At 37.9% G+C, this 144,179-nt stretch overlaps 1 protein-coding gene across 1 annotated transcript; it reads right to left on the bottom strand.

The window, feature by feature from the left end:
• Nucleotides 1-74,525: 74,525 nt before the first annotated feature.
• On the bottom strand, nt 74,526-143,699 carry CHSY3 (chondroitin sulfate synthase 3). The gene is made up of 3 exons (XM_087715882.1): nt 142,910-143,699; nt 139,573-139,856; nt 74,526-79,565 (listed from the first exon to the last, which is right to left on the bottom strand). The coding sequence occupies exons 1-3, from the start codon at nt 143,697-143,699 to the stop codon at nt 78,003-78,005; spliced, it is 2,637 nt and encodes an 878-aa protein (XP_087572008.1). The 3' UTR covers nt 74,526-78,002.
• Between the last annotated feature and the right edge of the window lie 480 nt (nt 143,700-144,179).

Below are 144,179 nucleotides of genomic sequence, written 5' to 3'. Positions count from 1 at the left end.
TGAGATTTAGAACTGGTACTGGTACTAGATATTGCTTTGGTTGCCTTGTTGGAATATCATTGCCATGAGAGGAAGTGGAAACTATGACTCTCTCTTGCAGTGTTTAGCAATATAGCTCGGTGTCCTTCCAGAAAGACTGCCAGAGTTAGGTGTGTGCAGTGGTGGGTTTCAAAAATTGTTCGAACCTACTCTGTGGGTGTGACCTCCTTTGTGGGAGTGGCTTGCCATCCATGTGACCAGATGGAAGTAGCTTGCTGCCCATGTGACCGGATATGAAGATGCCGACGACACTTGTCAGAACCACCCTAAATTACCTCACACATAGCGCTGGCATGCATAAGAATATGATGTAAACTTGTTTTTTAAAAGGCATCTTTGGTTTGCATTAAAACAACTTCAACACACGCAATGTTCTGATTGCACCACAAACGCAGTAGTCATCCTTACCTTTCACAGAAGCACTGAGTTTTATAAATATGAGCATGATAGTGTAGAATAATCATATCCAAGGACCAGTGGTGGGTTTCAAAAAACTTTGGAACCTCTTCTGTAGGTGCGGCCTGCTTTCCGGGTCCACTGGTGGAACCTCTTCTAACCGGTTCGGTAGATTTGACAAACTGGTTCTACCGAATAGGTGCGAACTGGTAGGAACCCACCTCTGGGTGTGTGAGAGATAATATTGAAGAGCCATCCCTAGAAAATGATCTGTGGGGATTTCTGATTCACCCATGGGATTTATAGTAGCAATAGCAATAGCAGTAGACTTATATACCGCTTCATAGGCCTTTCAGGCCTCTCTAAGCGGTTTACAGAGAGTCAGCATATTGCCCCCAACAATCTGGGTCCTCATTTTACCCACCTTGGAAGGATGGAAGGCTGAGTCAACCCTGAGCTGGTGAGATTTGAACCGCTGACCTGCTGATCTAGCAGTAGCCTGCAGTGCTGCATTTAACCACTGCGCCACCTTGGCTCTAGGTGAAGTTATAGTGAAGTATTGTTGTTAATTTCAATTCTATCATCATGTTCAAAATGTGCATAGAAGAAAGAGATCATTAAATGACTGTACAATACCATCAATATGCTAATGACACACAGCTTTGTTTCTTCTATTCATCAGATCCAGGACAGGCAGTGGACATGCTTAATTTGTATCTGGCTGTTGTAATAGAGTGGATGATGGTCAATAGGTTCATTCAGGTACAACAGAAGTTCTCTTAATGGCTAATTTATCTCAAAAAGTGGCATTCAACCTTTTCTGAAAGGAATAGTTTCCCTCTAAAACAAACAAGCTGTAGGTATTTCTAGATCCACATCTGGCATCAAAGGTCCAGTAAGAGGTAAAGTTTCCCTTCGCACATATGTGCTAGTCATTTCCGACTCTAGGGGGCGGTGCTCATCTCCGTTTCAAAGCCAAAGAGCCAGCGCTCTTAAGCGAAGATGTCTCCATGGTCATGTGGCCAGTATGACTAAATGCCAAAGGTGCACAAAATGCTGTTATGTTCCTACCAAGGTGGTTCTTATTTTTTCTACTTGCATTTTTACATGCTTTCGAACTGCTAGGTTGGCAGAAGCTGGAACAAGTAACAGGAGCTCTCTCCGTTACATGGTGCTGGGGATTCGAACCGCCAAACTTCCAACCTTTCTGATCAACAAGCTCAGTGTCTTAGCCACTGAGCCATGGCATCCAACTATAGTGTCATTTATCAGTTTAACAATCTATTTACTTGGATAAATATTGTCAACCCTAGACTAAAAAATCAATATCATTTTTTCTGTAACTGCTGAAGCAACAGAATGTGCTTCCTCCCACTTCCTTTCATCTTAGTGTGAATTACTTCTCTGAGACTTTTTGTCAAACTCATTTCTTGGAGCAGATTCTAGTCATGCTTAGCTGATTGTTGCCTTGTTACCAACTCTTTCTCTTGTCCATCAAGGCTATTCCTTGTACCCTCTGCAAATGTAGTCTGGCTTCAGCAGTCAATACTTGATCACTTCCCATGAACACTGTATCAATGTGTTGTTGTTATTATTTGTTGTTTATTAGTTTTGTATGCTGCCCACTACCGAAGGACTCCGGGCGGCTCACAATAAACAGGGAAAGGGAAATAAATAAGACAATACAAAGAATTTAAAAATGCACAACATTCACAATTGAGGCGGGGCTGGATATTTCAACAGCCCCCAGCCTGTCGGAACAGCCAGGACTTGGTAGCTTTATGGAAGGCCGGGAGGGTAGTAAGGGTCCGGATCTCCACGGGGAGCTCATTCCAGAGTGCAGCAACAGAGAAGGCTCTCCCCCGGGGGGTTTGCCAGCCGACATTGGCTGGCCGATGGAACCCGGAGAAGGCCAAGCCTGTGAGATCGAATCGGTCTTTGGGAGGTAATTGGCAGGAGGCGGTCTCTCAGGTACCCAGGTCCGATGCCATGCAGGGCTTTATAAGTAATGACTAGCACCTTGAAGCGTGTCCAGAGACCAATGGGTAGCCAGTGCAGCTCGCGGAGGATAGGTGTAATGTGGGTGTACCTGGGTGCACCCACAATCGCTCGCGCGGCTGCATTCTGAACTAGCTGAAGTCTTCGCACACTTTTCAAGGGCAGCCCCATGTAGAGCGTGTTACAGTAATCCAGTCTTGAGGTGACGAGGGCGTGAGTGACTATCTGAAGTGCCTCCCGGTCCAGGTAGGGTCGCAATTGGTGCACCAGGCGAACCTGGGCAAAGACCTCCCTGGTCACAGCCAACAAATGGTGATCTAAAGTCAGCTGTGGGTCCAGGAGGACTACCAAATTTGGACTTGTTTAACATTTCTTATGTAGGAATAGGAAATGGTATTGTGTCCATGTTATGCTAGCTTTTTTCCAGTTCCAGTTGAAGGTCCTCATGTTAATCTATAAAGATCTGCAAAGCTTGGCAACAGAATATCTGAAGCAATACGTCTTCCCATATATTCCTATAAATATCCTAATATTCTTTTCAGAACTTCTACCTGAGTGCTACTCTGTATAATGGAAATGAACTGTTCTTTTCACTTGTTCCCATGCCTTCAATTCTAGAAAACTACATGCCTGGCAGCTACTATATGATTCTTTTAATACTAAATATAGTAACTATATTCATATGCGAGCATTTTAATTTTTTATGTTGCTTAAATAATTCATCTCTTATCTCTTACCTGTGTTGTTAATTTACTTTGCATTTTCATTCAGCCACTAAGTAGTTCTAGCCATTTTAGAAAGTTTTTCCCGGGAAAATGTACTTCAGAGAACAGAAAATATATTTTTTTAGTTAAGCAAATACATTTTATTGAAATTTATCTCCCAGAAGGGTTGCATACTAAATAATATGTTCTTATACAGCAAATTTACAATATTTATTATAATATATAGTACATTTCGTGGTCCTTGAGTCCAATGGGATATATTTGTGTGTGTGTAAGTGAGTGTATAAAGCAGGGATGGGATTCTATCAGTTCAGATCGGTTCAGGTGATAGATCCAACGATCAGCTGGGAGCGAACTGGTTCACCCAATGATTAGATAGGCCCACTTGCCAGCCCATGTTATTTGACTATCTTTATCTTCTCAGCTGATTTGCGCAACAGAGCAGATTGCCATGCGAATCAGCTGTGTTACTCATCTGAAGAAACCTGGAAGTGAAGATTTTTTCAAATTGCGCATGCAAATCGCTCGATCACCAAACTGGTTGTTAAACTGAGAGGATCCCACAATTGGTATAAAGCACGGATGAAATGCTCCCAGTTCAGCCCAAACTGATAGTAAAGATGCCAGCTGTTCGCATGAACCAGTAGTAAAAAAATGCTACCAGTTCAGGTGAACCGGTTGTTCCGATGATTAGCTGTACCGTGTGATTTATATTAGATAGAAAGCAGAATTTCCTGTTATCTAGCTAATCTAAATCATGTTGCACAGCAGATTTCCCCCCCACCCCATTGCTGTTCGCTTTACTTTCTGCACTCGGTAGCAGGCTCTGCCCACCTGCCTGGACATTATTTTGATGCTCTGCACATGCGCAGAAGGTTCTGCTCATCCTGCGCACTCTCACATTGCTACCGAACCAGTAGCAAAAGTAAGTGGTATAAAGGTATCAAATTCCTTTTACTAATCTGATTTTCAATTTATTTTGATAGTCTGGTTTGTATGCAAACTGATGTATGTACCATGTTCCCCTGAAAATAAGACAGGGTCTTATTTTCTTTTGACCACCAAAATAAGCACTTGGCCTTATTTTTGGGGAGGTTTTATTATTTTTGAGGTGCAGGAGGCAATGACCATAGTCATCTCTTGGCTGCTGCTGTGTTGCAATATTTTTTGGGGGGAGGGCTTATTTTTGGGGGAGGGCTTATTTTAGCACATGCACTCAAAGGCCCAATTGGGCTTATTATCCGGGGAGGTCTTATTTTGGGGGAAAGTGTGTGTGTTTGTGTGTGTGTGTGTGTCTGTGTGTGTGTGTACATGCATGTGCACAAAACAATTTATATTGAAAAGTGCACACTCGTGCAGGGCATCTGGCACACACGGGTTGCAAACTGGTAGTAAACTAGCAGCAACCAACCCTGTATGTATGTATGTATATATGTATGTATGTATATATGTATGTGTGTGTGTGTGTGTGTATATATATATATATATATATATATATATATATATATATATATATATATATATATATATATATATATATATATATATATATATATATATACACACACACACACACACACACACACACACATATATATATATATATATTTAAAGTCACAACCCCTGGTATGCCCCAATTATGGGAAGAAGCTAACTGCTTCCATTCTCTGTCCATCGGCTCATCACAAGAGCTTGAAATAGATCTATACTAGTCTCCCTTTATTTATTTATCAGCACAAATACTACACAAATGTAACAAAAGGCAACAGTAAAATATTGGGCTTTCTGTCTGGATGGTCTCTTGTGACGAGCCGATGGACAGAGAATGGAAGCAGTTAGCTTCCTCCCATAATTGGAGCATACCAGGGGTTGTGACTTTAATTATATACCTTTCTCCCTGGCTCAGCTGATAACGGAGGACAGCCTGTGGCTTGGTGGTTAATGCATCTGCCTAATATGCAACACAGCCCAGGTTCGAATCCCAATAAGGGTATGGCTAGCTGATGAGAGCTAAATAGCTTGAAATAGATCTATACTAGTCTCCCTTTATTTATTTATCAGCACAAATACTACACACACACACATACACACATATATACACACATACATACATATACACATACACACACAAACACACACACATATATATAATTATATACACATTATATGTGTATATGTATATATGTATGTATATATATGTGTGTGTATATGTGTGTGTGTGTATCAGATATATGTATATGTATATATCAGAATTATACCTTTTCTTTTTTTTACTGCAAGCATTTTGAATTTCATAGAATTAAAATGGGAACGAATTATCAAAATGGTCTGGCTAATTATAGATGCAAGCCATGGAAGGGAACATGCTTTTAAAGGGTCTAGAAAAACTAGCTGCCCTGCTCTCACCGCTTAAGTACTTTCATTTCATTGCTGTCATGCTACACTCTAGATCTCAAACACATTAAACATCCATTAAACCCTCGTTACTTCTCACCCCAAGCTGAACTGTCGAGCAAGGGCTGAGAAATAATTTTATCTTGCAAGGGCCGCTGATTGTGGAAGCAACCATTTAGTTCTTGTAGTCTATTAGTACATACTGATCCCCACACTAGCCACATGTTTCGGATCAGCAAGCTAGAAAATTAGCTGCTTTAATTACCATTTTGCAAACTGTTGAAGCAGAGATGTTCTTAGTTGGGGCCTCTTAGACGGCAATGCATGCCAGCCATGTGTTCACGTTCCAAAGCTTGAGCTGGGGGACATGGGACTTGGTGGGTAAATGAAAGTTGACCTGATGATGTATCAAGAATGTCACTTCAAAGAGACAAATGCCTACTTGCACTAATGGCATGGAAGCAGAGGTAGAAGAATATAGCTAATAAAGTGAATATTAGGATAAATGCAAATAACGATAATGTTTTTAAACAACTGAGATTTCCTTTTATTTTTGTAGCTGTGGAAAAAAAATAATGAAGAGGTTTGGGGAAAATGGAAAATACTGCAGTTTTTTTTCTTCTTCTTAAAAAATGCATATCACAAGCAATACTGACACTAAACACTTTAGGTTGGAAAGGTAAAATTATTAATTATTCTTGCTATTATGTTTGACTGCAATAGAACTTACTGATATACTAGGTCCCACAGCTCTATCTTGGATGTTAGGGTTATAATTTTTATTAAAGACTTTAAAAAAAAGATCAGATACTAATGCAAACTAATATAAAGTGAGAAAAAGAAAAGGAAATCTAAGAGAAACTGAAAAAGGAGAAAAAAAGAAAAAGAAAAAAGATACAAAATGATCTGTCAAAAACAGATCATGCCAGACTAATCTTATTGCCTTCTTTGACAAAGTGACAAAATTAGTGGACCAGAGGAATGCTGTTGATATAGTTTATTTGGACCTCCGTAAGGCATTTGATAAGCTAGACCATAACCTACTACTAGATAAAGTAGAAGAATGTGGGCTAGACAGCATCACCAACAGATGGATTTGTAACTAGCTGACCAACTGCACTCAATGTGTAGTCCTCAATGGAACAGCATCTTCATGGAGGAAAGTATACAGTGGAGTATCCCAAAGCTCTGTTTTGGGGCCAGTACTCTTCAACATCTTCATCAATGATTTAGATGAGGGTGTTAGGTATGTAAGCTAACAGTTGGGTTAGCAATATATAAGCCACGATGGTAGTACTGTTTCTTTAAGTACTGCTGTAAATATGATTGGATGCTGTTACCTCAAGCGGCCATAAGATGGAGCCAGAATGACTGTTAGTTCTCTGTTTGTTAAATGCTGATCTGGTGGGGGAACTCATCAAATTTGCAGATGACATCAAGCTGGCAGGAATAGCCAACACTCTAGAAGACAGGCTTAAGATACAGAAGGATCTTGACAAACTTGAACATTGGGCACTATCTAATAAAATGAAATTCAATAGTGAAAAGAGTAAGGTTCTACATTTAGGCAAGAAAAATGAAATGCATAAGTACAGTATAGATGGTACCTTGCTCAATAGTAGTAACTGTGAGAGGGATCTTGGAGTCCTAGTGGACAACCATTTAAATATAAGCCAGCAGTGTGCAGCAGCTGCCAAAAAACCCAACACAGTTCTAGGCTACATAAACAGAGGGATAGAATCAAGATCACGTGAAGTAGTAATACTACTTTATGATGCCTTGGTAAGGCCACACTTGGAATACTGCATTCAGTTTTGGTTGCCACGATGTAGAAAAGATGTGGAGACTCTAGAAAGAGTGCAGAGAAGAGCAACAAAGATGATTAGGGGACTGGAGACTAAAACACATGAATAACGGTTGCAGGAACTGGGTATGTCTAGTTTAATGAAAAGAAGGACTAGGGGAGACATGATAGCGGTGTTCCAATATCTCAGGGGTTGCCACAAAGAAGAGGGAGTCAAACTATTCTCCAAGGCACCTGAGGTTAGAACAAGAAGCAATGGGTGGAGACTAATCAAGGAGAGAAGCAACTTAGAACCGAGGAGAAATTTCCTGACAGTTAGAACAATTAATCAGTGGAACAGCTTGCCTCCAGAAGTTGTGAATGCCCCAACACTAGAAGTCTTTAAGAAGATGTTGGATAGCCATTTGTCTGAAACGGTATAGGGTTTCCTGCCTAGGCAGCAGGTTGGATTAGAAGACCTCCAAGGTCCCTTCCAATTCTGCTATTGTATTGTATTGTTTGTATTGTATTGTATTGTATTGTATTGTATTGTATTGAAAGAAACCGTCCTTGGATCCAGCTGTTCTTAATAACTATCGTCCAGTCTCCAACCTCCCCTTTGTAGGGAAGGTTGTTGAGAAGGTGGTGGCTCTCCAGCTTCAGCGTACCTTGGAGGAAGCTAACTATCTTGACCCCTTCCAGTCTGGCTTCAGACCCGGTTACAGCACAGAAACCGCTTTGGTCGCATTGACCGATGATCTCTGGAGAGCTAGGGATGGAGGCCATGCTTCCATCCTAGTTCTCCTGGACCTCTCAGCGGCTTTCGATACCATCGACCATGGTATCCTTCTGCGACGACTGCGGGGGATAGGGGTGGGCGGCACTGTTTTGCAGTGGTTCTCCTCCTATCTCTCGGACAGGTCGCAGTCGGTGTTGGTGGGGGGGCAGAGATCGTCCCTGAGGCCCCTAACTTATGGGGTGCCGCAGGGATCGGTCCTATCCCCCCTACTATTTAACATTTACATGAAACCGCTGGGCGAGATCATCCAAAGGCACGGGATAAAATACCACCAATATGCGGACGATACACAGTTGTATCTGTCCGCCCCGTGCCAACTCAATGAAGCGGTGGACGTGATGAACCGGGGTCTAGAAGCCGTTAAAGACTGGATGAGAGCAAACAAGCTGATACTCAACCCAGACAAGACCGAGTGGCTGTTGTGTTTTCCTCCCAAAAATTTGACCAACATACCATCACTCAGGCTGGGGGGACAAAACTTACACCCCTCAGAAAGGGCCCGCAACTTGGGAGTCCTCCTGGACCCACAGCTGACTTTTGACCACCATCTCTCAGCTGTGACCAGGGGGGCATTTGCCCAGGTTCGCCTGGTGCGCCAGTTGCGGCCCTACCTGAATCGGGAGGCCCTCACAACAGTCACTCGAGCCCTTGTGATCTCCAGGCTGGAATACTGTAATGTGCTCTACATGGGGCTGCCCTTGAAGAGCATCCGGAGACTTCAGCTAGTCCAGAATGCGGCCGCGCGAGTGATTGTGGGCGCACCACGGTTCGCCCACATAACACCGATCCTCCGTGAGCTGCACTGGCTACCTGTCGATCTCCGGGTGCACTTCAAGGTTCTACTCACCACCTATAAAGCGCTCCATGGTAGTGGATCTGGCTATTTGAGAGACCGCCTTCTGCCAATTACCTCCCTGCGTCCCATCAGATCGCATAGAGTTGGCCTCCTCCGTATTCCATCCGCCAGTCAGTGCCGACTGGCGACTACTCGGAGGAGAGCCTTCTCTGTTGCGGCTACGACACTATGGAACAATCTCCCCGTGGAGATTCGTACCCTCACCACCGTCCAGGCCTTCCGCACAGCCCTCAAGAACTGGCTAGCCCATCAGGCCTGGGGATAAGTTTACTTTTGCCCCTCCCGAATGTTGAGTGAATGTTGAGTTTTACTATTGAATTTACCTTTGTGCACATTTCTTTTTGTATTGTCTGACACTCCCTTCCCTTTTGACTGTAAGCCGCCCTGAGTCCCCTCAGGGAAAAGGGCGGCCTATAAATGTCTAAAATAAATAAAAATAAATAAAAATAAATAATAAAAATAAATAAAAATAAATAAAAATAAATAAAAATAAATAAAAATAAATAAATAAATTGTATTGTATTGTATTGTACTACAAGCTTTCAATCTGCTTTAGAACAATTATAAATTTACCTCTTCTATGGTTAAAACGTAATTTATTTTTTCTATAATCCTTCATGCCTAATCATCATAACCATAAATCATATGCTCATTTTTTTCTTTCATACAAAAAGTTTATAGATATTTCTAGTCAGCAATAAATCTAGATATTATCTTTTTTTCAAATGAAGACATCAATTTAGTTATCTCAGCAACTTCTATCATTTTCACCAACCATTTCTATCTTTGTGCCGAATCTTGCTGAAGTTAGCATGTATAAAAATAAAGTTTCATTATTTTTTCCCAACTGTCTGTCCACACACCCCTCCCCAAAGAGTCTGGTTTCAATTTTATATTCATCTTTAAAATTCTTTGAATCAATGTATTTATTTGAATACAGAATTTTCTAGCTTTTTTATACATCCAACAAACATGATAAAATGTCCCTTCTTGTTCTTCACATTCCCACCATACATTTGAACTGTCTTTAGAAATTGTAGAAAATTTCTCTGGTGATCCCATTGCTTTATCATTTTGGAAACTGTTTTTTTTAATATGAAAATAAATCTACTTTTATCTACATTAAACTCTTAGTTCAGCAGACCTGAGCTACAAGAAGCAAAATTTACATCCTGACAGCATCCTAAAATAACAGATTTGTCTGCTGCATAAGGAAGCAGCCAGACAATGCTTGCTACTTCTGCTATAAAATTGATATATTTGCATGCATACTTTGAGTTCTGAGTGACTAAAGGCAAATACTTGGGAGATGGTTGACTTCCTGTGGAGGATGAGGGCAAGAGGGCAGAGTGTTGAGCAATGATGGCTGCTGAAGCAAGGAAGAGAGGTCTGAAAGCACTGGAAAGAATGGGCAAGAGATAGGACACACCTCCAGGAAACTGGAATGGTGACTTGGAGGGAAGGGTTGGGAAGGCTGATCAAGAGAATGGGGGATAGGCAGACAGTAAAAACAACTCCATTCTGCATTCTGTTTTTTGAAAAGTTTTTTTATTGTTTTAATTGAACAACAACACAAAGAAAGAATCATCCTTCATTACATCTTGTAGAAAGCGTGTCGATTGGTTACAAATACATTTCGTGTGTTTCTTCCACAATCATTACTTATACTTTATTCATATTGAATTATACATTTTAAATCAAAAATCTTTATGTATTTTGCTATCAATGTACCACACTTCTCATTTAACTATAATTATTTAAACATGCTTTTATCTGAATTCATTTGTATTTAAATGAACCACCTACTGGCGTTTATTCGCAATTTCAATAAACCTCCAATAACATTACACCTTTATAACATATTCTGAAAAAAAATCAATTAATAAGATATCTAAGCATTTCCCCCCCTTTCCCCCAACTCACTATTTAAAGCTTGTATCCAATTTGCTTTTATCAATACAACACATGTATATATCATTAAACATTATCCATTAACATTTCCTTGTTATTGTTGTAGTTAACTAAAAATTATGTACTATTTATATCACATCTCCTCTCATCAGACCCAAAAGAAATTACACCTTTATAACAAGATCAAAACAAAAATTTATTAATAAAATTTATAGGCCTTTTCCCCAAGTCCCAATTTACAATTTATATCCAAGTTACTTTTACTAGTTAAGGTTATTATTTCATTATTGTTATCATAGTTAATTATATATTAATGAATAAATATTTAATAACAATCTAATACAATCTACAAGATACTAAAATTCCTACTTATTAATCACCAAAAATTAACTATTTATCATCAACTTTCATTATCAACCTGTATCTTTCCAGTGGCAAAACAGTCTTATCTCTCTTGCCAGTTGTTGTGTCAATTCTCTTTTTAACTCCTGTATAAAGTTTTTATAAACTTCTCTCCGCACTTTATTGCTTGAAAGATCTCTCAGATAATTTTGTTGCCCTTGAATTGTTATTGAAATTAGCTTGTCTTTGGTTGTCAGACTTATTTCTGAAAAGGTTTCTCTTCTTAACTCCATCATTATCACCCTTTTTTTTCTCCTGTATCTTGAAATCTGGGATAAAGCTCCAAATTGTCAAATTCACTTTTCCATCTTCCCTTCTTTCCACTTTCACCCATATTTGCTCCATTTATAAGTTCATTTATTATCTTGTCTTTATCTTCTATATTTTCATTCTCTTCTTTAATTTTTGGGGTTCCAACCCCATCATCTTTTGCTGTAAGAAACAATAGTCTATCTCAAATCTCCCAAATCCTTCCAATATATTTTGAATTCGAGCCAGGATTTTTCAAAATTTTAAGGTTTCCTCATCTGAATATTGATTTATTTTTCCAAAAAAAGGAGAGAAAAAGAAAAAAGGAATCTGATAGCCACTGCCACTCTAGCCTTCCAAGCCTCTTTTCTCTCTCTCTGTGTGTGTGTGTGTGTGTGTGTGTATTTAAGTTAACTTAAGCACAAGTTCTTTTGTACTCTTCAAAGAAGAAGGGTTCTATCATTTTCTTTCCTTTTCCTTCGCTTGCCAAAATATTTTACAAAAGCACCTGCGAAAACAATTCATGGCTCTTTATCAGATTTTGTAAGCAAGTTGCAAACCCTTCAGTTACAAAGTCAGTGAGATCAAAGAAAAAAGAACAAAAGATACATTGTTTCAAAAAAACCTCCAGACTCTGACTTCTGAGTGGCAGATTTCACTTTTTCATACTTGTCCCAATCTTATGGAAAACAAAGGTCTTTAATTGTCTTTAATAGAATTTAATAACAAATGGTAGGAAGAATTGTTAAAATAAAAAAGAAGGTTTTAGTTCAAGCCAAAAAATATAGTGACAAAGAATAGAGGAAAAAATATCAATCTGTTCACTTTAAGAGGAGAAACAGGAAACATTACGGTCACTTCAATCCACAAAATATTGTTACAAAGAAAAAAACAAAAGTTTCCAAGGCAGTCCAAATTAAATTCACGGCTTTATTCTTTTACTTAAAGGACTAATTTATCTTTTAAAAAGTTTCTTTGAGCAATCTTTCTCAGAATAGAAAAAAATCTCACCAGAGAGACTCACTTTCACTTCCTTTCTTCTGGAACCATCTCCAACTTCGTCAGCCTAGGGCTGCCTGTTTGCCGCCGGCTTGAAGCGCTTCCCTTGGATCAATCAGGGACTTTGCGATGTCCCTGAGACCAGCAAGGCTTTGTCTTCCTGTTCACTGTCTCTACGGGACAGTTTAGGTCCAACTGGACCGTCCAGTGGCAAAAGTGTCAACGGTGATCTCGGACTGTCGAGACCGCACATTGTATTGTCGTGATGTTGGCTCTTCCCCTCTTCCCCTCATCCATTCTGTATTCTTGTTACTGCCTTAACCCATGCTTCCTTGCTGACAGAGCATCTAGAGAGAAAAGGGTCCTTCAACAGAAAGTTAATGTTCATCAGGAGGCTATTCTCTTAAATGCCCAAAGAAGAACTCTGGAAGGGAAAGAAAAATGTGAAGGAATACATTTGGATTCCGTGTTAACTGGTATTGTTTCTGCTCAAATGGTGCATTAAATTAAGATTTTACCGTATTGTAACAGAAACATTTGAGGGCATTTTTTAAAACAGAAAGATGTGTGTGTGTGTGTGTGTGTGTGTGTGTGTGTGTGTGTGAGAGAGAGAGAGAGAGAGAGAGAGAGAGAGAGAGAGAGAGAGAGAGAGAGAGAGAGAGAGAGAGAGACTTTCATCTTTAAATAAGAAGCACATTTATCTCCTAATTCTGGCAACAGCACTATTTTCTTAGCACTATAACTGATACTTTGGGGGAGGGGTCATGTCTTGGCAAAAAAAGAAGCTCTGGAATTAATATTCACGCAGGAAAGAGAAGGCACTTTATCTCTGCCATGTGCAGATGGAAAAACAAATGCACAAACAAATCAGAATAGAAGGAATCCCAATAAGCTAAAGAAGAAGTGAGCACCTCCTCTAGACTAAAGCTTTCTATAGCTAGAAATTCTATTGCTTGAAGTGGAGAGAGAATTCACTGTAACTCCTGGATACCACTTTCCCTAGCTAACAAAACAGTCACTCACCAGACAGACAGACAGACACCGCCCTGCTCCTCTGAGTAATACACTATGAATCATTTCCAGGCAGAGTCTATGGATCTCACAGTAATTCATTGTGACACCTGCAAAGCAACATTTAAAAGGGAGCTCCTAGCTTCTGTCCTAGTAATTGTGCTGTACTGGTGGGGTTTGACAAGTCAGAAAGGTTGGAGTCTTGGCCCCTGTCTTACAATTAATCCAGACAAACAGCCTTCAGCAAATATTTACTCCTTTGAGTGTTATAAGAAGTTTGATTCCTTGTTATATCTTGTATTCCAAATATATTCTCTCTTAATTATATCACTTCCAATACAACTGACAAAGAGGAATTGTGGTACTGCACTGTTATAATATACAACTAAATCTTCTTAAACAATATCTTTAGCCTTAAAAAATAAAACTAGACCAAGTACATTTTTATATAGGAATGCTGCAATTGTAACCTGAAAAAGTACCTCCCAAAATAATAATTCCATTCTGAGTTCTTATTCATACTGCTTGGATTTTTTTTAAAGAAACCATTACATGATTTCCACCCCCTGGAACATGATTTAAGGCCCGCAGTTAAATAAAAATAACCCCAAACAATAGTTTCTTCCACTTAGCCAAGAGATATCTTGGGGGAGGGGGGGTTAATTTGAAAAAGGCATTTTGGTCTTCCATTTCTCTCAGGACTATTGATATCCCAGTAATCTGTTATTCTGTAAAAGGATTCCATACCACCTAGAATTTGTTTGAATTCCTGTACATTACAAAACTGATTCTAAATCTAGTTCTAATCTACAGTAATCCAAATAACTCTAGATTGCAGCATTTATGAGAAATCCTTCCTACCACTTTATGGTCAATCTAGTCTTAAAAACATGAATGAAAACATTCACAATTTGGTGGGCTGCATTTCCTGAAAATGCCCACTCTTTGCTTGACCTCACACTAGCCTACATAACAGTGGGAATGTTGCTTCTCTGTGGTTAGCTTTTTTCTTCCTGAGCTCCATTCTGATCTTTTCAGAAAAGTTGTCAAGCATGGCATCTGGCAATTTCTTTATGTAAAACAACATGCCATGTTCCTTTCCAATAGGTCCTATAATTTAGCATTCTATGCCTACTATTCAGATGGAACACATCTTCCATATTCAAATTTATTGAGTAAGTTCTGTCAAAATCCAAGCCAAATGAAATCCCCAGCATTGCTTAAAATTCATTGCATTACATTTGGGGGACTGAGATAAAGCATCACAAGAATCAAATGCCAGCGTGGGACACTGTTTGCTTAAAAATTACATATAACATATAGCTTTCATTGAAGTTGTAAGTCTCTGGATTTAAGAAGCAAAGTACTATTCTTTTTAAACCAGTTAAGAAAACTGTGGCTGTTCTTTGAATAAGAATAATCATAAACCATATCATAAACATTCAAACTTCTTTAAAGACAGACAAAATATCTCAGTTCTCTTTCAATAAGGAACAAATCACATAATATCTATGTTAGAGACTTTTCTTGTAGGTCAAATTATACCATACAAATAGGGAATTACATTGTTAATCAATTGTCATTTGCATATTATCCATGCTATCAATCAATCTGTATAAAAATGATTAAAGGGGGTCACAATAAAGCAATATAGTCTTCTATCAAATCATTCTAATGAATATTCTGTATTAAGATAATATAATTTGCATTTGAAGTATGAAAAATCACCAGTCACATGGAATATGATCATGGTCTCTACTCATCTATTTCATATATGTTAAATGATCTCTGACGGTGGAAACCAGAGGAATAAAAGACTTTTCTTCATAGCTGAGTTAGGAAAAGCCACCAGTTCTGGAACCAAGGGAAAACAATCACTCAATCAATCAATAATTATTTGGGCAATGATCAGCAAAAACAAAGTTAAGCAAATCAATACATAATACTAACTAGCGAAATAAATCACAGAATATAACATTCACTCCTCTATTACTATGTTAATCCCATATCCCCCTGGGGGATACATCTGAAACATTAACCTTTTATAAAATAAATATTATATATCTTGTACAGTTAATAGTCAGGATGTTTCAAACCAAGTAGAATTTTAAAAGAAAGGTAAAAATGAGCCATTGTATCTTGATTTCATTGTGGCAGCCCAAAACACAATGGAAAACTAAACCCAATGCTGATGCTGCTTCTGCCAACGAAACATGTTATGTTCTTACTCACACTGTGCAGGACATGCTAAGGATAGGGTTTTTTGGATTGTCCAGCTTTGTTTATCTCTTTTTCCATCAACTGTCAACCGCTAACATTTTTAAAAAATCATCAATGATCCTCATTAATGTAGGATGCAGAGGAGCTGAGTTTTAGCAAACAGGTAAATTTAGCCTTTGTTAAAATTTGCTCTGGATTTGTGTTTTTGTTCCAGAATAGTGTTAAACCTGTTAAACCTGTTTTCCAAAGGTGAGTCAACAACATCTGACAGATACAGTAAGGCTTAGACCAAGAAATAGCAGAGAAATGGCTGGTTTATCATTATTTGGCCCATCAGCAGCACCTTCTGCTTGTGCTGATACAAATCTCCTAGCCAGGGATTGACTTGATAACTTGGGAAGAGTCCAGTTTGAAAGAACCAGATTTTCCTGCTATCTGGACCAGAATAGTCCTGGAGGATAATGCCTAACAAGGAAAGTTAGATGATGCTTTCCGAAAATAGATTAGAGGTGTTACAGAACACTGTGTATTGATTACTACTTGGCATTGCTTCACAATGAACCATTTGGAATAAAATGAAGCATATTGGTTCAAACTTCAAAAGATACACAAAAGCTTCTAGGCTTTACTCATATGATTTTTTTAAACTCAAAAAATAATAGGTGAAAAGGGCAAAAATGATGTAAAAGGGTTTATCAAAGGGCTCAGCAAGGGAATTAAAAGAGATTAAAACCTGATAGAGGTAGGGCAATGAAGGATGTTTGCTTAGTTTTTCTTATTTGCTTATGCTTATTCACTAACTTGATTTATTGAATAAATTGCTCTGTATTTTTTTTTAGAAATTAGCTGTTTCTTTCTTCTCTACAGTTCACCAAAGCCAGAGAAAGACTTGTGTGTTGAATCTATGACTGCATCTAAAACCTTAAACCAATTACTAAAATAAATGATTTATTAATGTGAGCGGTTTCTAAAAGATAACTGTCATTAGAAAACATTCTGTAATCTTGAAAGGAGTTGTCAGTCACAACTCCACAGATGGAGAAAGGAGTTCCTGATCTTCTGGGGAAACATGTCATTTTTAGAAATGGAATAACTCAACGGGTAGCAGATCCTACCCACTGTGGTGCTTATCCTTTTGAAGAGCATCTCCCCAAAGATCTGTATGGTTCTCCCCTTGCAAGTTGTAGAAAATCTGTCTTTAATCCCCAGTCTGAGTTCATGATGGCTATCATGCCTCTGTTAGTTTTCTTTTGATGTATTGGATTATTTGTTTCGGATATGCATGTGGTTTTCTTTTCTTTCACTTAATTGTTCCTTACAGGTAAGCCTCCTAGAGTTTTGGGAGTCGGTCTATATAAGAGAAACCTAAACCTTTTGCCATTATACCTCCCTTTAGTGTAATCTGGAAGTACTCCCTATAAGAATAAAACAAAGAATATAAATGAACAATGAAAACAGTACAGGTAGTCCTCGACTTACAATAGTTCATTTAATGAGAGATCAAAATTATAACGGCCCTGAAAAAAAATGACATGACTATTTTTCACACTTGTGATCATTGCAGTATCCCCATGGTCACATGATCAAAATTCAGATTTTTGGCAACTGGTTCATATTTATGCCAGTTGCAGTGTCCCAGGTATGTGATCCGCCTTTTGCAACCTTCTGACAAGCAAAGTCAATAGGAAAGCCAGATTCACTTAACCATAGGGTTACTAACTTAAGAGCTGCAGTGATTCACTTAACAACTGTGGTAAGAAGGGGCATAAAATGTGTCAAAACTCACTTTGACACAAATTTCTCACTTAGCAACATAAATTTTGGGCTCAATTGTGGTTGTATGTCAAGGACTATCTGTACAATGAAACTTGGGGAAAGGTAGATTTATTAAATGTTCTTCATGCTTTCTCTGGACTCTACCTGCACCTACTCAAAGAAGGTACAACTCACAGTTTGGGAAACCCTGCTCTAAATCCAAGCAAGTAAGGAAATACAATCCCAGACTGAGATTTCTCACAGGTCTCCCACTCCTTGAATCGAGATTTCTGGCTTTTAGTTGTCTGTATGGGCATGACCATCCTAGCTAGCATGATGAAAGGCTAGCTATTGAGGTCTACTAAGATGTCTTCATCAATTGATTGATCTCAGAAATGGTGATGTCAAAGCAATACACTGAAGTGGATTTATCCCAGCATATTAGGGTTCCATAAAGGGAGATTAGCCCTTTAAAGAGAACTTCTGTTCAGTGCATAGCAGTGGAAGAAACTAATGTAGAGAACTGGTAAAATGCCAGGTGATTTAAGGAAAGTACATTTAAGAAGGAATAACCAGCAAATTGTAGACTAGTCCTCTGGCATCCATCTGGGAAGAATTTAGAGCAGGTAATAAAGAGATCCATCTGTAAGCATTTAGAAATAATGTGGTCATTGCCAGATGCCAGCATGGACTTAACATTTTTTCCAGACTAACATTTTTGATTAAGGAACTTAGAGGATGCTAAAGATAGAGTTTGACTTCAACAAAGAATTGGACAAAGTATGCCCTTACTTTCTGATTGATAAGCTAGTTAAGTGTGGTATAGGTAATATGACAATTAGGTAGTTACATAGTGGTCTCAGAAATCACACTCAAAAGGTGCTCATAAAGTGTTTCTCACCATTTTGGAGACAACTATTAAAGATTAGTCCTAGGTTCTCTACTTTGCATTAAACACTCTGTTTTAATGGCATTCCTGTCCATTTTTTTTAACAGAGGGGAAATAACAAGGAATGATGTTGACTCTAGAGAAACCATGTTAAGGCATTTTAGGCTGGCTTGAAATGTAGAATTGGATGGTGTCAGCTCATAGTGACTTAAATATTTCCAAAAGGGGAGAGATAGCAACTTCGTTTTCCCCCTTTTCGTTTCTACAATGGAAAAAACCAAACTAAGAACACAATTACAATAGGACTACAAAGTGGAAAGCAGAATAAGCCAACCAAAACCAATTTTTAAAAAGGAATATTAATGGTGTATATGCATACAGACACATTTGAATATTTATGTAATTTTGTCAAAGTAACCATTTTAAATATCCATATTCAGTGTCCTTGTCCAAAACATTTGTATAGTCAATGAAAATCCATTAATAAGATTAGCCAATTTTGAGAGCATATTTAGTGTGGTATTAATTATGAGTACATTTTCCCTTTAGAGTTCTCTGGATCTCTTCGTTTGCAGCATTACTTTTAACACTCATCCAACAAGAAAAGTCTTTGGTAATCCAGAGTGTTGTAGCAACAAACTAAATGATGAACAATAAGAACAATAGGAACCATTTCTTTAGGTAGGTTGATTTTATGTATTAGAAAATACAGTGCAATAACCACTTGTGAATGTTGTGAAACTCTTCCAAATTCCTGCAAACATATTCAGTCAATAGCATTGAGTGACTAGGCATATCCATTAAAAATATTGAAATCTTAATGGGGCATAATATTGCTTATGGATTTTTTATGGTTTTTAATTATTTTACTGTGTGGTTCAAATTCAATGCCCAAGTCCATGTGCTGTGGGAAACTACAGCACTCCCACACACACAACCAAAAATATGGATTTGGTATGCAGACAACACTTTTGTTGTAATAAAAAAGAAACAACATGTAAGAAGAAGACACATGAAACAAGTAACAAAATCTTCAAATGAATAAAATTCAGAAAGAAAGAAGAAACAACAACACACTACCTTTCTTGGATATCCTCATTAGCAGAGAAAACAGCAGCAAATTAGAAACACGTCTATTGAAAAACAACCCATACTAATCAAGTGTTTCATTATCAAAGTAGCAACCCAACTTCCTACAAAGGCAGAATTGTAAGAACATTATTTGGGCAAGTATAAATCTGCTGCAGTAACCTAGAATGATGCAAAAAAGAAACAGATTGCCTATACAAAATCTTCCAATAAAATGGTTACCCAAACAATGTTATCAAAATATGCCTGACCACTCAACCCACCACAACCAACAGAAGCAATGGAATTATAATACTATCATACTTCACAAATGTATCAACAGACTGTCACAGTCATATGACTTCACTGTACCACACAAGCCAACTAAAGCTCTCCAAAATCTTTAAGTAAATCAAAAGAGCCAATAGCTCAAGAAGAAAAACAGGAGGAGAAGGAGACATTTACAACATAAAGTGTAAGAACTCCAATGGTCATTTTGCAGGACAGACAAGGAGAAGTCTAGCAGAGTACATCCATTAATACCCACTAGCAGCCAGAAGACACAATGAAAACTCTTTAATCTTACAACACATGCACAATCTCAACCAAGTTTTCAACTGAGAAACTGTGATCATTCTAAACCAAGCTAGTTTAAAAATTCTTAGGGAATACTTGGAAGCTTGGTTCTCAGACATATCAGACATCAATAGACACATAGAAATAAACCACATTTACACACCATTCAGAAGAGACAATTTAAAAAGCTAAGAAAAAAACAAAAGAACAGAACACATATTCTCCAGCTACCAACACAGTGGTAATCAGAAATTAACACCAGACAAACTATTAAGAAGAAAACAGTACGCTAGTCAAGGTACTACCAAGGAGAAAACCACACCTCCACCAACACTGGCAAGGCAGGCTGCTGTATATAAACAAGGAGCAAACCTCACACTCACTGATGATGTTACCTACTTGGTTAATGAAATGTCCGCAAGCAAACAACAAAACTCAGAGATCACTGAGGACACTACAGTTCAACCCTGAGCTACTTACAGTATATCCTCTTCTATTGGATATACATAGTCTTTCCAATTCTTTCTCATGATTACTCTTCATCACCATTTATTCATAGGCAATGTATCATTCTGCCATAATTTTACACATCTAACAGTTTAAAAGTGATTGCACAAAATATTCATTAAAAATTCCCATCTTATTAAAATGGCTTAGGGATGAGGTAAGTAATTCCTGCCAGGTTTCAGGATGATCAAATATATGGCATATTTTTTTTACTGGGGTGGGTGTCTCAGTGTGATATATGGGAACAGTGAGGTGGAGCTCTGAGGAGAGTATACAGAATCAGTGAAGACAAAACAACCCAGGCCTTGGAAAGGGATAGTATAAAAAATTAAGACTGCCTTGCCTTGGTTCTTTTTGCATAAAAGGGGCAAAAGAAAACTGGTAGGTTTTCAAGATTCTGCTATTATATGATACAACCACAAAAAATGGCATTCTTGAAAGCCTTTGCTGTGTCTATTTTTATGACCTCGAAGAACTATTTGTTGAGGGAAAAGCCTTTCTCTGAGCTCTGAAAACTCTTTCTGTATGCATACCAGCCACCGAAGACTTTCATAGCCATTTGCTTTTTTTAAAAGCCCAAATTTCTGAATAAAAAGTAAGACACAGTTTCCTCAACTGAGTGCTCTAGAATCATCTTTACTGCATTAACTTTTGCAATCCTTCATATATTAGCGATTAGAAAAACATCAATGCACAGAACATTTAAAAAAAAAAAAAGATGCAGAGCTCACATACAAAAAAAACCCCTTAGCTGCACTTCTATATTAGTATTTGTCCCGACTTGAGAAAGCAAATTTTGCATCTGATTAAATTAGGGAAACACAGAAAAGTAATTTCTTGCTTTTAGCTTTTTATTGTTAATGAAAGATGGAATTAGTTTGGTAGCTGCCTAATTAAACTACAGCAGCAGCTCACATTCCCATTATTATTCTGGCATGGCTCCTGCTTTAATGGGGATTTGCTTTAAGCAACTAACTAACCAACTAATCAAGGATTCTAGTGAGTGGAAACAAGAATAAATTTAAACAAAAAATGGTTTTGCTTTTCTGGATTAAATATTCAATTTCCTGTGCAAACTAATACCGAGAATCCAAGATAACTGATTTTATAAACCGTGTTTTTTCATTTTGCAACAAACCTTGTTTCTTCATGGATGCCAGATATTTCTGCCTCTCAATATGTCTCAAATAAGTCTCGGCCAACTCAAATAAATTCCATGTAAGTAATGTTCTACTCTCTTCAGTAGCAGATTAAATTTCCTTCTAAGATACGGCACATATAGTTCCTCATATAAACCAGAAGTTGTAACCTTTCATAAATGAATGTTTTAACAGTGTGTTATCTGCATAGAATAGAATTAGAGTAGAGTAGAATAGAATAGAGTAGAGTAAAGTAGAGTGGAGTGGAGTGGAGTGGAGTGGAGTGGAGTGGAGTGGAATGGAATGGAATGGAATGGAATGGAATGGAATAGAATAGAATAGAATAGAATAGAATAGAATAGAATAGAATAGAATAGAATAGAATAGAATAGAATAGAATAGAATAGAATAGAATAGAATTATTTATTGGCCAAGAGAACAGCAGGGTTTTATCTCTCCTATAGGCTAATAACATGTCCCAGAAATTCTTATTTCCAAAAGACAAATAACCCAATGGAACAATAGCAAAGATTTTGCTCCACTAAACTTGTTTAACAATTGAATTTCACTTGTTTGCACTGATTTGAAGGATCAGAACTAAAAACATACTTTCCCATTTCCCTTGATGCAGATGTGCAAATGGATCTATACTCCACAGAGTGTATGTGCACTTTGCTTAGACGTTGCACTAACTTCACAGGATATCTCAGGTGTCCATAACATGCCAGTCTGGCATCTGCCAGACCTCTTGCCCTTCTTTTTCATTTCTATGGCTTGCCAGGGGAAGGAGACAAGAAGGTGCATTTGTAAGTCAGTAACCACCTCTGGCTTTGGCTGAGTTCCTCAACCAAATGCTTTTCTCTGCTGACAGAAAAATGAGCATTCAAAATAGAGGTGTTGTGTTTGGAAGCTCAGACTAGTCTTGAATTTATGTCTTTAAACAGCTTCTTCTTCCTTTTAGTCTTAACACTTTGTCTTTGGGGAAATGAGTGCTTTCTGACTGGCCATTTTCATGGTGGTAGTCATCTTGTGAGAGCTGCCACAACACTTTCTAAAATTCCAAATGTGACCACTAACCTGGAAGGGCTGGAAATGCTTGCAGTTCCCTGTTGAACACAAGCCTCTCTAGTCTACAGTTTAGTACACAGGGCAATGGCCTGATTTAGATCATGTTTGCTCAAACATAAGTGCATCTGAGTCCATGCCTCAACACACATATTTTTACTGGCATAGTTGCCTTTGTAGTACAACTGTTTTCACACTGTTTTGGGAACATAAAAGGGCTTCTCACTACATTATTTGGCTTCCTTCAGTCCCACTAGGTAGACCAGAACAGGAAATCAACTCCACAGAACAGCTACAACTACTTTTATTGAGATTTGCTATACTAATAGAATCTTGTAAATCTGATAGTGCTATGTCTCATCCTCGTTCTTTTATTCCAGTGAATTAAGTAGCATCTATCAGAGCTGCTTCCAAATCTTGTTGTTCTGGACTTTAAAAAATATTTCAGCCTTTTTTTCTGCCTAAGAAACAGTTTCTGCATATTTCTGTCAAAGCCATATTCTTTACTGTCTATACTTCTTGATGTGCTTTCGTACTATGAGTGACCATATCTAGATTACTCTGGAAGGAAGATAATTTGTACAACATGAACGTACACCTGAAAGCTGAAGATGACAGACTGATTAACACTGAGCCAAGGGTAGGCCTACCATTAAGCAAAGCATAGCAGTGAGACACAGAGTACAGAGTAACAGAGTTGGAAGGGATGTTGGAGGGTCTAGTTCAACCCCCACTCACGCAGGAAATCCCATACCATTTCAGACTAATAGTTTTCCAATCATCATCATCTCCTCCTCCTCCTCCTCCTCCTCCTCCTCCTCCTCCTCCTCCTCCTCCTCCTCCTCCTCCTCCTCCTCCTCCTCCTCCTCCTCCTCCTCCTCTTCTTCTTCTTCTTCTTCTTCTTCTTCTTCTTCTTCTTCTTCTTCTTCTTCTTCTTCTTCTTCTTCTTCTTCTTCAAAACTTCCAGTGTTGGAAAATTCACAACTTCTGGAGGCAAGTTGTTCCACTGACTAATCATTCTGTCAAGAAAGTTCTCCTTAGTTCTAGGTTGCTTCTCTTCTTGACTAGTGTTCATCCATTGCTTCTTGTCCTGCCTTTGAGAATAGCTTGACTCCCTCTTCTTTGTGGCAACCCCTGAGATATTGGAACACTGCCTGCTATTATGTCACCCCTAGTCAATGGTGGGTTTCAAATTTTTTTAGAACCTCTTCTGTAGTTGTGGCCTCCTTTGTGGGAGTGGCTTGCCAGCCATGTGACTGAGTGGGAATGGCTTGGCAGTCATGTGACTGGGTGGGGTGGCCAACTTGTAAAATGTGGTGAAACTCACTTGCATAGCAACCAAAATGTTGGCTCAGAAACTCTGGCATTTGAAGCATGCAAGTCTTAAAGCTGTCAAGTTACAAGACCCTTGCGCCCCTAACCCTTTAGAAAAAAACCCCCAGGGGTGTTCAAATGTGACAGCTTTAAGACTTGTGGACTTCAACTCCCAGAATTCCTCCTCCAGTCATGTTGGCTCAGGAACTCTGGCATTGAAGCACACAAGTCTTAAAGCTGTCAAGTTATAAGACCCTTGCACCCCTAACCCTTTAGAAAAAAAACCAAGGGGTGTTCAAACGTGACAGCTTTAAGACTTGTGGACTTCAACTCCCAGAATTCCTCCTCTCGCTCTTCATCTTGATGATGTTCGGACAGGTGGGGGGAGGGAGCTGGAACCGATTCTAAATGGAACTGTAGATTTGTGGAACCTCTTCTATAGAATAGGTTAGAACTTGCAGGAACCCACCCCTGCCCCTAGTCCTGCTATTCATTAAACTAGACATACCAAATTCCAACAACCGTTCTTTATATGTTTTAGCCTCCAGTCCCCTAATCATCTTTGTTGCTCTTTGCACTTTTTCTAGAGTCTCAACATCTTTTTTATATCGTGGCGATCAAAACTGGATGTAGTATTCCAAGTGTGGTCTTACCAAGGCATTATAAAGTATTATTATGTAGACTATTGTATGCAATCTGATCTACCTTTAATATATCATGCTGCCTTCAGATGTAGATGGATAATGTCTTGCCTCTGATTTCATGCCATTCATGCTGAAATCCAGTTTCAATTGCTAGTCCATCTGGTTTAGCTGCACAACGCTGGCAATGGAGAGGTATTGTGGCTTTTACACTTCATTTCAAACAGCAAAGTGCCTCTGAATTTCCCAGAATGAAACTGATGCTCAAAAGGAATTTTAATTTAAAATTGAGTAATTGCATTGACAATGACTGGCACTACTAACTCTCTCGGTTTCAAGCAAAACTCTTTCCCTGCTCAATCTGGAGATCTGGATATTAACATTTTTTAAAAAACACCTGGTGGGCAGAAATTGATCTGTATACTCAGCAGCCTCCAGTCAATTGCTGAAGTAGAAACAATCACACCAGTTAAATATATATGAAGAGAGAATTTTGTAATTAAGTCTTTCTGTATAGGATTGCAACAGTAATGGTTCTATCTAAAATACAGGTAGTCGTAGATTTACAACCCTCTTCATGGATTACTGCCTTGTCATGGAGAAAGGGCTTGCATAGCTCAATGAAGCTATGAACTATGCCGTGAAGGGCCACCCATGATGGACAGGTCATAGCAGAGAGCTCTGAAAAAACATGATCCACTGGAGAAGGAAATGGCAACCTACCCCATTAACTTTGCCGCGAAAACCCCATGGACAGCGTTGTCCATGGGGTTGCGATGGATTGTACACGACTTTGCAACTAACAACACAATATTTACAACAGTTCATTTAGTGGCCGTTCAAAGTTACAATGGCACTGAAAAAAGTAACATGACTGTTTTTCACACTTATGATCTTTGTAGCAGCCCCATGATCATGTGATCGAAATTCAGATGCTTGGTAACTGGTCCATACGTATGACTGTTCCTGTGTCCCAAGGTCATGGGATCAATTTGTGCAACCTTTTGACAAGCAAAATCAATGGGGAAGCCAGATTCACTTAACAGCTGTGTTACTAACTTATCCATTCCAGTGATTCACTTAACAACTGTGGCAAGAAAGGGTGCATAATGGGGCAAAATTCACTTAGCAAATGTTTCACTCAACAACAGAAAATTTATGGCTGAATTGTGGACGTAAGTCGAGGACTACCTATAATACCAGTTGTTTGCAGGTGTGGCCTTAACACCTGAGAGTTATGGAATGGACATCAAGAACCATTTCCAATGAGAACACATTCCACCTCTTTTGTCTTTCGACTTTTCAAAGGTATCTAAATCCATTGTAAGGATGGAGCCGAGGTGGCGCAGTGGTTAAATTCAGCACTGCAGGCTACTTCAGCTGACTGCAGTTCTGCAGTTCGGCTGTTCAAATCTCACCGGCTCAGGGTTTACTCAGCCTTCCATCCTTCTGAGGTGGGTAAAATGAGGACCCGGATTGTTGTTGGGGGCAATATGCTGACTCTGTAAACCGCTTAGAGAGGGCTGAAAGCCCTATGAAGCGGTATATAAGTCTAACTGCTATTGCTATTGTAAGGGACTAAGTTGAAGCCAGAGAAGCAAAGGGAACTAAATGGAAGTAAACATAAACTCTTTATATTGGATAAAGAGACTGCATGAAGAAAATAATTGATGTAGAGCTGGGAGGGATGAGAAAATAGCTTAGAGAAGCAAAATGCCAGATAACAATAACTAGTGACTTACACTAGTAGACACAGCAGAAAACCAGATTGAGACAAGGTAGCAAAACTATATTGCTATTGTGAAATGCTCTGAGGTGCCAAAATTGTTCCATATATGTTCCATGATATGTTTACAGTGATCGTAAGTTCAAAATGTCACCACAGCATGTTTTATTTAGGAGAAGGCACTGAATCGTTATATTGAAATAGGCAAAAGCCATGAAAATTAATGAAGATATAGAACAGCAGGTCATATTTTGTGCCAAAAATAACATTATTTTCTGCCCTCATTTTCACTCTGAAACACGTGTGGCTTCTAACTGGGTAATAAATTTAAATGTGGCTTTCATAACATTCAGTTGTTCTATCAGATTCTAATGCTTTTGACTAGGGGCACACCATATACAACTGGGGAACCAAAGAACTGGAAGGATGCCACCAAATTATGTAAACCAAACTGGTATTAGTTGTCCCAACCACCAAATCTCCATCAGCTGTTTAGTTTTGGTAGAAACCAGACCATGTCAGTCAAATATTTCCAAATATGGAATGTGGAACACTACAATGTGAAATGTTATTTCTGGCAAATAAAAATAGTTTCTGGGTGATGTAAAAAAAAAAGAGAATTCTTGAGTTGAATGAATTGCTTTTGTGCAATATTGGCACCTTTTTTAGGACAATATTTACATAGATTTATGGGGAAATGTCATAATGTTAAAATAAATTAATGTTATATTGGATTATATTTTTCTCTCCCCTGCCATATGTGGGATTTTGATATTTGGCTATAGGGAGGGTGAGTAATTGTTGAGATAATTAGTTTGAAAAGTTGGAAAAAAGAATTACTATTCAACATATTAAAGACTGGTTTAAGTAGATGTGTAATTTATCTAGCTTATAAAGGCAATGCTCTCTACCAATCAAAAAATAATACAGTATTTTTCTCTTGATTTAAATTTCCTTATATGCTAGGACAATACAATCTCATCCTTTTTTAAATTAGATGTTTTAAATATAATGTTTAACATTTGTCTTAAAGAAATTTCCACGTAGTGAGTGTGATTTTTAGTTAATGCTGCTTTTCTCATACAAAGATTTGAAAATAACTTCTCAAGTCACGAAGTCATGTGCTAGCATTTGTATAATATGCTGCTTCATTATTTAGGATTGGAACATTGTTTAGGATTGGAATATTTTAATTATTTCTTTATTTATTATTAAACCTCTATGCCAGGGGTCAGCAACCCACTGCTCTGGAGCCACATGTGCCTCTTTCATCCTTCTATTGCAGCTCCCTGTCATCGATTGGGCGAGGATTTTGAGAGGATCTTCCTATTAGGGGGAAGGAGCAGATTTTCCAGTTGGCTCCACAATTGATAGGGCTTTCCGTTAAGACAGGTAGAAGGAAAAGGATGCCACGCTAGGAGGAGACTCTATGGTGGAGGAACTGGACTTCCAGTCAGCTCCAGAATTGAATTGGGGCTTCCAGTTAGGACCTTTGTGGCTCCCAGTGTTTTCTTTTCTGTGGGAAATGGGTCCAGATGGCTCTTTGAGTGATTAAAGTTGCTGACCCCTGCTCTATGCCATCCATCTCACCGAGGTGACTCTAAGTGACTTATGGTGATTTTATAATATTGAATTTCTTATAACAGTATTTTATTCTCTCCATTATTTTTAGGCACTATTATGCTTATTGTTTTTCTGTAATAGATGTATGTATGTATGTATGTATGTATGTATGTATGTATGTATGTATGTATGTATCATCGAGCTAAATAGCTTGAAATAGATCTATACTAGTCTCCCTTTATTTATTTATCAGCACAAATGTAACAAAGGGAACAGTAAAAATAATGGCTTTCTGTCGTGATGGTCTCTTCTGATGAGCCAATAGACAGAGAGAGGAAGCAGTATGCTTCCTCCCATATTTGGGCATACCAGGGGTTGTGACACAATACTTACATACATATACATATACATATACATATTGTATTGTATTGTATTGTATACTTTATTTGTATGCCGCCCTTTTCCCTGAGGGGACTCAGGGCGGCTCACAATTCGGGGGGAGGGAAGGACAAAACACATTACATACATGAAAACAATACATTGTTAAAAAATGCAACAGTCATACTATTCGGGTGGGGTTGAAGTCTTCAGCCCCAGGCCTGTCGGGACAGCCAGGTTTTAAGGGCTACGCGGAAGGTCTGGACGGTGGTGAGGGTACGAATCTCCACGGGGAGATCGTTCCAGAGAAGGCTCTCCTCCGGGTAGTTGCCAGTCGACATTGACCGGCTGATGGAATTCGGAGGAGGCCTAATCTATGGGATCTTATTGGCCTAGTGGAGGTAATTGGCAGTAGGCGGTCTCTCAAGTACCCAGATCCAATACCATGAAGGGCTTTGTAGGTGACAACTAGCACCTTGAAGCGCACCCGGAGATCAACAGGCAGCCAATGCAGTTCGCGGAGGATAGGTGTTACGTGGGTGAAACGAGGTGCACCCACGATCGCTCGCGCGGCTGCATTCTGGACCAGCTGAAGTCGCCGAATACTCTTCAAGTATACATATACATATACATATACATATACATATACATATACATATACATATACATATACATATACATATACATATACATATACATATACATATACATATACATATACATATACATATACATATACATATACATATACATATACATATACATATACATATACATATACATATACATATACATATACATATACATATACATATACATATATACACACACACACATGGAAGTTTGTGTGTGTGTGTGTATGTGTGTGTGTGTGTGTTTGTGTGTGTAAAACACATCTTTTAGCCAATATCTTTTTTGTATCTGGCCTCAGGGTTGTATTTGAATTTTATATGCTTTTATTGTTTATAACTTTTGTTTCTTTTTTATTGTTTGGTTTGTTATTTTTAGTTGCAGGTATATTTGGGATATTTTTATTACAATTTATTACTATTTTTATTACGATTATTATTTATAAGGTAGCAGTTTAGAGGAGACTGGCTTAGCATGAAAAGCAGTTGAGCTTCTTGAAGGAAGAGCTCAAAGTAGCTATAACGAAAGCTGGAATTCTTAGATATCTCAATGCTATGCTCCATCATTAATAGGAAGAAGAAGGATTTGTTTCTTATCCCATGAGACAAACAGGATAGTAGCTCCTAAACCCTTGTAAGAATTCAGTCTTTGATCCTTTCAATATTATACTGTTCTAAAAGAATTGCTTAATTCAACGTACAGTGGATGACCTAGTACTAAGAACAAGTTACTTATATTATTTCTCCCCTTCCAAGCTATATTAATTCATTTTGATGAAAGTGAAGAGGGACAAAAAATTTTTAGTAATTCTTTCAAAGGAGAAGATGATTTTCAGAACATCTCATAGATTATGACTTTTTGCAATGATTTCATTAAGAAATGGCTAGGAGTTTGTGTTAAAGTTCTGTGTTTTATCACATGCACTTCTTTTCTGCAGTGCTGCTCCTTTGGTCTTCTTTTCCTCTCTCTGTCTCTGTCTCTGTCTCTCTGTCTCTGTCTCTGTCTCTGTCTCTCTCAGATTTCTTGATTGAAACTGAGATATGATAGGAGCATTTCTTATTCCGTTGTAAAAAAAAGAACAGAAAAACCATCCAGTCACTTTTGTGTCTGCAATTTAGTTCAGGTAGTCCTCGCTTACTGACTGCCTCATTAAGTGGCCATTCAAAGTTATAATGATGTAAAAAAAACCTTTGCAACCAATGGTTGCATTTTCAATCATCACTACACACTACACTAGTTAGACTTATATACTGCTTCATAGGGCAACAGTAAGCATAGTCAGCCCTCTCTAAGCGGTTTACAGAGTCAGCATATCGCCCCCACAGTCTGGGTCCTCATTTCACCCACCTCGGAAGGATGGAAGGCTGAGTCAACCTTGAGCCGGTGAGATTAGAACCGCTGAACTGCAGATAACATTCAGCTGAAGTGGCCTGCAGTACTGCAGCATCCCACAGATGTGAACACCAATCGCATGCTTCTCAACTGGCTTGCAACAAGCAGAGTTAATAGAAAAGCAGAAGTAAAATCATGTCACTCTCACATGATGTTTTGCTTAACAACTGAAGAGGAAGTGAGGTCGTAAGCCCACTGCAGCCATGTGATTTTTCCACTTAACAACCAACAGAATTGGACGTCAATTGTGGCTGATTACAGGGGTGGGCACACAGAGCCATTTGTCAGGGCATGCAAGATGCTGACTTGTCATCTGGCCAGCATGCATGCGCGCACTTGCCAGCTGAGTTTACCCTTTTTTAAAGCCATTTTAGAGGCTGTATAGGAGCCTGGGGAGGGTGAAAAGAGCCTCCCCCACCCCCACCCCCGAGGCCCTCCGGAGGCTTCATGAGCTTTCCTGAAGCCTCTGGAGCGCAAAAAAACGGCCCTTCGGGCAAACCGGAAGTTTAGGAACAGACTTCCGGTTTGCTTCGAGGGTCGTTTTGGCTACTTTGGAGGCTTCCGGTTTGCTCAGAGGGTCATTTTGACTGCTCCAGAGGCTTCAGCGAAGCCTCCTGAAGGTCCCTGAAGCCTCCGGAGGGCTTTTGGGGGGTGGGGGATGCTCTTTTCACTCTCCCCAGGCTCCTATAAAGCCTCTGGAGCCTGGGGAAGGTGAAAAAAGTATGCAAAAAATGGGGGAGCACCTGTAGTGCGCACATGCGCACTAGGGAGTCGCACATTGCGTTATGGGTGCGGCATGCCCACACACAATCCCCCCTGCATTCCCCCCACTTATGGCACGCGAGCCAAAAAAGATTCACCATCACTGCTATAGAGCAATAAGAAGCATTTCTCCTGCTATACAAGCTGTTCCAGGGGCTACATTTTGAGAAAGCAGTCTTTTTGTATTGAGAAAAGCAGGTTTTTTTCTTTTGAGAAAGTAGTCTTCTCTGCTTATGTAAACAGATCTACTACTATACAGTACTTTGTAATATGTTTGCTAGTGAATTTTTTTCCCTCCATTAACCTGATGATAATAATGTTTTTGTTTTTGACATGTGTAATCATGATTGCTTTTTAACAGCAGTAGCTCTAATTGAACTAATTAGTAGTGCCAGATTCCCCGCCTTTTTTAAATGCATCAAGCTGGGACGCTGGATGGATATTAGAAGCAAAAGAAGATGAAAAGATGGAGGGCTTCCAATGAATGGTAAGCAGTAGGAGGTGACCCATATGTCACACATTAGAAGGTTCTAAACAAAGCCAAAGGAAAGGAGGAGGACTTCAGACATTAGGATCAGTAGTAAGTTCCTCTAAGTGGTGGACCACAGATCCAGACCTTGGAAATAAATCTGAGTCATGTGAACTAGGTTTCCCTGCTTTCTAGTGATGACATTCTCTTCATCTACAATGCCTAGACCAGGGGTGCCCAACCTTGGCAATTTTATGACGTGTGGACTTCAATTCCTAGAATTTGCCAGCCAGCCATGCTGGCTGGGGAATTCTAAGAATTGAAGTCCACAAGTTTTAAAAGTTGCCAAGGTTGGACACCCCTGGTCTGGATATTTTTTGTTTGTGGCTTTTGCATATGTGGACAAGAAGCCTAAGCATGAAAGAGAGTTTACACAAAAGCAACCCAGCCTGAAGATGCAATCAAATTTAATTCAACATCATGCAAATGAATTTGTTTCCAAGAAAAATTCTATATGAAGCATCCTTTTGTCATTATTGTTCTTTGGTTTTTCTCAAATACATTGATATTTTAAGAAAGCATATCTCATCTGCAAATTTTAGAGCAACACCAGCCTCAGATCAAAAATTCTACGAGCATAATTGTGATAATTTAGGCCAAAAAATATATGCTCAGCTAAGATAAATATTTGCAAGACAGGTTTGCTTAAGCTCTTTCTGTTGTGAAATAAGACTAACTGCTATCTACCAGCTCCCCATTTATCTCAAAGTGGTCATGTTTACTTTTCTCTATTATCTTTGATACATCACATGAGATGCTGCAGGGTGGACTGCTGGGGGTTCGCAGGGATTCGGGAGAATCTCTAGCTAAGATTCTGTGCAGTTCAGAGATCCCTAAAATCCCACTTCTGGCCCACACCTCCCCATCCCTCCCAGGAGTCCCCATGCAGCCCGTTTTGGATGCAAGTAAGTGAAGGGCATGTGTAGAGGCTTGGGAAGGGTGAGAAACAAGCCTACCAGAAGTTTGGGAAGGCTGGAAACAGGCCCATTTCCAGAGAGCCTCCAAATCCTGGGGAGATTTTTTTTTCCCTCCTGGAGGCTCAATGAAACCCTCTGGAGCCTGGGGAAGGCAAAAACATACCCCTTGCCATGGTGCAGGAGGGCAATTAGGCCACGGCCACCATGGCCACACCCAGCCAGCAACCAGGCAGATAACCGCTTGCTAAAATTTTTGAAGCCCACCCCTGTTCCAGGTGATTCAGAAGTGAGTCAGGCCAAACACTGATAGAAATTTAGATTCACTTCTAAAACTGTTCCTCCCATAAGCAATAACGCAATCAAAACCCGAGCATGAGGGACAAACTAGCACATTTTTCCAATGAAGGTCCTCTTGGAGAACAGCTGCCTGATTTTAATCATGAAAAATCCCAGTCCTTCCTCCTGCCCAAAGATTTGTTTTCCCCCCACAGAAGTTGTACTTTTGCGATTGAAAGGTCAGACAACATCTTGCTTAACTACAGTTGTTCTTTGGGCATCTGCTTCCATTTTTAATTCCCTGTGATTTCCAGATGGCACTTTGAGGTCGAGCTTTACCTCAAACAATACATGCAGACTCATTACCATCATCAGAAGGAGAAAGATAATTAAGTCAATGTATGTCAGAATTATGTCTCAAATGCTACTGTTCCAGAAATGAAACAGGCTGTTATCATCTTCCTGACTGCCTCATCAACAATTGGCAAAAACAAAATGTAGAATGCATTTTCACTAGATTCTTATATAAGTGAAACTTTCTTCTTCTTGCTGTTGTTATTGTGAATGTGAAACTAATTTTATAGAATCTCAGTTTTTGTACCTCAGATCTGTATTTATTCTCTTCTAAAATACGTAAAGAATGTCCTAAAATAACATAATGTTCAAAGTCTGACAATCAGAAAGTCCCAATGGAATAGAGATTATAGTATTAATTTTTTACCCCATTACCTTTCGTATATTTGGGTTGTTTTGGTTCTATTTTTATGAACTTGTGTAACAATTAGTGCTGCATAATAAACAAATTTAAAGAAAGTAGTTTGATGCAATCAAACTGGAGCAAAGAGAATGATTTTGCATTTCTTCAGGCCAAGTATTTTAAAGAATATTATAGCATGTCTCTAGGTCTATCATGCTGATCTTTGTACAACTCTAAAAACTATAGATGGAACACCTCACCAGTGTAATCCATATAATGGACTAATAAATGATGATTTGATTGACTTCATCTTTAGATCATCCAACAACTTCATTTTTGAGATAGCTTATCATCAATAACAAATATTTTATTAATAAAATATTAAAACTCAACTGAGAATTATAAAAATAGGTTTTGGGGGGGAGAGTGGAAGGAGCAGGAAAAGAAATGAGTTCTTGAATAAGAGTTGTCGAAACAAAAGAGTTGTCTGAACAAAAACCGCAAGATTTGTGGAAAAGCGAACAGAACCAAAAAAATAAAAGTTTGTATTTGATCCACAGTATATCTGAATATGTTTCACTTTTCCCTTCTTCTACATATTTATATACTTTTCTTATTTCCATAATACACTTCTGTTCAGCTGCTTTGCTGGGTCATTTGTTAAGTTGGGAGGAGGGAGGAGGGAAGGAAAGAGGAGATAGGAGGAGAGGAGAGGAGGGAAGAGAAGAGAAGGAGTGGTGCTTCTAATGAGACCAGGTCATGGACACAGGAAAGCAAATGTTCTGGAATCTTCCTATTATTTCTCCATTCATTCTGATACAAACATGGAATCTGCAGAGAAAATTAGTGCCTAGGCAATATATGTTCTTGGTTCATATGCTAACTTCTTCTCACAGAATTAATTATGTACAATCAGATACATTTCTGTAGCTCTATAGGAATTTACAGCTATTGTCACTTTAAAGTAGGACATAAAGTGAGATTTGGACATTAAGAGTGAACTTACTGGGTCAGGCTGGACAGCCTCTCAGGACCCCTTTACTTCTATATTAAAAGGCCACATAGGCAGAGTTGCAACTTGCAAAAGAACAGGAAGTGAGTGCCTAACCGCAGAGTTCAATAGTTCTCAAAACCACAAGGTTCAGCTAAAGGTTGCTTAGAGACACATAGTCAGTACCTATGACCCAAGACAAAAGAAGAAGTAAGACCCTATCTACTTATAAGGCTTTTTCCTCAAGGTAACCAATAAGAAGTGAAGTTAAGCATTTCCGTGTACGTTGCTCTTTGAAAAATATATAAGAAACTGTCTTTTCTATAGGTTTTTGTCCAGATGTTAGAAATTGTTATCTTTGTCTGGATCTTTTGGCCAAAATAAAGCTTATCTTGATCTCGCAATCCTATCTCTTGATTTTCTGCAACAACTTGATATTCCAGACCCTAAAAGCTAACATTTGTAATAATTTAAACTTGGATATGCAAATAAAATTCTAGTTCACATATTACATGTGGTTATATCAAACTAGTCTAGAGTGGGTAACTTTGGAGCCATCTCCATATTTGGAATTTTGAGAAATGGGTGTTTTTCCAACATGACTACCGAAACAGACTTACTTATTCAAAAAATGTCTGCCATGGTGAGGCACGGCCAGCCACAAATTGTTGAGCAAAAACATACCTTCTAGTATGTTTTGTACCATCCCAGTTGATTTTGAGAGAACCAAAATTATTCCTGTTAAATAAAGAGATTTAAAAAGGGAGGTTAAACATTAGTTTTCACTTTGCAATAGGCTAGCTTCCTCTGTATTCGTTTAAGTTAAACATTTATGTTGGATAGGGAGGTCGGGAGGCATCAAGGCAGTTTCACATTCCCTAGAGCAGTATTTCTCAACCTTGGTGACTAAGCCTGGGGAAATCTGGGAGTTGAAGTTGCCAAAGTTAAACACTGCCCTAGACTAATACTAATCAAATGTATAAAGTTATTTTGGGGCCTATAATACTTGCATTTTGGATGCAAACTAATCTAGCTTTTCTATAAACTTAATTACAACTTTCCCAAAGGTGCATTTCTCAGTTAATTTAAGTATAATCCAAGGTCCTGTTCAACTTAAGTAAGAAATAAATGTTCTGGAACCCCTGCATAGTCCTTTCACACTGGGGAATGCTTTATTTCCAGGGCTGCTGTAACTCCAGGTTCTTGGAACTTTCTGGAAATGTTAGACAGGTGTCAGATGTTCATCTGCAACAGTGAAGGCTGCATTCTTTCTTTGCACAACATGAGCTGCAAAGGCAGACCATGTAATATGACTTCTTACAAACCCCTTATATCATAAGACAATATAATAAGGGAAGTAAATGACATCTGGAATGATCAAGAGTTAGGTGGGTCACTATCTCAAAACACCCTATAAGCTGCCTTGAATTCTGTAAAAACAAAGCAAATCTATAAAAATATAATAAAAATATCAGAACTGAGATTTAAAAAAAAAATATTGTGGAATAAGAAATAAGAAAAAAGTTTTGGACTTCAATTACTTTTAGGCTACAAATTACCATGCACATACTTTTTGCTTAAGGAATAAAAGATCCTTGATGCATTTAAATCTTACCCTGTACTTGAGTATAAGCAATAGCAATAGCCGTTCAGATTTGGAATAATGAACAAAACAAGTTATGGAAAATTCATTCAGAATTTTTTTATGAAAAAGTATAAAATTAGTTTTGATATGATTCAAAATATCAAATAGTTTCCCTAAAAATGTTTGCTTATTATGAGAATAGAATAGAATAGAAATGGGTGATAGGAACAATGAGCAGACTAATAGTACTAGTAACGCCACCTTAGTGAATGGTTTGACAGTGGTGAGGGAATTATTTATTTAGCAGAGTGATAGCGTTCGGGTAAAAACTATTTTTATGTCTAGTTGTCTTGGTGTGCAATGCTCTATAGCGTCATTTTGAGGGTAGGAGTTGAAATAATTTATGCCCAGGATGTGAAGGTAGTAACCTTTACTTATTTCAATTTCCATTTATGTAATAATAGCAGCATTTTTAAATTTTTTATATAAAGCACTATGTACTCAGCTTAATTCCAGGCTCAGAATTAATTCCTGGCCTTAAGTCTTCTATAATTATGTGTTCTATTTTGGTTCCTGGACTTCAGGTGGTGAATCTCAGCATTTGGTTAAAATTTGGTCTCAGTGGAAATAGAGAAATGTTTTTTTTTATCTTGTCCTGTAGCATTTCTAAAGATGTCAGTTCAGGTTTAATCCTCTGTGAGACAAATCATCCAAAATTATGTGGCAGAGAAAAGAAGAGGCCCTTCACCTTTGTCAAAAACAAAATATTTTTGTTGCTCTGAAAAATGCCACAGTACAATAACCTGAACAAAATTGTATGTTGACCCATAAGTCTTTAAAAAAAGAATAATAACCTATTTTGATAATATCTATGGTCAAGATGTGGCTTCATTCAAAAAAACTAAAACTATTTTCTACATTCATCTTCAATTAACCAATGGAAAATATTTTGCAATCCAATTTTCCAAGCAGATTAATACAAATTTAATTGTGCTAAACTTAGAATGAGAAATGCTATGGGAAACAGAGAAATCTACCAAATTTCCCAGCTGTTTTTTATTTAAACAGCAAAACAAAAAAAATCCCATACCCAAAAACAAAACAAAAAAGGAATTTGCATTCAAACAACAGCAAAAAGAGAAGACAATTTCAGAGAATAATCTCTAAAAATGGTGTAGAGTTTCCTGCTTGAGCAGGTGGTTGGACTAGAAGGCCTCCAGGTTCCTTCCATTTCTGTTATTTGGTTTTTTGGTTATTATCATTGTCATCTTGTGTGAGTTAAGACCCACTCATGTCTATTATCAACTTGTCTCTTCCAAGTCTTATAGATTTTGAAGACTAAGATGACAGGATGGTGTGATGTTTGCTTGCTCTATTCTTTTGTCCATTGGGAGCATAGGAAAATTTTATATAACTCATGTTTTAAAATCAGAACTTAGAAGAGAAAGCCACACACCATGCACAAGATAAATAATACAGACTGCAATGGTAATTATGTGACTGGGGGATGCTATGAAGGTCATAAATGAAATTAATTTTTATAACCTGACATAACTTTAAACAGTCGCTGAATGAGACATGAGGTAAGGAAGGACTACCTGTACATATTTTACTATTTAAGAGTCCTGCTAATTTATCAAACAATATTGTTTTGTGTTTATAAGACTCCTCTAAGTGGCGCAATACTGGAAGAAGGAAGACTTGCCTGCAATTCAAGAATGGACATTGAAAGTTACAAACTTAGCCGAGATGGCTAAAATATCAGCATATCTTAAAGATCACTCAAATGAGAGATATAAACGAGACTGGAAAAATCTATACCGTGTACGGGTTCTGGGAAGTCGGGGGGGGAAGGAGGAGGGGGGTTGGGTGGAGGGTGGAGGGAGTGAGGGGTATGCATTAGGCTACACACGATGTGTTAGTTCTCAATGCAATGTGACTTCACATGTATACTGTTTTTCTCTAATTTCTCTGTAAAAATAGGATAAGTTAAGTACATTGACATATAGTGGAAATACACCAAGGGGAGGAGGAGTGGGATAGAAGAAAGATGGGCAGAGAGGGATGGGAGAGAGGGTGGGAGGGAAGGTGAGAAGGAAGGAAGGGAGTGGATTGGGAGAGAGGAGTGGCAGAGGGGAGGGGAAGTAGGCTAGAGGGGGATGATGGAGGGTAGATAGAAAGTTGGAGGGGTGGAAGAAAGAGGTGTATGGAGAGTGGAAGAGGTATATTGGGTTTCTATTTTGTTGGGTATTGTTGACAAGAGGAATTGCTGTGATTATTGTTTAATGTTGTATGGTGTTGGCTATGCAGAGTATATATGTGAGTGTATGAAAATGAAAAAATGGAAAATAAAAACATTATCCACAATAAGACTCCTCTAAGAATGTTTAAATGAGATTGGGTATCTTTTTGCTACTATTATTGTAAGAAATTTGAGGTTCATTAATTCACATGATTTTGTCTTGTTTCTTTTTGTTTAAATTACACAGTTCTGTGGAAAAATAAAGTTAGTAAAGATAAAAATGTGGCTGAATTACTCTCCTAAAATATGGAATTTGGTATTTTATTAAGAGATTTGGCTTTATTGATATCATAACTCAGCAGAAAGAGTACTTTTATATAAATGTTAAAAAGTTGTTTTCTAATGTTAAAATATAGTTGTGTGTACAGTCAATTTTTGAAATGGTTTTATGTTCTAGAAGTGAGAAGATGGAACAACATTTCTATACTATCTAGTTTTAATGATGATTAAGCACTGAATAAATCTCATGTTGAATGCTATGTGGTTCTTATTTTTAAATTTATTTTAATCACGGTAATTATATAGGTTTTTTTAAAAAATTACAATGGTTGCTGTATCTTTGCTGTTGTTTCTTATATTTTGCCAATATTTTGTGTTTTTAAAAAACCTTTAGCGCTACATTGCAAGCAGGTACAGTATGTTTCTCGCCATCTTAGGAACCATACCAATGGTGGGTTCTGGATTCTGTACCAACCGGTATGTTTGGAATGGCCTCGGAGTTACCCACATGCACGTGCGCAGCGCGCTGCATGCGTTCTAGCATCAAATGATGCTTCCGCAGGCCTCCATGATACTCCAGCTGCCATATGCGGCATGCGTATGTGCGGAAGTGCCAACAGCATAATGCATCAGTAAAGAGCACAGGCGGGCGGGTGGGCCCTACGGAGCACCAGAACGGAATTGTATCCGGTGCTCCAGCCAGGATCCGATACACCTGCACCGGGGCATATCGCCTGCACCCCACCACTGAACCATACCTACTGTTACTGAACTTCACTTTGAACATGGTTTCATAAATGGTGCGGGTGTGTGTGTGAGGTGATGGATGGATGGACCTAAACCTATGGCAAAGCAATGCCAACTTTCCACCAAAGGGTTAGTTATTGTGTAGTTTTTAAAAGTTCCATATTCTTTATTCTTTATATGCCATCTGTAATTGTAACATATTTGCAAAACGGCACCTTGACAAGCAAACGGCAAACAATGTACATTGCTGTATGATTGGAAATATACCTGATTCGACAATGTGAGCAGTCACAATTGCCCATTGCTCTTGAAAGCATTTTTAGATCTCAGCCCCCTCAGGGAGCCTATTATTATTATGCCCTGCTGCTTTTACTTCAAGCATTGCACTCAGCATTCAATTCTGAAAGGCAAGCCATTGACAGCTTGCATTCAACAAGGCCAAGCTCTGGCAAATATGCTTGCGGATGATTATGCATCTGCAAAATCTATTTTTCCCTACCCTCTGACGTTCAAATTATTCAGAAGACATGTTTCCGTACAGCACAAAAGTATATGATGAATGGATGGCATCTCTGCCATTCGAACCCAAATGAATGGGCTAGATTAGAGTGTGCTGAGCAAATTATGTCATTTAATCTTGTCTGTAGTTAAAATGGATTTTTCTCTCTCTTTTTTGTGAGGCCTTTCTAGAGCAGAATTCGAGAGTGCTACCTAGCCTTTTGGGTACAAAAAGCCTTCTGTGCAATGTTTGTGCTTCTTAACCAATGCTATTTATATCGCTCCAGTTTTAAGCAAAGAAGGCACTGGTATAGGACTCAAGATTAGCTTGGAGTGAATAAGGATAACATGTCATTCATTTTAGAGACTCTGTAGTTAATTCTTCTGAGTCCTTCTTGCCATCAAGTAGTTAATGGCTGCTTGGCTGTTTAGCAGCAAGCTTTAAAATTACTGCACAAAATGCCTACATAATACCTGACTTGTTTAATGTTGTTCTTATAATTTTAAAATATGTTTACATATAAAAGTTGGCTCAGGGTTATTTTAGGAGACGGTTGTGTGACGTTACAGTGCAAAACATATGCCTTAAGTGTGAAAAGAGGCTTAAGATGACATTTGACCTAGTAACAAGCCTGACCCCTCACAGATCAGACAGGTAAAGGTGTTTGTATAAAGGTGCTGGATTTGTAATTAAAAGTTAATGCTGCATTTCAGATGGTCTCTTTTTAAAGCTCAATGTGCTTTACGGTGTGAATATGCAGTCAGAAGTAAGCAGCAGGGAATTCAATGAAGCTTAGGGCCAGACAAATAAATATGCATAGTGATTGTAGACATATAACTAGAGAGATTTTATTAGTCTGTGCTTGTGCTTTGTTTATGGAAGTTTCTTTGAGTATAAAATAGAGAAAGCAGTACTGAAATTTTGATGTTGATAATATGATAGAAAAACAGGATATAAATCGGGGTGAAATGCTATCGGTTCGGACTGGTTCGCCAGAAAAAATGCCACTTGACAACAATATGATAATGTGAATTTGACACCACTGGATTAGACTATATTTTAGTAGATAATACTGCCTCTAAACGCCTTCTTCCTGTTAAATTCATATTCTTTCCCAAAGAATATATTTATATCAGTGGTGAAATGCTCTGAAGTCTGCTACCAGTTTGCTTCATGCGCGCATGTGTGCAGTTCACCTGAACCGGTAGTAAAAAAAATGCTACCAGTTTGGGCAAACCGGTAGTTCCAATGATCAGCTGTGTAACAATCAACAGCTCATTGTCACACAGCTGATCGTCAGAACTACCGGTTTGCCCGAACTGGTAGCATTGATTTACTACCAGTTCGGGCGAACAGCGCACGAAGCAACCTGGTAGCAGACTTCAGAGCATTTCACCCATGATATAAATAAATTTTTGGGGCAGGATTATGAATCTAACAGGAAACAAGGATATAAAGGAATAATATCTACTAAACTATAGTCTAATCCAGTGGTGTTAAATTCAAATCATCACACAACTTTCCCCCCCTTCACTAAAATGGGGATGGGGGTGGTCAGGAAGTGACACATCCAGCCCATGGGCCACAAGTTTGACACCCCGGTCTAATCAGAAGGCATCTGGGCAAACAAACTTAGTTACTGGGGCTGCACTTCCTCAGTCTTCTACTCTCTAGAAGTATTAATTACAACTTGCAGAATTTCTACTTGTAGTCTCATCCCATATGGATTTGCTGGTAGGAAAATCCTGGTCTAAATGATATGAAAAGTAATTAAAAGTGCCATCGGGCTGAGTAGTAAAATAAATTCATTTTAAAATAGCAATGCAATTTTTTTTGTCTTCTACTTAATAGATATATCATCTCAAGAAGAAGAAAAAGATGATTTTGTAACACGTGCAGCAGATAGCCCTTTATCATATGATTCCATATCCCACAAGGGCCTGAAAGAGTTAGAATTGATGATGCTGAGAAAGGAACAATATCCAAAGGATGAACAAGAAAATTGAACAAGCCATTGAAGATGGTTTAATGTGGAAAGTTATTCAATTTATCCAAAATGAATAGCTTTCCTTTTTTTTTTACCAAAATAACTAAACTTTATATTAGTTCAAAAATCCAAAAGAAATTCAATCAGCTAATGCATTCTTAGAAGCATAAAAATCAGGGGTGGGCTGCTGGGGATTAGCAGGGGTTCGGGACAACCTCTAGCTAAGATTCTGTGCAGTTCAGAGAAGCCCCAAATTCTACTCCTGGCTGGCCCTGCCCACCCTACCTTCCTCTCCCAGGAGTCCACATGTGGCCTGTTTTGGATGCAGATAAGTGCAGGGTGTGCACGGAGGCTTGGGGGGGGGGGGTGTGAAAAACAGGCCTACCAGAAGTAAAGGGGTCAGAGGGTATGAGGCTCTAGAGGGTCTCAGGAGCCTGGGGAGGCCATTTTCGCCCTCCCAAAGGCTTAAGGAAAGCCTCCGGAGCCAGGGTAGGGCAAAAACTTACCCCCAACATGGTGCAGGAGGCTGACTAGACATGCCTACCATGACCACACCCACCCAGCAACTGGGCAGAGAACCCCTTGCTAAAAATTTTGAAGCAAAAATTAACAAAAGCCTTTATTCCTAACACACACACAACAAAAACAGACACACAAATTCCTCCATCATCATGTATTGACTGGCTGCCAGATTCTAATCCATGTTTTAAGCTAAGAATTGCAAAATCTTTAGCTATCCTCTTACCAAAAGGGGAGAGTCTGTGAAAGTATTAATACTAAGAGACCTTTCATCTCACCACAAGAGTCCTTTTACATTTTCCTGTCCTGTGTGATACAGTAAAGATCAATGACATAAGAAAAAAAATGGCTCAGATCTATATCAAGCGTATTCAAAAAGCAGCAACGTGAAACAGTTAATGGTAATGAGCCTAAGAAATCCATTCTGAAAGTAGTTTTTTAAAATGTAAAACCGGAGTCATAAAGGATCTTAACAAACCATGAAGGAAAATAGGTAGGAGTATTATGTATGTTCACCACCTTGAGTTACTTACAAAGTAATTAAGGAGGGAATTTTTAAAAATCTAAAAATAAGTGAATGATAATAGAAAAAATTGACCCATTTGATTTTAATAATGAAACTGTCATTTGCACATTTCAAAGCCCTAATAAAAGAGACATGGAAGCTTTGGAAAAGAAATGCAAGTTCTATGTGTGAATGCGAGCTTCAGTCCCTACCCCCATGTTTACTATTGATCAAAAGAGAAGATTGTGTTCAACAACACAAGAAAAAAAACATGTTGGCATCTAAATGTATTGGATACGTATCCCATACCCAACTGTAATTAATAAAATTTGTTTTTTTTTTAAACTCACATTATCCAGATGCTTAGAGTGGCAGACGTGGGAGACAAATGTATTTCACAATTGTAAGAAATGATTTGGTTGCTTTTGGGAGAGAAACTGGGTAATTATTTTTATTACACATTGTTTAGCCCATTTATTTCACTATACATTATTCACAGAGGAGACAAAAAGGAAGATATATCAATACTGATATCACCAAAAATAATGAGAATAGGTGATTTTTGTAGTGACAGTTAGCTGTCTAAAATGCTCCCTCTCTCTCTCTTTCTTTCTCTCTCTCTCTGCATGTTTACATAATTAAAAACATCTTTCTTTATCTAGAAAGAAATCTTCCCTCTATGAATACTGTGAACAGTAACATTAATTTACAGACTTCTAGATTAACATTTTAATTTTGCTTTGTAATTTAAAATGTAACAATTTAATATCTTTTCCTATGTTTACGTATGAAAAATATAAAAATATATTACATGACTAAATAAATTAATAATATATTTCTCTAAGAAAATTATATTAGAAGGCTAGAGACAATTATGTGCCAAAGGAAAATGTGCATCTTAAAGTAGTTTCAGGTTGTGTGGAAGTAAGAGAAAAGAAATGATGGCACTTTATTTTAAAGACTACATTTATATTTGGAAATTGATATGAATGCCACCATTACAGCATGCGCATTCAATTTTAATTCCTCAGGAATGAACACCAATTATATAAGAGTAGCATAGTGGCCTAGAAGGGATGCTTGCCTCCTACTCAGAAGGTTGAGAGTTCAATCCCAGGCAGGAGCAGATGTTTCTCTATCAGAGCGCAAAGAGAAAATTACTCTGAACACCACGTAGGTGTCAGGAAGGGCATATGGACAGTAAACGCTCAGCTCCATTCAGTCACCCTGAGGAAAAAGCCATAAAAACAAAACAAAACACTAATGTTACAAAATAATGTAATATTTATTATTATATATCATAAAGTTGGTGTCAACACTTAGCAAGCAAAAGATATATTTTCTCCATGATAATCTGTCCCCAATCTGGTTTTCTAGGTTTTCCAGCAATCACCCTATCACCACTGTAACTCAGTCCATCCACTGTTTTGCTAGTTGTCCTCCTCTTCTTCTTCTCTTTCCTTCTATCCTTCCTAGCATTCGACACCTCTCTAGAGAGCTCAAACAAAATGTATGTGAAGTAGGATAATAATTTGAGCCTGATCATATATGTCTTGAGTGAAAACTCAGGGTTTATTTGTTCAGTAATCTATTTGTATTATTTCTTGGCTATCCATACTATTTTCAGGAACCTTCCCCAGCAATAACATTCAAAAGCATTCATACTGTTCTTATCTTGTTCCTTCAAAGTTTAACTTTTGCTTCTATAGAATATCATAGGGAATAGCATTGCTTGCACTATTTCAGCCTTTGTAGGTTTAGACAAATCATAGCATCAGAATATATTTGCCAAAGACTTCATGGCTGCTTTATGAAATTCTGCAACTTATTTCTTGTACTTGAGAGACCGCCTGCTGCCAATTACCTCCACTAGACCGATTAGATCCCACAGATTAGGCCTCCTCTGAATTCCATCCGCCGGCCAGTGTCAACTGGCAACTACCCAGAGGAGAGCCTTCTCTGTGGCTGCTCCGACCCTCTGGAATGAACTCCCCATGGAGATTCGAACCCTCACCACCCTCCAGGCCTTCCGCAAAGCCCTCAAAACCTGGCTGTTCCGACAGGCCTGGGGCTAAAGAGCTGTTGCCCCTGTCTCGAATGGTATGACTGTTGTGAGTTTTTAAATTATATATTGTTATGTTTGTTTTTAAATTTTGTCTGTATCCCCCTTCCCTGGTTCGAGTTGTGAGCCACCCTGACTCCCCCTTCGGGGGAAAAGGGCGGCATACAAATACAATAAACTGAACTGAACTGAACTGACTGCTTATTCCTTTAGTATTGATGGTACAAGGCATAAACTACTTTGATACCTTTATTATCCAGTGCAAGAACAGTTGTTGTATCTGCTGCCATTAGCTTGACTTCAAGATATTAACAGATTCTACTTTGTACTAGACCCATGGTGGCGAACCTATCGCATATGTGGCAGAGGTGGCACGCAGAGCCTTCTCTGTGGGCACGCAAGCCATTGCCCCAGCTCAGCTTTGCTGCACTTGTGCGCGCCTCCCACCAATCAGCTGGTTTTCCAGTTTCTGCCATGGATGCATGGGGGTGGGGTGCATGGGGATGGGGGTGGAGCGCATGCACAGGGGCTGCATGCACATTGCATTTTGGGGCTGCATGCCCAAAAGTGCATGTATACTGGAAAAGGTTAGGCAGCACTGTGCCAAATTGTTTCCTTCTATGCTCACACATCTCAATTAGACAAGCAAGAAAAATAAATAAATAAATATTTGAGTTATAGCTACCTGTTACTATTGCTTTCTTGGCTGTTAGCACTTTTGCTTACCACCAAAATCTATAAAATGTGAAACATAAATGTGCATCAATTTTTACTTACTTATGTCCCTTGCCTTTCCTAGACATGGAACTGTCAAGATACTGCTTCCTCCATTGTGTTCATCTTTGGTTTGAAAGACAAGGAACAACTGCTTGGTAGTAAGACCTGTGTTTTGTCCACAGGATTTCTGGAGTTCAGTTCTTATCTCCAATGAACAGGGTCATATCAAATTATCAGAGGCAGTACATTCTCAATTCTAGTTGTTGGGGAATTAAATGTGAGATACTACTCACTAATGAGTAGTATCATTTTCAAAAGCCTGTAGTTCAGAGTCTCAAACCCGCGGTGTCACATTGCCATCACATGACATATCGTGACGTTTTCCTCTTCATGGAGCTGTGGTGAGTATGGCGGTTTGGGGTAGGCAGAATAACCCCTGTAAAGTCATTTTGAGAAGAAAATAGTATATCTTCTGGGGGACTTTCAAATGCAAAGAAGAGAAGATATGGTGTCTTTTAAGAGATGGAAAAGATGACCATGTTCTTCCATCACATGAAATATATCCTACTGTACAATAACAACATGTCTGAGGATGGGCAAACTTTGGTGGCTTCATGCTATATTCAGCATCTGTGAAGGAGTGAAAAACACCATGGATGAGAAAATAGTAAAGTGCCTTTGCTAGGATTCATGGATTTGTTTTATGTTTGTCCTAAAGAGATCACAGACAAATAGGATATGAAGAAGCAAATATACACTGGCTATCTCATCAACATTTTACACTAACATTGGGTGTTAATTTGTAAAATGTTGTTTCCTAAAGCCAGATTGTTTCCCTGATTATACTACTAACATACACCAATCTATTTTGAGTTGCTGACTTGTGATTATTACTGTGATTACCAAATTATGCAGTTCCATATAGATGTTTTCCTCAGTAATTTTCTAACTCAACTCATCTGCTTTAAGTTAGCGACAGCTCTGGTAATATTAGGGCATATAATATGCATGCCTAATCGCTTTGTTTTATTTTTTTCATTCTGATTCCAGTTGTTCCTGCTAACATCAATTTTCTTATTATTTACACTATCTGCTATTATTTACGCTACTCTAGTTTCTGGCTTGAAAGGCAAAATGTTTCCAAAAATTGTCCTGACACATGTGCTGCTGATAAAAAGGACATGCACACCATTTCAGCAGAGTTGTCAAAACCAAAGCAAAACTAAATGTGACTTCACAATATTACAACATGGCATTTGAAGAAGTGAAGTCACCTTGTTAAGATATCTGTAGGTTAAGAAACATAATTGTCATTGTCAACATTATCTGCTCCGATTTATGGTTAATTAATAGAAACAATTGTGAAATATGACAGGTGTTTTATTAAGCTGTTGAAGGTTATCAAGGCTAAACAAGTAGACTGGGAACAAGTTAGTGTTATTAAGTGAAATTGATGATGACAAAAGTTAAGAGAGCTTCTTCAAGGACAAAGAGTTTATGTTAATGGTTTAAAAAGAATTGCATTGCTATGAAAATAAATTATGTCGAGGAATACTTGCTTCAATTAAAGCAATCACTACAACATAATAGTTCCTTTTGCCAGTTTGTGTTCATTCATGCAAAGAAACTAATTTGGCCTTTATTCAAGTACAGTTCCTGTCAAATAAAGGCTTTTGTAAAATGCTGGTGCCTTCTAACTTTCTAGCTGGACTTTTGTGGAAAATCCACCTTTAAGAAAATGTCAGAAGTGATTCTGTATGAGCTCTTGAGTCACCTACTTGCAATAACTCCTTCATTTGCTAATTTTGTTTCTCATTCAGTGGTCCATCCATTTAAATGAAAATGAGTCATTTCTGTAATTGATTATTATGTTCATCATATTGTACATAATTTAGATGTCATGTTCTCTTTTTTTAAATAAAAAGATTCCCAGGTACCAGTTAGAACAAAATAAGAAACTAGTACCACATTAGACATTCTGTTGAAGGGAAACTTCCAAACCTCCTCCTAGAAGAATTTGTAGAAAACTTATTTTGCCTTCCTACAGCAAAACAGGTATCTCATTAAGCAGGATATTTCAGAAGCAAGATTCTGTATGCTTTCTTTAACTAGAAACCATCCGAATGAAACAAGGGGAATGCCAAGAAAGTAACCTCTGAGTGTATAGACAGTTCTGTTTGGGACATGAATATCATTAAAAGACTCCTTCAACACATGAGGCCCCCTGAAGGAAGGCAAAATTCTGTGGAAAACTCTGAAAATAGAACCTTCCTCCCTAAAGATTAACAAGCCTCATTTAGCTCTGCAAAACAATCATCATTCAGGAAAATAAGTTTTTAATGAAGCTGAAATGTAGATGTCTACTTACCTTTAAGATTTTCATCCAATGCACAGCTGGCAAATTGAGAAGACTCATTTGAGTGCTTGGGAAAAGGGAATTTTGCTTTCAGTGTTCAACTTAATCTGGGTTCCTGGATCATTTGAACAAAATAATACTTTTGTATTTCACCAGGATTGACCATCACTACTGTTATCTCAATGGATTAGCAACCTTAATATTATAATCATCTACTATTTAAATGTTTTTTCATACTTTGATCATAAGTTATCTAAACCTGGAAGTTCTCAGGTTATGTCTTTGGGGTCAATATTACCTTTTGGGCAACAACCCAAAAGACCTAGTTACTGGGTCATTCAAGATGAAATTAATTCACAAATATCTTTTCTATGAGATGAAATGGGATAGTAAAACAATTGCTTAGCTGTGGCACTATCTTGATTTTTTTCTCTATCTTTTCCTCCCACCTGCAGTTCCATGTAAATCAAGGGTATGGAGGTATCCAAGCCATTTTTCCCCCCTGACATGGTGTCAATTTGGTGGCTAGATGGGTAGCAAACAAATTAAATAAATAAATAAACAAACAAAGTTCAATATTCTTCCCTTGCATCAGTAGAGTCACATTTTTGGACTCAGCCAAAACATATACAATCCCATTCTAGAAAAAAAAAGACAAAATTGAGTACACCAATATACCTTTGTTAATATACTCCTGGATATTTGCTTCCAATACCCTAATACACAATGTTAACAATGTTCAGTGCATTATACAGTAACATACAATTTATAGCTTTCATTAGTTTCTTGGCTCATCTTGTTTTAATAATAGGAACTTTCATTAAATTCCAACAGATGCTACATTATTAGTGGCAATCTCAGCAGCTTCTCAAAACTACCATTCTTTCCTTTTTATTTTCTGAAAATGTCATCAGTGATAATGTCCTCATTAGGGGGGGGAAGCTTCACATTTTTTCATATTATGTCAGTTTGTTTCCAGAAATAAAATATATTTTAACTACTCAGTTAATGAACAGATTTTACAATAGACTTTTACAGATACAGAATGAAATATCTACATTATAGAAGAAACATAGGTATGTTCCAAAAAGTAGTAAGACATGAAAATAACATTACAAAAATATAGAAACTGCTTCTATATTAAATTAGAAAGTCAGTACAGTTCTCATGTTTTTTTAAAAAAACACAGTAATGGCTATGCTATTTTCCTGTCATTTTGATTTTTATCATAGAACTGATACAGGAGAGGAGGCATGATGGCTCAGTGCTTAAAGACACTGAGCTTGTAAGCTGGATATCTGACAGTTTGAGCCCGAGCTCCACACAATGGCATTCCTACCCACTGAGCAGTTTGAAAGCATGCAAGTGCGAGTAGATTAATAGGTACCACTTTGGTGGAAAAATAACCTTATTCTATGCGTATTCTTTGGCATAAAGCCATACTGGTTACATGATCACAGAAAATGTCTTTCGACAATGCTGGCTCCTTTGGCCAAGAAATAGAGATGTGCACCATGCCTTAGAGTCAGACATAACTGAACAGGAAAACCTTTACCTTTACCAATACATGACAAATAGCAATCAGCTGATTTTCCAAACTAATAATAAATACTCCAAGATGTACAATAGAATCCTTACCCAAAATAAAACAGCAATAGTAGAATAATTATAAACTCAGCCATTACAGGTTTGAGGAAAGAAATGAGATTTCATTGGTACAAAGCAAGAGTCCCTTTAAAAAAGTTTTGGTCAAAGATCCAAAATTTGATTTTCCCTTTGATACAAAAATCTTTTAAAACTGGTGAAATCTGAGCAGATTAGCAAAGTCCAATTAAAATTCTAGGACTGCATCCAACATTGGTGTAATGGAACTTTTGCTCAGTTTAATCCCCCTGAATATCTTCCATGTGCACTTCAAAAATGGCATGGAAGGTTCTTCTAATACACTTTTGAGATGCATACAATATGGATTGGGAAGGATAAGAACTTTGTCACCTGCAGATTCCATCTGTCAGAAACTAGATTCCCTCTAGCCATTATTTTATATGATCTATTAACATTAAATTATATAAAAGGAAAAATACAGTTGAGCATTACAGTATAAATTTCTAGTGGTTTCACACAGATGTTAAATAGGAGGAACTTGCTATATTGCAAATGCATTTTCAGAATGCAGTACTTTCACCCAGACAGAAAGCTTAGAAGAATACCACCATTAAACATACTGAAATGTAATGAGATTTCAAATAAAATGAAAATAATTACACTATCTTATTCCTAACCCAGATGGAAAGCTTAGAAGAATACTGGGGTTGAGCATACTGAAATGAAATGAGATTTCAACTAAAATGAAAATAGCCACACTACCCCAAAATTTATCTTGGTGTAAATCATCTTTCAGGATAATTAAGACAATTTCAATATGAGACCAGAAGCAGATGCCAGAAGGCAGATAATGTATTATTAAAGGTAGTCTGGAGTATCTCCTTAATGTCACTGAAAAAGGCAATATTTGGTCACTGCTTGAGTCCTGGGAAGCTGTATTTCATTTCATTTTATTTGTTGTCCAGCTATCTCCAAACCACCTAGGAGCATTACGTCCTTTGGTGAATCATATATCACTTCCAGGATCTAACTTTTCATCCTGCCAGGAAATGTGAGGCGTTGAGCAAATAGATGTTAGTATATAACTCTCCAAACATTTATAATAGCTTCATGCTGAAGCTCTGAAAATCTTCCATGCAATAACACAAATATTTACTTTTTGATGAAGCAGAAAAGATTCAGGGGTTACAAAGCACATTGTAACTGCCCTGTGTATTAAGTAGTATTAAGGCTGCAACTGATACATGTAATCTTATCCACGCCCCAAGAGTTTAACAGATCCAGTAGAATAGAAAGTGCATACAATAGGAAGTGCTTATTAGGGTTATCCTTGTAACCAGCAAAAACTTCATCTTATAACACTTTAAAAAAAATATTAAAGATTATATTATACAAGTAAAATTTATACAACTACAAAAATGGAAAAATATATTTTAAAAATAGTTTTTAAAAAATGCAGGAAAAAGAAGGAAAAAAAGAAAAATATAAAAAGAAACCAGCTTGTTTATTCCCAACAAGTATAAACGATGTTAACAATTTGTCATTTTCTCTTAAAATACAGCCAAACATTTCTTTATTCCATACTTCAATTCATTTTCTAATTCATCTCTAGAACTTTATCCCACCCTTTTAAACAGAAAAAAATCAGTAAGGGTTATTAGAAATATAAATATTGCAAAATATATCTATTACACCCAATCTAAATCCTTCCTTTCCATTTAAACATTCCCAAAATTACCATCATTATCCAATTCTAATCAGAGAAGCCACTAAATGTCTTAAAACAGCAACCCATTACTTTAACCCTGATCAAATAAATCAATACTGAATTCTTTCTTCTTTCTGCAAAAAATCTTAATTCATTATGAAAAAGTCTAGCATCTTCCTTCTCCATTTCTTTGTCTCTTCTCTTAAAATTCTTACCACCATCTTTGTCAGGCTTCCTGTGAACTGCAAGCATGGCAACTCTAACAAATCCCTCTTGTAATTCAATATAAAGAAATAATCTAGATCATTCACCTGCCCTGTTATTTGTGTATATTTTTCCATTTTGAAGTCATCATTTTTCATTTGTAAAACCATTTCTATCTGTTCTTTGTAAACCACTATTTTTCATTCAACATGTAAGTCATTTTTATTTGGTGGGATGTGTTCCTCTTCAATAACACCTTGTGATTCTGATATATAGAGTTAAAAGTTCAAAAACGTCCTGCACCCACAGATCAAATATTTCCCTAAGGAAGAGCTTAGGAAAGTGTTTCAGAATGGACCTTCCCTAGTCTTTTGCTGAGTAAAAGCAAATGAAGGTAGACTTGTTAGATTGTGTTCTTGTGTGATTACAATAAAGATAGAATCAGTATTCCTAGTTGTTCTTCTGGTCTGAATTACCTGAATTAGGGCTAACAGGAACAAGCAAGCCAAGTTGCATAGCTACTCTTTAAACAAATAATGACCCTAGTTTAACATTTTCCAGTTTTTCCATCTACATCTGCAGCTTTATCTTTTTCAATTTTCTCAGCTGCATTTATGAATTGCTTTTCTCCCCCCCCCCCTCCTCAGTCCTGAACATTTATAGCATTTGCTTCAGTTCCAGTCTTCAGATATCAGTATCATTCTTATACAGATCACATACCAGCATCTACTCATTTGCTTTGTCCCAAGTAATTTCATCGCTTTATTTTTAATACCATTCAATCTGCTAGAGGCGCTTTACTTACTGCTCATCATTACTTCCAAAATAATCATTTTTAATTCCCTCAAAATCGCTTTGCATTTTCTCTGCCTTTTTTTATCTTAACCACTTCTTTTTAACTAAATTCTCTGCAGCTATATTTCTGTATAAAAATTGTACAGGATGTTTCTCTTTCTTTTATTTTTCACAGGGATCATTCTCCTACATGCATTTTTTCACATTCACAGCCTCTTTCATTTCATTGCACCAAACATTTTTTCATACATTCATATGCTTTGTACTTCCGTACCACTCTGTAATTGTTAATTTTTTTCTAATCATTCTAGTAGAATCTTTTTCCCCCTCCTAGATCACATTGATTGAGAATATTGCACATTTGCCCCTAAACTTATCACTAGTTCTCATGTTGCACTCATTATCGTTTTCCGCAATAAAATAGAGAACATATATGTTAAGAGCCTTTGTCATATCCATTCACATATAATGTTAACACCTATCAGTAAGGAGAATATCAGTTACGTCTGACATATATTCATCACTATGCTGCAAGCACAACTAAAGTTCAGTTATATCTCAAGTATGCTCACACTATTCTGTGTAACCTAGGATGTCTAATCTCTGTAAGCTAACATACTGTTCTTCATATTCCATGAAACAGGAGGTCAAGGGCCTGTTTTCAATGATTATTTAGAAACTACAGTAGATGAGAATATGAGAATGTAGGAAGCTGCCTTTCTACATTTTCATATTAGATATTCTGTTCTTGATCCAGAATAGATGGATCAAGTCATTTGATCCATCTATTCTGGTACTGCCTCTGTTGTCTAGCATTGGTAATAGTTCTTCAGCTACAGTATATCTGGAAATTCTGGAATGAAATCTAGCATCTCAGCATACTGTAGAAAGCATGAAGACAGCCTTGAGTGTGGGAATATGCAGCAAGTGTCACTTCTCCTTCAGCAATCAAAGGAACTTGAAGGCTTCATGAGAGCATAATACCAAATGTTCCATTATAGGTTTCCATTGAGTGTCTCATTAGTTGTTTCCATTGCTCTCTTCAATCATTTTTGTAACCACCTTTTCATTGAAAGATTGCTTTATTGTTTGGCCTGTTTAAAGGATTGTTAAACATTTATTAATGTTCTTCAGTCCTTTATTGATTTTACTGAGCTAGGGCAGAAAAGGAGAGTATTAGACCAAGTTATTGGGACATAAATTTGTTCCAAACTGAGCATTCCTCATCATTCATACATTTTACACAACAGTTGATTGTTGGGGGGGGGGAGGTTCTAAATTATGCACATCCTAAAATAAGCAGGAACTGCAAAAGAAGATAAAAATGTATGAAGGAATTTGAGCACCTTACAAAAGAGCTGCCTTTCTCTCAATACAATTTGCTGAGCTAAACACTAATGGACTATCACCATTCAGTGGGATTATGCTTTGGAGGAATATGACATGCTTACATTTTATGGTCTCTGGAATTACCGATGCATGTAACTCCATTAGTATTAATGGGAACTGCATATAATCCTCTCCACAAAGGAACAGTCGTAGCCCTCAAGGTAAGATTATGCTACAAAATACTTGCAGCCAGATATGAAGGCCAGCAAAGAACAGATGATAAAGACCATGGTATAGTGTGAAAGCAGAACAGTGCTGAATTATAAGTAGCTCATCAAGAAAGTGACTGTAGTTTTCACAGTTGTGTTTATCAAGCAATCAAAGCCCATGCCAGCATCGTATGAAGCAGGCAGAGGTAGCTATTTGACAACTCAGAGTCTCTTGTCTTCTAATATTTGATTTAGGCAACAGCACTGTGAGGCAGTGTGAGTGGGATACATACATATCGTAAGCAGTGGTGGGATTCAATTTTTTTTACTACCAGTTCTGTGGACAAGGCTTGGTGGGCGTGGCTTGGTGTCAGGCCTGCAGCCATCTTTTTGGGGGATCTTTGGCCTGCCATACTTTCTATTATTCTGTTATGCGGAATGGGTGGGGGGATTCAGTGACGAGCGGTGAAGACGAGGAGGAGTGAGGCAGCAATGGTGGCTCCTCAAAGACGGTGACAGAAGGGGCTCCGGACACCTGCGCCATCTCCCGCCTGTCTTCTGGGACTCGCCCAGCCCAGCGCGCGGCACTTTAAAGTGCATGCTGCCGCCCCGGCCATACAGCAGGACCTGCTTTTCGCTCTATGGCAGGGTGCGGTGGCATGCACTTTAAAGTGCCGGCGTGCCTTCCGGCCATTCAGCACACCGGCACTTTAAAGAGCATGCCGCCTTGCCCTGCCATAGTGTGAAACAAGTCCTGTTTTATGGCCAGGAGGCATGCTAGCACTTTAAAGTGCATGCCACCACCCCGGGCCTGGCAATACAGCCCACTGGCACTTTAAATTGCATGCCACCGCCCTGGCCATGCAACGCGACCCGCTGTATGGCCAGAAGGCAGTGTGTCCCGCTCTATGGTGAGGTGCGGCAGCATGGCTTTAAAAAAATAAAAAATAAAAAAGTGCCAGCCCGTGTTCCAGCAGAGGCAAGTAAAACACACACACACACACACACACACACACACACACACACACACACACACACACAAATTACTTATAATAAAACAAATTACAATTACTTACAAATAATTTTGAAATCCTCCCCCCTGCCCCCTCCCTTGGACCCACATACCTTTTCCAGCTGTGTCAGAGGATTTCAACTGTCCTCTTGTCTGCCATGATGAAAATGTAAAAAGAAAAAGGCAACTTAGGTAAGAATTGCTGCTACCAGAGCAGGAGGCGAGAGAACCACGTGCCTCCTTTGCATAAGGAATTTTTCGCCTTTTAACCCTTGCTTAACTCTCGCCTCCCCCTGCAGTTAGCACTAAGCAGAGTCATCCACTGTGACTCTGGCAGCAACTACCTTAGCCTTTTTCCTTTTATTTTTTCTTTTCTTTTCATCATGACACTGGTGAGGCCCTGCCTCCCCTGCCTCCCCTGACTGCATGTTCCTGGGGGATTGTAAGGAGTCACATACTATATAGTCACAACAAAATTCTTTCTAAAAAGGCAAGGTCATCCTTTGTTTCTGCACCTCTGCACCTGACCGGAATTGGATGGGTGGAACTGGCAGCATGGCAGTGGGAGATTGGACCATGTGATGGACTTGTGGGTGTGGGGGCAAGATCTTGAACTTTCAACTGAGTGGGGAAAACCAGGAAGCTTTCAGATTCAGGTTTTCCCAGATGTGCCAACATGGCTCTCTTAATAAATTGGAACTTTGAGCAATACTTTTCTTTGGATTCTGATTTACTTTTGGATGCTATTTGGAACCCTGACACTTGGTGGGCATTGCAGGGGAAGGATTCTGTAAGATCTCCAATCCCATCCCTCTCCAGGTGAAGGATACTACAAAATCCCCATTTCCTCCTGATCAGCTGGGACTCTGGAGGCAGAGAATAGATGGGGGTGGAGCCAGTCAGAGGTGGTACTTGCCAGTTCTCCAAACTATTCAAAATTTCTGCCCCAACTGATCAGAACCTGCTGAATACCACCTTTGATCGTAAGACAGAGTACATGTAGATAAGTATTTAGAGAAGTCTTAGCTCTCCATTCTTCTTCTATGCACATTTGAAGGTTATTAAAAATATAGAAGAGTGAAAACAAACCCCACTCTTTTTATTTTTATGCTTATTATCAATTTCTGACCTATCTAAGATAGATAGGAACACATCAGTCTGAATAAAGCTGAATGAGATGGGTGATTTTTCTGTTTTGTTTCTTTTTTATTTTTCTTCATAAGTTTCTTCAACAACCAGAAGTGATTGAAGTTGGAAGTGTGTACACTTAAAACATGCATACATAAAACTATGATCTTCAAAGCAACAACTTAAACATGACTTTTCCATCAAGTATAATAAGTATAGTCACAGGTACAAATAAAGTAATAATGACTAAAAGAAATAATAAAAAGGAAGATTTTATGCAAGATCTTCTAGAATCTATACTTGTGGTTAAACTCCTAATGATAGGCTTAGTTCTAGAAAGCATCTCAGACCTTCTCTGGTGTTCTGGGATGTAAAGGTAGGAAAAGGGGAAAGTGCTTTCAGACTTGCAAGATTCTGCTACTGTAAGATTGCAATAATAATTGTAATAATCACAATAATATTAGTATGGTTGGTTCTAGTTTGGTACTTCATACTTCTCTGAACTATCTGGAAGGGTTGGCAAGATCAAAATAAGGTGGGAAATGAGTGAAAATCAATAGACACTGCAAGATCATTCTGACCTTTCAGTTTAATTTATGGGAAGATGTAGACATTTGTCTTAGATTCAAGGTTTATTTTATTCTATCTTTGTAGTATGCAAATATAAAAGGAACACTATTCAGTCTGAAAATAAATGTCAGAAATGTGCAGTCTGATGTGTCCATGTATTAATAAATAGCCACATTTTGAGTCAGTTGTTATATATAGTTGTTATGAAAACTGCTATATTTCCCTGGTCCTGATGAATGATGAAATTCTACATAAGATAAATAAATAACAGAAACATCAGATGTAAAATGTATTCAAGTTTCACTATATCAAACACATATTTGAAAATAAAATATATTCATTTTAGAATCTCTTTTATGAGTTTAAGTAGTAAGGCTGAACTGACATTATGCTTTATCATGTATCTGTGCTCACCTCACTATTTTTCTGAATTCCTGGATGTTTTCCCCATTGGCTAGAATGAGAAGATCAAGATATATCTGTAAGACTATTTTATTTTATTTTATTTAGAGAAAAAATATGAAGTAATTTATCATGTCTATGTCCTATCTTTCTTTGGCCATTCCAATTATTTTGTCTTAAACCCAGTGGGATACATCTGACTGATTGATCCTAATTCAGCCAGTTTTTGCTCTTAATACCATTATTATTTTTTAGATGACAATTAAATTATCTGAAGTTTTCCAATGCATGCTTCCTCCAAATAAAGCTTCCCTATGTCCACTTTGGCTAAGGCTTCTTCCAAAGTGTAGATTTCAGTCGCTTAATTCCTACATGCAGATTGGTTGGAAATGAAATTGGCTTAAGAAATCTCTTTCTAGATTTCAGCCTTCCTCGATGTCAGTCATAGTGATGGCTTGTTCTTCTACCTAGACCACATGTACTAGGCCCCTGCTTCTTTATCTTCTCAAATTTCCTGGGAAGGTAAGAACCAGTTTCCTTCTTTTCCATACATAGCCTTTGAAGACTTTTATTTTTTATTCTTATTTTATAAGAGCTTCTTTATTGACTCTGTTTCATATTTGACACTTTCCCACCTGATACGTTCATGATGTTCACTGTGGACCAGCAAAAACACAATGTTACATTTTTTTTCTGTCACTTGAGTTAGAATGGGAAATGATCAAGAAGAGGAGAGGAAGTAATTGTTTTATGTTTCTGTCATGGACCCTAAGGAGTAATGGTAGAACTCTTGTTAACTTAATAGAGGGAGGGAGGGAAGGAGGGAGGGAGGGAGGGAAGGAGGGAGGGAGGGAGGGAAGGAGGGAGGGAGGGAGGGAAGGAAGATGCCTTGCTTGTCCACAGATACGGCAGCACAGGCAAAATGTCCAATAGCCAGGTGTACTGGAGGTGTTTACCTACAATGAAATGAAGCATTGCAGATTAATCAGAAAATACAGCGTGAGTGGATATAAATGGGAAAATACTGATATTGACATGCACATAGCAGAAAAGAACAGATAAAAATTACTTCTCAATGGATTGGGGACTAACAATGTACATTTTTATCTTTAAAAAAAAGGTTACTTGCTTTGCTCATGCGGAGGGAACCTAGTCATGCAGATCAAACCTTGCACACAATGCTTCCTTTCTTATATCACCACTTATCTCTTTTGTGCTTAGAATTCAGACTACTTGCATATCTGCCCGCTGTGACAGACAATGCTAGTCAAAAAATATGGACTTTCAGTGGCTCCCTGAGTTTTCTTCTCATCAGGAAGCAGTTCTCTTCTTGAATGTATTTTGGAGGAGAGAGGCAGAGCCAGTGTCATGATGGTCTCTCTGTGCTTTTTGCTGCCAATTCAGACTGAACAGAAGCGAAGAAAACTAGTTGGTGAGCAGATAAAATTACTAAGACATCTCAGTTAACCTACTCACCTGATGATGCTATTGTTCTAAATGCTTTATCAGGACAGAATTACTCTTTAGCATATCCCACAGTAAAAATAAAACCTAAGGGAGTGGCAGAAAGTAGGACAACAGACATCTGGAGCAGCCAAGAAGCAGTGTGTGCCTACAAAGCACACATGGAACATCAGTGGGAGGCTGTTAGCACAAAAAGAGCCAGCAAAAATGAGACACAGAGAGTAGGTGGGTCTACTACAGCTGCCACTGTTGTCTGTCCAGCTCAATTCTGGGCAGAAATCGAAAAACTTACATAAAAAACTCACATTCTTTTGTTCTGTGTCCCTCCCAGACATATTCCAATTGGAAATAAAAGAAGACCACTGATGTAAAGTAATTCCCTTTTGAAGTCAATTGTAAAAACCTGAAAAGAAATTTTCCCTTTCTCCTTTAATGCCTGGTGCTTACCATTTGTGGTACACTTTCAGAAATGTATATAAAATATTTAAATTTATACAAAAAAAATGTCAAACACCTTGCCAAAGAGCCAAGATTGAGCTAATCTCTTACAAGTAATTTATTTCAGACCAGAAGTTATCTTACATTCTATGAAGCATCTTAGGCTTGTATCTTATCTGGGGTAACCACACAACTTTGGGAAACATGATCCACCTTTCAGAGAATCGTTGAAGTATATGCCTGCCACAGACTTTAGGCACAACTGAAGGCCGGCCACATGACCAGGGAGATGTCTTTGGACCTGACAATGCTAGCTCTTCGGCTTTGAAATGGAGATGAGCGCTGCCCCCTAGAGTTGGGAATGACTAGCAAGGGGAACCTTTATCTTTACTTTACCTAGCCCCTATATTGTGCTGAAGAAGTCAAGGGAAAAAAACTTGGCTATATAAATTGTTTGCAAGTATAAGGAATATATAAAGATTCTTCAAAAATAGTTTTTAACCATGCAGCCGCCATTCTTTTCACATATTCTCCCCAAAGAATTTTCTTCTCATTTACAAAGGCTCAATAAGATCTGAAGGCTTTCATATACGATAGTTTCTTTTGTGTTATGTATATGTTTGTGTTCAATGTATAATGGATTACCTGATCCCTTGAATGAGGTTCCTATAAGAATGGGTTCACAATTAATGTGGTAGTTGAGAATACACGCAGAATTCAGTTAGAGACACACTCTAGATTGTAATTTCTGGAGGTAGGTGTTTTTTTTTCTAGTTCTGTTGGTTTAGTCAGGTAACCCTAGTGGTGGGTTTCAAAAATTGTTCAAACCTACTCTGTGGGTGTGGCTTCCTTTGTGGGAGTGGCTTGCCGCCCATGTGACCGGATATGAAGATGCCGACGATACTTGTCAGAACTACCTTAAATTACCTCACACACAGCACTGGCATGCATAAGAATATGACGTAAATTTGTTTTTTAAAAGGCATCTTTGGTTTGCGTTAAAACAACTTCAACACATGCAATGTTCTGATTGCACCACAAATGCAGTAGTCATCCTTACCTTTCACAGAGGCACTGAGTTTTATAAATATGAGCATGATAGTGTAGAATAATCATATTCAAGGACCAGTGGTGGGTTTCAAAAAAATTTGGAACCTCTTCTGTAGGTGTGGCCTGCTTTCCGGGTCCACTGGTGGAACCTCTTCTAACCGGTTTGGTAGATTTGATGAACCGGTTCTACCAAATAGGTGCGAACTGGTAGGAACCCACCTCTGGGTAACCTCATATTCAATTTTCCACAGTAGTCAACCAGATGCCTGGTACGACTTATTTATTTAATAAAATCATAAATATTTTTAACTTATTTGACCCCGACTCTCCCACAAACTCAAGAAAAATGGTGAACAGCCTATTCTTCTGAGAAATAGTGGCCCTTAGATCTTTATTCCCTACCTCTTAGTTCTAGAATTAGCATAAACACCTAATCCTTCCAGACTAAGTTAGAGGGAGGGAAGCGGAAGCAGTTGTTGCATCCTTCAGCATTTTGTTTTTCATTTTTAATGAAAAGCTAAACTTTGCCTCTTAGGATATTGTGCTCTGTAAGTAAAACATATCTCATAAACTGAAACTATGCAACCAGAAGGAAACATAATGGAAAGGAAATTAATTTTCTGGTGGCTAGAGAGAGGATTCCAGACATATTGATCCTATTATCATGTACATCACTTCCTTATGAGTGTGCATGCTTGGGAGAGAGAAAGCACTGTTATGATCTGATATTGCACTAAATCCTCAAAACACTGTGTCTGCTTTCTGTATTCTACTTGGCATAAAAAGCTCAGTCGTAAAAGAGAGATGAGGTAATGATGCCTCAAGTTGATCAATCCCCACCCTCTTCAGCTTTTCCTGAGATTCTTGCCTCTTAAAATTTGAACATTGCACCGTTGTAGCCTTTATTCAGGAAGAAAAGTTGTCATAATGTGACAGATATTAGAGGAACCAAAGCTTTGTAAATAGGCAATGATTATGAAGAATCCTGAATCCTAATTCCGCATCTTCCACACTTAACCTCTTGCTTGATTATTTCCCCTAATTATAGGGATAAAACTTCCATTGTGGTGAGACTGAACAAGCATGTAGAAACTCTTTCTGAAAGTTTTGGGTTACAAAAATCTTACAAATGCTGTTTAATTTCAATGCAAGAGGAAAAGGGATATTTTCAAAGCAAATATATTTAAGACAAGGAGAACTGAGGAGTCTTTTGTGAATTTGCCCTGGATGACTCAATAGCCTTTTGTAAAGACTTTGGGAGCCCAATCTTTTGACCCACCAGAATGAAGAAATGAAATTTATTTTGTCTGCTTTTCTTTCCCACTGAAGTCAACTTCCTCTGATCTATCCTCCTCTTTGTAAAAATTCTGCTTATCCTAGGGAATCTCTAGAATCATCTAGGACCTGGTTTTCTTAGCAAACTAGACTTGAGTCCAACCAATAGAACCACGGAGTGAGCAGAAACTTGTTGGAGTCATCTATTTAATTGGACCCCTTTCATAAATTTTCTAAGCTTTTGCCTACTTAGACTTCTGAAGGAGACTTCTCCTTCAGATCTCCTATAGAGCACTGCACACCAAGACAACTAGACACGAGAACAGTTTTGCCCCAAAGGCCATCACTCTGCTAAACAAATAATTCCTTCGAAAGGGTGGGCATACAGAGCTTTAGGAGGTTTATAGAGTAGTCCTGGGGGCTGGCCCATTTTTGTTCATTTTTGCCCTCCCCAGCCCCCAGGAGCACTTTGCAAGCCTCCCAAACCCTCTGCTTGTCCATTCATTTTTGCAAAGGGGACAGGGTTTCAGTAGGCCAAAATGCTGTATTCATTGTATAAGACACACCCAGATTTTCACCCTCCTTTGGAGGGGGGAAGGTGCATCTTATACTCTGAAAAATACAGTATATTGGATTTCTCTCTTTTTAAAAAACTGCAATACCCCAGCATTAGCCCAGGGGGAATTCTTCCCTGTTATTCTCTCAATAGTTGTTTAAATGCTATTTCCCCACTAATTACTATTTTCCTGTATGACTGTTCATTTTCCCACTGAATAGTTTTTGAATGCTTCTACTGCTATTCCTTCAAAAAAGCATATTTTTATTTACCCATTGAATACTACTATATTTCTCCTATTTTATTATTCATTGCCATTTACCACCACCATAATTTCATTTTGTTGTATCTCAGTCAAATCCAAGCCCATGTTTTCTCTCTGCATGGGAACCTTTTTGGGGATCCACGTGCATTCTGGGATATTGGATAGATAATTTTATTTTGGCAAGGGACTAGCTAAATCAAAATATAACAAAACCCAACCACAGTGGTATAATATACTTAAGTATAAATTAACTAACACAGCACTGTACTCCTTTATTAACTCCAAGAGTTAAAATCAGTTAAGACAAGGGGAAAAAATCTCATACAATTAATTATAAATAAAGTCTAAAACCAGATACTGAATCTGTAGTGAAATAGATTAACAATATATTGTACAGTAGATATAAATTGGACTGTAATGTTTAAAAATCTAAAATGTTAAGTTACAATTAGTAACTAATTAATACTTGACCAAAGATTGATGGAATAAATATACACATGTAGACCAGAAATCACACATTGCCTTTGCTACATTATGCATAATAAGGCTTTTTTTAATCTGATAGGAGGAAATCCACATAGGATTCCTCAGACCTGCCTGTAGCATATAACAGCAATAGTAAAATTAGTCTTTTTGGATATAATTATGGAAAGACCAGTGTATGCATGATGGATTCAATTGCACCCTTAGTTATGCAAAATAAGCAATGCTTAGGGCATCAAGGGAAGGGTTGCACCAGAGACTTTTCCCCACTAACAGTCATGCTCTTAACTCTTTCACTGCCACATTTGATTTTAGTCATTTCTTTTTTGAATTGTCATTAACTGCTATGTTCAACTTTAATCTGCATTTTTTTTAAATTGCGAGATCCTTGGTGCTATCTGAGCTTGGTTGCCTTCATGCAGACATTTCATTATCCAAACTGGGTGATCTCAATAGTGCTCATTTCAACCCAGAAATATGTTTGTCAAGGGAATGATTATAGTTGAATAATTTGATTTGAAGATGTCAGCTATCACACTGTTTCTGTCTCATGGTGTGAGAACTTTGCTTCCATTGAGGAGCACCATGATCAGGTGGTGCATAGAGTATTAGTTGGCCTTAATCCAACTGTGATTCAATTGAACCATCACTACAAGGAGAGGCTTGATAAGCTGTGGAAACTTTATTAAAACTACATATAAAAGTGCTGAAGGCAAGTTGTATCTGGCTCAGAAAAAAAACATTTGTTGTAATGGGAAGATCAGTGAATTAATGTAATTAGTTTGTTTCCACCTAGGGTGATTAAACTCTCTTTGGATAGATTCTGGAATAAGGCCTCTCTCATTACTTCATGCAATATCTAAAAGCCATTCTCTGATACGTCTGTTAACTTGAGTAAATTCGATGAGATGTAGGAAATCAAGGGAGAAAGCCATATTGTGAAAGTTTTCTAAAAAAATGGAACCAGAAGGATTAGAAGTTGTCAGATAGAAGAAATGGGATCAGATTGACTGAGAAACAATGGTGTCTAAACCAATAATTGAACATGAATAAGCAGCTCTTACATCAATCCTCAACTGGCCAGTCTCTAGCCTCGGAATTATATTGAATACACATTTGAGGCTTGAGGCGCTGCCGTTATGAACTCAGTTTGTATTATTTCCATCAGCTAAAATGTGGGTAAAGGCCTAACTGGGATCCATCAAGCAATCAAGCCCAGAATTTTACCGTAAGCAGTTTTAGATCTATAGAGATACATTCCCTATCTTTTGCATGGAAATAAACCTGATTAGAATAGTCAGAGTACTTACTTGGGCCTATGAGACTACATCATCATTGTATGCATTCCATGAACCTTAATCTTGAAGGACCAGAGACAGATATTTAAAAGTCCCCACTTACTCATTCTCCTGGCCTTTTATCCCTAATTGAAGCTTCCTGAATGTTTTAATGAAGATCATTACTTTAGTCTTCTGGAAGTTTATTATAGGGGAATTTTCTCTACAATAAGAGAATAGCTTCACTAAGCTATTCAGTGCATGTCTGAGGCCAGTTGGGAGTCCTTGAAATGCGGACTGCCTAAAGCAAGAGTGGGCATTCATGTTTGCTATTCTGGTGTGTGTGCATTTGTATTCTTAGGTTTGGATTCCAGTGTTTCTTTGCCGGTGAAATTATATGTCAAAAGAAGAGTAGGATGTCCTACTCCATTATGAACAGAAATGGGGATTGATGATAGGCTTTGTGACTCACATTTTATCTAGATATTGTGGTATTTAGCAGGTTCTGACCAGTTCAAGCAGGAGACCTCATACCATTTCAGAAAAGTGACTGTCTAGTTTCTTCTTTAAAACCTCCAGTGATGAAGCACCTACAACTTCTGACATCATAATTAGCAATAGCAATAGCAGTTAGACTTATATACCACTTCATAGGGCTTTCAGCCCTCTCTAAGCGGTTTACAGAGTCAGCATTATTGCCCCCAACAATCCGGATCCTCATTTTACCCACCTCGGAAGGATGGAAGGCTGAGTCAACCCTGAGCCGGTGAGATTTGAACAGCCGAACTGCAGAACTGCAGTCAGCTGAAGTAGCCTACAGTGCTGCATTTAACCACTGCACCACCTCAGCTCTAATAATTGTCAGGCAATTGTCTTCACTAATTAGGAAGTTAATTGTCCTCACTGTTAGGAAGTTTCTCCTTAGTTCATTGTTTCTCTCCTTCATTATTTTGACCTCCTCTTTGTGGCAACCTCTCAAGTACTAGAATAGTGCCATCATAGTACCCCTGTCCTTCTTTTCTCTAGATTAGCCAACCCAAATCCCAAATGTTCTTCACATTTTTTTAGTTTCCAGGCTTTTAATCTTCTTAGTTGCTCTTCTTTGCACTTTTTCCAAAGTCTTAACATCTTTTTTGTAATGTGGTGAGCAAAACTGGATGCAGTAGTCCAGATTAGCCTTACTAAGGTTTTATAAAGTATTAATACTACATGTAATTTTGATTCTATGCCTCTGTTTATACAACCAAGGACAGTTCTAGCTTTTGTTGGCTGCTACTGCACATTGCTGTCTCATTTTTAAGTGATCGTCCACTAGGACCCCAAGGTCCGTCTCACAGTTATTGTTTTTGAGCCAGGTTTCATGTTGCTATACTTACTTACTATACTGGAAAATTAGAGGCCCATTTGGACCAATATTATTTATCCTCATTACACAAAGTAGCTGGAAGATCAGACTCTTGTAATATTCCTTTTAGATTTGAAACCTTCTGTCTGATGTGAATAATCCACACATGAAGAATTAATTAGTTACCTTATTGCCCATGCCTATTTATTTCACAGGAATCTTCCAGACTAACAATTCTCAGATGAGCCAGACTATATAAGGTTCAATAGCATTGGGAGGGAGGAGTGGACCTTTCCCTCTTATACTACATAGGGATTCCTGACTAAATCCCCACTTGACACCTTCCTCTAGCTCATCCAGTCTCTCCCCAACACCTTCCATCACTCATTCAGTAACTAAATTTTATATTGTTGCAAGGGAAATAAGGCAAAAGCTGATATATGTATAATTTTTATTGAATTTTTCCCAGTTTCATATTTCATAGTTATACTTTTACAATCCTACACTTTTTGTTTTAAAAATTATCTTGTAATGGTTTTAATTTCATTCTGTTTTATCCTTATAGATTATAATCTGGTTTAGAGATAGACTGTAATCTCGTAATATGATTTTATGCTACTTGAGATGTCTTTGGGCTGGGATTCTTGCTTTGTATTTTACATTTGACTATTTCTCTGTTTCTTTTATTCTGGTTTTTGTCTGCCTTCTCAAGAAAAGGATGAGATTTCAGCATTTAAAGGGAGATACAATCATTGCCAGGTCTGGTTTAAGGCCACTGATAAGCTTTTTCATTTCAGACATCAATTTAGTGGCCAGTCTGACAAAGTTTCATTATTATGGTCTGATACCACAAATTCCTAAAATTTATATACAATTTTAAAATGAGCTTCCCAACCCTGCATGGGAATATGATTAAATTCAGTATATGAAAATATTATCATTAACCCATTCTGCTATCATATACCAAAATAGATTTTTATCTTGAATTGCAATAAACACCTGCCATTGTTTCTCTTTTCTTAATGTTCTAAATGTGATTTATATGGGGTTTTTAAAATTTAGATGTTGGTGTTTGTGCAGGTTTATGGGCATATTTTGAAGATATTTTGGTAGCCTCAGATTCCTGATCAAACTGTACTTTCATCTATACTTATAACTCAACTTTTGCTTTGCCATCTCTTTGATAACATATTTATGTAAATTCTGCTTAAAATGCAATTTCAGCTGCAGGGACTTGTCCAAGTACTCACCAGGAGACAATACTGACTTGAAGGCACCAACATAAATAAAATTCAAGTAAATGGGAATTGTTTCTTATATTTGCCATCTTTGCATGATTCTTCCTCATCTAAAAAGATAAACATTTTGGAAAAGAAAATATGCCATTTTTCATACTACTTAACACATGAGTTTGTGTTTCTATAGATGGAATATACTTCTCTATAAATTGTTCTAGATTACAAGGCATGTCAACCCTTACAAGCAGGGGGAAAAGATTGCTGTCTCTGCATAGTTCAACCTGCATAGAATTTACATCGATAATTAAAAGAGATCAGACAATTATATGCTGTTGCCATACAAAATCTTATCCATTATGTGAATTCAATGGGGAAATGTCCACCTACAGCCTCATTTAACTCCAAGTACTGAAACAATTGGTGAACCCTGCAAGAGGAAATCATGAAAAGTTGCAATCCCATCCTTAGCTACATAAAAAAGGGAGGAGAAAATGTCCCTCTTCTTCTTAAGAAAGAAGCTATGATAACAAGAAAAGGAGATTACTGCATCTGCTCCCATTCTGGATTTACATCACCTCCAAGTATGATGGAAATATAGATTTAGACATTATACAATTTTCAAATAATTGTTGAGTTCTTTCCACATTTGTTTGCTCTGTGTTTATGAAGACATAGGAAATATTATATTGAACAAAAATATCAAAATGTTAAATATGCAACCACAAGGCTGTTACCAAATGTGCACATTTACTTTACAGTAAAGGGCCACTTCCTAGGTCCCATCAGCCAAAACTCTTTAACTGGTGGCTCCCAGAGCATGTTCCTTCCGCTGGATCTTGAGGTTACAGTTAGGAAGAACTGGGGAGATATACTGGTTATATTGCTGGGTCTCCTTTCGACCCTAACACCCTGTACTGTTCTTATAAAGTGCAAGTCTGTTTTAAAACAAAATATGTCACCCAGAGATATAAATGGATAAAAGAAGCCTCTCTTACCTTCAAATAACACCCCACCATATTTATTTATTTTATTTATTTATTTTATTTTGTTTGTCACTCATGTATAAGATAACAGAAATAGAAATAAATAAGAACATAGGAAATGGGGACAGATAAATGGGGACAGTAAGACAGGGACATTTGGCATGCTGGTGTGCTTATGCACACCCCTACAATTCCATGATAATAGTGAGAACAGACTTGAATCTGTTATTGCCAATTAGTTTGATTAGGGCACATTATTACATAGCAAAAACACCCAGAATTGAATAAGAGTTGATGGCAGTTTTAACACATAGTGTCCTCATCCTTTTGCCCATCCTTCTGTCATAAGGGTGCCATTGCAAATATTACTGGGGAAAGTCTGAATAGTATTGCCCTGTACCTCCTCTGCTTTATTATATTTTTTGTTTTGCTTTACTGAGTACATTCTGTGTCAACTGATATCAATAAGGATTGTACGGGAGTCTGCCGGGCTAGACTTCTATCTCTGGGTGACGTGTTTAAATCAACAAGAACAGATTTGGTGACAGATTCAGGTCTTCTAACCTGGGGTGGGGTGGGGGTGGGGGGTTGTAGAAGGGCTAAAGCATTTCCATTTTTGCAGCTATCTATGGGGGTTAGGGAAATCAAATTGATTAGTAGGACAGCTGTTTCATGCCTTGCAGATAAAGTTTGCTTGAGATGGTTCAGTCTCTTCAATAAATCCTCCTGCTTGCAACTTGGCAGGGTTTCAAAGAGATGAATTACTTCTCCCACCAGAGGCTCAGCAGCGCTCTTTTTCCTCCTATCCTTACCATCAGCTGTTTATCGGAGGAGGAGGCTCTCAAGAGTGCTGCTGGTTGATGCCATTGTGCTATCTGCAGCTGCCACTTTTAGTTTCACAGCTAAAGCGCTGATGGCATCTTGGTGACATAATTCAAAAAGTGAAGGAATCTGTGCCTCAGGAAATATCCAGTTTGGAAGTATGGAGAGTGATCAGGAAGCGTACTTTCTTTCAAATAACATTGTTTATTTACATTGTGGGGTGCTTAAATGTCAGTAAAATGCACTTGCTGCTCTTTTTGCTAGGACATCACTTTACCCCCAAAGAAATCAATTGTATATTATTGCAGCAATACAGCATAGACACTGGCTTATAGAAAGAGCACTGGCTTTTTTTGAATCCCACCAATCGCTATTGAGTTAAGAGTGATGTAAGGAAATTCAGTTAATTTGCAAGGTTTGGTTGTTTTTTTACTTACATTATCATTCCTCTTATTTAATCTTGTAAGAACTGGGAGAAGGATTGTCACTTAGATGGTTTAAGCAATGTCAGTGCATCAAAATTCCCACTGTTATTTCTTAGTTTCATTAGACTTGCAGAAAGCTCTAGTAGGATGTACTTGGACTGAAAAGATCCAGGTTGCAGAACATTTATCAAGATGATCCGGTCTCTCTCTCTCCCCCCTCCCATGCTCTCTCCCTCCCTCTCTCTCTCTGTCTCTCATCTATCTAATCTATCTAATCTCTCTCTCTCTCTCTCTCTCTCTCCTGTGTGTGTGTGTGTGTGTGTGTGTGTGTGTGTGTGTATGTGAGTGTTTTATTTGTACTGATAAATAAATAAAGGGAGACTAGTATAGATCTATTTCAAGCTATTTAGCTCTCATCAGCTAGCCATACCCTTACTGGGATTCAAACCTGTGCTGTATTGCCTCTTATGTATACATATGTATGTATACACATACATATACACACATATATATTCATTCATTCCACTGTAGCAATTTTGAGAGTACCCAAACCTTGATTAACCCTCCAACATTTTAAATTATTGGTCTTTTTCATGTGTTCTAAAAGATAGTACATAAAAAACTACATACCATGTCAGTAAGAATGTGCAAACTTCTAAAGCATAAAATGTTAATTTAGGAGATCATTACTCTCCTAGATTGTGACGTTTTAGATGTCTCTTCAAAACTGTGGCACAAAACAAATCCAATCTACGCACAGAATTGAGTAACACTCTTCTCAATTCATCTTTATTTGTAGTTTATATTACTTATATCCATTTCTTTCCTCAATGTATATGCTTTATTTTTTCTTCTAAGGAGTTTTATGCTCAAGGGGAAAAAAACAGAATTTACATCTGCTAGTTTAATGACATCGGTTAGTGGCTGATACAGTAAAATCATGTTACCATGAGAATAGAATAAAGCCCAGACTTTTCTTTAATCTAAAGTCTTATCTAATAAATGCCCAGTTCTATGAATTCCACATTAAATCTCAGACATTAAGAAATCATTATGGTTTAGAAGCTAATAATATTACTGCAATAATCAAGCTATTCATTAGAATGACCGACCATTTTTTCCCCTCTCCAGTTAAATTCAGCCTTTCAGAAGAAATGAACACACTGTTCAAATTATTTATTGACTTCTTGGACTTTCTCTGAAATAAGTGGAAATATCTTGAAACGTGAGGATTTTCCCTCTCATGTATCCTACCTTTCACTTGACAAATTAAATTTTTAATAAGTTCCGATAATTGGGCAAAAAATCCTTTCACATTATAATCACTAAGTTTCATTATCAATGTCTATATTCTGTATCTATTTATATACTAATAAAATTTACATTTCTATTTATAACCTTCAGTTGTGTGAAATTGGGAGGTATACGGCAACTATTATTGAACCAAAGAAAAAAAATTGAGCTAACTTACAGAGTACAGGAACTCATGGTTCCTGGGGAAATGAAATTTGCAGATGTTGTTGCCATTCAAGGCCCCTGAGTCTTTCAAGTGTACTTTCCAGGAACCTGTAGGTTGAGTTGCAAAAGGGAAGGCAGTATTCCTGCACTATTTCCCACCTCCATGGGTGAATTCAGCATGTTCTGACAGGTACTGGAGTAGCGGAAATTTTGAGTAGTTCGGAGAACAAGCCAAATACCACCTCTGCCTGGCCCCAGGAGTGGGGTGGGAATGGAGATTTTACAGTATCCTTCCCCTGCCACGCCCACCAAGCCATGCCCATAGAACTGGTAGTAAAAAAAATGAATTTCACCACTACCCACCTCCCTCTGTTCTTGCACCTAATCGGATGGTGGGAAGGCTTGATAGGTGAATGAAGATTGCCTATTTTGGAACCAAGGCTAAAATATGAAAATTCTTTAATAGTGGTAGGTAAATGCAGATTAACAGAGTTGGAAGTGATGAGGCGAGGATGAGAGATTGATACATATGCCTGTTAGGTAAGGCTTCTTTCATCTCTGGAGCAGGTCCTCAGGGACGTGCCAGAATGGGAGCAAGCATGGAGTTTTCCTTGCAGTTCTCAGTTCTATTTGTTCCCAAGGGTGGGATTCTACCGGTTTGGACCGGTTCGGGCAAACCGGTAGCTCCGACTATCAGCTGGGAGCGAACTGGTTCACTCTGACTTTCAGCTGGGCCCACCCGCTCGCCCCTGCACTATACTCATCTATATTCCCTTTTTTTAAACCCAGCTGATAGGCGTGGCAGAATGGATTGCCACACCTCAGCTGTTTTCCTCCCCAACAGTAATTCTACAGCCGTAACAGTCTATTCGTAGCTATTCCATTTCCCTGCTTAGATAAAGAAATATCTCTGAAAGGATGATCCCATGGATTATCGGTTGTCTAGTATTTATATAAAATCAGATACATCCTTGATCCAAATACCTTGATAAGGATTCCACTCTAAACATCAGCAAAGCATCCCATCATCTTTAAATATCATGTTTATAGTTTTGTCAATTAATCACATTTTTCTATCATTATTAGCCTTTCACATTATAGCTCTGATCTTCAGGGTAGGAAAACATGAGCATTATTGAACATTCTGATGTGTGTAGTAATGATTTTGTTGTGCATGTCAATTTGGACTGTAGATACTCTTTGGATGGCAGCTCTTCCAACTGTGATTTGAGTGGGGTGAATGTAAGTCAGTGTGGACTCAGTGACTGTTTGGACACTGCAGTTTTCTTGACAAGGTGTTTGGAGGAAGGTTTACCATTGCAAGCATTTCTTGGGAAGGTATGCAAAATTGAAGAGGGCATTATAAAAGCAAAGCCATTGACTAGGGGAAATACCAAGTAACTGGTGATCTTAAGAGTCCTTCAAAATGACAAAATTGAAATGTTGGGTAGAGTTTGCCTTCAGTCGTGAATGAAAGAAAATTTTAATCATAAACTTAAGAATGTAAAGAATCTTGACTAAACAGCAAGGGGCTTTTTCATCTTAGAAAATCATAAATGAAGTAAGGGTCCAGATAAAACTGAAGTATTGAAATATTTACATTTAAGATTTTTGAATTAATTATAAAGAACAAACAGCTTTTTGTGGGAAATAGTTCTTGCTTTGATTTTTGCAAGGCAAGATAAAGATGAGCAATTTCAAAAGCCGGACACAAAAGATAACTAAAGCTTTTAGAAAAGTTTTACAAGTCTATAAAATGTTGTTAAAGTTTATAGAATAAAAATACCGAAGGAGACTTTTGAAGAATAATACCCACAATATCAATAATAATGTTAGTAATGATTACTCCTATGGATAAACTATCCAAAAGATGTTATTGAAGAAATAGCAGTTGTAGAACAAATTTAGACCAAGATAATAGCTTAGAAAGGGATGGTTCACTGGATCTAAAAAAGAAACGGGCTAAAATTTTAAAATGTAAAAGGGAAATGCAAACTAAATGAAAGTAAATGAAATATTGCAACATCTGAATGAACTAAAGAGTAAGACTGTTTGAAACAAAAGGAAGTAATATAAAGTTGATTATTTCTGGCTATCCTTTATGGACTTTCTGTTGACTGAAACTGAAAAGATTGTGTTTTATGGATTTGTTTATGGATAAGATATGAAATGAAGACATGTTTATAAGATTAAAGGAGTTAAAGAGTCTCTTAAATTTATTTAAACTTGTGTGATAGATTGGAATTCACTTTATTTATTTTTCCCTTTATTTTATTATTTTATTTTTTTATTTTTTCTTGCACATTCTACTTCTTTCTATTCTTTTTAAATATATATTAGATTTTACTATTATAATCAAAATTCTTAATAAAATTGTGTGTGTGTACATATAAATTTGTAGTGGTCTTATTCCTAAGGGTGACAGACATTACTGATCCAAGGATCATCCAGCTGGCTTGGGGCCTAAATCAGGACTAGAATGCATGGTTCTAGCCGAATGCTTTAACTACTACACTGGACCTTTTAAAATTCATTTTTAAAATAGTTTATTGGAAAATAAATTCATAATTTGGCAATTTTGATTAAATTGATTAAAATATTAATATTTATATTAGAGATGAACATTAGAATACATTGAAAAAAAACCTACAGATTTTAATATAGAAATGGTGCGGTCTTTAAAATAACACAGAACTAATGCATTCCAACCCAGCAAAGTTGAATTTACAATTATTAAACCAGTAGTCATGTTATTAAAAATTCCACCCTACTGAAAATAACCTAATCGTGATGATGTTTTTCTGTGCTGGAACTAAGCCTTATCTGACAACATTTATTTCTGAAACCGAGAAAGGGTTGGTTTTGGAATTCCCTGATTTAAAGGGATTGCTGACTGAGCCAGGGAAGGAAGCAAATAAAGTAATAACCTTCATGAGACTGCTCAACTATTGTGGTAGGCAACTGGAAACTATCAGCAACAAAACAAGAAACTGTTCAGCAAAGCAGATACCTTTAAGCCAAGACCAGAAATATATGTTTTTTTTTAAAAAAAATGTGGTAAAGAGGAAGGGATATAAGCCACAAAGTAAGAAAAAACCTGGAATGCCATAGTGGAAGAATGAATCATGGAATTTTGTTAACGAGAGGATTATGGAAAAGGAAGTCTTAGCAAAAGGGGGTAGGGGAAATCTCCTTATTTAATTTGGGCGTTTGCTTTTATGTAAAATGAGAAGTGCTGTCCTGATTAAAAGTAGGTTATGTTATTTTATGTTACCCTGAGGGATCATGATGGCTCAGCAGTTAAGATGCTCAGCTTCTGAGCTGGAAAGCTGGTAGCCTGGTCCTGAGACTTGAGTATTGCATAATGAGATGAGCTCCAGATGAGCTATGGGTTCACCCGGGTTTGGGAGAACCCGTAGCTAACGTTATGATCGGTTTGGAGAACCTCCAAATCCCTGGCTGGCCCCACCCACCAACCCCTCCCAGGAGTCTCCACGTGACCCATATTGGATGCGAGGTAAGTGCAGGACCCATGCGAAGGCTCAGGGAGGGGGAAAATGCATCTCCTGGAAGTTCCGGAAGGCTGCAAATGGACCTGTTTGCAGCCTCTGAAGGGCGCCAGAGGAGGCAGTTTTTCCCCTCCCAGAGGCTCGAGGAAAGCCTCTGCAGCCTGGGGAAGGCAAAAATTAACCCCCCCCCACCGTGGTGCAGGCCGACTAGGCCACACCCACCATGGCCATGCCCACCCAACAACTGGCAGAGAACCTGTTGCTGAAATTTATGAAGCCCACCCCTGGTGAGCTCCCATTACTTGGCCCAGCTGTTGCAAACACAGCATTTGAAAACATGCAAACACAACTAGATAAATAGGTACCGCTTTGGTGGGAAGATGATTGCATTCTATATTTTCATGCTGGCCATATGATGAACATACATACATACATACATACATACGTATGTATGTATGTATGTATGTATATGTATGTATGTAAAACTTACCATCTGAACTATTTCAGCAACATTTGGGCAGTAATGGGGTTAGTTTGATAGGATTCCTTGGCCAAATGGTCTGGAGTGTGACTAAGTGTGACTAAGCCGTGAGTGTGTATGGCTTTTTGATTGGTTTGATGGCACAGTCATGTTTGAAGAAGAAAAAGGAACAAATCTCATTTCTTCCTATCTGTTTGAAAAGGGAGAGGGAGAAAGATACATTATTTGATCTGTTTTGTAAAATGTTTTAACAGTGAGTATAATTCATTGGGAGTGTACTTGTAAGGCACTTTGATAATCCAGAATAAACACCAGTGAGTTCCTTTGCACTGTTCCTGCTCACTCGAACACAGCAAAATTGCATTCATTATGATTATGTCATCATTAAAATGGTACTCCTGCCACAAATCAACTAACACAATTTATATGAGAACAGTTATTCCAAAGACAACACAATATTTTATAACAAACATTTATAATCCAGTTTACAACAAAGTAATCCATCATGTAAACAAATGAATTGGTCATACACTAAATAAATATCTCTAAAGAATAAGAATTGACATTTCATATTTTTTTTCAGTTCAGGACCCGATCCGGCAAGTCCTTTTTTACACAGAATTCCCTGTACAGTCATCAAGTTCAGTTCATGCTTTATGTTGAAATTTTGTCTGAGCAAACCATGTTACTTTAAGGCTATGGACAAATATTCAACATTTTTATCAAGGAGTTAAGGTAAACTCTCATGATTTTTTGCATTTGAAATTACCAGGGAGAGCTTAACTTCTTCAAATACAGTTAATTGACATTTTAATAACTTCAAGTTAACAAGAAATATCTGTGTTCCAAACAACAGATAAAGGAAAAAAATTATATAGAAAAGGAAATTACAATATGACAATGTAGTAAGAATACACATTTTGGGGAACAAGGTTTTGGTTTTCACAAGTAGTTGTGCATGTCACTCTATAACTACAAAACAAATTCAGACAGAATTTTTTAAATTTTCATTAGTCTTTCTAAGTCCCAAAGTAATAAGTATTCTTTAACCTGATAGGTCTAGGCAGTATTCTGGATTTGATGGGAAAAAGATGTTTTGGAGTATGCTAAGGTACAAGCATAGCAACTACTTGCAACTTTTTAAAGCAGCCATTTTTGTTGGGAATATGGTTGTAGAAGATGATCAGGCTGAGCCTGACGTAGGGGGTCAAAGGCATTATCAGTTATGAGTTTCTTCGTGCCCACAAGAGAACTAATTCCAGCCTACCTTGAATTCCACTGAATTCCTTGACAGCTTGGCTGTTTTGTAGACAGCATAAACTTGAAATAAATCTTTAAACTCATTTGAATTGCTTGGATATTCTGATTTCCACAGTGCTTGACAGAGAAGTTCTGGAGGTACATTTTAAGGAGTTGCCATAGGTAATATCAACACTCCAAATTATTTGTTTACCTTAAAATCTGCTTGCCTGTACTCTATCTTATAAGATAACCTAGTACCTCATTTGTGAAGATAAAATAGGTTGTTGGTTATTTTGCACACCTCATGTATACTTAATTATTTGACTTATGAGTCAGGTTTGACTCATGGCAACCACATTATTTTCTTGGCAATATTTTTGGAAATAGTTTGCCACTGCCTTATTTCTAAGGTTGAGAGAGAAAACTGACCCAAAGTCACCCAGCTGACTTTGTACCTATGGCAAGACGAAAACTCACAGTTTCCTAGCTTCTAATCTTGCACCTTTAACCATTACACCAAATTGACTCTCTAAATTCCTATTATAGTTTTGATATTCCATATGCTAATTATGAATATGAGAATATATGCAAACTTCATCTTACATATACATTAAATATTAGGTAATGGGCCAACTAAAAATAGTAGCTAACTTGCTACAGCAGATATGCAATGAAGCTAGAAAGAGAACAACTAAGGTTGGTACCGTAGAATACCCAATCATAAAAATAAAATATGCTAATTGCAATTGATCTGGGAAAAATTTGCGGTATATAATTTTGAATCAGGACTAATTATACAGCAGTAGGATTTTTACATGCATACATAGGTGTGACATGAAATTATACCTGTGTATAAATGTGGCATACAGAATTGGAACACTGCTGGGAGTCATATCTAAATGAGAGAAATTACCACTGTCACAAGAAAATACTAGCGTAACATGCTGTGAAAAAAAGGAATATACAAAAGAAAAATAACATCTAGGAAGAATCTTTGGTGTAATGGTCAAAAGACTGTTGCTTTGTGCTGAATTTCTAAACCTATTGAGTTCATCACTAAATATGTATTTCTTACTGTACTTAATCTAGGTTAATAAAATCTTAATTCTGAAACAGGGTTACCATGGTTGCCATGGTTATTCTTGTTATTTGTAAAAGAAAATTGAATAAGATACAAGTATTTCTTATTCAGAATACCTATCTCTTGTTCTTTCCCAATTTAGTTTAGTATATATACTGCCAAAGTGAGCATGCTGCCAATTAAACTGTGAGAATTGCGGATTCCATTAGATGTTTCAGGCAATATGTTCAGATTCTATCGTGGCCATTATAACATATACATTTTAGCACCTTTTCTTAAAAATACCAGATATTATTTATTTAGAGATGCTTGCTTTGTTCTTTAAAGTTGATCACATTATATTGGTCATCAGGATTAACATATATTTCTTGGGAATGTTTCAGGTTTTCAAAAAAAAATGTTACAGTTACATGTCATAAATTTGATCAAATCACTATATGAATGATGATATGGTTATGGTTTGTGTTCATTTTAACAGAACATAACCATCCAATTTTTTTTACTATCCATAATATATTTTCTGGAATTTTTGGATTTTACAGAGAAGGAAACCCTAACACATTCCACTTTCTATATATCTTCACTATTATAAATATATTTGCAAGAACTTTGACCAGCAATAGTACTTTCATAGTTAAATAATTACATTTTCTTTAAAGTTTAACAACAATAGATTCATAATATGAATATTAACACAGAATTATAAAAAGACAATATTAAGTACCCTTTGATTTCCCTTTGTAACAAGTGCAGTCTTATGAAAGGAATTAGAAAACTATGTATATATTAGACGTTCAATCTAAACAGAAACAAAGCAAAATATTCTTGTCTTAGAAAACACAAGATCACATGCCTATTCTTTATTATAAATAATCATATTGTGTCATGATTTCTTCTTACCAGCAAATGAAAGTGATTGATTTGTAACCTTTTCAACATATGCAAATATCTGATTAAGCTATGTTTTTTCGGGAAAAAAAATACAGTCCATTTGCAGAGTACCGAAGAGGTCAATTTGATATGCTGTTTAAGGGTCTTGGTAGCCAGTACCATTGCACCTGGAAAATGTATTTTTCCTTTATTTTAAAAAATAGATGAGTCCATTATTTATTACTTAAAAATTATAAAGAATAGTTTTTATTTCAGTCCTCATATAAATTATAAAACTCAAGTTTGCCAGAGTCTCTTTCCCAGAGGAAGCATAAAGCACTTTTGTGATACTTTCACTGAAAAATATTTGTATCACATTAAGTTTGACAGACACAATCAAGATTAATATTGCATCCTGAAGTCCAAAGAGACTATTCTTCTGATGTGATCCTAGTGATGGATGTTATCTGTGCAACTGTCCTGTTGCAATGATTTCACTCAGTTTATGGATCACGAACAGAAAGACACATCAGTTCAGCAGGAGTCTCCAATATTCCTAATAGAAGTTTGTTAAAGGTCAGAGACAAATCCTTTGGAAGACAGAGAGAAGTTTAAGAATGCAATGATGAAATGGAAAAGCAATGAGGTAAACTTCTCCTAGGAAGCCAGTCCCAGTTAAAATATCAGGAGAAAGTATGATTATACCTAAGACCTAAATGCTTTTCTAGCCATATTTCAGCTAGCTGCGTTGCAGAGCCAAATGTACTTGCTTTAGACCCCAAGCACATCTTGTATTGTTTAGACTCTAGACTGGGATCACAATGAACTGGATGGAACACATGCACAACTCCCACTTCTTGGCTTCTAAATGCCTTCAAGCCAGAAGTTACCACTTTAGAAAAAAGGTCTACATCCTCGAGTCCCCAACCTTGAATTGAAGTATCAAATCCGCCTACATTTATAAGATCACTTTTATAAATGCAAGTGATACCAAACCCATAATCTCTCCAAAACCCTGTTTTCTTAGTGAAAACAAAATAACTGTCCACAGGAGGGCGGCCTCCATAGGTTACTTTGGGGTCATACTGGCTGAAAATAATAGGGTAGTAAACTTGTTCTCCTTGGATGGTGTTAGCTCGACACCGCTGAAGAAAGTCAGGAGTAAATATTAGGTCAACATCACAGAATAGTAGCAACGTATCATTATCAAACTGAGAGGAAGCCGTTTCAAGACCCAAACCTCTTGAAAAAGCTCCTGACATAGGAATAACAGTGATGTCTGCCATTGGATACTTATTGCGATATGCATTGATCAATTCTATATGTTTACTGGACTCCTGACTAGAATCTGGGCTAAAGAGAATAACCGCCAGCCGCACGTTCTGCTTTGTAACAAGGCAAGTCTTTTCAAAATTCTCCATAAATCTCAAGAAAATATTGTATCTTCCTGTGAGAGGGACAAGAATGTGTATCTTCTTGGTATTGCTTTCCCTTAATTCTTTGGTGTCTTTAAATGGCGAGAACATCTTCAGAGAATTAGAAAGGAGAGAGAGGGATTGTGTGTCACTCGGCTCATTTTCCATCACGCTTCTCACATCCAGTTCTTCTTCCTCTCTGAAAAAAGGCTTACTAAATAATTGTTGAAGGTAAGCATGTCTCCGAACTGGAACAGTCACCTTTCTTCCTTTGTGCCTTTTATATAAAAGCAGCAAATCCAGAATATACTCTACACCGTGCAGAGGGTCAACCCTGCGGTATCCATACTGAATTTCATTGAAGTCAATAAGCCTTCCTCTAGATTTAGAGTTCTCATTGATTATTTCCATTACCTGCATTACAGTGTCATCTAATGCTGCTCGCTGGATGTTATTAATGTTTTGTCTAGGTGGCTGATTCTCAGCTATTGAATAAAGGAGCTTTCCAGTCAGAAAATCCCATTCAATGACTTCATTCCTGTCACGGGGCTGGAAACGACTGAACGACGGCGTCATTCCCAGAAGCTGATCTTCTTTGCTTATTTCATCATTACCGAGCTTACTCATGAGAGCACTTTCTCTATGGAGCTGGATGGTGCGGTAACGCAATTCTGAAATTTTACGGGTCAATATGTAGTTATGAAGCCTATACTGATAGGCTGGCCTTTTATTTGGATGAAGCGTAATTGCAGTGTGAATTTTGCTGTTGTGAAGATCCTGTATGTAACCTTTCCGGTTGCGTTCATAGTTTTCATGGAACAATTGCTGCATCTAGGAAAAAAATAGAATAGCATTAGGTATCAGGGAGTTATTAACTAAACCATGTCAATTTAACTTTCAAGCATAAATATATTCATTATGGAGTTTATAGCATAGGAGATGAGATGAATATACAACATAATTAATCTAAACACATTCCTACATTTTTTTAATGAAATCACATGCTTCATGGGGACAGAAGAAACAGACGTCACCTGGTGATATAGCGGACTTGATTCATTAAGTTCTAGATCAGAACTGTCAAACTCCTGGCCCATGGACCGGATATATCACACACTGGCCATGCTCATGCCTGGTTTAGTGAAGGGGGGAAAATCCCAATACATCATGTGACACCGCCATGACAACGTGGGTTTAACACCCCTGTTCTAGATCCTATGTAACTCTTGATAAAAATGCTTGAATTTCAGAGAGTAGACAACCAAAATAATATTACATTTGTAGATGGATTGGTTCAAAAACCTCAGAAGTGTAGGAACATATTTTGAACATTCCTATGAGGAATGTGAGTATATGTTAGCACTATAAATTTAGTTACAAAGAAATTAAAGATATATCAGAAGTTTAAAAAGAGTATAAACTTTTAAATATGGTCAATGGTAGAAATTGTCCATCTGCTCTAAGGCGAATATTCAATCAAGTGAATACTTTGAAAACAAAATAATTTGTAACTTCAATCTGTTTTAAAAAATTGTGTTTATAGTCAAGATATTCAGAAGAATGCCTCATATTTTGTTTCTGATAATAAGATATTTTCCTAAAATTACATGGGGAACTAAAATTAAAACAAACCAGAAAAAAATTCTGACAGGAAATTGTTTATAATAGTTCATAATAGTAGTAATATAAATAACATAGGCAGTGAACAGAAAAGTAAAACTATACAGCTCACTGAAAAGCTTCCTACATTTTTAATCAATATTAAAGTAAAAGTCATAAATAAGAATATTTAACCTAGAAACCTTTTTAATTATTTTTCATATTTATCAACTGAGATGCCATTTTATTCCAATGTGCAGAGTAAAATCCAACCATAAAGTTGCCCAGAATACCCCATAAAAAAGCCATCACCACCCTTCATATTTTTTTTTTCCCTTGTGTATCTTAGAGACAGCATATTTAGGACTAGTGAAATATTTGTATTACAGAAAATACATATAACATTGTTGATGAAAGCAGTAAATTGAATCTGCCTAAATGTATCATTATTACATTTCATTGGTTCGAGGAGAGGCAACTTACAGGTTGATAACTGTGGCGGAAATATCTGCTGTACTATACTGGATTAATTCAGAGCTAATTCAGACAAACTAGTGTCATGCTAATTAGCGCACTATTTCGAAGAACAAGTACCTACTTTAAATAATATCTGTAGTAGAAGGAATAGCAGAACCTGGAGATGGGAGTGAAAAGGGGATCAGCGTAGAATTCCTACATAGCTGCAAGCAAACTAAACCAACTTCCCCTTGTGTGCCGTTGACCCTTATCTAACACTAATCAAATGCTGACTATTAGTTAAGAATATTCCTGTGCATAGGCTTTTAGCAATGAATTAGCTTAATTGAATCTTTGGGTGTGGACCTATTTTTTCGCCCCTGATAATATCTCAGACAGTGTTCCTTGCTATTTTACTAAACTATTTTTATTGTTAGATACAATAAAATAAGGCCTTAGTCTTTAATGCATAATCAATAAAATTAAGAGCAATTTCCTCTTAGCTAATTTTATTAACATTAAAATTTTATAATAACTTATAAACTTCCCTAGAGCTAAACATCCAATTAAAATAACATAAGCATGGCAAGATGTCTATTACAGTGTTCCTGTTAAAAGAATTTTAATTATATTGCCATAATACTTTTCTACAGCCATAGCTTTTTGTTAGGAGATGAGATGAAAATACTCCATAATTAACATAAATGCATTACTAAAAACTTTTAAAACTGAAATCAGACAGGGAATTGCATGCTTCATAGAGGCTGAAAAAAACCCCATTTATTTGATACTGATAACTAGTGGGAAAAGAGGGAGGGGAGCTGCACAATAGACAGAATGCACTAGCTTAAAAACAGCTTCTATATGCCTGAGGCACTTTTTAATATCTTAGTAATATAATGAAACATAACAAATAGTAATATTTTCTCCTCTCATTAGCTTCCCTCATTGTATCCTCTCCTACTTTCTCACAAGTCCATTTATAAAACTGTACCTTGAGGTCCTGTTAATCCATCCTCTAAATATTTTTTTATTATTGACTGTAGGTCCTCATCTTTTTGTTTATGTACACACTCTAAGAAGCCTAGAACAATTTTTAAAAACACCCATTATAATTAACACATTAAAATCATGGACAAACAAGCAAATCTTCTGTTCCAAACACAATCCCATGCCCTATGCCACTAATCCAAGACTTTCTCTCTTCCCCAGTCTGGAACCACAACAAGAATCAGAAGTACATGTCACCGTTGATGGAGAAGGGGAAAAGTAAGGTGAGGGGAAAGCTTCATAGTCCTGGGGGTTGCACAGGAATGGATTTGGGCTGTTACTGTGAGCACAAAGGCAATGGCTTGACAAAAAGATAACATATCCATGTTTAGCCAGTTTTATCTCCTCAAAATTGTTTGTGTTCCTTGTGATTGCCACCCAGTGTTTGAAAATTCTTGCTATATGAAGTGAAACACATTGTAACCAGGGTGAATAAAAATCAATGATTTTTAAAAAAATATATCAAAAAAATCAGATTTAAAAAAATATTAAATCAGATTTTTTAAAAATTAAATCAGATTTTTTAAAAATTAAATCAGATTTTTTAAAAATTAAATCAGATTTTTTAAAAATTAAATCAGATTTTTTAAAATGTTAAATCAGATTTTTTAATTTGTATAACATTTATTTTAATAAAATGCTTTTGGAGTAAAAATCTATCTAAAGATAGTTTTTATTTAAGATACATTAATAATTTAGTTTATTCAGCATGAAATGGAGCTTAGTTCTATAGCATGAGGTTGTATATTCTGAAATATTTACAGTTTTGGTAAACTCATTCAAGGAATCCAAGCTCTGCAAGCTAAATAGGAAACATGCATCTTGTTTGCAAATAATAATATTAAAGATTCTAATTACCAGCAAGAATGAGTCCTTATATTTAAAGAGCAGCTGTCATTTCAGTTCCATCATAGCAGTGCCTGTTAGCAGGCACCTATTCACTTGCTGCCCGCCATGTCTCTCACATTGTTGGCTCACTGCAGCATCACCAGCCGTCCCATTAAAGTGAATGGGACTCTCGGTGAGTCAACAGTGGATCAGAGGCAGAGCCGCTATAGGAGAGAGATGACAGTTGCTCTTTAAAAATTATGATATAAATTGAGTTGATTTATATCAAGCCTTTTTACTAGTGATTTAAATCATGATTTAAATGATATCCACCCTAATTGCAACAGTAAGCTACACTGTATCTTTTGCATTTAAAAAAACCCCTACACTGTCATGGACCATGGTATGTGGGAAAGACCTTGGGAGACTGGATGAAGTACTGCTAACTAGGGAATAGTCAGATAAGAGAGGGCATACCCTGCAGCTGGATAATAGACAGAGGAAGAGATTCAGAAAGGATCCTCCCTTTTTTCTTGGAGTATAAAGAAAATAGCAGGAGTTTTGTGCTTTCAGGCATAAGATTCTTTCAATATAAGCTTAAAATGATGTAAAATTAACTCATCTGGTTGTGTTTCGTGTCTGATTTACCTGGAAAGGCTGAAAAAAACTGGATGCAGGATAACTCATTAAGCTGCACATTAGAAGTTTATAGTAAGTTTTTATAAACATATATTTTATTTTTTAACTGTAATACATTTTATATTCTACTATTCATGATAATTGGTTTCCACTTTCATTAATTTTAGTGTGCTATTACCACTTTTCTTCATGGCTAAATGCAAATATTCTATTACTTACAATATTCAGAAACAGCAATAGCAATACTAATTGGAATAATCAATTTGATAAAGTAAAAGGTGATCCAGAATTAATATTGGGAATGTTATGTATAAAAACCCTGACTGCTACAAACATAATTATCTGTTTAAGCACACATACAGAATCATTTGCAGTTGCAACTATTTTCAAATTAATATGTGACAAATTAATATACATAAAAATATATTAAAACCAAAGAAAAATTATAGAAAGAAATGACTTCCATCTTCATCAAGACAAGTACAAACACTTTCTCTAGTATTTCAACTTCATCTCATCTCTTCATCCCATCTTTTATCTATTAGCAAATAATAAAGCCTAATCATTCAATCTTATTCAGCAAAACTCCATTAAGAACACTAGAAATAACAGTGTTTATTTATCCAATTTAAAAACTGCCTATCTTCCTCATATACACACACACTCACACACACACACACTTTAAACAAGTAAAATAATTTCTTGTTACCAGAAACCAGCTACCAGAAACAACATATTAAAATTATGATCTTTTAATCCCTTCAAATGATGTCCCACAAATTAATTTCTTATCATCTCTTTATCTTCTCTCAATTTTAATACCACAGCTTCTCACTTTCTCTACAAATGCAACAGAAACACTCTTCTTCTCACATGCTGTACATAAACAAATACTAAAAGCCTCGTTATTCAGTCCTAGTCAAGAAAAACCCATTAAAAGCTACTTTAAAAAAAATTCCACACACATTTTAGCGTTGGTTGAATAAGTCAATTTTGTAAACCTTTGTTTTACTTTAAAGGTCTTGATATTTATGTTAATTATCATAATCACTGTCCATATTGAAAGGATAATTTATACCAAATTTGCTAATGTAATATTTTTATGAAAATTGAACCATTAAAAATTAGGAGTGGCAAATGGGAAGGAAGATTTATGACCTCTCTCGTTATGGGAAGGATCACTCAAGGGTGGGATTAAATTAGGCTTAATCTTCTATGCCAAAATTATCTCTGACTCTACTAGTGCTAATGCATGTTTTTGGAACTTTTCAGAGATGGCAGAATTGAAGAAAAAGAACTAGAAAAAAACACAAAATACAAAGACTTGCAAATTGAAGTAGGATGACTGTGACAAAAGAAAGTAGTGTCAATAGATGCCTGGGGTCCAATCGAAAAGCATCTGGCACACCAATTGAACACTCTTGACAAAATCACTACAAGTCAACTACAAATGGAAGCTTTACTTGGAAAAGCTTACATCCTGCGGCAATATCTTTAAACATTATCAAACAACATCTCCCTCTGCCCAGTCCTTGGGAAGGACTCAGTAAGCGGATAAAAATGCCAAATCCAATGAAAACATCTGGCTGACTGTGCAATTATCTGTAACAGTAATATGATAGGAATAGTTGGCAGACCCAAATGAAACTTTATAACTTAGTTTGGTAAACAAACTAGTGACAATATACAATTCTGTACATCCAGAAACCAATATTAATCAGACATATTTACCAAGAGCCAAAGGAGGCAGATGATTCCTGCAGGTGAAACAAACTGTGAAAAAAGCAAACTAAGGAGCCTTATTGAAAGAAGTCAATCAAAGAAAGCCCTAGAAAACAACAAAGAAGGCTGAGTATAGAAAAGAAACAATAAAAAGTATTGATCGGATAATCCCTGCTCATCTTGACTCTACAGTAGACTGATGGAGATGATGTATCCTGGTCTTTGGTTTCCTTCTTAGCTTTTTTACTTTCTCTCTTGAATTATGTGTAAATGGGATTTATCTCTATGTGTCTATTGATGGGGTTTTGTTTTTTTTACCATACACGCTTTTCCTCAAACCACTCTCATAGCATTCCAGTTACTTCTATGTTTAGCCTGATATACCCAGCTCTAAATTCCATATAATAAAGTGGGTAGAAACACATTCATTCGCAGCCATTTCCATTTATTTTTCACAACAAAGTATATACTTACTGTTATTAGATTAGTGTCTTAATATTTATCCATCCATTTCCTTAGTTAATAAATGTTTTGTTTATTTTTATCTTTTCAACCAAAATTCCGCTAAACGTGTACACAGGCAAGCTTAGAGAACTAAACCTCTTGCATTCACTCTTTCCTTTGTGTAAGGGATTGATAATATTCTTCAATTGTCGAACATAAATGTAGCCTTCACAATATATTAAACAACATGTACATCACTCCATAACCAGGCTTTATGTTTTACAATAACTGAATTTGTATGGTGTACACATGTTAACTTTTTTCAACATTCTCACAGTATTTATTACTTTCTTTCATTATTCCACCCCCATCCTATGGACGCTAAGATATATAATCTTCATTTTCAACTGCCTTCTTTGCCTTCACATTTTGAGACTTTGATCTGAACCTGTTTAAAAAAAATAAGTTGCATGATTCCTCATGCATAACTGCTGTTGTGTGTTTTTTCAGTTCAATTTGAAATATTTAAAAACCAAATTTCTGATACATTAAACTGAAGAATTGTATCATGGGTTTCACCCCACATTATTAGATGAGTTTTTTTTCTTTTAAGTGCATTCACAGTGTTAGAGGCTTGTTTATCCCTTTTTACTCTCTTCCACTTGGAGTTTTTATTTGTTTCCATAAAAATATATATTGCAATTTCTTGTCCTCCTTTATTCTGCAACATTTTTTGCTCTCATTTGATACATTGTATGTAACTAACTTTTTCCTCCCTGTATGCACTACAAATCTTCCCATTGTCTTCATTTTTTTTTGCATCTAGTTAATTTCTTTTTCTTACGTCAATGCCAGAAAGGAACTGTTCCATGAAAAGTTAGAAAAAAATGGAAAATGCTTTATTAACACTTATGGTAAGAAAACAAAACAATAAACACACTTTCTAGATTTCATTCATATGGTGCATGAAGAAAGTAGAAAACAATGAATTGGTTAATATGTCTTTCATTTGCATTCATTAAAAATGATTAAATGTGCAATATTTTATCATAGAAATGGTTTGATTTACAATCATTTTAATTAAGGTTGGTTTAAGAAAAGAATCCATTGCGGAAAGAAGAACAACTCCTGAGTTAAGTCACTAATGAACAACTCAAAATTTAATGAAAGCCATCATTATTTGAACAAAAATCCATTGAGACAAATAATCTAGTTCTTCACACATCTAAGACAGAGTTAACATTGCCAGTCTATGAAGGTATTTTAGTAACTGATAGATACCTGTTTTTTTCTAAGTCTTTTCCATATAATTAAAAAATAACGTTCACATATATAGTATACACTGTGTTTATTGTCTGAACTTTGAGTGTATAAATGGAAAACATTTGGGGACATTTTTTTAAAGTACTCAATGCAGTTATTTACTAACATAGCAGCTATGTTTTGTGATATAATACCATGCTTCTAGAAATATATAGGGATATCACAATTTCCTGCTGATTGTACACATCGGTTCCACTTAATAAACATGAAAGATGTAACAAAATTAAGTTGAGATAACCCTTGTTGGACTCTTCCAGTATAGTAACTGTGGTTCACATTTAGCAATGTGTATAGATTCAGAGCTTGAGGTTAACAAACTAAGATTTAAGGTCCAAAAGGATAAGCAAAAGTTTATTAGAAAGCTTGAATAGCTTCATTTTCTAGTCTCATCGTGGGAAAATAAAGGCATAAGAGAAAGCCTAAGAGACTTTCAATCAGAAAATACATAAAAGTGACAAAGAGGGAATTCTTTGCTTGCATCTCTACTCTCAAAACTTCAAATGGTCCTCAAAGTACAAAGAATGGATATTTTCACAGCCGCATCTCCAACATAGAATTGTGTTTTTCTTAATAAATCAAGAGATGTGAATAATTTGAGACGTCCTAAGTGAACCTTGCTGAATATTGGGCCTCTATTGGGTCATTTTGAATGGATATTTCTCACACTGGATAGTATCATTCCCTTATTTTGTTATTTTGAGTTACTTTAATTAGCAGTTTTTATATATTTTTTGTGATAAAGACTACTTAAAAAGTGAAAAATAATTGTATTACCAGTCCATTTACTACAGACAACACAAATGCTTTCCATATTATTAGAAAGAAAAATAACTGGGTACATCTATGAAGTCACTAGGACCCAATCTCATGTTTGTTTTTTATATACAAATAACTGAACTCAGAAAGCCACATTAATGAAAAATGTAGAGAGTAGATACAGTACATTGTTGTTTCATAAATTCAACGTAATTGCTTATTTAGAGTATGTCTTTCAGAGTACAATCTTTGAAATTTTTAGGGCTGAAATAGTGATAATTTTAGAACATCTCTTCTTTGCCAGAATTCTATAGAACTAATCTAATCCAAATGTATTGTATGTAATGTTTGATTTTATACACAAAATGTATTTATCAATCAACCATACATTTTGGGACACATCATCTGCTGTAGAAAACTGGCAAAGCACTCTAACACAAAATGAAACACTGCAAATAGTTTTTGACATTTTCAGGAAGTCTAGCAACTCTAAACCACAAAATATATTTCATGAGCACAACTGCCAAAGCTGCAGCTTGTAAAAATAAATAAAATATTTGACATCAGCCTCTAAAGTCAAAATTATCCAGTTTTATACAATTATGCATCTTTTATTTAGGATGCTTTTTATAGCTGATTAATATTTATTTATCTCACTGTAAATATGGAGCACCGAATATGGAGCAGTAGTGCAGTGAGGATAGGAGGCGGAGCCTGAGAGGACCACAGATAGGTGTCCTCTCATGTGCCAGCTCTGCCTATTGACTCCTGCACTGCGGAAAAGAGACAGAAGAGGCGGGCAAAAACAAATACAAGTCTGTGATGCAGTATTTACTCCATAAGATGCACAGACATTTCCACCCATTTTGGGGGAGGGGTCTGCACCCTTATGGAGCAACATATATGGTAATTTATTAAATTTTTATGCCACCCATCTCACTGATTCTATTCCACTATTTTAAGTGCAGAATATTATTTCATTCTAAACAAAATAAATAATACCAATGCTACATAAACATGTTTAATAATTGTGAAGTTTGAAGAAAACCCTATAACCTTATGAGTGTTAGAGTGATTTCATGTGGTAAACAACATTGTTCATTTATCACTATTGTATTACCATTCTATACTTCAGATAATATTTTTTGTATTGTCCATAAATACAACGGATATTTGACATGGGCATTTTTTTATTTCTAACATTGCTGATTCCTCAGTGTTACTTTTACTTGCTTGCTTACTTACTTACTTACTTACTTACTTACCTACCTACCTACCTACCTACCTACCCACCCACTCACTCACTCACTCACTCTATCTATCCGTCCATCCATCCGTCCATCCATCTATCCACCCACCCACCAACTCATCCCTGTCTAGCAAATCTCCCTCTCCCTCTCATTTATGTAGCCACCACAAACAAGTGATTATTGGCAGCATACAACTTTAATATCTAAAATCATTAAATATTAAAACATTAACAATTATAAAAAGAGATTAAAAAACAATAATAAATGAAGGAGTGTTAATAGTAATGGAGCTCCCTTACTAGTACACCAGTCTCCTGAGGTACCTAGTTTTGTTGGCATAACCACATCTTGAGGGAGAGGGGGGTGGGAGATTGCACAGTTACAGAAGAAAGAGCCCATTGCCTACGGCCTGCCAGATGTAGCCTTTTAGATGATGGAACCCAAAATTAACTTATTTATGAAGCTGTCTATTAATTCATAATTAATAATTTATTGAGGTTATTTTTTCAAAGGAGTATTAGAATAGGTGATATAGTAACAGAAGTTGACAAGAACCAATTAAATGTAACAGTGATGCTTTAATTCTTTCTCCAAATGCAATAACTGACCTGTCCACATGGACATATGTGTACTGTTTTTGAGTATTACCAGTTGAGCAAGAAAGATCATAGATCTGATTATGTCATATAATAGAGGATGAAAAGACAAAATTAGACAAATACAGTAAGGTCAATGACAACTTTGAGTTCATTCTCGAATATTTTCCACCATACAAATGTAAGAGCAATTTTCTTTTTCAGGCCATATGTTGAAATGAAATATACATTCGTGCATATAATATGATTCATAACTGTAGAGAAAATGAAAATAGCAGACTGTAAGCGTGCCTAAGAGAGCAATAATACTGCTTAATTAATACAGACTAGTACTGAACTCAGCATAATACTGAATGATGAAGTACTTACATATAGAAAACAAAACAAAATCTTTATAAAATAACAAAAGCCATTTTTTCATAGCCATTCATTGGGCAAATACAGGAAGAATGGTCTAGAATGATGTGATTACCTAGATTACCTTATTATAGCAATAGCAATAGCAATAGCAGTTAGACTTATATACTGCTTCATAGGGCTTTCAGCCCTCTCTAAGCAGTTTACAGACTCAGCATATCGCCCCCACAGTCTGGGTCCTCATTTCACCCACCTTGGAAGGATGGAAGGCTGAGTCAACCTTGAGCCGGTGAGATTTGAACCGCTGAACTGCAGATAACAGTCAGCTGAAGTGGCTGCAGTACAGCACTCTAACCACTGCGCCACCTTGGCTCTTATCCCAGGAAAGAGATGAAGTTTCTGATATTTTCTCCAGAGCTGCTGGGTGTGCAGATAATAGAGTCCCATGAAATTATTGCATCATTCAAAGTACTACTAGACTGTTACAGACTACTTACTCTTAAAGGGTATTCACAGGTATCATGAACAAGGTAAGATTCAATGTAGGGTGAGACTGTAACCTACATATGTTAAGACATGTTATAAGCATCTATCCATTGTTGTTTTTTTAAATGGATTTTTTGGGGCAGCATATTAAAAATCCATTCAGCTTCACATAATTGGTCAATGGAGCCATGGTGACAATGAAAGAGGGAAATTCAAAATTAATTTTAAGGCAGTACTTTCACAAGGTTAATAATATAGCATATAATCTTTTGAATTATAAGAACAAAGTGATTGTCAGGCAGAGAAAAAGTAGGGGAAGACAAATAGCTATGTTGATGCAGCTGCTTTCATGTTTCATGGTTGCTTTGTTTATATTGTGCTTTGAAACGTATGCATGGATGTTCTTGTGCTGCCCCACAGCCAGATTATATCTAAGAAAACTATTAGGGATTCATACCATCTAGAATTGACATTCATTTGTATCAATATTTATCCATAGTGGTGCTATGGTTAGAATGCAGTACTGCAGGCTAATTCTGTTAACTGCTAGCAGTTCAATTCTCACTGGCTCAAGGTTGACTCAGTCTAAATCTGGGAAACATGTTCCAAAAGATCTATAGATTAACAGATTTAAAGTATTTCTGGACACAAAAACATCTATTCAGGGCCTACATATGACCAGTATTTTCATCAATACACTGGACTTCACACCGAGAAGCAACTCTGTGGGGGAAAAAATCTAGATATACCAAAGAAAAGAACTGAACAAAATTCATTTTTGCTGTCTTCACTTATGTAAAGTACTGCAGGTAGTCCTTGATTTACAACCACAATTGAGCCCAAAATTTCCATTGTTAAGTGAGACAGTGATCTTTCTTGTCATAGTTGTTAAGTGAATCTGGATTTTCCATTAGTTTTCCTTATCAAAAGATTACAAAAGCTGGTCACATGACCACAGGACACAGCAACTGTCCTAAATATAAGTTAGTTGCCAAATGTTCAAATTCTGATCACATGGCCATGGGGAATGCTGCAATGGTCGTAAGTGTGAAAATGTTCATAAGTCACTTTCTTTCAGTGCCATTGTAACTTTGAAGGTTACTGGTTGTGGGTTGAGGACTACCAGTATTCAAACTATTTAAATGACAAGCAATATAAATAAACCTTAAGAGATAAAGAATAATGTAATCTTTACAAACCTAAACTTTTTAATTGTCTAGGAAAATAAATAATGTAAAAAAGTTATGTGCTGAACAAATTGATTTCAAATGATTTGTGCTAACATCTATATCTAAGAATCATGAATGGCATATCAAATCTGATTATTAACTACACAGTTGAAATTCTTCCCCAGCTCTGCCTATTTAAACACATCAGGTAACCTACTCTATAAAGGGGTCTCATAAAATCTGTTTACATCAATCAATCAGAATAGAGCTGGAAGGGACCTTGGAGGTCTCCTAGTCTACCCCCCTGCTCAAGCAAGAGACCCTATACCATTTCAGACACATAAGTCAGTCTTTTCTTAAAAACCTCCAATGATGAAGCACCTACAACTTCAGAAGTCAAGCTGTTCCACTGGTTAATTGTCCCCACTGTTAGGAAGTTTAATTCCAGGTTGCTTCTCTCCTTGAATAATTTCCATCTACTGCTTCTTGTCTTGTCTTCTGATGCTTTGGAAAATAAATTGGCTCCATTCTTTGTGGAAGCCCCTCAAATACTGGAATACTGCTATCAAGTCATCCTTAATCCTTCTTTTCTCTAGACTGGTATACCCAATTCCTACAACCATTCCTCACGTGTTTTTGCCGTGATGGCGAACCTGTGGCACTCCGAGCCATTTCTTATGGCATGTGAGGCGTTTCCCTGTCAGCTTCAGCGCACCTGATTTTGGCCTTCATTTACTCTCATTTTTCACCCTCTGGAGGCTTACCTGAAGCCTCCGGAGGAAGAAAAACAATCCAATGCACAAACGAAGTTTGGGAACTGACTTCCAGTTTGTGTGTTGGGCTGTTTTTCTCTCTCTAGAGGCTTCAGGAGGCTTCTCTGAAGCTTCCGGAGGTCGAAAAACAGCCCCATGGACAACCCGGAAGTCCATTTCCGGTCTCCAAAGGGCCTGCAGAGGGGCAGGAAGGCCATTTTCACCCTCCCCAGGCTCCTAGAAAGCTTCTGGAGCCTGGGGAGGGCAAAAATGGGTAAAGGGGGGGGGTTGTGTGTGCATTAGCGGGGTTGTCACACTTCCATATAAACCTCCCCCTGCTTTTGGCACCTGATGGCAAAAAGGTTAGCCATCACTGGTCTATAGGCTCTTAATTATCTTAGTTGCTCTTTGCATTTTTATCCAAAGTCTCACCAACTTTTTTTGTAATGTGACGATTAAAACTAAATGCAGTATTCCAGAGTCTTAACTAAGGATTTTTAAAGTGGTAATAAATACTTCATGTGATTCTGATTTTATCCATCAATTAATGACCTAAATAATTAACAATACTGTTATAAGAACTATACTTGTTATAAGGATGCTGATGAAAATAGCATTTCCATGGTATAGTATTTCCATCTTCAAATATCTTAGATCCTAAAATGACTGTACAGTAGATTCCAAAATATCTCACCTTAAGCCATAAATATTAGTATCCTAAGTTTATATAAAATAATGAATCCACTGAATTAGCTAAAATTTACCAGCTGTCATTCTATACTTAGTCATGAGCACCTAGCTATTTCTGATTTATTATCTCATCAATTTTGGCATCTTGTCTATATGTTTATGCAACAATTGTTTCATGGCCTTAGTCTTTTCAATGCTATTCTTATGAAGATCAACACTAATGCTGTTACATTATTAAGTTAAAAATTATTCAAGTTGCCATTTTTAAAATATAGGATATTCATATGTTTGTGCGTGTATGAGTGCATACACAAGAGATACTTTAACCCTTAACTAAGGGTTAAAGACTGTAGCATAATTTGCTGAAAGGTTTTTCAATGAAGTAAGAAAACATATTAAGGCAAACATTTGTTCTGAGCTACTTACATATGTTGTTTCAGCAGTAGCAAAAAAATTGCAAAAATTGGACATTTGCCAAATTAATGAGTTACAGAACAAATAATGTTCCCACCATCTGTAACAAATAAGTAAGAACTTTAAAAATGAACAGGGAAAACTAGTTCTTGATTTCTACCATGTGAAAGAGAAAAAAATGTTCTACATTGTTAAAATGGAAAACAGTCATGGGAATTTCTGCTTAAATACAGTTCAAGATAATTTCTCTTTGATGCATAGTTGATAAATTGTGCCCCTTGCCCACTGAAGAAGAAAAAGAAATGAATTCAGATAAGCAAATTAATAGACAGATCTATATAACAATATTCAGTTTCTAAACCTCTGCTTTTTTGTCTTCTACGTGTATCATTTCCTGTCTGGTCTAAATCTTCTAAAATCTAAAGAGTTCTTAGACAAGGTTAAAACGCATTCACAATCTAAATGTATGCTTATATTTTTTGAATTTTTGTTTTAAAAAAATCTTGTTCTAGGAATTTGTTTCTAACTTTAATTCTGTATACAGATTCACAGAAGTAAGCTTTACTAAACTCTATTTCGGATCAAACATATTCAAAAATAAGCTAGGTAAAGCAGAGCCAAAAAGTCTAAGACAATTAAGTTTTTACATAAGATATTACCATATGCAAAATTGAATTATAAAGCAAGTTTTATTGTGCTGTCTTAATTATATTAACTGATCAGTTCCTTTCTCTCTTCGAATGTTAGATGAGATATTTATGTAACCAACCAAAGTAAAATAATTGACAATATTTCATTGTCTCAGTATCTAATGTTTGGACACTGAAATATTCACTATCTGAATTCACTAGAATTGTCTTTATTTAACTATAAATTAAAGTATGAACTTTATCTCATTTCTAGTGATGTCTATCTCCAGGATTACTTGTACCAATTAACATAATTCTTAAACTATATTTCTGCATCTTAAGCTACTAAAGTGAATAGAGAAAGTACAGCTAAATGACACATGCTGTCATCATCTCATATTCTCTGGCATGAAAAGTATTTCTTCAAATGATTGATTGGCAATCTGCCATTTGAGCTGTTCACATAACAGTCATCACATCAAGAAACTAAAGGCGTGAAACTCAGGAAGAGAGAGAAAACATATTCAAAGGAAGGATGGCAATTGATCAAAAGTAGACAAGAAATATAGAATGCATCATGGAAAGTGGTCACAACTCTAATATCTGCATTCTGCAAGATATGATATTCTTTTCATTATCATATCTTCATGGATCCAATGAATTCATCCCTACTTTGAATTTTATATCTCCTCATGCAATTTATTTTTCCTTCCAAATAACTGACTTTGGAAATATCTGGTGCAGATAAAGAACCAAGAGCTGTGCATTTCCTTAGATATAAAAAAAATATTTTTTTCACAGACACTTTAGCTGCATTTATAACTAGTATAAGTTTGATCCTAAATATTTATAGGAGCCAGTATTCTCTAAAAACAATTACAAGCAGCCAGAGAGCAAACTTGTAAAGAAATAGCTATAAATAGGACATAAGCTTACCATCTTCCTTTAAATTGACAAATGCAACAAGGGCTAAAATGGCAGTGCCACTGCCATAGTTCTTCCTTGCTATGTCAGAGATTTAGCTCTAGATTAGGGGTCTTAAGCCCCCAGTCTGTGAACCAGCACTGGTCCGCAGCATGCCAGCAACTGGGCCTTGCAAACAAGGGAAGGCCCCATTCGTGGGATACAGGCAGCATACAAAACCATGCACCCTCCAGTCCACAGAACCAGCCCTTGGTACCCAAAAGGTTGGGGCCACTACTCTAGACCTGGGTGTGGTAGATGGAGAAGTAATATCAGTATCACGCCCATCTCTGTATTCAGCTCCTGAGACCTATCGGTTTTCTGCCAAATGTGGGCACATTGCTTCATTTCTTTAAACACTTTTTGATATGAGAGTTAACAAACTCCATAGTGAGCAGCAATTCCAACCAACCCCCTGCCTCTAAGACCTAAAGGTGACCTAAAAATCAAAGAAATAATAAAAAAGCAAGTCTGTTTCACTGTAAAAGGATTTCTGTTTAATTAAATTGTTTTTAGTGGCTTACCATCATGCTCTCCTTTTTTTTCTGTGCACACCAGACTAGTATGCACAGCATGTGGCTCCCAAGCAACCTTGTATGGCCTCCCTGTATTTTTTGAAAAATGACCAATCTACTGCCGGCAAATGTCACTGCCACCATGAAGGAGTTGCAAGCAGCCTCATCTGTTGTAAAAAATGCACTCCTTGGCACCTCCAAAGCCCCAGGCCTCATCAACATTGCTGGCTTCATCTCTGCTCCATGACATTAGCCACACCAGCTATTCCTTCCAATATTCCTGGCAATTATTACGAATATCAGTGTGGTGCTTTGCCCTCTTTGAGTTGTGCCAGTGTGCGCTAAGCTTTCATATCAATGAATTAAAAGGGAACTATTACTTCCCTTCAGGCTCATGAACTAGTTCTCACACAGCCCTTGTGATTACTGAAGCTTAAGATACCTGCTCTATATCGTAAAGCCTCTTGGGATGAAAACTATAACCTAAGCTGTATGCATTTCTTCCTAAATTACACACAGTTCTTATGAGCACAGCTGTAACAGTCAACTGCCCTGAGCCACAGTTGTCCTTTGTATTAGATTTGTAGTGCAACAGAAGGCACATCAATACAAGAAATCTTTAATCCAGCCAGCCATGGCATTTTGTAAAAAAAACACATGAAGAAACAAGCAATGGAGTCTGCCATCAGCGATAATAAATATAACCACACACATAATCATATCAAGACTAGAGGTTGCATAAATTCAAGAGGATTCATATGGGTTGCCAGACTGTTCCATGAAACTGCCCAATTCTTCCCAAAGAACTGTATCCTTATGAGGTTCAAGGAACAGGGAAAAAACAGAAGTAAATTACACGCTTAGATCTATGTCAGATTCTACCGAACAGCTGCAAATTTTCAGGAAAAATAAAACATGATTCTCCCCTCCCCTTCAAAAAAGCCACACTGCAAAAAAAGTGTTAGGCACACTTTATTGAACTAGGTTCACTTTTACTCTTTTTGAAATTTGAAGAACATTCTATCCAGACTCAGTAGCGTTTAAAATAGGCTCATGGAAGTGAACCAGATATAATTAACTTTAATAGTACTATCTTAAACTATAAAACTATTGGTATGTCTGATAAGAGTATTTACTCTGAATTTGATTGCTAATATGTAGCATGAATTAAGATATGCATAATTTATAGAAATATTTATTAAAATTAAGAACAATGAATTAACAGAATGTTTCTGTCACTTGAGATAGGCGTGGATTTTTCATATTAAGTTAAAGATAATGAGTACACATGTCAAAGCATATGTACAAGGTATACCTTTCAAAATTTATTTTAAAAATGATTGTGCTTATTAAGTAGAATATCTTATAAGTGCTATCCTATATTTCATTCATAAACATTTACCTATTGGGAAAAATAATTCTAGCTTAGGTAGAAAAATATAATGAAACGATTCTGATATAGTTGTATCCTAGTTTAATGTTGTTTCTTTAAAATCGGGAAATTGTGAGTATTACTGGAAGAGATACGTAAAAGATATTATGAGTGTATGCCAAGAGTATATACATCCAGCAAGGTTACCCAAAAGTGTGAACATCACCCCAGCTGTCAGGCTAAAGCTAGAAGCAGCAACAGTATAGAAAGATACTGTTGGAGGTAAATCACAGGTAAGTCACAGGACAAAGGCAGCATATCATACTGTGGGAAAGAAGGCAGTGGTAATAGTTCACTGTTCCTGCAATTTACTAAGAAAACCACATGGACAGATAATACAAAGGGAACGAAAAATGCTGGAGGATGGACATTCAGGTCAGGAGGTACTCAGCATCCTACTGAGGAAGAGCCGAAGACTAAAGAAGACTAAACCAGAATACTAATAGTGTTTATGATGAAACAGGATTAAAGCCTTTGGGATAATTGCTGATGTTGCCATAGAGAAAAAGAAAATGCAAATACTAATGCAATCTATGTAGTGGAAACATAGAATATAAGAAGTATAAATAAGGGAAAGTACGACATGAAATGAACTGAGTCTTAGGCATCCGCAAATTGGATTGGAATTAGACACATTCAGTTATAGGTTCACACAATTTACTAGTAGAAAATGAAAAACAAGAAAGAAAAGCCATTGTTTTCGTAGTGATAAACACGTAACCAACATCCAAATAATATCAATTAGACTTCACAGGAAATCCTTTAATATGACAATTATCCAAGTTTAAGTTCCAACTACTGATGAGCTTTATTATCAAGTTTATTTTGAAATCAAGTTTACTTTGAAATCAACACAAGATGTAAACAAGATGTGTTGCTTGCAGTTGAAGACTAAAATAACAAACTTGGAAATATTAGACAGGAAAACATAACTGGACCATGTGGCCTAGGAACTGAAATGAGTAGCACTAAAGAGGAAAATATCTTCAAAATTTCAGATATTCACCTTGCTGATCAAGCAAAAAATAATAATCTGAAAGATATCGATGCCAGTTAATCCAAAAGTACTGCTGCTGGATATTTCTAGATAAATATATGACATAATTGGTATTCAATAGAATAACAAAATATGAGATGGGAATTACACTAAAATGTCACTTTAAAGATTGCATGAAAAGAACAGAATGACTTGAATGACATGCTTAAAGCATATCCTAAGTGTGGTGACTCAGAAAAACTGCCCATATCGTATTCTGAAAACAAAATGACTTAAATCTTGGAATTAAGCACATACATAAATTTGCAATGAAATAAACAGCCTGTAATTTATTTTTACAGCTTACCAGGACAAGCTTCAGTTATGGTATCTATATAGTTGATTAAAATGACTTATTCCAATATATAATCAGCAGCTTCTGACCAGTTCTGGAGAACCAGTAGTGGAAATTTTGAGTAGTTCAGAGAACTGGTAAATACCACCTCTGACTGGCCCCACCCCCATTTATTCTCTGCCTCCCGAGTCCCATCTGATCAGGAGGGAATGGGGATTTTGCAATAATCTTTCCCTGGAGTGGGGAGAGAATGGAGATTTTATAGAACCCTTCCCCTGGAGTGGGGTGGGAAAGGAGATTTTACAGTATCCTTCCCCTGCCATGCCCACCAAGCGGTAGTAAAAAAAATGAATCCCACCACTGCACTATACCATAGTAACAAACTGTTGTTAGGCTAGTAAGTAAGCCTCATAATTTCCTATCTGGTATGCACCACTATGTCAAGGCAAAGGAGGAAGTGACATGCTCAAATTTGATACTAAACTGACTCATTCTCATAATGAATACATAAATTGTGATTTAATATTAGCATTTTTATGTTAAGGAGAAAGAAGGTGCAGAAAATGATTCATGAAAATGTTTAAAACATGAATTTATGATGTTCTGCGCTTAGAAATATAAAATACAGCAAACTTAAATAAAACTATACTATTAAAAATAAATCAGCTCTAATCAGCTTGAAACATATTGTAATCCTAAAGGAGGAGGTAAAATGAATTAACATTTTAAGAGCTTTCTTGTAATGAACGTACCATTATTCTAAGAGCTGTGAGTCTATTGTTTATAAATTGTTGTGAAATCTTAAAGTAATGTGCACATACACTTTATTAATTTAGAGACTAATGTAATTTTAAACTCATTACAAATTGTATGTGAAAGGTAGAAGAATTATAAACATCCTAAGCATATTCTTTAAAAGATCAGAGTATTTAGATCTCTAAGGAAATCATGCTGTCCTTCCATTTTAATTCTTGATGAGACAAACATTAATCCAGGAAAACCTGCTTACTTTAAATACACAGTTGATGGGATGTGATTACTTTCTTGTCAGTAGACTGCATGCACAGTGGATATATGTATAGAATATGTGCAGAAAAGAATTCACAATGGCAGGTTTAAAAGGCCAGGAACACTACCCCAAATCTAAAAAGACAAGAACTTGTTAAGTAAAATAAAGTTAAGATGTTTAAACACAACAAGAAACATTATGCACAGTAGATTTACCATTTGACCTACTAGATACCTCTAACATTTTATGTCAGAAGACAAATAAAATCAATAAATTTGCTTTTAAATTATGCAGGTGAAATCTAATCAAACTGTTTCCACTGATTACAAAGTATTACAGGTACTCCTCAACTTACAACATTCAAAGTTACAACGGCAGTAAAAAAGGGACATGATTGTTTTTCACACTCATGTCTGTGGAAGCATCCTCATGGTCACATGATCAAAATTCAGATGCTTGACATATTGATTCATATTATGCTGGTTGCAGTATCCTTGGGTCACGTGATCTCCTTTTGCGAACTTCTGACAAGCAAAGTCAATGGGGAAGCCAGATTTATTTAACAACCTTGTTACTAACTTAACTGCAGTGATTCACTTAACAACTGTGGCAAGAAAGGTTGTAAAATGGGGCCAAACTCACTCAACAACTGTCTCACTTAGCAACAAAAATGTTGGGCTCAATTGTGGTCATAAATCAAGGACTGCCTCTATTTACAAGTCTGATATTCTCCTACTTACTGGGTTCTCGTTGGATTATTAACAGCCAATGCAAGAAATTAATATTAGTGATGTGTTGTGACCCAGCAGGAGCTATTGGAGCTGCCACCAGACTCCGACAGTGATGGGCCCTATGAATCGGCTCTGGAGGATGTGGAGGACCCTGGACAGCAGGGCGCAAAGAGGCCACCAGGAGGTGCCTGAGCCGTGGACCAGTGGGGAGGAGACAAGGGAGAGTGATCCGGACTCCAGCAGTGAGTTGTTCCTGGATGCCCGGCACCGAAGAACTAATAGGCATCAGGAACAGTTGTACAAGTACAGGAGGTAATTGCACTCAGCTGGTGGTCATTAGGCTCCTCTCCAGACTATAATAAGGACTGCTTTGCACACGCCCCTCTTGCAGAAGTCAACGCAGTAACTAATGTTTGATGAACATTATTGTGAGCTTGGCAGGCTGGATTGCTGCCAAGCCTTATCTGTGCTGGATTGCTATCCAAGCTTGTCTGTGCCGGTTTGCTGCCAAGGACCTGTCTGTCTGTTAATTAAATGCCGTAACCTTTCTTTGGCTCAGAGTGTGTGTTGTGGGATGAGGGGGGGGGCGGTCATAACAGTGATGTAATAGTAATAATGGAAGGTACAGAAGAATAAAGAGCCGAGGTAGTGCAGTGGTTAGGGTGCAGTACTGCAGGCCACTTCAGCTGACTGTGATCTGCAGTTCAGCGGTTCAAATCTCACCGGCTCAAGGTCGACTCAGCCTTCCATCCTTCCGAGGTGGGTGAAATGAGGACCCAGACTGTGGGGGCAAGTTGCTGACTCAATTTGCTAAAAAAATCTGTAAACCGCTTAGAGAGGGCTGAAAGCCCTATGAAGCGGTATATAAGTCTAATAAATAAATAAATAAACTGCAGAGGTATGGTTTGTGCAAGAATGAGGTGATGATAAAGTGCTTATGCTTCACCATAGTTTGACAGATTAGAAAATAAAAATTTATAGTACAAGAAACGTGAGTAGAAACTTTTTTACTTTTTATGATGAAGTTGGCTGAGATCCCAGAACTGAAAGTTAAAATATTTACTTGGTTTATGGCAGGGAATCTTAGGTTTAAATTGGCAGAACTATGCCTTTTAGTCCAAGAGTGCATATTGGAATGGTCAGCATTTTCAAGAGCTCAGAGAACTGAAGTTAACTTTCAGGTACTGTGATAAGACCAGTTTAGATTTGACAAGAGGAAGTTAAGACTTCTTGTTGCCCATATTAAGAGCTGAGAAAGTGAATTAAACACTAAATAATCTTAACCTTACTCTCACAGAAGACTTCTGAGAGGCAACTTTTTAATGAGCTAGTAAAATTAGGTAGTATATACAATAGAAATGGACTCCAAAGCTAAACTCTCTGCTGAACTATTTGTCAAGGTTTTTCCAGACCAGAACTAGTGATCCTTCCTCTCCAGCCTTAAAAAGGCTGTGTTTCCCCTTCCTCAAGAGGCTATCTTTGAAAACTGCTCTGTAAGCTTCCACTGCTTATCAGTTTGCTTCCAGGTGAGATTCGGGTGCTGGTTGCAGACTTTGAAGCACCATACAACATATAGCTCAGTTATTTGAAGGACTGCCTATGGCATGCTTCAATTAAATACTATCTATCAAGGCCCAAGAAATATGCAGGGGTGGGATTCAGCCAGTTCGGGCGAAGCAGATGTTAATTTTGTATCCGGTTCACTGAACTGGTTGTTGCAAGGACCGGCTGGCCCGACCCATCCCTTAGGAAAAGCCTCTGGAGCCTGGGGAGGGGCAAAAAACACCCTACCGGAAATTCCGAAAGTTCAAAAATGGGCCCATTACCAGCTTCCGGAGGGCCTCTGGAGCCAGGGGAAGGCCGCTTTCGCCCTCCTGGAGGCTCAGGGAAAGCCTCCAGAGCCTGGGAAGCATGAAAACACCCCCTCCCACTGTGAGGAGGCCAAGGAGGCCATGCCCCCCCCCATGCCCCTGCCCACCAGGCAGAGAACCGGTTGCTAAAAATTTTCAATCCCACCTCTGGAAGAATGCCTTCTTTCTTCCATCTGTCCTATGGAACAAAATCCTATAAGAGATTTCAACTCTGGCTCTCCAGAGTAAGGTGGAATTGAAATTGTTTAATTTGAATAAGTCAAACTGCCCCTATCCTTGCCACTTTAAACAAGCCTTGAAAATCTGGCTAATTTCCCAAACCTTGAGCTAGAGGGGTTATTGTGCCCTTTGGGGCTGGGTGTGTATGAGGAAGAAGTTGCTTTTACACTGTTTTTACATTATGTGGTGTATTATAAAAGCTGCCCAGAGACATTTGGAGCTGGGCAAACTGAATAAATAAATAAACTTTTCGCAATTAGGAGTCTTGTGTTACAAATCATTTACACAATGAAGTTATTGATGTGCAACTGAGATAACAGTCCTTTTGATTAAATAAACATATTCTCCCCCCATACTCTTGGACAAATTACTATGGTTAATATAATTCGTGTCTTATTTGATCAATTTTATGGTCAAATAAATCTTATTTAATGTTATGTTTATACTGCTACAATTCATATTTTCAATCTTTGGGGGGTTATTTTTCATTTATCCATCTGATACTTCTGATACTTATTCTAGCTTCTCTTAGCATATCTTATCTCTATTCTTTATGTTTATGTACAGTATATTTATTCTTCCTTACAATACTTCTATCTTTGCAACATCAATCTGCAGCTAGTCTTTCTCCATAGTCTTCTCTGGGTCCAACTTGAGAAGTGTTGTAGCATTAAAATTTTTGAATGCTGTTGTGTAGGAGCTTCAAGATTCTGGCAATTCCCTTTCTTGGAATTCTACTTGGCACCTAGGTTCCTCTGTGGTTTCTGCTTGTACCCCAGGACTTCAACCACCCTTGCCAATGTCTTAAGCCCAGTGTGGACCCCACTCAAACATACTGCCATTCAATTCTCTAGTACTGCTGCCATTGCAGCTCTACTACTTTCACTCTGTTCTCCACTTTTTTATCTACTCCCGCCATCACCAAGTTATTCTCACCCTAGAAAAAGTCCTTCCTTCCTTCCTTTCTTCTTTCCACCCATGCATTCATCCTCCTGACTGTGTTTATTTTTTGGAACATTCAAAACAGCTACCTTGGAAGATATGCTGTTGATTTTCACATCCTATAATTTCTATACCTTTTCCATGTAAATCATGATTTGTGCAATCTGTAGTTTACCAAGTTCAGATAGTAAAACAAAATATGTTGTGCTAAAAAAAGCAACAAAAAAGACGGGGAAATCACACCACACACAAAAAAAGGAAAATGAAAGCAAGATTGAGATTCTGTTTTTATAATCAGATAATAAACACTTTTGGATTGCACAACAAATGATAAGCATCTGTTACCTCCTACAAGTGAAGTAACTAGGCATGAAAATCTTCAGCCAAGGGAGCTTTAGCTCTCTGGATTAGCTATAATTCCCAGATTCCCTACTTTCATTAAAAACACCTTTCTTTTTAAGGTAAGGTAAAAATGAGGTAAAAAGAAAAATCAGTCATCTTTACTTGCCCATTTTATTAGAATGTGTGGTCCTGTTTTTTGATGTTTTTAGCTTGGAAAATTCTTGTTCAGCCCTAGTAATAATTTATATGGATTCTAGCTAGAAAATAAAGACATGATTGATCAACAGAGGATATATTCAAAAACAAAAGGTAGGAAGAAAGACCATAATCTGTAATACATTGAATCAGAATTTTAAAACAGTAATTTTCTAAACAAAATTCTAAAAATTGGTTTATCAAGACAGGTAGATGAAAAGGAAGACAGCTGTGAGATATACCAATGCTACAAGGTATTCCAGTATTGCTGTACTCATTCCTGGGACTGGGAGCAGAGTAGTAAGGGAATACTTTAAGACAAGTTTACAAATTCATGCTGTTGTTATTTTCTAAGTAGTCTAGCCTTTGATGGATCAGGAACATCTGTCTTAACCCTAATGAGTGCCAATTTATTTTTTTCATAAACAAGACAATGATTGCTATTAAACAATGAACATTTTTCCTGGATTTCAATTCTTCTGTTTTTAAACCTAGGAAGAAATTGTTATGAAAGGATATCATATCTATTTAGATATACCATACCATACCTATTTTTCAAAGTCAATCTAAATACTGGTCAGGCTGCTCACTCATTGAAACTTTCAGAAATTGTAGACTTATTCTCTCAAACAGTCAGGTATTTTCTAATTAACTGAACAATTAAATATAGAATCGGCAGTTCTAGGACAAAATTACAATTTCAAGAGCATGGCCACCATATGATAATCAAGAAGCATAAAAGCCAAATGTTAACTGATTAAAATAGAGGCTGATCGACAATGTGAAAGTTAACATGAACTCAAAATCCTAGTAATTTCTCTCTAATTTATATTGCCATTGCTCCTCCACAAAATGCTTACCAGTATTTCCAAGATAAAGAGAACAACAGACTGTAGCTCAGAGGTACAGGCTCTATTTTACATATAGAATAATCTAGTTTTAATCCCTAACTTTACCTCACAGGGCTATGGAAAGCTGCAGCCTTGAATTCTGGAGACATAAAACCAGCCTGCATGAACACTGAACTAGATGGATAGTATAATAATTTCATTTTTCTGTTCTACATGAGGTCTATCTCCTGGCAAATTATGTGAAAATGCCTAATGAGAAGGACTGGCTGCAAAATATATAAATTAATACACATCTGAGAAAATGGATAGCGTGGAGTGGAGTGGAGTGGAGTGGAATGGAGTAGACTAGAACTAGACTAGAATAACAGATGTGGGGGAGGGGGACCTTGGAAGTTTCAAATCTAACCCTCTACTTAGGCATGAAACTCTATACCATTTCAGACAAATGATTGTCCAATCTCTTTTTAAAACTTCCAGTGTTAGAACATTCACAAAGTCTGGGGGCAAGTTGTCCCACTGATTAATTGTTCTAACTGGAAATTTCTTCTTAGTTCTACAGTAGGTTGCTTCTATCCCTGATTAGTTTCCACCCATTGCTTCTTTTCCTGTCCTCAGATGCTTTGGAGTATAGCTTGACTTCTCCTTCTTTGTGGCAATATGTAGTAATGTGTTTTACGCTTATAAATTACAATGCATACTACTTGCAGTTTTGTTCCTCTTAAATTCTTGTAGATGACCATGCAGCTAAAAAACTGCTATTCATTTTTTAAATATAATCCATTCTGTCAAATGCAGGATACTTCCAGCTACAGCTAATCAAAGTAAAATCTTGTGTTCATTTATAAGGATACTGCATGGTTAGTTGTATCTGGAAGTATTCTGCCGGCAATACTGCAACTTTCCGACAAACCATAGATGGTGGTGAAAAAAAAGAAGGAAGAAAGGAATGGGCAGGTACAAACATGTATATCTGCATATATGCCATTTTTACAGTTTATCTGAATAGAGATATAAAGTTCCTATTGGTTGCTCAGATGCTCTCTGATTAACTCTCCATATTCACACTATCAAAAACATTATTTGTACATCTGTCATAGTCACTACAGTGAGATGATGGCTCCAGAAACTATTTAAACTGTAATGACTGCCATGGTAAGGGTGGTCAAATTAAGTCTGGATTCAGGCCTGGCTACAGCATGGAAACCGCTTTGGTTGCACTGACCGGTGATCTCTGGAGAGCCAGGGATGGAGGTCATTCCTCCATCCTAATGCTCCTTGACCTCTCAGCGGCCTTCGATACCATCGACCATGGTATCCTTCTGCGACGGTTACGAGAGGTGGGAGTGGGCGGCACCGTGTTTCGGTGGTTCTCCTCCTACCTCTCGGACAGGTCGCAGTCGGTGTTAGATGGGGGAGAGAGGTCGACCCCTAGGCCCCTGAAATACGGGGTCCCTCAGGGCTCGGTCCTATTCCCCTTCTGTTCAATATCTACATGAAGCCACTGGGTGAGATCATTCGACGGCACGGGATAAAATACCATCAATACGCGGACGATACTCAGCCATATCTGTCCTCCCCGTGCCAACTCAGTGAAGCGGTTGACATGATGTGCCAGTGCCTGGAGGCTGTCAGGGTCTGGATGGGGGTTAACAAGCTTGTACTCAATCCAGACAAGACCGAGTGGCTGTTGTGTTTTCCTCCCAAGAATTTGGCCAGTATTCCATCACTCAGGCTGGGGAGTGAAAATTTACGCCCCTCAGACAGGGCGCGCAACTTGGGAGTCCTCCTGGACCCACAGCTGACTTTAGAACATCACCTGTCGGCTGTGACCAGGGGGGCATTTGCCCAGGTTCGCCTGGTGCACCAGTTGCGTCCCTACCTGAACCGGGAGGCACTCGCAACAGTCACTCATGCCCTCGTGACCTCAAGACTGGACTACTGCAATGCGCTCTACATGGGGCAGCCTTTGAAGAGTATTCGGAGACTTCAACTCATCCAGAATGCAGCCGTGCAAGCAATTGTGGGTGCACCTCGGTATACCCACGTTACACCTATCCTCCGTGAGCTGCACTGGCTACTGATCGGTCTCTGGATACGGTTCAAAGTGCTAGTCGTAACTTATAAAGCCCTTCATGGTATTGGACCTGGGTACTTGAGAGACCGCCTGCTGCCAATTACCTCCCAAAGACCCGTTAGATCACACAGGGTCAGCCTCCTCCGGGTTCCGTCCACCAGCCAATGCCACCTGGCTACCACCTGGGAGAGGGCCTTCTCTGTAGCAGCTCCGGCCCTTTGGAATGAACTCCCCATGGAGATTCGGATCCTCCCCTCTCTCCAGGCCTTCCGGAAAGCCGTCAAAACCTGGCTGTGCTGGCAGGCCTGGGGTTGATGAGTTCTCCTCCCCTCTCGACTTGTATGACTGTATGATTCTTGTGTATTTTAATTACGTGTATTGTGTTTTTATGTCCCCTTTCCCCCTTTGAGTTGTTCGCCGCCCTGAGTCCCTCCTGGAGAAGGGCGGCATACAAATAAACTAAATCTAATCTAATCTAATCTAATCTAAATTAAGCACTTACAGGAAATGAACTTCTTTCTTCCATCTAGTCGAGCGTTCCACAGTATTCCATAGCACTTTGGTGAGTGGGGGTGAGTGTATGTAAACTTTGAATTTGAATTGGACAGTGGATTCGCTTAAAGACTGCAGTGATTCACATAACAACTGATACAAAAATGGCCGTGAAGGCAGATGGCTGTCAGACCTGCAGCGGTTCCTTTAAGAATTTTTGGCCTGCCACGCTCTCTCTTCTAGTTTCATCTTTAGTATGCTTTTTCATTAAGGGGGGGGGATAGCAAGCGGTAGAATATGTTATTTTCAAAACAAAACATTCCTTTCTAGAAGCTCAAGGTTATTCTTTGTCTCCGCACCTCGACACCTGACCGGAACCAGTGGGGTGGAGATGCCAGCGTGGAAGAAGAAGATTGGACCATGTGATGGATTTGTGGGTGTGGGGACAAGATCATGAACTTTCAACTGGGTGGGAATCCTAGGTAAATTCCAGAATTGGGATTCCACAGATGTACCAAGATGTCTGACATTAAATTGGAACTTTAAGGATAGTTTTGCCTTGGACTCTGATTTAATTCTGCATGATACTTGGAACGCTAACAATGGCACATGATGATCTCCTTAATGAGTGGGCTCAATTACCGTCAAGGAGTATCTGCATTAAAATCAAACTTGTGGCTTCTATCTAATCCACCTCCACTCCATCCTCATAAGAAAACTATATACTGTAATGTATAAAGCTCCACAAAGTTTATTTCCAGGCACATGTGTGATCTATAGTACATCAATGCACACCTGACATAAAACATGAAATTATGGCATATAAAATTTAAGAATGGCAGCAGGTATCTAAGTCACTTTGAGATTATGTATTTATTTCATTTAAGCAGCACGTGTTCTTTCTAAAAAGAAAAAAAATACAGAATGACATAAAGCCTTTGTTAAATGACATTTTAACTATTTTCTTAGTTCTTTAACAGTCTCAGGAACTCAAAATGTTTTAAAAGCCTTTGTTTTATAAGAAGTTTGTTTGCATTTATCCTCAAAACATTTTGCAGTTAAACGTATTTCTGAATTGTTTATGTTTACAGAAAAAATGAATATTAATAATTGGATATTAAAATGACACTGTATAAAAATAAAGATTCTCTAAGTATATAAAATTTGTTTAGCCAAAGAAGAAACTAAATCTAGCTTAGAGCATTTATTCTTACTGAAATTAAATTATAACACAGATTCTGATTTCACACAGCTCTGAGCTAAGTATATGTCTTCTTAACCGAGACTTATCATAGTAAGGATTACTCTGAAGAACGCATGAACTGTAAGCTTTAAAATTTGAGAAAAAACAGGTTTAGATGTATAAAAATAATAGTGGCATAAATTAAATTATGTCAAATCAACTAAGGTTTTGAAAACTATATTCCAAGGAACCCTAGGGGTCCATGAGTCCTTGATGGAGCTACATGAAAAACAGAGGACAATAAGTAATAAATACTCATTCAAATACAGCCAGGGGTGCCTATGGTAGATTAAGCAACACTTGGTTATCTGTGGAAAAATGCTACAGCCCCAATATTGTAAAACAGAGATTCTAGGGAATTATTATTATTTTTATATCATGTTTTTTATTTGATATTGTTTATAAGTATCAATGCATGAATGGTGTGATACTGGAGTATCATTCATTTCAATGCAAATAGACATAATATTATTACTCATAATTATGTTCCATTTTCATTGTTTCATATTTATCCATATCTTTTACTACCATTCTTCCATTCTAAACTAAGGTGACCAGATTTTCAGATTGGAAAAGAGGGACGCCTTTGACCGGGGGGGGGGGGGGGGGGGTGTTTGATTTAAAAAAAAATTTTTTTTGTCAAAAGGTCACCCCAGGACACTGAAACCAGCATAAATACGAATCTGTTGCCAAACAAAATTTTGATCACGTGACCATGAGGATGCTGCAACGGTCGCTAAGTGTGAAAAATGGTCATCAGTCACTTTTTTCAATGCCATTGTAACTTTGGTCACTAAATGTTTTCCCCCTCCTCGAGACTCCTCACTTCTTCCTTCATTCCTCTTGCTTATCTACCGTCACCTTATCTGTCTTCTGCTCTTTCCCTCTCTTCCTTCCTTTCTCCTTCCATCCTCTCTTCTTTCCTCACTCACTCCCTTCCTCCTTTTTTCTCTTCCTTCCTCCTTCCATTCTTTCAGCTTCATTTCTTTTGCCTATCTACCTTCTCTGTCTTTCTGCTCTTTCCATTTCTCTCTTCCTCTTCGCTTCTGTTCCTTCCTCCTTCCCTCCTTTCCTATTTCTTCCTTCTTCCTTCCTTCTGCCTATCTACCTTCACCTTCTCTGTTTTTCTGCTCTCTCCCTGTCTTCCCCTTTCCTCCCTCCCTCCCTTCTTTCCTTTCTAGTTCCATCTTTTCTTCTTTCCTCTCCCCCTCCCTTTTTCTTTTTTCCTTCCTTCCTCTTTCCTCTTGCCTATCAACTTCATCCTCTTTGTCTTTCTGCTCTTTCCCTCTCTTCCCCTTTTCTTCCTACCTCCTTCCCTCTTTTCTCCCGCCCTTCTTCTTTTTCTTCTTTTTTTCTTCCATCTTCCTCCTTCTCCTTCCATTCTTTCTCCTTCCATCCATCTTTTCTCCTTCCATCTTCTCCCCCCTCCCTTCTTCTTTTCCTTCCCCCCTCCCTCCTTCCTTCCTCTCCTTCCCTTTCTCGCACACAGGAAGGGGAGGGGAGGCTTTCTAGTCGCTTTCACAGCATAATTTCTTTATCTAACTTTTAAAAAACAGTGTGCAAATCAAACTTGAGATTTTCGTAACCTGCGAAGCACCAAGTTATTATCTTCTGTTGTTGTTACAAATTCGCAGCTACTCCATTCTTTCCGATAGGGAACTGCATTTCCCAAGATGCCTCAGGTCCTCAAAGTGCTGAACGCGGTTTTGCAATTGACTCCAGCGAGGCCCGGTAGCCGCCGGCTGGGGTGGCTGTCAAGGCGCTGACAGCGGAGCAGACGCGCCGTTTGTTACTGCTTCCAGCAATCGAGACAGACGAGGGAAGCGGCGGTGGCGGACATCAGCAGCGACTGTAATGACCGTGCAGGCGAGGTGCGGAGGAAGAATGGAAAGTCCCTCCCGCCCGCGACGACGGCTCCAGCCATGGACGAGCAGGCTGGCTCCGGCGTCTTCTTCAACAACAACAACAACGCGCTGCTCTTGCCGCCACCTCCGGGTGGGAAGCAACCATGCCTTGCAGACTCGCTTCCCACCGCAGCACAGGGGCCGCACAGGCATGGTTGCTTCCCATCCGGAGGTGGCGGCAAGAGCAGTGCGTTGTTGTTGTTGGGGCCAGCCTGCTCATCCATGGCTGGAGCCGTCGTCACGGGCGGGAGGGACCTTCCGTTCTTCCTCCGCACCTCGCCCGAGCAGTCGTTACAGTCGCTGCCGACGTCCGCCACCGCTGCTTCTAATTAATATAATTCTCCCTCTCTTTTTCACTTTCTCTCCAGCACACAAACACAAATGCATAGGGCAGCCCACCTCACACACAGGTAACTCCGGGCAGCTTACAACATTATGATGCACGTCTCCCCATAGGAGAGGAGATGGGGAAGCCGGGGGCCCAGAGATCACCTGGGGGATGCCGAGGATGCCTTAACCAATCGAAAGCCGGCGTACCTCGTCATAATGGGGGATGGATTTCTTGCCAGGAAACGCGAGGGTTGGACAACGGCGGAGGCTCAGGTTTGTTTTTTTTCCCCAGGAATAAAAGTGAACATAAGACTTCTAAATCCCCAGCAAGAAAAGAAATGCAACTGTAGTGGTCTCTCCCCCCCTTCCTCTAAAGAACAAACGTTATCCTGCCGCAGAAGCGAAGAAATCTCAGATTTCGCCCTTCTGCAACAGCCTCCCTCAGGATCCCGCTCCTCCGCTACAGATGCATCGCGTCCCAACAGCGGAACTTCACAGCCCCAAACCCAGTTTCTGGGTGACCCGTCGAGAGACTAACTGCTTCTTCTCCCCACCCCGAAGACTGTATTTCCCCGCCGCTCCCTCCCCCCGCCCCGCAAAGGTCTCTACAGCCCTTCCAAGCCTACCCAGCACCACGTCCTCCTCTCCAGCAAATCCTACACACACCCGATGCTCCTCAGTGCACACATCCCTTGCCGGCTCCGGGAGAGCTTTTTGGAAACGCGCAGCTGCTGCTTCTCTTTCAAACTACACAGCTCCCAAGTCAGGGCATCTCTCCCTCCCCTCGCAGCTCAGGGGCTCCCTTGAAGGGCTCCTGCTGCTGCGGCGGCTCCCCCAGCTAGCGCTCTGTTTTCAGAGATTTTCCAAAGCGCTCACCCTCTTCCCACCCGGCCGTCTCCTTTTAAGCCCCCCCCCAAGTAACCCCTTCCTCAGGCTCTCCGTGAGCACTCTTCAACTTCATCCCCATCACTGCCCGCTCCTCCAGCCCCTAAAAGCGGTGGGGCTGGGGACCGATCCTGAGCTAACCTACGCCACGAAGGCTGCCCCTCCCCGGTACCTTTGGTGCATCCTCCCGTCGCTCCCTCCCCCTGCCCCGCAAAGCTCTCTACAGCCCTTCCGAGCCTACCCAGCACCAAGTCCTCCTCTCCAGCAAATCCTACACGCGCCCGACGCTCTTCAGTCCACACGCTGGCTCCGGGAGAGCTTTTTGGAAACGCGCAGCTGCTGCTTCTCTTTCAAACTACACGGCTCCCAAGTCGGGGCATCTTTCCCTCCCCTCGCAGCTCAGGGGCTCCCTTGAAGGGCTCCTGCTGCTGCGGCGGCTCCCCCAGCTAGCACTCTGTTTTCAGAGATTTTCCAAAGAAGGAAACTCACGACTCGCTCGGAGCTCTGCCTTATCCATCTCCCCACCTCAGCGTGGCCCGTCTCGGTCCAGACCCTCCGCGGCTCCGCCCCCCACTCATCCTTTTCGCAGCCGAGGGAAGGAAAGGGGGGGAAGGCTTCTGGCGGCTCCCGTGCGGCGACCCCACTGCCATCCGCTCGCGCCTCTTCTTTGGATGCCCAAAGCCTTCCAGCCCACTCAGGGCGAGTCAGCTGCGGTGCAGCCGGTGGTGGGCAGGAAGGTTTTCGGGCAGCTCCTGGGCGGCAGGTGTCTGGGTGGGAAGAGCCGGAGGGGGTGGCGGTGGCATTTTCGCTGCAGAGCAGAGGCGCACAATCACGAACGGACTCCGCAGCAGGAGAGGGTGGGGGGGCAGCGGCAGCCGCCCGCAGAGAAACTCCACGCGGTTCAGGGGCTTCTGCCGGGCGGCGGGAGCCCCGGAAGCGAGAGGAACTTCTCTGCGGGTGGCTGCCCCCTCCCTCTCCTGCCGCGGCGATCCCAAATTTAATTCATTCACTCAGCTGGGGCAGGCGGAAAATTCTCTGCACGAACGGACTCCACGGCAGGAGGAGAGGGAGGGGGCAGCCGCCCGCGCTTCAGGGGCTTCTGCCGGGCAGCGGGAGCCCCGGAAGCGAGAGGAACTTCTCTGCGGGCGGCTGCAGCTGCCCCTACCCTCTTCTCCTGCCGCGGCGAGCGGAAAATTCTCTGATTATTAGATAGAATAGATTAGATTACTCACCAGTGAGTAAGCGCAGCTGCAACCCCAAAAGAGGAAAGGAAATGGAGACTTGCGCAGGCGTGCTCAGCTAAGCGGAGTCCAGCCAATCAGTGAGCTGGTTGGGATGGAAAATTTTCAGCACGTGGCGTGCTGAAAATTTCCCATCCCAGCCAGCTCACTGATTGGCTGGAGTCCAGGCCAATCCAATCAGTGAGCGGCAGGCTGGGCTGGCTTAAATTTGTAGGTAGGTAGGATAGAGAACAGAACGATGAGCCAGCCCAGCAAGCTAGCAGCTGATGGGCGGGAGCTGCGAGCGCCAAAAAAAGCGTGCTTTTTTAAAAAGCGGGCGGGACGCGGGAAAATGCATTAAAAAGCGGGGGTGTCCCGCCAAAAGCGGGACGTCTGGTCACCTTATTCTAAACCTTCTTCTTACTCTTTCATATATACTAATATATATTAGTATGTGTATGTGGTTAATCTTTGGTGAGATTCACAGCCTTTGGGGCTGGTTGGTAGCTCAACAGCTCGAGTCCTAACCAAGGACCTAGGAACTGTTAAGGTAATGTCAGAGGATATAAGCTGTTCCAAGTAGGGTGATTTTTTTGTAGAATCAGAGTTTAAGTCTGATAAATTTAAAATTTCCAAATAGCCAGGTAGCTCTTTAGGTATTGCTCCAAGGGCTCCAATTACAATCGTAACAACACATGATTTCTTTTTCTACACTCGCTCAACTTCAATTTGCAGGTCCTGGTACTTTGTGATTTTTTCTTGCTGTTTATCTTCAATTCATGCATCTCCAGGTAATGCAATGTCAATGAACCATACTTTTTTCTTTTCAACTATTGTTATGTCAGGTGTGTTGCGGGCCAAGTGCCTGTCAGTCTGAATTCTGAAGTCCCACAAGATCTTGACTTTCTCATTCTCTAAAACCTTCTGAACCTGATGTTTCCAGTGGGTTTTGCTGTACTCAAATCCAAAACTTTTGGCACAATTTCCAGTGAATGACCTTAGCAACACGGTCATGGCGTTGTAGGCAGTCAGTTTGTGAAATTTTGCTGCACTCACTGATCAAGTGGTCGACTGTCTCATCTTTTCATTACAAAGGAGACATTTGCTGTTGGTGGTAGCATGTTGAATTTTTGCCTTCATGCAGTTTGTGGCCAAGGCTTGTTCTTGAGCTGCCAAAATAAAGCCTTCTGTTTCTTTTTTCAGTGCTCCTGATCTTAACCAGTTCCAAGTTAGCTTTTGGTCAGCTTTGCCTTCAATACTTTTCAAATATTGGCTACGCATAGCTTTGTTTTTCCAATTTTCAGCTCGCTTCTCAATTACTTCTTTCTCATATTCAGCTTTTGACTTAGTTGTCTTTAAAAGGCCTCATGTCATGGGTTATCTAGTGCAGAATGATAAGGCATGGGATTTGAGATTCTTTTCATCTACATATTGAACATATATCATCAAATCTCTTGGTGGCAGAGAAAGGGAGGAATTATTATTGTGGTAGATTGAGACCCAGTGAAGTTTATCTAGTTTATTGCATGTTAGACTTTTTTAATGCTCTGGGAGTTGCCAGTTGCCACTTGTGATGGACCATGTCAACCACTAACCCATCCACTAGCCTGTTTGTGTACTGCCTGGAACTTGAAATTTCCTGCCAATTTCCCAAGTAACTTTGGTTGTTGGAAATCAGGAGGAAATCTTTGCTTAATGACTCACAATCCCCACTTAACAACAGCAACAGGGACTGCCAGAATCACTGTTACACTTTGCAACTTCATCACTTAGCAATGGACATTCCCATTCCAATTACTATTATTAACTATCTGGTAGCCCCTTTAAAGCATGAATACTTTGCTGTTTACATCGGGTTACAGTTCCTGTAATTCTTTACTAACTATAATGGATGGAGGTCCAGCAAAAAATGGTTGGTTCTGGTCTGCTAATCATTTTTTTCCAAAATGAAATGTTCCATAACAATTAGACAAAAAGTCTATTTCTCTACCAGCCCAGAACTTGCCTTCAGAGTAGACTCTAAATTGTAACAGATCAAAGTTGCAGATTTGTTACCAGCAAAATGTTTTACAACTTCATCACAACACTTTGTTCCTCCTAATTCTTAACTCCTTCATGCATGGATTCAAAGCTCTTGTGCTCCACGCAGGGGTGGCAGAAGTAACATTATCTCCATCACCATGAGATTTTTGTTTCTTTTCAGTCATATTTGTTTCAAATATTCCTCCACTGACATTCAAATGAAAGTACAACTTTGGTGTAAGTTTTTTCTTAAAAGCCCAAAAACTTAGTTCTATATCAGTGATATTTTCTGCATTGAATGCCCAAACTGGAACACGTGCGTGTGCCAAAGTGCCTGAAACCCGAAGACCAGCTGGCTGGTGCGCACATGCTTGTTTTTTTGGCCATTTTAAAGCCGTTTTGGGGCTGTTTTCAGACTGTTTTTCAGGCAGTTTTTCGGCCATTTTGGGGCAGCTTTCCTGGCCGTTCTCTTAGAGGAACCATCTATCTTTTAAGGTAGGACATTTCTTAAAGAAACTTAATATAATCAAATTCATAATTAAAACTGAGCAATCCTAAATTAACAGTTTATATAGTACACCATTCTGTTCTGACAATGTTCAGCCATAGGTTTATAGAAAATCTGCAAACTAAACCTGAATACAGGCTGTATTCCCCTTACTCGCGTGTGCCACCAGTGTTTTAGTCTGCCTCTGGAATTGGAGTTACTATTTAGCTATTATGACTAGTTACTACTGACAGGCTTATCATGGGAGACATTTATAATCAACATATTTTTGTCTTAAACTGCAGTATCACAGTGGAATATTTCTGACAAGAAAACAAATTAGAACATCTCATTCATGGTACTTAACAGCTGATCAGCAATATATTTGGCACTCCATTCTTGCACTCCTTCCTTCTAGTCTACACACACAAACATACACATGCACACACACCACCACCAAATCCATGATACCTAGTGTGGTAACAAGCAAACAACCAGGCTAAGAGAGCACCAAGGATTCCACATATACATTTTTACATTTTTAGAGAAGCGCATCTGACTTTTCCTCAGGAACCTGTATCTATACTCAGTTCATTCTGTAGTAATCGCTGGTCTTTGAAAATGATTTTAGGCAAGCCTAAAGGCTGATGTGATTGCAGGATTTTAAAGCATTTTTATTTAAACATACGCACATAGAAACACACACGGAGTGAACTACATGTGGTCAAAATTCTCCTCTGTTTCAAAAGTGGTTTGCAACATAAGGAACTGCTCTTCCAGGAATTGTTAATCTAAAACACAGAACCAGCTGCGAAGTTATTTAAATCAGCAAAGCACAACTGAAGGCCCAGAATTGCATTCTGCTTCTCAAAGCCCTTGGAGAAATTCTGAAGAAAGGAATTTCAGAAATATTTACAAAACTTCATTTTAAGTAGGAAGAGGAGGATAAAGTTAAATATATAATTGTAGTTGAGATAAAATGGAATTTAGTTTTTTGTTTTACCCCATCTCAAAAATTTCTTTAATGTGACCATTTAAAAGACAAATATACTATAAGGACTGACCAATCAATTTTGGCCTCAGTGATACTTAAATCCATATTCATGAGTTAGTTAAGCTAGCATACTCACCATATGATTGCTTCAATTAAGCCTTGAGTGACACTTAAATTATCTTTCCTGAAGCATATGTGCATTGAGCATGAATACTTCCAGGAGCAAAGATTTAGCTCATATGCAGGTCAATACAGTTTTTCTCCTACAGACATTTGTGTTTATTATATGTCTGCAGGAAAACTGATGTCATCAGAGTGACAGATTCATAACGCCTGGATGAATTTAAGATATGCTTTTTAGATGAATGTATTGATTCCAAAGAGCTTGTTATTTCCATTTTAACCAGTTGATTCCAGGCAAAAATTACACAAGCTTTTGATTGTTTAAATAAAAGGGAGTCAAATTAGTTTTGACTAAAGCTGAATGAAACTATAAACCAAGGAGACTTTCCTGGCATTTAAGTATTACTGTGTATTAGTCGATTGACTGATTGATCTGTTGGTTGATTGGTTGTTGTCTTAACTCTATGCCTCTGAGAGACTTAGATGATTCATGGTTCAAAAAAAGCAATCAAACATAGAATATATAATCCAAAAGGAGATCTGGAGAAAAATTACAATTAAACAACCAAAATATTCCATCCATTTTGGCGCATAGATTTTTCATTGAATCCTAAAAATACTGAAATGGTGCCACTATACAAATGTCAAAAGCTGTTGTTACATACTTTATATTTAGAATTCTTTATACCCAAAAAAATTCCCCCAACTGAAAATTACAAAACAAAAATGGTAGATAAATGATGTATACAGGCAGAAAATAAGTAATGACCTAACTAGTGATTTGAGGGTACAACAAGCTGAGTTTTATACTGGCTGTATTTTCATTAAGGTATGAATTAATAAAACATACTGGTAGTTATCCCGGCTATTTCAGCCACCATCCCATTGTTTTCACTGGAAAACAATTCCTTAAAGCTAAAGATTAGACATCTCCTTTCTCCCACACCTTTGCACAGCAATTTAAGAATAGGAAGAAAAATGTTTCTTTTATTTAACTTTTCCAGTTGATATAAATTAAGATAAACCAGTTTTTCATTTCTGCACATATCGGCCAGGTTGAATTAAGAATAATGAAAACTGTACCAAAAAATGCATCAAAGCTTTCGTTATAAGCCAAGGTGAAAATGTTTGCTCAGACTATATATTTCAGAATCAGGCGATATTAAAAATTGTTTCCAGTCTTTTATGATCTCATATGTACTATGCTATGCCAAAACCAACTTCTTACCAAAGATAAATCACTTTCTAGCCCAAGTGGGCAATTCAAACTCTAAAGTGAATGCAGTCTGCAAATAATTTTCTTTTTCCTTTTCCCCTTTTTCTTTTTGTAGTCCTTAAGAGCCCCTACCTCCATGCTTCCTCTGAAAACTGCTAAAAATTACAGAAACTATTGTGTATTTAGGCAGGAATATTTGTTTATTTACATACATATTATACTCAAGGCAGTTTACAGTAACATTAAGCAAAACCATAGAAGTATCCCATGGACACTGCAAATACCCTCCAGGGATCTTGGAACCTGATCTGAGAGATCAGGTAAAACAGTCAAAAGAATGTTTCTCTGAAAAAGTTTTTCTAACACTCAATTCCTAAAAGAGTCTTAACTTTTTTATAGTTAAGGAAAAAAACTAATTACCCCCAATATCTGAGCAAAAGAAATAGAAAAACCTGCCTCCATCTATGTATGTCACAAGGTTCTGCTTACTTAATACCATCACTTTAGCCATTCTGCCTGTTAAGCTTACATTAAGTGCAATTTGCAACACTCAAACTGTTGCAATGCTGGCTTTATCTATATCTACTCAGGCTAAACGTTGGAATCCATATCTAAAAGTTGTATCTGTACAAATAAATATTTCCAAGTAGCAAATTAAATCTTGGGGGGAGGGGAGATTCTAATCTAGTTTTTCCTCTATTTTTTTGCAGAAAGAATATTTAACTATATGAGCAACATAATATAGCTTAGAAACAGGGTTTGCATTTTACCAAGATTTTATAAGATTAATTTATTAATACAGATCTATCAATGATCAAATCAATTTTGCTTACCATACAGATTTGAGTACCAAATTAACAAATCTATTAATTTATGAGACAGCTGCTTATTACACAAGACACCCAGATTGGAAGTTTTATATAAAGAAGTCAGTCATCAAACTAATTACGAAATCCATTTATACTGCTCTGAAAATCTCCTTGTAAGGCTAAGTAAAAACAGCTTAGTACTGTCAAATACTGAATGTGATTTTTTTAAAAATGCAACCAGCTTTTTGGAAAAGGAAAAGCTTACTTATCCTATTTTTCTTCCTTTTACCTAACCTTGAATTTGCCTGATTTCTCATTGCTACTGTCTCCAGGAAGAGCTCATTTACATTTCAGCCAGCAGTGGTGTAGTCCTTCAACTATGAGACTGAGAGCAGGAATTAGTTCTATCTTGGACATGGAAGCCAGTTGGGTGATCTTTGTCCAGTTACTTTAAGCCCTAATCAGCTCTAATCAGTGTGAGGCTGAAAAACAAAAGTTGACCTCAAGCATATATATAGATTAGGTTTGAATTTCTTCCTATGTATTGTATACTTCTCAAGGCTTGTTGAGTATACCGGTATGTAACTCGGTATACATACTGTAAATCATTGGGTCTAACATTGTCCTTAATTGCTGATTGCTCAATCTCTCAGCTATAGAAACTCAACATGATGTTTCTTTTGCCATTGTTTCTATAATTACTTCTCTTTGGTTTGCATTGCTCAGCTGATTTTAATTATTACATGCCATCAAGTCAGCATGGACTCTTAGGAATCACATGGATTTTTCCATGATGGTATGTCCCTAATTTGATGTCTCAGATCTTCCAACAGAGTATCCCTTGCCACTGTTAATGAATCCATCCTCCTTTCTGCTGGTCCTCCTCTTCTTATCTGTCCTTCAACCCTTTCCAAGCAATAGTGTCTTCTCCAGAGAACTAGATCTTCACATAGGACATTGTGTTGGATATTGCCTTTAACTTATCTGTATTCAAGAAATACATTTAAAACTGACATCAAACTATTATAAAGGAGGGGTTATAACAAGGTTAGAGAGACGTGCCTAGGTTGTGCTTCATTGAATTCTGGACTTTAAAATGGAAAGCCTTTTTGGTCTGTCTGCATGTACCATTAATTTGCTTTAATCCCGCATTATTGTAGTAAGCAGACTTATGGATACATATAACTTATCATTATATAATATATTTTGATTTTAAGGACAAATGAAACTCTAATTTTTCCCTTCAGAGTTTTGTGAGAAACTTATTTCCTACATCTTTGCAATGTTTTATTAAGGCAGTCTTTTCTTTTTTGGTCTATGGCTGTAATAAAGTTTTATCTACCTATCATCCATCAAAGCATCCATTTATTTCCTAACCTCACAGTGGCTTCATTGTTTTATAAAATGACTTGCAATATTGATCAACTTTATCTTACACTGTGCTTAAAAGTTTTCTGCAGACACTATAAAATATTTGATGTTACTGAGTTTCAATGTTCCAACAAATATTCATGCTTATCTTTAATTGTACATTAATATTGTCCTGCTTGTAACATTGATATTAATCATATGATCACATATATCTCGAAAAGGCACTTTGTGAGAATAAAAATTTATTTTGATCTCTATGATACTCCTGATTCAATTTATATATTTTATTAAAATATATTACTGCAAAGTAATGCAGTAATTAATGGAGAAAGCAAACCTAACATCAAATGATACTTCTTTATGACTACTGTGGAGTCCATTCAGTCTTAGAACAAGCATTCAATGTCAACTCTATTATCACTTATATGCTCTAAGAACTTCATAATTTTGATGGCATTAGCCTATGTTGACTGCTAGCTTTATGAAATTGGATATTTGATCAGACAAATATTTTTCGCATACCTGTGATGTGAATATATGTAAGCTGTGAAAGAACTTTATCTGTATATTAATAAATATTTTAGTATTGAGCTCCTGAACATAGGCAGTAAAAATATAACAGCCATTACATGTAGCATCAATTTCATATTGTGGTAGTTAGAAAGATAGGAGAGGAAGCAGGCTAAAGTGTTAGCAGTTATTGTACTGTATACCTATTTTAATCTTTGAATTCCTAGTTAACCAATTGTGTTCTTTTGTTATAGGCTTATATTTGCTTGCTATCCCATAATAGATAATTATGGACTTCTTTTGTTTGGAGAATATGGAATATGTGCTTCATCTGGCTTTGCAAACCCATAATAAACTTTGGAAAGTGAATTTCTCTATGTTCAAGATTGAGTAGAGAAACCAAGCCTCATCTTGTCCTTGAGAGCAAAGGGAGAAGAATGTGGAAGTCTAAAAAGAGATAAAGATAAATTCTTAAGTTCCCTCTTATAGATTTTTATCCAACAACGTCAAGTTCCCTTCTTTACTAAAGAAGGCCCAACTGTTGCTTTTTAAAATAGCTTAGAAAACTTCATCACTGAATTTTAGTTGTGTAATTTATGAGCGAACTCCTGAGGCTGATTAAATTGTTTTCTGCTTGGGAAATGTAGCACATCTGAGACGAAAGACAAAAACTGGCATTAAGAAGAATACTTAAGATGGGATGGCTTCTGCAGTATTTATTCATAAAGTAACCAATTAATGAGTTATAAAATGACCAACTACTCATTCTTACTTTCAAGTGAAATATTACATTATACATACAGCACTCTACTCATTTTCCTAGACCCTTTTTCTCTCCTTTTGTATAAATATGTAACAGAATGAATCCTTACTTTTCCTTCAAAGACATGTTTTAAATTTCTATAATGATATAACAATGTAATCTTACTATTTGCAAATCAAGTTCTTGATTTCACATATTTACAATTATACAAATTTAACCTGAAATGGTAATTATGTGATACTACGGTAATGAAGCATAATCAAATATAGAAAATTAATACATTTCCTCCTATCTTACAGTTCTTATAATATTTTTATTAACTCTTTGTTTCAACATAACTTAATAGCAGACACAATATAGTGTAAAAATTGAAGTTTATGCATAAGAAAAATAAAGCAAAGCTACATGCTACTTTATATCTATTCAGTAGGGGTGGGATCCTATTGGTTTAACAACTGGTTCGCTGAGCGAAAACCTGTGCGCAGTTTTGAGAAAACTTATCTTCCACATTACTGCTGGGTAGGAAAACAGCTGAGGTGTGGCAATTCACTTTGCCACATGATTCAGCTGAGAAGATAAAGGTCAGTAAAGCGCAGGGTGGGTGAGCCCACTTGATCATCGGAGTGAACCAGTTTACTCCCAGCTGATTGTTAGAGTTGCCAGTTCATCCAAACCAGAAGAATCTCACCCCTGCTATTCAAGAGTAATTTATCATAAGTCTAGATGCAAGAAGCAAATAACAACACATTAATTTAAATTAGGTTGGATGTATTCAAGAAAATTCTGTGTGAAAGTATTGTTTTAGTATTCAGAAGTCCTTGTTATTGTTTCCTTGAAAAAGACTTAAAATGCAATTGTTTGGATTTATATATTATTTTCCTCTAGTTTATCGTTGCAAAAGTATATAGATATGAGAAACTGCCACAAGAGGTTTATTCCCCAATTCCTTTATTGCATAATTCCATGTTTCCCATTTCAGTCCAAAACATATCTTTATAGCTGATTGAGATCAGTGATACCTAAACAGACCTGTGAAAATTTCTATAACATGACTTCCCAAACCCTCATGTTCTACAGTAGTTATTTATAATGACTTATTTTGATTTAAAAATCCAAATACCACAAGAGTTTCCCATATTTTGTCTATTCATAATATTCAACTCAAAACAGAGTTAGACGCTACATTCTTTTATTAAATGAGTAAGAATATTTCCATAAAAGAAACATTTCTATATAATTTAACTGGCATCAAAGTCAACTGAAATATTTTAAACTATTTTACCGATTTTGTAAAAAAAAAATACTTATTTGATTGAATACCCTCTAGTTCCCTTTTCTTCCTTTACCCCAGGATAGACAATCTTATTTCCCTCTTCATAATTTATCATAATATTTGTTATGGGCTGATGTTAATTTGGAGTCATCAGATTACATTTGAATCAAATATTTACACATTGTACTCAGACCATGATGAGCCACTGTATTAATATACTTTGCACACCTCTGACCTATCATCTTTTACAAGTATAGGACTATAACTCTAATCAATCCTAACTAGCTATTTATATTATCTAAGTAGTGGTGGGATCCCCGTGTTTTAACAACTGGTTCGGTGATTGCGCACAAAAAACGTGGGTTTTTTCCTAAGTCCGGTGAGCTCCTATCTTGTTTGTGTTGATTGTGTCCTGTATTACTCACTGTTTTCTATTATGTTTCTTAACTTGTTTTTATTCCCTGTTAACAGTTCAGAGTCATATATTGGAGATGGGTGGCCATATAAATTAACAATACACAAATATACTCTATCCACAATGAAAAAGACATACATTACATTTACGTTATGCCTTTAAGAATCTCAAGATGGTATTTAAAATGCCTCAGACTTACCTACAAACTTTTTCCATTGCTGAGATCTCATTATAGGTTATATAATTTTGACACTGTAATAATAGTTATGAAAATACCTTTCCCTAGCCCTAAAGAACAGAGTAGAAAGAAGAGTAGAAAGAAGTCTAATCAAATGCATATACGTTGCACTTGCTAGCATCACTGTATCTGCCAAATTATGTGATTCTCCAATAAAAGTTTTATATCCCTGCTACTTCGCTTGGGAAGACTTTAGAACAAGCTTCTAAAAAGGAACTAATAAATGAAGCAATCATATGATGAAAGCTTCCTACTGCGTTTTTTTCTAGTTTCAGAAACAGCACTTCATGTGGTTGAATAACATAAATAATGTAGATTGTCTATAATAAAAAACAGTACACTAAGAAATCTGAAGTCATTTAAATAATATTGCTATATCATTTTTAATTATAATATTCTTCAGTCAAAAGTAGAAATATGATTAGACTATTGAAATTTGACAGGATTAAACTGTTTGGAGGCTATGTGCTAAAGCTAAACTATACTGTGGTAAGCAGCAAGTTTAAACCTTTCTGGTATTATATCCAATTATTAAGTTGTTAATAGTAACAAAAAGTTGTTTAGCAGTGGGAAAAAAATAATTTTGTATTCTGTGTTCCAATTAACTGATTTTCAGAGCTGATTTTCATTTTTACAGTCAAAACACACTTTTCATTATACATCCAAACAGTAATTTCCAAATTAAATGGAAACACAACTTTATTCTCACATTAGATTTTTTTCATAAAGAGAAATGAAAAATAAAAAACAGTGTAAGGTAGACAAATTTAAAATTTTGGAATCCAAAACGATGTGATTGATGTAACTGAGCAAACTGTAGTGCAAACTGACATGTATTTGTGGTATACCAATTCACCACAGAGTTGTTTGCCTGGCAAGGGAAGGGAGAAATATTGTCAGCATGCTGAAATTAGTATGTATGGCTCAGAATAATTTTTCATCCTCACAGTAGTAGTTCTCTTTCTGCAACCTCAAGTGTGAGGTTGCACTGGAATTACCACAAAGTAAAATGGATGGAGCCAGAAATTCAAAATATACTATGTCCTATTTTTCCCCTAAAATAAGATTATTTAGTAATCCACTGGGGATATATTCATGAGGAAAATAACATCATTAATATTTTTGCAAAATTTAATGATTCATTCACATTTACAAAATAGAAAAATCTATTATTTTAGCTTGCATTATTTTTTTTAAAGTAAGAAATGCTGAATCAATACAATTAAATCATAATAACAAAATGTATGTATTTGTTTGTTTGTCAGTTTGTTTGTTTAAATGTATCTGCTGCCCATCTTACTGTCCAGCTATCTTTCTCCTTAGCATTGTCCCTAACTATGTATCGCTTGTAAAGCAGAAACAATATAAATGAAATGAAGTTTACGGAACCATGAAACAAAAATGGAGGACATAATTTCCATCCTGCTTTTCCATACAACAAAATTAATATTGTTCAAAATCTGAATGGAAATTGAATCAAAATTCTGTCAGATTTGCATATTAGCAACTATTATACATTAATTAAAGAACACTGACTAAATATTAATGAACATACCAAAATTCAAAAAATTAAAATAGAACAGTATGGGTTTCTGGTAAGTAACTGTTTCTGTACCCCTGTTAGAATATATCCATTTTCCCAATCTTTCACTTTATGAGAAATGCTTTCATAATTTGTGAGACAATTTGTGTGGTTATCTAGGGCTAGAACGCAACAGTTACAAAACAAAATGTCTAATTTGCAAATCTCTTTTTTTCTTCTGACAAAATAACAGTTTACCTCCCAAATACAATAAATTCGGCTTTTGAAGTTTCATCTAGGGTTCTCTATTTATTTCTGAAGAAATGGAGAAATAGTAATACGACTTAATTTGAAGTATTTTTAGAAGCCATTACCCAGGTTGTTTTATCGCTTCCTATTTTCATTTACACCATCTCATTTAAACACAAGATGCCAATCACAATCTTAAATACACCTTTTTTTGGCAATCAGCTTGTCTTATTTCAAGATAAAATTGAAACAACATTGCATGTATGAAATTGAACAGTGACACCTTATTCGCACCTCATAAGACAACATGGAATAAAGCTTGTGAAGAAACCAAACCCTTCTTTAAAAATAAGCATAAAAGAAACCATTAAATAATACACTTCTAAATAGGAATTATGCAAACCTTAATTCTAGAAAAAAGATTGCCAAAGAACTCCATGTACATTATTCTGGTCTTCTTAGGAAGATGGTACAGTATAAATAAAGTAAGCAAAATAAATAAATCATAATTTCCCCAGATATAAGAACATTTGCTTTATTACACTTGCTAATAAGGCACAATTAGTTTGCCTCTCCTCAATTATTTGAAGAAATGCAGGAAGTTAAAACCAAGACTTCTTGTGCTTCCTGTTTTTCAAAAATTCACTTTAAACAGATATAAACTATTTCCCACCCTCTTGACCAGACAGTAATAATTTCCTTAATACTCTACATATAACTACTACTACATAAGTTTAATTGTTTCACCTCTAATTTGATGTAGTTGTCACACCGCAAGAACAGAATGCAAAGACATATGACTGCTGTTTAATTGCTAGACTGCACTGCCAGAAACAAAGAAATAGACCCATTAAATCAGCGGGAATAAATTTAGTGAAGACTAACTTAATTTTCATTCATTTCTATTGGTCTGTTCTAGACATGATTAACCCAGGATCCAGCCAAGGTGGCACAGTGGTTAAATGCAGCACTGCAGGCTACTGCTAGATCAGCAGGTCAGCGGTTCAAATCTCACCGGCTCAGGGTTGACTCAGCCTTCCATCCTTCCGAGGTGGGTAAAATGAGGTGGGTAAAATGAGGACCCAGATTGTTGGGGGCAATATGCTGACTCTCTGTAAACCGCTTAGAGAGGCCTGAAAGGCCTATGAAGCGGTATATAAGTCTACTGCTATTGCTATTGCTATCTCAAAATAATTATACCCCGAATAGTAGGATTCTGTTTATTAGTAATCCAATATATGTATGTATGTATGTATGTATGTATGTATGTATGTATGTATGTATGTATGTATGTATGTACAAACACTTCTTTCCTTTAGACATCATACAATGTTATATATTGCAGAGTTTCCATCTCATGGCAATGACTTAAGTTTCAAAATATCTGAACAAGGTTATTAACAAACTGATACAGTTTGATGCTGGACAGAATCTTTGGAAATGCATTGTCATCATTTTATTTATGGAGAAAAATCAATAGAAAATATATTCTGCTTCTCTTTTTATCTTTAGTTCCCAGTATCGATTGACATTTAATCAATATAATTTAATTTAGGATAACATAATTTATCATACATACATGCAAATAAAAGTAGTAAGAATATTCTTTAACAACGCTAATACACAGGACATTAATAACTTACAATACTCTTAACCAATACTGGCTTTATATTAATATTCTTATATTTCCAGTTAATATTGGTCAGGCTTGTATCATGTTATTTCCATGTAAAGAAAATGCATTTTTAGTATCAAAGGATTTCTGGTTACCAGAGCAGAAAGCAGTAGCATTTCATGTCACTCACTATTTACTACAAAGTGCTCTCTGGAGCAACAATGCTAAATGAATTAAAAAGAGAACTTAGAAGTAAAATCACTGCCCTCCTGTGGAGAACACAATGTGAACAGATTTCAGCAATCACAACTGGAACCCCAGTTGAGATAGGCTGTCTGATGAACTCCCAATCATCCGATCAAAAAATGGAGTAATGTCAGATAAAAATCTGAAAATAAATGTAGGGGGATAAAACTAATGTTTGTGTGCTCAATTCCAATCCATATTATACTATAAAAGAAAATAAGCACTCATGCTCAATGTAAATCAAGTCCTGTCTGTATGTGAGAAGAATCATTAGCTATGACTATGATTTTAACACAGCCTGCTTTGTAGAACACTGAATCACAAATTTATCTAATGTGTTGGGCAAATTCACTGAGTAATCTAGTGTGTGAAGTAAACACCTCCATTAAAGCTGCATCTGGACAATGCAATAAAAGTAGAAGCAGTTATTTCTCATCGCCTGCTGTGCAACCAAAAATAATACAGATTTTCTTCCATTTCTTACACTTTTGTGTCAACTGAAATGAACAAATTTGTTCATTTTGATTTTAATTTATTTCAAATCCATTTCTTGCCCATGTGACCAAGAAACTGTGCATGTTAATAAGATTTAAAATTATTAGCTTCATTTTAACATTCAAGGGGAGCACAGTGGATAACTAAGAATAAACTTGCAGATTCTTGCAGTACTAGAGGAGAGAACATGAGCAGACACAAGATTGAAATTAGTCATATTAAATAAACACCACAATTTAATCCAATAGTCCAAGATATTCACTCTGTTCATTCCCCAGAACAGATCATTGCCAAATTCTTTTAATTTAAGGGATTATGAATAAAGGCACTATTAGTATGCATAAGGGATAAGCATAGGCAACATTTAGCTCTGTATTTGTTAGTTTATTGCTGTTTAAGTGGTTAATATGCATAAAAATGTGTTCTTCTTCATTAGCAATTACACTAGCTCATTGACTGAATAGATTCAGCAAATGAATATTGTTTGTCTATTAGTATATAACATTAAGCTATTACATACTGTAACAAATTTATCATAATCTAAAGGTTTCTAGAAAAAAATCAATATATTTATAGTCAATATTTAATAATAATTGAACATACATAGCTAAAATCAATCACACAAAACTTCATCAGAAGAATAATTATGTACATTTTATTTTTTTTATTATTATTTTAATGCATTTTTCCCAGTATTACTCCATTAGGCTATTCAATAATGTCAAAATCATACTCTGTGTTGTGAGTTCCTTTATGGTTTGTGAAACAGGAGCTGATTCCTAGTGACTCTGTGGGTAAAGATCCTTCAAGCTGCATCTCTCACCAGAGGTGGGTTCTTCCCGGTTCGGCCGAACCAGTAGTGGAATTCAGGCCTGGGTCACAGAACCGGCAATGACCCAGGCCTGCCACGCCCCTGAACCAGTTCCCTAGCCGCCACTGGGCCACTGCCATTTTGTTTTTTAGTGATTGCATATATGCAGTTCACTGTAAATTGTTCTGAGCATGCTTGAAGAACAATTTACATTGAAGAGCATATACACATGCATGCGCATTGTGCGCCAGTTGGAAACCAGTAGTAAAATTGGCAGCAACCCACCCCTGTCTCTCACCATGTAATGTAATTCTTGCTGGTGCCTTCCTGTAACTTCTGTTTTAGCTATATTAACCATGGAGTCCACTTGACTTGGATCACCAATAAATTTAAATCAACAAATAAAAAAAAATCTGTCTGAGGGAACAGAGGTGGTGAAAGAGCAAAAAGAAAACATGATTTATTCTTTTAGTACTCTGCTAGTTTTGCATTATGATCAGAAGAGCTGTCAATTTTATTATAATAATGAAAATTTCAGGTACTAATTGATTATATAGTATTTCTGGGGAAAAATCTAAAAGATAAAGACAGAAAAATATCTCTGAGTATCTCACAAATGCTTCTAAAAAAAGTTATTTTAATGTAGCATATAATAAACAAACAAAACAGAATTATCAACAAATACTTAGTCAGGAATGAAGCATATAAAAGCCTTTCCAGAAATCATTTACTGGTTTTAGAAAGCATTATCCAAGCTGGTTTAAAACAGATCATTTGTCCTGTTTCCATAAATGATGACTATGAAATCGCACATCACAAGTAACAAAGTCAATCAGAAGGATTGCCTACGTGGAAATAACTAAATATCCTAAAGTCACAATGTATGTACAGAAAATCTGCAACTATTTCAGGTCAGGATACACAACACAATTAGTCAGTCAATATTTATTTTTATTAGCTATCCAATTCCAGTCAGTGATTCTAATAAAGATTATTGTCACTGCCACCCACCTTTACTGCAAGAATTGTCTCTCAAAATCTAAATCTCTGCTATTTGAATGAGATGTACATCTATATTGATGGACTGAATTGGTTTTGGATGCTATAAGAATAAATTGAGGGAACTCAGTAGATTTTCTGAAGTAAACTATTGGTTTTAGAGGGCGTATCAGGCTTCTAATACTTTATTGAGTTTGAACTCAGATGAAACTACCCAGACATGCAACACAGCACACCAAACAGAAGCCACTAAAAACAGATGACTTCCCTCCACCAAAATAAGAAAGCAGTCCCTTTTAATAACCATTGGTACCAGTGGTGGGATTCAAAAATTTTACTACCAGATCTGTGTGCATGGCTTTGTGGGCATGGTATGGCTTGTGAGAGTCCCTTTGTGGGCATGGCAGGGGAAGGATACTACAAAATCCCCATTCCCACCCCACTAACCGGCTTTCCAGCTCTGTTCTCCTGTTAAGGGCAACAAAAGAAGATCAGATGGGAGGCTGGGAGGCAGCAGGGGCGGGGCCAGCCTATTTGCCAGTTCTCCGAACTACTCAAAATTACTCAAAACTACTCAGAACCTGTCAGAACTGGCTGAATACCACCTCTGACTGGTATCTATTTCTTCCATCTTTTCCACTGCTATGTTTCACAGTTATTCAGTATCCCAGCTCCCAAAGTATTTACCCACATAGATAAATGGGACAATGCCACAGCTATTTAGGAATGTTAATAGGAGAAAAGCAACTATATATAGTCATTGCAGCCACCATACCTAGTCATATAGTGATATAATTTTATTGACTAATTTTTTACAAGGTTAAAAAGGTAAACACAAAACATAAAGGTTAGAATAAAAGATTTTTTTTTAAAAAAAGTGTCAAAGCAATGAAGAGTAAAAAAGAAAAAAACAAAGAATTAGACAAAGAATCTTCCTATCTTCACAGCCATTATAAACTTTGTTTGTCAGATTTGTTGGCTTCTTACCTAGAGATTTGTTAGTAGAATCCTGACAGCCATTAAATGTGTCTCACTAACCCAAATTGGCCCTGGGCCCCCAGCTCCCCATTCCTCACAGTCACTCTGTTTGCAGATTCTTCTTTAGCAAGCCTTTATGAGCATCAGGGATTCAGAAGAAGGGAGAAAAACACTTAGCAGAAGCCTCTCATATCTAAGCTTTGAAAATATTCATATATTCTTCCAACAGAATTCCAAACAAGTCAGTTGGGAAAACTGCTTTTATGCCTAATGCATGATGTATGATGGAGAGGGGTGGTGTAGCCTGTCTTGTTTTCAGCAATTCTGCCTAAATATTCCACTTGCCAAAGATGTGCCCAAAATTATTTGTGTCTTTTTTCCCTTCCATTTCACCCCCCCCCCCCCCCGAAATCCTTCAGGGACTGTTGAGATTCAAGAAGGCTTCCTCTTTTGCTATTGTTTTTTCTCTCTCATGGAGAGAATTGTTTTTCTTGAAAGGTTGTAAACATTCTTGGAAGTGTGAAAACATCTTATTCTCGTGGCCCTTTTGTAGAAGAAGACTACTTTACAGTTGGTGTGGTGAGAAAGGTGAAAGCTCTAGCAGTTTGTCTTCTACCTTCTGTAACTGCTGAGGAAAGCACTAGAAGGGAGATATTGAAAGAAATCAGTAGAGCAGATACCATGCAGAAAAAAGCAGGGAAAGGATTACTGGAAGAGAAACCAGAGTCACAGTGAATAAAAGTTGTGAATTACTCCAGAACTATTCTCACCGACTCAAGGTTGACTCAGCCTTCCATCCTTCTGAGGTAAGTAAAATGAGGACCCAAATTGTTGAGGGCAATATGCTGACTCTGTAAACCACTTAGAGAGGGCTGCAAAGCACTGTGAAACAGTACATATGTCTAAGTGCTATTGCTATTCTTGTGCAAGCACAACTGTGAAAAATTAAAGCATGAAAATTATATTAAAAGATAAAGGTTCCCCTCACATATATGTGCTAGTTGTTCCTGACTCTAGGCCCCGCCCACACTCACTTACTGTATCGCCGCCGCCCCTTTCTGAGCGCAGGGGCTGCTGGTAAGGCGTGCGTGCCGTGCGCACACACGTCATCAGCGCGGCGAGGGAGGACCCGCAGGAGAGGAGCGCGGGAACAGTGCGCTGTTTATTTATGAAAGGCTCTACAAATTTAAACTCTGCAAGTTTGAGCATTGCTCACTCCATAGCTCAGCATGCAAAAGCGCTTAATGAGGGAGAATTTATTAAAGAAACTCTCCTAAGATGTGCGCCAGTTCTATTTCATGATATGCAGAATAAAGATGCAATTATTAAGAGAATATCTGAGTTCTCTTGGGGCGGGCTGGAGCGGCATGTTGATGAGGACGTGGAGCTGGAAGCAGCTGACTCCACAGCCCTGGTTCACGGCACCCCAAACAAGTTCAATAATATCAAGGGCAACATACGAAATCGACTGATGAACAAAGAAGTTACTAAGCAGGTATGTTAAATAATTTGTTTTTGGTTTATTAAATACAATTATATATTGCAATTATACATTTTTGTAGTTTAAACTATAAATTGCGCAAAATTATGTTTTTGTCGAAGTGAAACACAACGCAAGTTATGCTCGATTTTTTGCCGATTTTTGACACACCACGCCAAAAAGGTTGCCCATCACTGCTCTAGGGTGTGGTGCTCATCTCCATTTCAAAGTCAAAGAGGCAGCACTGTCCGAAGACATCTCCGTGGTCATGTGGCCGGCATGACTAAATGCTGAAGGCGCGCGGAACGCTGTTACCTTCCCACCAAAGGTGATTCCTATATTTCTACTTACATTTTTATATGCTTTCAAGCTGCTAGGTTGGCAGAAGTTGGGACAAGTAACAGGAGCTCACTCCGTTATGCGGCGCTAGGAATTTGAACCGCCAAACTGCCGGCCTTTCTGATTGACAAGCTCAGTTTCTTAGCCACTGAGCCACTGCTCAGTATATTTTATACATTATATATTATTTATTATATGTATATAAAATTGTATACATGAATATAAATTCACATATTCATTTTACCAATTTACTCTCTTCCCCTCCCCCCTACCATTAGAATTGAAAAATACACAACCAAAGAACCAAAAACTTTACTCCCTTTTCCCTAGATTGGTGGGAGTTACCGTATCTGCTTCTGATTTCTTTCTGCAATCTGTGTTTTGCTACTTTGCCCTGATCCTCAGGGTTCATCTGTTTCATTCTTACAGTGTTCTTATAGTAAAAGCCTTCTCAAGTAAAAATAAAAGTGTTAATTTAAGGCAAAAAAGTATACCAGCTAGGAAGTTGCTCTTATCTTAGAAAGCTTAGAGTTAAGACACCTTCTCCAAAAGAATGAACCCACAATTTACAGAAATAAAATTCATTTGCTGCCTCATTATGGCCAGAAAATGGGGAGGGGAGTACAGGTAGGGAGTGTATTCCCACTCTACTCTGCTCTTGGTCAGATATTTGAAATATTGCAGTTCCGCATTGAAAAAGACATTGGTAAACTGGAGCAAGTCCAGAGAAGGATACCAAAAGAGGTAAAAGAACTGGAAACTAAGTCCTATAAGGGATAATTACAATGGGAATATGAATGGAAGGGAAGGGAAGGGAAGGGAGAAGAGGAGAGCATACATTAAAATGAAATTTTGTTGCATTCTGCTCTCAAAGGGTAGCTATTATGCATATACCCACAAACATACATATGACACAGAGAATCATCACAATCTAGTTTGAATGTATACATATACATGGCGAAAAAAAGAATCCTGCAAATTTACAAGGCAGATGGCATAAGAAACAAAGCTGTTACAGAATCTCATAGTCCTATTATAAATACAGAACATAAGAAGCAGGAACATGTGAAAGCTCAGCGCAGGAAAAGATGGAATAAATATCCTACATGTTGTCCTTGACATAGATCCATAATTGGGATAAGAATTTCTGTTGCTAAGCGAGGTAGTTATTTAAGTGAGTTGTACCCGATTTTCTGACCTTGTTGTCTCAGTTGTTAAGCAAATCATTACAGTTATGAAGTTAATCACATGGCCATTAGGCGAATCTGGCTTGATTTTGCTTTTCAGAAGCCTATTTAGAAGGTTGAAAGAGGTGATCACATGATCTTGAGATGCTGTAGCCTTTGTAAATATATGCTTTTTGCCAAGTGACTGAGTTTTGATCACATGACCATGGAGATGCTGCAACATCTCCATGGTCATAAGTGCAAGGACGAATTGTAAATCACTTTTCCAGTGCTGTTGTAACTTTGAACTGTCAGTAGAGTAGGGATACACTCTATAAACAAATGTTTGTAAGTAAAGTACTACCTGTACACTTAATGTCAATGAATTGAAATGGGGGATACTGAAATTCCATACAGTAGGGATCTACATAAAGCTAAGATACCTTAAATATATTCTCTACTTATAATAATTTCTAGTACTACAAGGTGGAATTATGTCAGAACTAAAGTCATTACAAAATTGGAAGGCTACAGGAACTGATAAACTATTTGCAGAAATATGACGTGCAACAACAACAAAAAAGAATCAATTCTAATCAAATTTTACCAGCAAATATGAAAAAAAAAATACAATTCCAATTTGGCCAACAGATTGCAAGATGTTGGTCTACATGTCAGCAGCAAAGAGGAGAGACTTAACATGAGGATATTGTGCTATTCATCACACAATATCCTAATTTCATGTGCTAACAAAATAATCCTTACAATCATCCAAAACAGATTAGAGCCCTACATGGAAATCTCAAGCTGGTTTTAGAAAAGCTAAAACAGAAACAAGGGAGATTATTGCAGATGCACCATAGATAATCAAGAAAGCCACAGAGATCAGTGTGTGCTTCATTGACTATAGAAAGGCCTTTTGTTATGTTAACCATGTTAAGCACGGAGTGCCCATGGGAAAAGGGGAATCTGAAACATCTCACTGCTGTAATGTGAAACCTATATCCAGAAAGCAACAGTCTGAAAGAAATGGGTCAAACAGACTGGCTCCAAGTCACAAAGGAGTGAGACAAGACTGTATACTGTCTCCTTATTTACTCAACTGATATATTAATTGAGTCTGGACTGTATGAAGATGAGTATAGTTTTAAAACTGGAAAAAAAAATAAACATCAATAACCTGCCCTGCCCTGATGACACTACTCTGATAATTCAATGAAAATTTACTGGAGATTCTAATAATAAAAATAATTCCTTAATGCTGGGAAAGATTGACGGCAAAAAAAGAAGGGGTCGACAGAGAATGAGGTGGCTGGATGGAGGCACCGAAGCAATAGGTGTGAGCTTAAAAGGACTCCAGAGGATAATAGAGGACAGGAAGGCCTAGAGGAACATTGTCCAGGATGGGCAGGACTTCGCAACTAACAACAACCATAATGAAAATGAAGGGACATGATGAAAAAAATGGGATTGTAATTATATATGAGGAGCAAACTAATGCCAACAGACCAGTGGTGAGATTCAAAATTTTCTACTACTGGTTCTGTGGGTGTGGCTTGATAAGTGTGGAGTGGCTTGGTGGGTGCAGCAGGGGAAGGATACTGTAAAATCCCCATTCCCTCCCGATCAGCTCGGACTCGGGAGGCAGAGAATAGATGTGGGCGGGGCCGTCAGAAGTGGTATTTACCAGTTCTCTGAACTACTCAAAATTTCCACTATCGGTTCTCCAGAATTGGTCAGAACCTGCTGAATACCACCTCTGCAACAGGCACAGTAGCAATCTTCAGCAACAAACAAAGAACTGGCAGAAAGCTTGTGTCTTTTATGATAAATTTTCAACAGTAAAGAAATCACGAGTTAATCAATATGGCTCAGACTACCATTTGGACATGTAACAATGAAGGCCAAGGAAAAATTATCCAAATGCCTTGATGTCTCTATATCTATTAAAATAATCAGAATTGTAGAGACAATGGTTTTCTTTGGGACATTCTAGGGAAACAAAAATTGGACTCTGAAGAAGTAGGATAGAAAGAATATTGATGCTTCTGAACTTTGGTCCTGGAGAAGACTCTTGAGAATATAAGGAATAGCAAGAAAACAAATAGTTCATTGAACAACCCACAGTTGTTAAGACACTCAGATTATCTTGAGCACAATGTGTCAAGAAACACATCCCCTGAAAAATCCATTGTGCTTGGAAAGGTAGAAGGAAAGGGAAGATGGCAACAGAGTAAGGTTTTATTACCATAATTACCATGACCATGAGTGCAATATGGGAGACCTGAAGGGTAAAGTTGGTTATAGATCATCCTGGAGAAGAGCTGTCTAAGATGTCTAAGGGTTGACACTGACCAGATGGCACTTAATTAATCAACAGGTATGATATGTAAAAAATGAATAAAACTTACTTTTCCTCTGAATCAGATGACACATAATGTTGCACCAACAGACTTTTGCCCGGGCACCTGAATTTTTGCTCCTCCTCACCCAATACACACGTGTTTATCTTTAAATAAGCTGCTGACACTGGAAGGGGAAATTTGTTGAAACTTTCCAGATGTTTAATGGCTTTACAGAATTACAGAGGTCATATATTTGTTCATCATTATATTTTAATATTCTGTATTTTAACAACATGAATGGAATTTAGATTATTGTAGCAGGTACCGTATTTTTCAGAGCATAAGATGCACCAAGTTTTTGAAGAGGCAAATTAAAAAAAAGGTTTTTGCACTATGCAGACCTCCACAAAACAGCCCATTTTTTGTGAAAACAATCCTGTTTTTTGTCAAAAAAGGGGGGGGGAATGCATAGCCTTTAAGAGGCTTATAGAGTGCTCCTTGGGACTGGGGGGGAGGCAAAATTGAGCAAAAAACAGACCATTTTTCGCTCACTTCTGCCCTCCCCAGCCCCCAGGACCACTCTGAGAGCCTCCTAAAGGCTATGCATGGCCATTTTGGTGAAGGGGATGGGGTTTCGGGAGACCAAAGATGTTGTATTCAGTGTGTAAGATGCACCCAGATTTTCAGCCTTTTTTTGAGGGTAAAGGTGCATATTTTGCTCTGAAAAATACAGTATTTTATGTTGCTGACTTTACTTTTAAAATGTTTTTCAAAAGAAAATGGAAGCATGCTGTTATCAGCAAATCCAATTACTTTTCTCTGTCTTGTCTTTCATAGCATATAACCTCATTCACTGGCCTATTTAAATTGATTTTTTTTCCTGTTTAATGAGCTAGTGACACAAGGGCAAGATATTTTAATGCTAAATTAGTAGCACAATAATTTAGAACATAAGTACAATAATAATTATATATCTTTATGCCTTCAATTTACAGAGTAAATCTAGGCAAATCACATAGTCTCAATGCTATCCGATCAATGTGGTGATCTTAAATATATTTCAATTACCGTATTTTCACGACCATAAGCCGCACTAAAAATCCTAAATTTTGATCCAAAATCGGCAGTGCGGCTTATAACCCGGTGCGCTTTATATGTGGAAAAAGATCTCCCAGCTGCTTTGCTCCTCGCGACTGCAATAGATGTCCAGAGGCGGCTTTTGGGGCTGGTGGGGATTGGATTTCCGGCTCGGTGGCCCCTGTCGCTTCTGGACGTTGTGGGGAGCCGAGGAGAGTGTGGGGGGGAGCGCGCGGCGGTTCTTGGCGCTCTGGGAGGCGGGAGAGGCGCGCGGTTTGGTTTCTCCTCCCTGGGCGTCGCGGCGGCGGCCCCGGGCGCGCCGATCCCCGTGTTTTTCGCATCGGGGCATGCTCTTGCAGCACGCCCCGATGCGAAAAACACAGAGATCGGGCGACGTCCAGGGAGGAGAAATCAAACCGCGCGCCTCTCCCGCCTCCCAGAGCGCCAAGAACCGCCGCGCGCTCCCCCCCACACTCTCCTCGGCTCCCCACAACGTCCAGAAGCGACAGGGGCCACCGAGCCGGAAATCCAATCCCCACCAGCCCCAAAAGCCGCTTCTGGACATCTGTGGCTCCCGGCGCTCCAGGAAGCACCGAAAGCAGCTGGGAGAGGCGCGCGGCTTGGTTTCTCCTCCCTGGACGCTGCAGCAGCAGCCCCAAACTCACCGATCCCAGTGCCTTTCGCATCGGGGCGCGCTGCAAGAGCATGCCCCGATGCGAAAAACACAGAGATCGGTGAGCCCGGGGCCGCCGCTGCGACGTCCAGGGAGGAGAAACCAAGCCGCGCGCCCCTCCCAGCCGCCCTCGGCGCCCCCCGGAGCGCCAAGAACCCTCGTGCCGCTCCTCGCGATGTCCAGAAGCGTCGGGAAATGTGCGGCTTATAACCCGGTGCGCTTTATATGTGGAAAAAGTTAAAAAAATTAACGTTAATTGATAGTGCGGCTTTTAATCCGGTGCGGCTTTTGGTCGTGAAAATACGGTAAATGTTGAGATTTGGAAAAAAGTATTTTAATAGAATTTTGTCTAGGAAGAAGTTGTCACCACAAAAAATGGCCACATTGTGAGATGGATTTGGGACAATGCATGAAAACTGTTGCTCACTTTACATAATGGAAGAATGAAAGATAACCTTCAAATGGCATTCCGTAAAATCTTGTCAATAACTAAACAATATTAAGATTGCAATACTGTTAAGTCTTACAGGGAATGAATCACCGTATCCTATTAATGCACTGTATGTTTCAATAGTGAAAACAAATTATTTGTCCCAATTAAAGCAATTCTCTAATATAGAATATGTAATACTATTTACCTACTCTGCATTTATAATCTTGTTGTGACCTGTTGACCGCTGGCCCCTCCACCAGTCAAATCAGAGGATGAGGCATGGGAATCAGAGTCGGCATCAGGGCAACCCGAGAGCTTTGAGGGAGAAGAGAGAATGGAGCTGGCAGAGAGAGAGAGAGAGAGCGAGAGAGAGAGACAGAGAGAGAGAGAGACAGAGGCAGAGCCTGGGCCATCCGTTAGAGCTCAGATGGAGAGTCAACAGCCCCCAGATCTAGAGGTGGTTGAAGAAGAGAGGAACAGCTGGGTCCAGTGCCTGACGCGTGGCTGTGCAGAAGGCAGAGAAGTGGAGAGCAGTGGAAAGCCATGGGTCGATCCTGGGGAAGGAAGAGCACTGTTGCTAGCTAAGTCTCACCTTAGCTCTGGGGATAAAAGGCAGGGAGCAGAGATGAATAGATGTGACAGACAACTATTCATCCACCGGATGGATGGACTTGTTAGCCTGCGAGAGAAACTTTTTGTTGGGGATGCCGGCACTCCTAATAAAGGAATTTTTTGAGTTCACGTCAGAAGGTTTATCATGTTTGGGGAGCTGGGTCAAAACATCTATTTTAATAGCCTATTCATGTCATAGTTAAGAATTGCTTTAAGCATAACCAGTAAAATGATTTCATTTTACATGAGGAATACCATACCATACCCCATGTACACCTTGACACTCTTTCCATTTCAAAAATGTTTTTCCATCAACCAAAATTAAAATCAATAGATGGGGAAGGGGAATGTGTACCTCTGTAGAGTAGAAGAACAGGAAAGTCCACATATGGCAATATTCAGCAGTGAATGAAATAGTGTTATAACTTCCAGGAATCCATGACTACTTGGTTGAAAACATGTATGCATGTCCTTACTAGAAATGCAAGGTAAGACCTATTTTGATGTGTGTATTAGATAGAAAAGAGCCTATCGTGATTTCTGCTATATGTCAATGTCTTAATGTTAAAACAAAAATACTTGAGGTTAATGTTATAGGTAAGTAGATATTATTTCACTCATAAGAAACTCATGAGGTGTAACAATTTAAAATAAAGAATTACAAGCCACCAGAATCATACCACCATAAAAATCTAGGAGAGAATGTTTTTAACTTCTTTCTTAAAAACAGTAAGATTAGAGTTAACTCATAAAGAGATGTATGTCCAGACTTAAGTAAAACATTGAGAACTTTGAAATAATCTTTGACCATATAAAAGTATCCTATGTTCCTAAACCCATGAAAGTGTTATCTTAGTATTATAGCTACATTTTGTTGTCTCAAGGTCAAAATATTTAGTCTGGAAGAGATTAAGAAATCATTCGAAACCAAATCCAGCTCAAACACAACTGGCAACTCCGTGCCAAACTGGTTTGCAAGAAAACTACTTTTTATAGGACAGAAAGGCCCAAATTTTGCTCTTTTCTTTTCCAATAGCAAACTGCATTCTGAGAAATGATGCCAAAGCTTTTTCCATTAAGTCAGGCAGCTGTATACTAAACCAGAAATAAATCCCTGACAGGTATTGCTATAATCTAAATAAATATATGGATTATTATATTATTTATACATGCACTTTCAAATTAGTACCAAAACCATGAAATAACAAAACAATGTACCAGAATGCACCCTGTCATGGTAGTGTTTAGAATTACTATGAATAAGCACTGAATTTCATTCATACAACTCATTCCTCCACTTAACTGAGTTCCAGCCAAATAGTACATACAGTAACTGAGGATGGAATAGTACATACAGTAATCGAGGATGGTATGATGGTATGATATTTTGGCATATAATTGAACTCAGTGTAAGCTGATTTGTAGCATGTCATCAACAAAACAAAATACGTTAGGTTGCTGTCAGGCATGAATGCAAAATAGCATAGCACATTGAGTAAACCAGTGGTAGTCAACCTGGTCCCTACTGCCCACTAGTGGGCATTTCAGCTTTCTTGGTGGGCGGTAGGGGTTTGCTGTAACTCTGCTTTATAAATTTTATAAAGTAAAGTTACTTCCCTACTTTATAAATCACCATTACTGGGGAACCGGTGGGCAGTTAGAAAATGTTACTACTAACAGAGATACAAAAGTAGGTATAAAAAGGTTGACTACCCCTGGAGTAAACCATACAATATCTTAAAATATGTTGATTAGGTCTGCAATACTGCACATGCTGTTTATTTTTGTGGACAGACACATGGAGTCAGAGTGTGCAGCCGAAATGTTTACTCATATAATATACAAATCCCATCATCACCATTCCTTACCTCATATGACCAGACACACTGAGTACCACCAAATCGCCGAACACATCTGCCCACTTCCACATCCTCATGAGTCGTGTACATCTCCTGAAGACATTCACCTATATGTGGTACCATCCTTCTGAGAACCTCACGACTGAAGATCATCCCAGGTCCTCCCATGCAGAAGTTCTCTCCTGGTTCAAGACCCAATTTTCCAAGTTCTTCTGTATTTCCTAGTCCTGTCTGTCCCAAATAAAGGGGTTTGCTGCTATTCAATGACCGAAGGAACTCCTCCAATTTTTCACCTAGAAGGGGGGGAAAAAATCAAACAATATTATTAACAGCACAAATCTTTTACATAGAAAGTAATATATTCACCTTTTAAAGTGCTCTTTGTATAATGGGCCTTACTTCCATTTCATGGGAATGAAATTGCATTTTATTGTGTAATGAAAATCAATTGTATTAGCAGAATCACAGTCAGGCCAACAGTACACAAACCCTTCCTTCATAAACATGTTTCATAAACACCTTCCATAATAATCTATTTACTCTTTGCTTGTATTTCTCTCTTTTTATGCAAACACATTTACATAAATTCATAATTTAGCACATATTTTTATTTTAATACATTCAGAAGCTGAGTGGTTTGGTTTTGTCACCTCTTAAGGAAGATTCAAAAAAATCAATTTTTCACTGATTAGTATGGAAAACCCATATTTTGCTGTAGGCAGACACAGTACATGGTATTCTTGAGAGGAATCCTGCCTACTTTCAGAGAAATATGTACAAGTGTTTTGAAGTTTAATTCCTTTAAATTCTTACTAAATTTAATAATACAACTTTAAAATACAAAGACAAAGGAAAAAATGCTTGAAATGTTTTGTCTTTGAAAAGAAAAAGATAACATAATGCTTCATATTAAGTACTATGATTGGAGATACTAGAACAAAGCATTGTCTATGATTAGAAAAGAGGCATATCAATCACTAAGCTCTACTCCCCTTCTATCTTGTCATTTTAGAGAGAAATCACAACATATAGTAGCAAATGGATTGTCTTTTGTAGTTCTGCAATACAAAGCCCACTAACCTACACAGAATTTAGGGTCTTACTCAAATGTTTATCATTCCGCAGGGATCCCTATTTATTTCAGTGATCCAGCTTTGCTCTGTTCAAAAAGTAAAGAGTGCACCTATTACTTTGCAAAAAAATGATTTACATTCAACTATTTTAGTGGCAAGTAGTCAGAAGAGCTGAGATGTATTTATACAATAGATGAAGTAAAGGCTGTTTGATTAATTACAAGAAAGAATGATTTAGTTGTCTAGCTACCAAGTTTACATTCTTGTCCAAAGTATACTTTTCTAATACCTATAGAATGCTATATATTTATTCCAGGTAAGTAGATATAAAATTGTGCAAGCAGTCTTTGATTTAAGACCATAATTGATCCCAAAATTTCTGTTAAGTGAGACATTTGTTAAGTGAAATTTGCCCCATTTTATAACCTTTCTTGCCACACTTGTTAAGTGAATCACTGCAGTTGATAAGTTAGCAACCTGGTTAAGTAAATCTGGCTTCCCCATTGACTTTCTTGTCAGAAGGTCGCAAAACTGGATCACATGATCCCGGACACTGCAACCATCATAAATAGGAACCAGTTGCCAAACATCTGAATTTTGATCACATGATCATGGGGTCATGCAAAGGTCATAACTATGAAAAATGGTCATAAGTCATTTTTTTCAGTGCCATTGTAACTTTGAAAGTCACTAAATGTTGTAAATCGAGGACTATCAGTATTGCAAGGCACAATTTCAATGAGACATACTTGGTTAAAAAGCTAAGTTAGTTGGAATTAGAATTTACAAAACAACCTTATGAATTGAGACCTTTGATAAATATTACTGATACGCCTTTAAAATTCTGGAGACCTGACATTTTACTCTGCAATTTAAAGACTATGCCAGCTAAGAGCTTTGAAATAAAGAGAAAATAAAACTCACATCTGGCAATTTGCTATTTCAGAAACTATAAACCAGACTTCGACAACTTAATGCAGCTGCCTCCAGATGTGTACAATGCAATTCTCATCAATGGAGATGATGGAAACAGTAGCTGAAAACATTTAGGGACACCACCACATTGAAAAGGACTTCTACAATTTTTTTCTTTCTTAATTCCACTTATGTTTATTTATGTTGCATTCTATTTATGGACAGAGAGAGTTGGTTAACAATTTATTACTTTATAATTTATTACTTTTATAAAGCAGTATAAAAGAATATTAAATGAAGTTGGAAAAAGACTTTGTAAATTAGTTTGTACATTATATTAATAGTGTTTACATGTGGTATATTACAGAAATACTAATCTAGTTTATTTTGTGCCAGATCTCATTTTCCAAATCCAATTAAAGGATTATATCATTTATAATTATATATTTTATCCCACACTTTATTGTCAGTTATCAATAGAGAGGTCCTATATTCAATGCTTCATCTTGTCTATTTCTTCTGTCACTCTATCCATCCCACATCTTTCTCTGGGCACTTCAGCTTAGGAACACCTACCCCCCCCCCCTTCTTTGTAAAGGTTTCTGAAAATATAATTTAAAAGCATTGCTAGACTTTGTTTCATTGATTTCAAGGTACACAGTGAAATTCTACAGTATCAACAACGTGCAAAAAGTTTGCAGGTGGGAATAACTCCAAATCACTACTGGATACAACCAAGCTGTGTCTAAATATAATCCTTATTAGATATTATAGTATTAACTGTTATCAATGGTACGTTATTGCCCTTAGATCCAGGTTTTGCAGTAACTTGAAATCTATTAATATATTTGCACGCTATTGCCATTCTTCCATTAGATGATTCTGGACAAGAGGTGTATTCAGGCAACCACCACGAGTTGAACTCAAATCACAGAAGTCTTTTTGTAAAGGTGTACTTTTCATAGCTTGTTTATGAGTCAGTTTTGACAAGCAGATAACAAGGGACCAGTGAGACCAAATAAAAAGGTTTCTTTACTTGCTCAGCCTTAGCAAATGTTTAGCAGGTTCATGCAGAAATTCAGTAGGATTTGATCTCTCATAATTTGAAATATTTAATAAGTTTTGGGAGCATGGATATTACAGAATATGTGGATAGATGCTGCACAGTTTTTGTATCTGCAAAAGGCAGGTTTTAAAGCTTTCAAGAAGTCCTGCTCTTTATCTGTACCAACCACAAGCCTCCTGGTTCTAGTGACACTTTTGGGATCCCACCACCGGCGCCCTCTGCACATGGCCTTCTCATCTCTCTTTCTCTTTTGCACAAGACAAAGTCACACTAACGGAACTCCGGTTCTCACCTTTGATGTAGACATCGTCGTCCGCCCGCATGAACCACTCATAGGTGTCCAGGTAGTGGTCGTACATGTACTTGAGCATCATGAAGGATTTCTTTTGCGGTGGGTACGCGTCGTCGACACCGGGCAAAGCCACGACCGGCAGGGGCTGCTCCCCTTTTAGGCCGGGAGGAGGGACCGATCCCTCGCTAGAGAAGAACTCCACCCGGCCGGAGATGGAGCGCGCCCAAGTCCGCTGCGCTGCGAGCGCTCGGCTGCCCAGGTACTTCTGGGCGGTCATCACCCCGACGTAAAGGAAGTGCCGGGTTTTGGCACAACCCGGGGTGCCCGCGTAGTCCCCGCTGCCGTTGTGGCTGCTGCCGTGGCGGCCGGCGCCGCCTTCCTCTTCCTCCTCCTCCTCCTGAGGGTCTCTTCCAGCAGCTGCAACCGGGAGACTCGGCACTGGCCCATCTGCGGCGGGCGGCGCCGGGGGCGGCCGCGGCTCCCTTTCCTTCTCCCACCGCCTGTGTCTCCCGCCGGTGCCCCCCAAGCCGGCGGCCGTCACCGCCGGCTCCTCGGGTCGCAGCTGCCTCTTTCCTCCGGGCAGACCAGCCACGCGGCCGTAGAAAGCACAGAGGTTATTGCTGCCGTCGCCGCCGCCGCCTCCTCCACTCAGGGAGCCGCCGTGGCCGCCGCGCCTTTTCCTCTCGCTCAGCTCGACCACTTTGGGGGCGATGAGCCAGGAGGCGACAGTGAACCCCAAGATCAGCCCCAGGACGACACTCAGCCAGGGGCGCCGGGACCGCGCGGCCATGGTGGCAGTCACAGGATGGGGCGGCGGCGAGAGAGAGAGGGCGAGGGAGCGAGAGAGGGTTCCGTCCCGCGAGGAGACGCCCACCGAGCTGCGGGTCCCGCCGCCGCCGCCGCCTTCTTTCCCTCCGCCTCTTTCTCGTCACGCTTCCAGAGCCCGAGACCGCCTTTGCGAGTCCGCGAGGCGTGGTCGCTTCCCACCGCAGCACAGGCGCCGCCACCGGCGTCAGAAGCTCCGGGCTGTTGCTCCGAGTGGAAGTTCTCTGCGCGGGGTTAGTGAAACAGCCGTCGCCGCCCCCTCCTTCCCTGTGTCCGAGAAAGGCGCCCGCTCGACAGCCCGCCCACCCTTGGGCTCCGGGGGCAGCACCTTCCCAGCGCCGCCGCTGCCGCGCTGGTTCCTTCGCGCCCCTCCCACCCCTCTGCCTCCTCCACGCAAGAGCGGCGGAGCGAGCGAGCGGCCACGGCCGTAGTTGCTTTTAAACGA

Source organism: Thamnophis sirtalis, unplaced genomic scaffold (genome assembly GCF_051295495.1).
Source record: "Thamnophis sirtalis isolate CommonGarterSnake01/CBP01778 unplaced genomic scaffold, rThaSir2_p1.2 scaffold_5, whole genome shotgun sequence".
Classification (NCBI taxonomy): domain Eukaryota; kingdom Metazoa; phylum Chordata; class Lepidosauria; order Squamata; family Natricidae; genus Thamnophis; species Thamnophis sirtalis.
Note: the sequence above shows the minus strand (reverse complement) of the source record. Positions and strands in the feature narration are given on the sequence as shown.

Coding starts and splice junctions, on each gene's coding strand:
- CHSY3 (XM_087715882.1), bottom strand. CDS start 143,699: ATGGCCGCGCGGTCCCGGCGCCCCTGGCTGAGTGTCGTCCTGGGGCTG. Junction 139,857..142,909: donor CGACGATGTCTACATCAAAG/GTGAGAACCGGA, acceptor CCCCCCTTCTAG/GTGAAAAATTGGAGGAGTTC. Junction 79,566..139,572: donor AGTGTGTCTGGTCATATGAG/GTAAGGAATGGT, acceptor TTTTTTTCCTAG/ATGCAGCAATTGTTCCATGA.